Source organism: Mauremys reevesii, linkage group 7, assembly GCF_016161935.1.
Source record: "Mauremys reevesii isolate NIE-2019 linkage group 7, ASM1616193v1, whole genome shotgun sequence".
NCBI classification, from domain to species: domain Eukaryota; kingdom Metazoa; phylum Chordata; order Testudines; family Geoemydidae; genus Mauremys; species Mauremys reevesii.
Genome location: NC_052629.1, coordinates 65,075,692 through 65,210,710, shown reverse-complemented (window position 1 = coordinate 65,210,710; position 135,019 = coordinate 65,075,692). Strand labels below are relative to the sequence as shown.

The 135,019-nt window shown below is 54.1% G+C and overlaps 5 protein-coding genes across 17 annotated transcripts in view; 3 read left to right on the top strand and 2 right to left on the bottom strand.

The window, feature by feature from the left end:
- Positions 1-53,751: 53,751 nt before the first annotated feature.
- Positions 53,752-56,338, bottom strand: DEPP1 (DEPP1 autophagy regulator). The gene is made up of 2 exons (XM_039547736.1): positions 56,060-56,338; positions 53,752-54,436 (listed from the first exon to the last, which is right to left on the bottom strand). The coding sequence occupies exon 2, from the start codon at positions 54,433-54,435 to the stop codon at positions 53,752-53,754; it is 684 nt and encodes a 227-aa protein (XP_039403670.1). The 5' UTR covers position 54,436; positions 56,060-56,338.
- A 19,699-nt stretch (positions 56,339-76,037) lies between these two features.
- PAOX (polyamine oxidase) lies at positions 76,038-90,105 on the top strand. Of its 3 annotated transcripts, XM_039547250.1 has the most exons (8): positions 76,038-76,249; positions 77,489-77,619; positions 77,758-77,978; positions 79,186-79,385; positions 85,402-85,657; positions 86,644-86,756; positions 87,512-87,669; positions 88,627-90,105. In XM_039547250.1, the coding sequence occupies exons 1-8, from the start codon at positions 76,087-76,089 to the stop codon at positions 88,774-88,776; spliced, it is 1,392 nt and encodes a 463-aa protein (XP_039403184.1). In that variant the 5' UTR covers positions 76,038-76,086; the 3' UTR covers positions 88,777-90,105. The 3 variants fall into 3 exon arrangements, with proteins under 3 accessions (XP_039403184.1, XP_039403182.1, XP_039403183.1); XM_039547248.1 differs by having other exon boundaries at positions 76,039-76,249; positions 77,489-77,978; XM_039547249.1 differs by lacking the exon at positions 76,038-76,249 and adding an exon at positions 76,317-76,625 and having other exon boundaries at positions 77,489-77,978.
- Positions 90,106-93,263: 3,158 nt separating this feature from the next.
- Positions 93,264-103,655, top strand: MTG1 (mitochondrial ribosome associated GTPase 1). 10 transcript variants are annotated; one of them, XM_039547253.1, is made up of 11 exons: positions 93,264-93,636; positions 94,166-94,230; positions 94,553-94,657; positions 96,364-96,444; positions 97,478-97,534; positions 98,248-98,338; positions 98,943-99,004; positions 99,795-99,891; positions 100,553-100,634; positions 102,105-102,217; positions 102,840-103,655. In XM_039547253.1, the coding sequence occupies exons 1-11, from the start codon at positions 93,540-93,542 to the stop codon at positions 102,935-102,937; spliced, it is 948 nt and encodes a 315-aa protein (XP_039403187.1). In that variant the 5' UTR covers positions 93,264-93,539; the 3' UTR covers positions 102,938-103,655. The 10 variants fall into 10 exon arrangements, with proteins under 10 accessions (XP_039403187.1, XP_039403190.1, XP_039403195.1 ...); XM_039547261.1 differs by having other exon boundaries at positions 93,311-93,444; XM_039547260.1 differs by having other exon boundaries at positions 93,384-93,521.
- Positions 103,656-114,668: 11,013 nt separating this feature from the next.
- Positions 114,669-120,410, bottom strand: SPRN (shadow of prion protein). The gene is made up of 2 exons (XM_039481648.1): positions 120,207-120,410; positions 114,669-115,278 (listed from the first exon to the last, which is right to left on the bottom strand). The coding sequence occupies exon 2, from the start codon at positions 115,256-115,258 to the stop codon at positions 114,839-114,841; it is 420 nt and encodes a 139-aa protein (XP_039337582.1). The 5' UTR covers positions 115,259-115,278; positions 120,207-120,410; the 3' UTR covers positions 114,669-114,838.
- A 9,123-nt stretch (positions 120,411-129,533) lies between these two features.
- ECHS1 (enoyl-CoA hydratase, short chain 1) overlaps positions 129,534-135,019 on the top strand; it is a 24,205-nt gene continuing 18,719 nt past the window's right edge. The window contains exon 1 of one of the 2 annotated variants that reach the window (XM_039482669.1): positions 129,534-129,665. In XM_039482669.1, coding sequence (XP_039338603.1) covers positions 129,572-129,665 — 94 coding nt within the window. In that variant the 5' untranslated portion in view covers positions 129,534-129,571. Of the gene's footprint in view, positions 129,666-133,411; positions 133,530-135,019 lie in introns of those variants that run through there. The other variant, XM_039482671.1, reaches the window with a different exon arrangement.

The following is a 135,019-nucleotide window of genomic DNA, read 5'->3' as shown; positions in this document are numbered from 1 at the left end:
GGCGCACCCCACAGTTTAAAAACCATCACCTTTCACCAGGAACTGGTGGACCGGAAGCTGGGGAGAGCCACCTGGCCCACTCCTGACTCTTCGTGCTGTGGGAACCGGGGCGCTGGCTGGCTACCCGGCAGCCCTCCCTGCCCTGCTCCCAGAGCCAGGCTGCCTCTGCGTTGCCAGGCACACCCCAGGCAGAGTGGGCAGCACAGCTCAGGGCAGCTCCTGACACGCTCTTGCCTCTGCTCCGAAGAAGCCTGGCGCCAGCTGCCACTGCCCCCCTGGAGCTGGCCCCTGCTGCAGAGCCTGGCTGCCCTGAGATGCTCCCCGAGGCAGGGGCGGTTCTAGCCATTTCGCCGCCCCAAGCACGGCGGCACGCCGCGGGGGGCGCTCTGCCGGTTGCCGGTCCCGTGGCTCCGGTGGACCTCCCGCAGATGTGCCTGCAGATGCTCCACCGAAGCCACGGGACCAGCGGACCCTCCGCAGGGATGCCTGCGGGAGGTTCACCGGAGCCGCCTGCCGCCCTCCCGGCGACTGGCAGAGCGCCCCCCCGCGGCATGGTGCCCCAAGCACGCGCTTGGCGTGCTGGGGCCTAGAGCCGCCCCTGCCCCGAGGTGCTCCCTGCAGTACTCAACCCCTTGGGCACCTACCTCTCAGCAGCCTAACCACACCTTTCATGCTGACCAGGGACCTGCCATTGCAGCCAGGTCACTCTCCCTGCATACAGCAGAACGACCCCGTGCACGCCTTGCTGCCTTGCCCCAGGCTGCCGTGAGTACGGTGCCCAGCCCAGGGTTACCTGGGGGAGTTGGTGGGGGTAGTTGGAGGGTGCTGCTGGGAGTACTTGGGTGGCACTGGAGGAGGTATTGGGAGGTGTGATGTTATGAGTGTAATATAATATCTCATTGAAAGATGACAGGGCCAGAAAGAGTTAATTAACTCACAGGCTGACCTAGCCCATGGACAAACTTTAGAGACTTATTAGGAAAATCTGTGAATGAATAGAGCTTTAAAATGCAATCTGCATTGTTAGAGGTAGAAGGGTAGATGTTTGCTCAGGTCTTGTGATGTAAGCAAACAAGTCTTGTCTATCGCTATAGCTTTGATTCGAAGATCAAAAAAGGAATATATAACATTTAGGAAGATACTTAAGTAAAATAGTATTATTGTCTGTGTCTCTTTGAAGATTGTGGTAACCTGTATCTGAACTGCTTAATGCATGAATTACCCTGTGCTAATTGCCAGGATGTTTGGGAGAAGGAGTTAAGCTTACTGTTTTCTCAGGCCGAAAGGCTGCTGGAAATGTGTGAGATGAACCCTGGGACACGATCCTGCTTCATCTCAAATCTGCTTTAGGTTTCAAGAAGGGGAAACCTTAAGCCATAAGGATTGAGATTCCCAGTCACTGACTGGAGTCACCCTGAATATGGACATTGGACTATAACCTATGGACTATTTCTAAAAGGACTTTTGGCAACTACAAGCTCATCTCTACTATGTATCTGAACCTCAAAAACTGAATTCAAGTCTGTATGTATATGGATCTTTTAACCAACCCTCTCTCTCTTTTCTTCTTTAATAAATTCTAGCTTAGTTAATAAGAATTGGCTTATAGTGTGTATTTGGGGTAAGATCTAAGTTATAATTGGACCTGGATATGTGGTTGATCCTTTGGGATTGGAAGAACCTTTTTCTTTTGTATGATGAGATAAGATTTTCAGTAATCATCATCATATCTGACAGGTGTGTCTGGACGGAGGCCTGAGGCTGGACACTTTAAGGGAACTGTGTTGTTTGAACTTCTAAGAGTATGTCTACACTACGAAATGAGGTTGAATTTATAGAAGTCAGTTCTTTAGAAATCATTTTTATACAGTCGATTGTGTGTGTGTCCCCACACAAAATGCTCTAAGTGCATTAAGTTGGCAGACTGCGTCAAGAGTACCGAGGCTAGCGTCGACTTCTGGAGCGTTGCACTGTGAGTAGCTATCCCACAGTTCCCGCAGTCTCCGCTGCCCATTGGGATTCTGGGTTGAGATCCCAGTGCCTGATGGGGCAAAAACAGTGTCGCCTGATGGGGTGGTTCTGGGTACATGTCGTCAAGCCCCCCTCTCCCTCCCTCTCTCCGTGAAAGCAACGGCAGACAATAATTTCATGCCTTTTTTCCTGGGTTACCTGTGCAGATACCATACCACAGCAAGCATGGAGCCCGCACAGCTGACCGTCACCGTAAGTCTCCTGGGTGCTGGCAGACGTGGGACTGCATTGCTACACAGCAGCAGTTCATTGCCTTTTGGCAGCAGACAGTGCGTTGTGATTGGTAGCCATTATCGTTGTATTCCTGGGTGCTCTTTTAACCGACCTCGGTGAGGTCAGTCAGGGGCACCTGGGCAGACATGGGAGTGACTCAGCCAGGTCATTCCCATCTTCTGCTGAGCACCCAGGAGATGATGATGGCTAGCAGTCAAATTGCACCCTCTGCTGCCACCCTAAAGATGTAAAAGATAGATGGAGTGGATCAAAACAAGAAATAGACCCAATTTGTTTTGTATTCATTTGCTTTCTCCCTCGATGAAATCAACCGCCCAGGGTTTTGAGTTCAATCCTTGAGGGGGCCATTCTGTGTTTGACAGTTGTTTGTGTTTCTCCTTGTTGCAAAGCCACCCCTTTGTGGACTGTAATTCCCTGTAAGCCATGTCATCAGTCGCCCCTCTCTCCATCAGAGCAGACAATCGTTTCGCACCTTTTTTCAGCCCAGACGCCATAGCACTGAGATCATGGAGCCCACTCAGATCACCACGGCAATTATGAGCACCAAGCCAGCAAGTACATAAACCACAGGGGGTATTTTTCAATGATGCTGCAAGCACTGGTGGATCACAAGGAACGTTTCACCAACATCAATGTGGGATGGCCGGGAAAGGTACATGACGCTCGCGGCTTCAGGAACTCTGGTCTGTTTCAAAAGCTGCAGGGAGGGACTTTCTTCCCAGACCAGAAAATAACCGTTGGGGATGTTGAAATGCCTATAGTTATCCTTGGGGACCCAGCCTACCCCTTAATGCCACGGCTCATGAAGCCGTACACAGGCAGCCTGGACAGTAGTCAAGAGCTATTCACCTATAGGCTGAGCAAGTGCAGAATGGTGGTAGAATGTGCATTTGGACATTTAAAAGCTCGCTGGTGCAGTTTACTGACTCGGATAGACCTCAGCAAAACCAATATTCCCATTGTTATTACTGCTTGCTGTATGCTCCACAATATCTGTGAGAGTAAGGAGGAGACACTTATGGTGGGGTGGGAGGTTGAGGCAAATCACCTGGCTGCTGATTATGCACAGCCAGACACCAGGGTGGTTAGAAGAGCACAGCAGGACCTGCTGTGCATCAGAGAAGCTTTGAAAACCAGTTTCGTGACTGGCCAGGCTACGGTGTGAAAGTTCTGTTTGTTTCTCCTTGATGAACCCCGCCCCCCTTGATTCACTCTACTTCCCTGTAAGCTAAACACCCTCCCCTCCTCCCTTTGATCACTGCTTCCAGAGGCAATAAAGTCATTGTTGCTTCACATTCATGCATTCTTTATTAATTCATCACACAAATAGTGGGATAACTGCCAAGGTAGCCCGGGAGGGGTGGGGGCGGAGGGAAGCGCCGAGTGGGGTGGGAGAGGAGGGAAGGACAAGGCCACACCCCACTTTAAAACTTGAACTTAAAAACTTTTTAAAACTTATTGAAGGGCAGCCTTCTGTTGCTTGGGCAATCCTCTGGGGTGGAGTGGCTGGGTGGCTGGAGGCTATGGAACTTGGGCAGGAGGGCAGTTGGTTACACAGGGGCTGTAGCGGCAGTCTGTGCTCCTGCTGCGTTTCCTGTATCTCAATCATACGCTGGAGCATATCAGTTTGATGCTCCAGCAGTCGGAGCATTGAGTCTTGCCTTCTGTCAGCAAGCTGATGCCACCTATCATCTTCAGCCCACCACTTACTCTCTTCAGCCCACCACCTCTCCTCACGTTCATATTGCGCTTTCCTGCACTCTGACATTGTCTGCCTCCACACATTCTGCTGTGCTCTGTCAGTGTGGGAGGACAGCAGTAGCTCTGAGAACATCTCATCCTGAGTGCGTTTTTTTTTTTTTTTTTGCCTTCTAATCTTCACTAGCCTCTGCGAAGGAGAAACATTTGCAGCTGGTGGGGGGAAAAGGGAGATTGGTAGTGAAAAAGACACATTTTAGAGAACAATAGGATCACTCTTTCCCATTAAACCTTGCTATTCACATTACATAGCACATGTGCTTTCGTTACAAGGTAGAATTTTGCCTCTTATATTGAGGGCCTGCCAGTGTGGTGTGAGAGAACACTTACGCAGGGCCAGGCAACAGAATTTGGCTTGCAGGCAGCCATGGTAAGCCACTGTCTTTTGGCTTCTTTAACCTTCATAACATGTGGGAATGGTTTCAAACAGCAGGGCCCTCATTTCCCATACCAAGCAGCCGTTGGGTTGGCCATTTAAAATGGGTTTGCAATTTAAAAGGAGGGGCTGCGGTTTGCGGGTTAGCGTGCAGCACAAACCCAAATAACCCCCCCCCACACACACGGTATTCTCTGGGATGATCACTTCACTCCTCCTCCCCCCACCGCATGGCTAACAGTGGGGAACATTTCTGTTCAGCCACAGCCAAACATCCAAGCAGGAACGGGCACCTCTGAATGTCCCCTTAATAAAAGCACCCTATTTCAACCAGGTGACCAGGAATGATATCACTCTCCTGAGAGATAAAGAACGGATGTCTGAATGCCAGCAAACACCGGGATTTCCGCTCCATCCCCATACACGTTAACAGACTTTTGCAGTAGCTGTACTGGTCGTAAATGCCAGGGCAGATTAATCATTAAATACACTTGCTTTTAAACAATGTGTAATATTTACAAAGGTACACTCACCAGAGGTCCCTTCTCCGCCTACAGGGTCCAGGAGCACGCCTTGGGTGGGTTCGGAGGGTACTGACTCCAGGTCCAGGGTGAAAAAATATATCTTGGCTGTTGGGGAAACTGGTTTCTCCGCTTCCTTGCTGTGAGTTATCTTCAATCTCTTCGTCATCATCTTCCTCGTCCCCAAAACCCACTTCCTTGTTGCGTGATTCTCCCTTGACGGAGTCAAAGCACAGGGTTGGGGTAGTGGTGGCTGCGCCCCCTAGCATGGCATGCAGCTCAGCATAGAAGCGGCATGTCTGTGGCTCTGCCCGGACCTTCCGTTTGCCTCTCTGGTTTTGTGGTAGGCTTGCCTTAGCCCCTTAATTTTCACATGGCACTGCTGTGCGTCCCTGTTATGGCTTCTGTCCTTCAGGCCCTTTGAGACTTTTTCTAATGTTTTGGCATTTCGTTTACTGCAACGGAGTTCAGCTAGCACGGATTCGTCTCCCCATATGGCGAGCAGATCCCATACCTCCTGTTCAGTCCATGCTGGGGCTCTTTTGCAATCCTGGGACTCCATCATGGTCACCTCTGCTGATGAGATCTGCACTCACCTGCAGATTGCCACGCTGGCTAAACAGGAAATGAGATTCAAAAGTTTGTGGGCCTTTTCCTGTCTACCTGGCCAGTGCATCTGAGTTGAGAGTGCTGTCCAGAGCGGTCACAATGGAGCACTCTGGGATAGCTCCTGGAGGCCAGTACCGTCAAATTGCGTCCACACTACCCCAAATTTGACCCGGCAAGGCTGATTTCAGCACTTATCCCCTCGTCGGAGGTGGAGTAAAGAAATCGATTTAAAGAGCCCTTTAAGTAAAAAAAAAGGGATTCATCGTGTGGACAGGTCCAGGCTTAAATCGAGGTAACGCTTCTAAATTTGACCTAAAATTGTAGTGTAGACCAGGCCTAAGTAACCAGTGAGGCACTGTAGAAGCTGTGCTGTGCTGGCTTGGTAAATCTAAGTATTAGAATAACCACCAGCTTCGGGGGTTTGTCTGTCCCGTTTTGTTTGCAGTTCAGTCTAATCGAGTGACCTCAGTTGGCTCCCATGGGCAGCACCGTCACAGTGGCGTAGTCAGCAGGATCCACAGAACCAGGTCAATTAAGCTTTGGGTCAGAACCTCACGCTATCCACATTTGAATTTTGGTATTGAGAGTTTGGTTGGTTAAAGAGCAGTTGCAATGGATGAGCAAAGAGCATATGAGGGTCTTGACAAAAAAGCCCTGGAAGATTTGTGTTCAGAAAAGGGGGTAAGCTTTAGAAAGAAAGCTACAAATCAAGAACTGAAAGATCTGTTAATGGCCAGTAATCAGGAGGCAGAAGCACAGCCCTTACCTAATACCACAGAAACTGCAGAAGCAATTAGAATGAAAAAGGCAGCAAATAAACTGCAACTGGAGCACGAACAGAAACTAGCAAATCTTCAATTGCTGGAAAAGCAAAAAGTAGCTGAATTAGAAAAAGAAGCTGCTGAGAGAGAAGAAAAAGCTCGTAAGGGGTGTCTGAAACTGCTGGCTGCTAAACAGAAGACTCGCAAGATGGAACAGGAGATGGCCAAAGTTCAGCTCCAAGTAATGGAAGAGCAAAGAAAGTCATCACCATCTGGTACTCCACTTCCCCACCGCCATGAGAAAACCTGGGAAAGGATGTGTCCCATCTACAATGATACTGAGGATATAGAGGAGTTTTTGTCTACCTTTGAACACCTCTGCAATCTGTAGCAGATCTCTGATGATCAGCGAATGCCTGTCCTGCTGACCAGACTGACTGGAAAAGCCAGGGAGGTATTTAATGAATTGGGGGAACAAGAAGCTTTGGATTATGGGCGGTTTAAAGATTCTGTGTTAAGGCGGTTCAAGGTTACTCCTGATTCTTAAAGAATTAAGTTTAGAAAGTTTGAGATGTCTAATGATTGTACTTTTGTAGAATGTGCTCATAAGGTGATGGGTTTTGTTAAAAAATGGGCTATGAAAGCCAAGGCGCATGGGAGTTTTGAAAAACTGATGGATTTAATAACTTTGGAACAGTTCCTAGGCATTGTGCCTGACCATGTGAGAGCAGCTGTGTATGATAGGAACCCTGAGTCAGTACTACGGGCTGCAGAGATTGCGGATGCCCATACCCAAAACAGGGCTCGGGAAGGGTATAAACCCCTGGGGGAAACTAATCACCATTCTCCCCAGTTCAAGAGGAGTGAAGGATTTAATGGTAAACCTGGCCCTGATTCCTATAAAGTTGCTCATGGGGGCCCAGAGGATAGAAACTCTCACCCCAAGAATAAACAGGTTAAATGCTATCACTGTGGTATGCTTGGCCACATGAGACCAGATTGCCCGACCCTGAAGGGCAGCCCAAAACCAGCAACCCCAAAAGCTACAGTAAATGCCAACTCCATTACCCTGAGCACCCAGGCTGAACCAAGCCACAGCAGCACCACTGTAAGTCCAGGTGCAAGCAAATCAGTGGCTAATGCCAACCCCATCGTCTCCAATAGTATGGGAGGAGGTGATGAGCTCACCAGTTACATCAGAGCTAAGGCATGGCAAGGAAGTGAGGGGTTTATTAAGAAGGCAAAGATCAATGGTGCTAAATGCATAGGATGGCAAGATACTGGCTCTAATGTGACTATAGTTAAGGGACATCTGGTAAAGCCAAAGAACATGTTGCCGGGGGAGTATGTAACAATAGTGGCACTATCTAAATACTCTGTGAACCTGCCGAGGGCTAAAATCCACCTTAAGTGGAATGGCTTTGAAAGGAACGTAAAGGCTGCTGTCCGGAATTTAATTCCGACTGATGTTTTGGTAGAAAATAACATACTGCAGGTGCCTGGCTGAGTTAATGTGGTGACCAGGTCACACAGAGAGTGCAGCTCTGTGGCAAATACCCTGACTGATGGCAGTGAGGGGGACTGCAAACAGACAGAGAGTGTCTCTCAAGATAAATCAGAGAATTTGTCTAAAATACCCAAAATGGTTCTAAATTCGAACAAAACCCAGCAGGGATTCATCATCAGCAAAGTGATATGTCACTAGAAAGAGCCAGAAATAATGCTCAGAGTCAGGTCCTAGCCAGTAAAGAGAGAGGCAGGTTTTTCATGCAGGATGAACTGTTGTATAGGAAGCCTCCTAGGGGAAGGAAGACTTCCCAAACAGCAGTTTGCAAACAGCTTGTGGTACCTCTGAGTTACGGCAATGTTTTGTTAAAGTTGGCTCATGATGGTCCATTTGCAGAACATCTGGGTATAGGCAAAACGTGTAACAGGCTAAAGCAAAATTTCTACTGGCCTCACCTCTTTAGGTCAGTGAGAGAGTATTGCAGGAGCTGCGAACTGTACCAAAAGCGTAAGGGGGCCTAGCAAGGTGCCCCTCCAGCCTCTGCCCATTATTGGGGAGGCTTTTGCCAAAGTGGCTGTGAATATTGTGGGGCCACTCCCAAAACCTTCCAAAAATGGGAAGAAATACATCCTGGTGTTGGTAAATTTTGCTACCAGATATCCTGAGGCTGTAGCCTTGGCTAATATTAAGGCAAAGACAGTGGCAATGGCCTTGTTCTCTATTTTTAGCAGAGTGGATTTTCCCAAGGAAATATTGTCTGACTGTGGGTCTAACTTTGTCTGTGGTTTTCAAGCAGTTGTGGAAATTATGTGGGGTGAAGCATGGGTGCCAACTTATATGGGCTCTTGGAGCTAAAGCCCCAGGAATATTCATAATCAGGGGCTCTGCTCCACCAATATTTGGAGCTAGATTTTTCCCCCTCCCCGGAGCTTCCCTGCCTGAATGTAAAGAGAGCGCACAGCGCGTCTCTCTCTCCTTTGCTGCTGCTGCCGTAGCCTAAGGGCTGCAGCATTAGCATAAGAGGAATGCTAACTACTGCTGAAGCACTCAGGAGGGGGAGGGGAGTGGAGGGGGCCTCCCCTCTCCTGCCCCTACCTGGAGGAGACACAAACGGGCCAGGAGACAGACATCATTCACCTATCACCTTAGCAGCTGCTGGGGCTTCCGTGAGTGTTTGACCCTATGATTCCCCCCCTGCCCCAGCCCCAGTCCCAGCCCCTACTCCTACCCCCAGTGAGGCACAGCAGGCTGCACAGGGGAGGCAGGAAGCCCCAAGTGAAGGCAAAGCCCCTCCCCAGCACTCCACCAACCCACCCGCCACAGGAGGGATGGGAGAGGGAGGCTTCCTAGACCTGAGCAGCTGGGGCTTGGGTGAATTTTATGACACCCTGCTCCCCCGTCCCATAGCCAGCCACCACCCTGCCTACCCCACTTCTGCCCCATGCTGGGCAAGGGGCAGCCCCATCCACAGTGAAGTTATGGTGAGGGGCAGCAACATGGAAGGCCACCTGTGCCCCCCCCAGTACCCATCATAGGGGAGGGGAGTGAGCTTTCTGGACCTGAGAGGGGCCCTAGGAGCATGTGCAGAGTGTGTGCCATGGGGGGCAGGAGGGGTCCCTCCCCTGGAGCTTGCTGCTGCCAGTGGTGGTGATGGGGAGTCCTCTCTGGCCCTAGCCCTGGGGCAGCCTGTCTGCACCCCAAGTTCCTCATCCTCAGCCCTGCCTCACCCCAAAGCCTGCACCCCCAGCACCGAGCACGCTTCTGCACTGTGAACCCCTCATCCCCAGCCCCACCCCAGAACCCTCACCTGAGGGGAAAAACATGCAACTTAAATTTGGTGGTCAGTTTGGAGTATCATTGTATTTAGCACAATATTTGATTATTTTACACCCTTCAAAGTATGTAACTGGTCATATACAGGTGTTTTCTCTGAATACTGTCTGTGTGCCTCAGTTTCCCCAATGCATTTCTTAAGGCTCTAGATGGTGGGATAAGGGGGTGTGATTGTTGTAAAGCCCTAGAGGGCCAGTGTGATGCTGTCTGCACAGAGAATGGCCGACACCCTGTCTCCAGGCAACTGATGGCCTGGGCCACTCTCCTGCAAGGTGCCAACTGAAGGTGTTGGGGAACAAAGAGATCAGGTGGCCTCCTAATGCTTGGAAAAGAGACAAAGGCCAGAGGAGGGAGTGTCAGTGCCTGTGAGGACTTCCGGGAAGCGCATGGTGTGGAAGGGGATGCTGGGATGCTTTGGAACAACTCCATACAAAGCCAGTCAGGACTCTGGGGGAGCCTCCTCTCTGAGCATACTGTCTCCAGGGCAAGAAGCTTACACCTTCCTGGGTCTGACCTCAGAGCATTCAGCCCTTCCACACTGTGCACTTTCCGCAGCGAGTCTGCCCAGGCAGGTCCTGGGGCAACCAGAGGTCCCTGCACCCCAACTCCGCAGTCAGATGTGACTCTCAGCCAGACAGTAAAACAGAAGATTTATTAGATGACAGGGATACAGTCTAAAACAGAGCTTGTAGGTACAGAAAACAGGACCCCTCAGTCAGGTCCATCTTGGGGGGTGGGGAGCCCAGACCCAAGTTCTGGGCCTCTCCCGATTTCCCCAGCCAGCTCCAAAGTGACACTCCCTCATCTGGCCTTTGTGTCTCTTCCGGACAAGGAGGCCACTTGATCTCTTTGTCCCCAACACCGTCAGTTGGCACTTTGCAGGGGAAACTGAGGCACCCACACAGTATTCAGAGAAAACATTAAGAACATTCCCACTTTGTCACAACAGGTGAAACAAAATTTAATACCGTATATTAGGTATTAATAGGCAAGTGCTGCTTCTGACTTTCCACTTTTAATTGACACTTGTAATCTTGTGGTGCTGACGCATTGTAGCTTCATTTTATATCAGCTTACAGGGTGAGAGCGGGGGCGGGGGGACCACCATTTTGGGCCCCACCAAAAATTATACGAACCTGCCGCCTATGGGGTGAAGCACCTAAAAGCTGCTCCCTACCACCCCCAAACTAACGGTCTAGTGAAAAGGTTCAATAAAACCCTAAAGTCTATGTTAAAAAAGTATGTGAATAGATGCCAGAATAACTGAAATGTTATGCTGCCGTATCTATTATATGCACACAGGAGTGTGCCCCAAGAGTCTACTGGGTTTGCTCCCTTTGAACTGCTCTATGGGAGGCAGGTTCCGGGGGCCCCTAAATTCGGTTTGTAACTCGTGGGAAGGTAATGTGAAGAAGACAGCACAGTCAGTGGCTGAATATGTGGCTCAGTTCAAGGAAAGTTTGCAAAAGATAATAAAGTTGGTTAAGCAAAATCTAAAAAAAAGCCAGAATACTCAAAAAGTCTGGTATAACAAAGATGCTAAGGAAAAAGCATTTAAAATAGGGAACGTGGTGTTGGTGCTAAATCCTGTCCGGAAAAAGAAAATAAAAGATGTTTGAACTAGAGCCATAAAGGTAGTGGAAAGAATGAATGAGGTTACCTATGATGTAAGGAAACCCCAGGGTCGGGGAGGTGTGTAGTCAGTGCATGTGAACAAAATGAAGGCTTACCATGTGAGGGAGGTAAATGTCAACATAATCTGTCCTGCTAAGAAAGAGGCAGTGTCTGTCCCTTTAATTGACATGGTTGCTGAAAGCCAGGAGGAACTGCCTCTTGAGAGCCCCCTCTTAAGATGGGGGAGGGTTTAAACTCCCTCAAAGAAAGGAACTGCTAATGTTGTTAAAACACTACAAGCAAACATTCTCCAACAGGCCAGGGCTCACTGCTCTTAGCAAAGCTTACAGGGCCAAAGGAAAGATGTGAAAACAAATCCAGGAAAAGGTGAAAAGCATGTTGACAATAGGAGTAATTACCCAATCCATGAGCCCCTGGGCCTCTCCCATTGTGATGGTGCCAAAAAAGATAAAACCATAAAATTTGGTGTGGATTACAGAAAGCTAAAAGCTATCACTCAGCCCAACCCTTACCCAACACCCAGAATAGAGAATCTGTTAGATACACTGGGGGGGCGGGCAAGTTTATAAGCACCCTGGACCTGACATGGGGGTACTGGCAAATACCCCTGAATGCTGATGCCCAAGTAAAATCTGCTTTCATAGTCAAATCGGGCCTGTATGAGGTCACAGTGTTGCCCTTTGGGATGCAAAATTCAGAGGCTACTTTCATAAGACTTATAAATGAGGTCCTACGAGGACTAAAATCTTTTGCAAGGGCCTATATAAACAACCTAGCCACATTCAGCAATTCATAGCAAGATCACCTTAACCACATAGGGGTTGTGTTGCACCAGCTCAGGGAGGCCAATCTCACTGTCAACATTTCTAAGCGCAGAATGGGAGCTGCTAAGGTAACCTCCCTGGGGCACAGGGTGGGCAATGGGCAGCTCCGCCCAGAGCCTTTAAAGGTGGAGGCCATTAAAAACTGGCCTTCTCCTAGAACTAAGAAGCAGGTCCAATTGTTCATTGGTCTGGCCAACTATTACAGGAGGTTTGTAAAGGAATTCAGTAACATTGTTGCTCCCATCACAAACCTAACCAAAAAGAAGAAGCCAAACCGGGTGCAATGAACGAAGGCCTGCAAAAAGGAATTTCAAAGCATAAAGAGCGCTTTGGCCAAAAAGCCTGTTTTGGCCTGCCCAGATTTTAAAAAGCCTTTTTTTGCTATGTACAAATGCTTCCAATATTAAACTGGGTGCAGTGCTAATGCACAAGGGGTGGGTAAAAGACATCCTGTGGCGTACCTAAGCAAAAAGCTGTCCCCTACTGAGCAAAATTACGCTCCTGTGACGGGGTGGATCACAGAAACCCCCTTGGGAGTGTTGGTGTCACTAGGCATGACTCTAGGTAACTCAGGAGGGTGGAAAACCACAGTGTCAATGAAGCCTTTTTGTAGTAGGCCTGAATGAACTAAAGTCACTCCATGCCTGACCAAAGTGCTTCCATGTTTATGTTTGAACTTTAATTGACCTAACAGGCCGGCAACAAAGAATGGTTATCAGTTACAACACCTGCACCAGAAGGTAATAACAAGGCCTGCTATAATGAGCCTGCTTGCTCAAAGAGGGAGTAAAACAAGATAACTGTTCACAGAAGAGTTACTAACGAAAGCTTGTTGGGAATGAGCCTGCAGTGGTTATGGGGACACGTGCTCCTAACCGTGGATCGGGGGTGTGTGGTGCCTGCTCACTGCACACACGGACATGTCACTGCAGTTTGTATAGGAAGCAGGGGGCCACTCCCAGGTTACAGGCAGCCGGCCCGGCAGGCCAGCCAGCTCAGAGCCCCCAGGAATGGGCAGAGGCCAGGGGCTCCCAGAAGAAGAGTAGCAGCTGGTGGGCACCCGGGGGGAGCCATGGGGCTTGGACAGGCTGGCTAGCACCTGCACTCAGCAGTAGGCACGTACTGCCCCTACAGCCACTGCAGGGCCAGCCTCGCTTGCTACCTGGTCCCAGGTTGAGGGCAGATTAGCAAGAATCTTTCTGGGGCAAAGGCATTTGCTGGCCAGGTCCCCCCTTCAGTGCCTGGTCTGCCTCAGCACCAGCAGGGCCATGGGGGGCACGTGCCGCCTGGTGACAGGGGGGAAGGACACAGCCACTGTGTGCTGCTCAGAGCCCTGCAATAGCCAGCAGGAACCTCTGCTTCCGCCTCAGCTCTTGGGACAAGGGCGGCTTGGCTTTCTGCCCTTGCAGGAGTCAGACACAAGATGATGCAGGAATTACACAGCAGCATCCGCTACACTAAGGGTGGCAAGAGACACACTCACATGAAGCTTCTGGGGACAATACTTCCTGGAGCTAGACAGTTCGGATCTCAGCCTTGGTACAGGGACATTTCAACTCAGGCAACACATATCTAATGAGTCACTCAAGAGCAAGGAGTTACTGGCTGAGAGATGCCAGTTCCCTCAGAGATCAGCACTGGCTCGCTCAGTGAAGCGCACACAGCTGATCAGTACAGTGACACAGGTACAATTATAATACGTGGACTGGAGCCCTCCTGCTCCATAGCTGCACTGGCCCCGCGCCTGTCCCAGGCCCCGCTGGCCCCTCACAGCGCACAGAACTCACACAAACAACGGCAGCTCCGGAACAGACTGGCCAGTTTCCATCCGAGCCTGTTCCAGAGAGGAGCCGTCCCCGGAGCGAGGACTAGTGATGATTCGGAATGTACTGGGGGGGGGGGGGGGGAAGGGCAGTTCCACGGGGCTCCACCCAGCAGCAGGAGGGCCGAGGACGGTTAGAAGATGGGGATGTAGTTGTCGATCTTGGCGCGGTGCCGCTGGGCGATGCACTCGGCAATCCACACGATGTTGCGACACTCCTGCTCCTTCAGCTTGACCTGTTTAGTGTAATTGCTATTGCAAAGTGTATTTGGTACATGGGAATAGATGGGAGGGGCAAGAAGGGGGGTAAAGGGGGATGAGGAATGTCGGGGGAATGGAAATGCTTAGCTGAAATCATGTATAAAGAGAGAGAGCTGTTTGTATCTGTGTGCAGGATTTGAGATTGCTATGTCTCCCTTGCACCTTATTTGGGCTCAAATAAACGTTTTGTCTGCTTCTCCACCTTGGTGTGTTTATTGGAGCGAAGCACACCGGGCAATGAACCCCTGTTGCTGTCCTCGGGCCTCTGTGCCGGCAACAGGAGCTACCAACCAATGTGCCAAGACTACCTCTGCTCCTGTTTTCCCTGCCAGCTCAGGACTTCAGCACCCTGTCTTGCTGAGCCAGACACTCTTGTCTACTTCAACAAAGACCCAGAGTCTGAATTACCTGCCCCAAAGCTGCAGGTTTACCTGAAAACAGCTCACAGAAGTGTGCTTGTCTTTAGCACCCAGATGCCCAACTCCCAATGGGGTCTAAACCCAAATAAATCCGTTTTACCCTGTATAAAGCTTATGCAGGGTAAACTCATAAATTGTTCGCCCTCTATAACACTGATAGAAAGATATGCACAGCTGTTTGCTCTCCCAGGTATTAATACATACTCTGAGTTAATTAATAAGTAAAAAGTGATTTTATTAAATACAGAAAGTAGGATCTAAGTGGTTCCAAGTAGTAACAGACAGAACAAAGTAAGTTACCAAGCACAATAAAATAAAATGTGCAAATCTATGTCTAATCAAACTAAATACAGATAGGATCCTCACCAGTTCCAGAATGCTCCCTTTTACAGGCTAATCTCCTTTTAGCCTGGGTCCAGCAATCACTCACCCCGTCCCTGTAGTTACTGTCCTTTGTTCCAATTTCCTTTAAGTATCCTGGGAGGGTGGAGGCTCCTTCTTTAGCCAGCTGAAGACAAAATGGAGGGATCTCTCACGGGTTTAAATAGACTCTCTCTTGTGGGTGGAGACCCCCTTCCTCACTCCTATGCAAAGTCCAGCTCCAAGATGGAGTTCTGGAGTCACCTGGGCAAGTCACATTTTTAACCTTGATTTATTCTCGAGTACTTACTATGAATTTGTTTTGATCACATAATCATCAGAACATCCCTTCTCTTTTCATGTATTGTACCGGTTGTACTCATTTTCTGCTTCCTTCACACTAACCAAACACTGTGAAATCAGCATGAGAGTGGCCTTAACCCATTCAGTTCTGTACTGTGAATATTAGACAATTTCGTAAATATCCATATTTCTAAATAAATAGGACAAAAACAGGATTTTACCATTCAAATGAATTGAAAGCACTTTAAAGTGGAAGTGTGAGTAAAGAACTCCTCATTTTAAGTACATGGACTTTTAGCTGAATTATTTTTATGTAAATAGGGAAATGATAAAGTGTTCTGAGATATGAAGTTCGCAATAAGAACATTCAACAAACCAATAATAAGCTTTCCCTGTATACAGATATTTTCAAAGTCCAGTCTGTCTAAAAATAAACCATGCCACAAAGCCAAAAAAAAAAAAAAAAAAAAAAAAAAGTCACATGTCCATGCATGACTCAGTCTTTACAGGCAGAAGCCAATTTACACATGGTATCTTGTATGTCTCCAGGAAGACTTCTTATGTGGATTGGAGCCTTCCAAGCTCTTTTGTCTGTTAAGTGCTTCTGGACTGAGCACTTAATTTGCACATTCCTTTCCCAAGAAGTGACCAAATGTTTTAACTAAGGCTACTTAGAAATCAAGCAATTATACAGCCAATGTTCATAACTTTGAACACAGGGCCGGCTCCAGGCACCAGCATTCCAAGCTGGTGCTTGGGGCGGCAATCTGCAAGAGGCGTTAGTCCCTGTCGTTTTGCCCCCAAGCAGCTCGCCGAATTGCCGCCGCAGACAGCGGGGGCAGTCCGTGTGCCCTTAGGGCGGCACGTGCGTTTCCGCGGTGGCGGCAATTTGGCAGTAGCTTCTATATTTATCTGTCCGTGGCAGCTTCAGCTAAACATAGTGCTGACGGGAAGGAGTTGGTCCATCGTAAGGACTGGGAGGGTGTGCACCAGTGGGTCAATGCTAACCCTAATCAATTGTTAGTAGGATATGTTAAAGGTCATCAAAGTGCAGACTCGTCAGTGGAAGCCCTTTTTAACAGTAAAGTGGATGGGTTAGCAAGAACCCCAGTGGTGGCTGCTGTCACCACACGAGGGGCCCTGCGTCAGCAGCTGAAGCAAGATGGACACCGAGAGGATCACCCGGTAGTAGTACCAGCACGGTGGGATCGACAGGAAATTATATGTTGGTCCCATGCGTTGGCCCACGAAGGCGTGGAAGGGACTCTGCAACGAGCTAGAGACATAGCCCGCTGGCCAGGACAGTGACAGGACGTGACCAATTGGGTACAAAATTGCCTTACATGTGCTGCTTTTAACCCACGCCGACCAGGGGAATCTGAGGATCAGCTGCCTTTAGGTCATCAGTGAGAGCCGGGAGGTCCGTAGGCTCACCTTCAGGTAGATTTTATTGAAGGGCTACCACCCGGGGAAGGAGGATGTACCTCGCATTTGGTGATAGTGGACGCGTTTTCGAGATGGGTAGAAGCGTTCCCCATGAAAACCCATAGCACCGAAAAAACAGCTAAGGTTCTGTTCAAGGAGATCATTTGTAGATATGGATCTCCCAAGGTAATTGATTCGGACAGGGGACCCCAGTTTGTGTTGGCGGTCTGGAAAGCATTGTTGGATGCTTTGGGAATACAGCGGAAGCTGCATATTCCTAGGCACCCTCATAGCTCTGGGCAGGTGGAGCGTATGAATCGTACCATCAAAACAGCCTTGTCTAAAGTCTTGTCAGAGAAGGGGGAAGCCTGGACTAAACATTTGCCTTTAGTGTTAGCTGTAATCAGGAGCAGATCCCGGTACAGTAGCTCAGTGACGCCTTTCCAATTAATGTATGGACGACCAATGCGCCTCATGCGAGCACAATCGGTCCCCTCCCCCTCCGACCCCACTGGTCCGGAACTGATCCAATGGTATAAACTTCCAAGGGAGGAACTTCCTCAAGCTGTTCAACTCATGCAGCAAACAATAGTACAGGCTCAGGAAAAAATGGACAAGGGGCAACAGAAACCACCCGCCTGGCAGGTGGGTGATCAGGTAATGTACATGAAATGGAACACTAAGCCCCTCCAAGCAAGGTGGGAGGGGCCGTTTACTATTTGTAATAAGGGAAGTGATACAGTGTTCCAAATTGACTGAGGCCCCCAGGGGAAGTGGGACCATCGGGGACAGCTCAAGCATATAGGGGGGGGGACCCCGACTTCATGTTCCTCCCTACGATAGCCTACAGTTTACAATGTTTAAGTCCTTGTCGCAGCTTCTGTTTTTTTAGAACACCAGAAAGAGCTGGTACCAGCTGAAGAACAGCTGAAACATGCCATGGTGCATCGTCGCGACAAAACTTCTATGTTGTCTCATGTTCTGTGTTTTATGTTTCATGTTTTATGTTTGTCTTGTAGCGCTTGTCTCATTGCTAGCATTATGGTGTGTGGTGTTTGGGAAGAGGGAAGATACCGTATTAGGCAAGGAATAGCAACAAACCATTCTCACAGCCCTCTTTAACTCCAACTAGAACCCTCCCTCTCCTGACCCCTCTGTCTCCTGCCAAATTGTCAGTCACATACCTACCCCCATGGTGGCCACCTCCATCCAAAAGCCTGTGATAACTACCCCCTTTACCAATTGTTTACCTTCCCACCAAATGTTCTGATTTTCATCTCAATGTTGTACATGAGAAGGGCTGTTTGACACTCATTGTTACATCCTCCGGTCAATATTTTGATATGTATTTCTGTTACTGTGGACATGCTATGTGTAATGAAAATCCGGAATTGTTCCGGCAGTTGAAGCACTGGCATGGATGAGCGGAGGCATGCCATCCCCCTTTGGATGGTCACCACAATTTGGGGTGACCAAGGGGTGGGAAATGTTATGTAAAGCCTCCTATCATTAAGTTCTGCAACCTTTTTGCAGACTTTGTAACTTCAGTTATTGTTAGCATAGCCTTTTAAGTTTTGTAACCTTTGCAAGCTCTGTGGCCTTTTCAGGTTGCCACTTGTATGAACTTCCAAGCTTTGTAATATCCCATCCCTCAGAGAGCGTGTGAACGAGGGAGTGTATGTGGGACTGGGCGGAGAGGAGCCAGGAGACAGGAGACAGATGTGTCTGATATAATCTGCCTGGAGAAGGCAGTCATGAAGTGCTGAAAAGAAAAGAAGAATCTGCATGAAAGGAACTGGTCTGGGAATGCTTCTCAGTAATGGACGCAGAAAGGAAACTCAGTGTATGTGACAGGAGCCTCCCAGTTCCAAAAATAAGAGGAGGAAGGCATGCACACAAGCCCCTGCTTCTTGACCCTCTCTGCAGCCTGGATTCGTGACTGCAGGCGGACACGCCAGATCTACCACGCTTTGGCTTCTCGGCCTCCATGCTGTCTCCGGTAACTCTCTGCCCGTGTAAGTGTGTGGGTGCATGAGGGTATGAATCTGTGCGTGTATGAATAAGCTCCATCTCTTTTCTATCTGACCTAACAGCGGCACTGTAATAAAACTAATACAAGTGTGACCCTGGGTTGGTTTTTAGGGGAACCTAGGTAACACCAACCTGGCCCAAGGGCCAAGCCACAAAGAGGACACTGCAGCTCCAGAGGGGCCACAGGGCATCACAGAACAATTGAAGAGACAGTGAGAGCAGGGTGCAGCACCTGCAAAGAGCAAATACCCGGAGTGACCAGCAGGAGGCACTGCTAGCAGTGAGTGGACCCAGTGACTGGGCTGTTATACGGGGGGCTAGACTGGATGATCACAGTGGTCCCTTCTGGCCTTGGAGTCTGTGAATCTATGAAATGAGAACACATCTAACAGTACGTGCCCTCTGCTCCCACCCCAGGGACACTCTCCCCCCTGGCACAGCCACGCAGCTCTGCCCTACCAGGGAGCCAGTATCCAGTCTGAATGTGGGTGGGATGGGATGCCTAGCCTGTTGGCGTGGCTGGGAGCGTGAGGCAGGGTTGCTGACAGGTTGGGGTGAGGGGTGTTTCTGGGGAGGAGCAGGGACCATGGGCTGTCAGACGCCCTCATTCTCCATGCCCCCCCCCATACTGGGATGTGTTGTGGCATGGCCTAGTGCTGGTGATTCATTCCCAGGGGCTTTGCTCCACCAAGGCTCCCTGGCAGACCCGGGGCCCCTCCAACAAAGAGTCCAACTCCTGGCTCACTGCCTGGCTGATGCCAGCTCCACTCTCCCTGTGGGGCTTTCCTGGGGGACAGGATCCACTGCTGTGCTTCCAATCTTTCTGTATGACACGGCACGAACGCTGCTGGCCTAGTCCCCCTTCTCCTCCACGGCATGAGGCCCCGGGGCCAGGGAAAGCCAGCTCCCAGGGCAATGACCATGAGGTATAGACAGTTTCATTTTTGCAACCCCTGACTGTTGTCTTCCCCTTGGGAAATTTCCTCCAATCCCCATGAGTGAACCGAGAGTGCCTGACCATGCAGTTACAGCTCATGGCACTGCGAGGCTGAGAAATCATCTGACCACACAGCGGTGACTCCTCTCTCCAGGAACAGGAGGCAGCTGGGCGCTTCCATGCAGGCCCTGGTGTTAGGGGTGCCAAATAAAGGAACCTGAGTGTTTTGGATCCCAGAGAACTGAAGGAAGTGTTCTCCCAGAACTGGACAAGGAGTTCTGGATAAGCCGAATGGAAAAGGTCTCAGAGGAAATCCCAACAGCCAGGTAGAGCACACGCTACTCTAGCTCACTGTTAAAATGGTCTCCCAAAGCCTCCCTGAGCCATATAGCTCCATGCTGAGCTCTTCTAATAGCCCTGTATCTGGCTGTTCAGATTAAGCAGACAGTCACTCCACCCCAGCAGAAACTCCTCCTACCCCCCCCACCCCCCACTTTGCTTCACAGACACTATGCAAGACACAGCAGGCAGCTCTAACCACTGGGATATTTCTCTCACTGAGGTCCAATCTGTTCAGTAAACAATGCCAGTGCCCCTTCAATCTACCAAAAGCACATTCTGTACGTGTTGAGCCAGTAATTGAATTGTTCCTTGGTGCTGTCAGGCTGGCTGGTGTACGTCTTCATTTAGTCCTAAATGGAGCACAGGATCAGGTGCAAGAGGTGAATATAGCTGGACCACTTGGTAATAGTGACCATAATATAATTAAATTTAACATCCCTGTGGCAGGGAAAACTCCATGGTGGCCCAACACTGTAGCATTTAATTTCAGAAAGGGGAACTACACAAAAATGAGGTTAGTGAAACAGAAATTAAAAGGTACAGCGCCAAAAGTAAAATCCCTGCAAGCTGCGTGGAAACTTTTTAAAGACACCATAATAGAGGCTCAACATAAATGTATACCCCAATTTAAAAAACATAGTAAGAGAACCAAAAAAGAGCCACTGTGGTTAAACAACAAAGTAAAAGAAGCAGTGAGAGGCAAAAAGGCATCCTTTAAAAAGTGGAAGATAAATCCTAATGAGGAAAATAGAAAAGAGCATAAACTCTGGCAAATGAAGTGTAAAAATATAATTAGAAAGACCAGCTAGCCAAAGACTCCAAAAGTAATAGCAAAAAATTTTTTTAAATACATCAGAAGCAGAAAGCCTGCTAAACAACCAGTAGGGCCAGTGGAGGATTGAGATGCTAAAGGAGCACTCAAAGACGATAAGGCCATTGCGGAGAAACTAAATAAATTCTTTTTATCGGTCTTCACTGCTGAGGATGAGAGAGATTTTAATAGGATGAAATTTAATAGTGAAAAGTGCAAGGTCATGCATTTAGGGAGTAATAACATTAATTTTAGTTATAAATTGGGGATACATCAGTTGGAAGTAACAGAGGAGGAGAAGGACCTTGGAGTATTGGTTGATCACAGGATGACTATGAGCTGCCAATGTGATATGGCTGCTAAAAAAGCTAAAGTGGTTTTAGGATGCATCAGGCGAGGTATTTCCAGCAAAGATAAGGAGGTGTTAGTACCGTTATACAAGGCACTGGTGAGACCTCATCTGGAATACTGTGTGCAGTTCTGGTCTCCCATGTTTAAGAAGGATGAAATCAAACTGAAACAGGTACAGGGAAGGGCTACTAGGATGATCCAAGGAATGGAAAACCTGTCTTATGAAAAGAGACTCAAAGAGCTTGGCTTGTTTAGCCTAACCAAAAGAAGGTTATGGGGGGATATGATTGCTCTTTATAAATATATCAGAGGGATAAATATTAGGGAGGGAGAGGAATTATTTAAGCTTAGTAACAATGTGGACACAAGAACAAATGGATATAAACTGGACACTAGGAAGTTTAGACATATCTGGCTTTAAGACTAAGCTTGATAAGTTTATGGAGGGAATGGTATGATGGGATAGCCTAATTTTGGCAATTAATTTGGCAACTGATCTTTGATTATCAGCAGGTAAGTATGCCCAGTGGTCTGTGATGGGATGTTAGATGGGGTGGGATCTGAGTTACTACAGAGAATTGTTTCCTGGGTGCTGGCGGGTGAGTCTTGCCCACATGCTTAGGGTTTAACTGATCGCCATATTTGGAGTCAGGAAGGAATTTTCCTCCAGGGCAGATTGGCAGAGGCCCTGGAGGTTTTTTCACTTTCCTCTGCAGCATGGGGAACGGGTCACTTGCTGGAGGATTCTCTGCAGCTTGAGGTCTTCAAACCATGATTTGAGGACTTCAGTAACTCAGACATAGGTTAGGGGTTTGTTACAGGAGTGGGTGAGTAAGATTCTGTGGCCTGCATTGTGCAAGAGGGCAGACTAGATGATCATAATGGTCCCTTCTGACCTTAAAGTCTAAGAGTCTATAAGATTCCCAAAACTTGAGCCATTCTTTTTTGGGTGACAGATCTGAGGAACTGTCCCAAATTGAGGTGTCATTAGAGGAGGTTGTGACGTTGCAGTCTATATGGTTTTATAAAAATATGCTAATGAGTGAATATAATGGAACTGGAATATGCTTCATGCAAAAGGTCTCTTGTAAGGTATCATTACAAAGCTTATAATCTACTGAGTATGATCATCCTATTTGTATAAAGGTATCACTCTTGTATCTGAAACTAGAAATATGAAATATAACTCTGAGGGCCTATTGAAATTATGCAAAGTGTGGGCCCTTAATGGTGGTTTGAAATCTTAATGACTCCCATTAACCAGGACCATTGTCTGCAAATGGCTGTGTTTTACCTGTAAGCCTTCCTGTATACCTGTCTGCTGGCAAGTGGGCAATGAAGTCTTGCAGTGACATGTGATCATGTCACCTGAACTGGAATCCATCTTTAACCTGGTGTCTTTCCATTGAGAAGGAGGGGTGGGAACCCAGAGAGGGACAAAGGATTCCCACCTTATGCAAAAGATATATAAAGGGGTGTGTAGTGAGTCGGTGTGGCTCCCCTCCTGCCCGGCAGAGGGAGCTGCCCTGCCAACACCTCAGTGGGCGGAACTTCCGCCCCCAGGCCCCGCCCCCCGGAAGTCAAGGGGCGGGGCAGGAAGTAGAAAAGGCGCATGCCCAAGCTCAGTCAACACCCAGCTGTCGCCGGGAGCAGACGTGCCTGCGGGAGCTCCCGGCTGGGAGCCCTCCTCGGCCCAAGGTAACTGCCCTGCCTGGCCGGAGCTTCCCCTCGCCCACTACCCAGAGGAGCCCGCGGAGCCTACCCGCCTACTCCGAGCCCGGAGGAGCCCCCAGGATTGCCGAGCGCCCGCTACGAGGAGGAGGAGCCCCCTAGGCCCTGCTGTTACCCAGAGGAGCCGCCCGAGCAGTCCTGGCCCAACTTCCCAGAGGAGCTACCAGACCTGCCGCCAAGCCCTCCACCGGAGCCGATGCAGACCGACTGGCCTGAACCGGGTGGGACGGACGAGGTAGGCCTTGAGGGGGAGATGGAGTGTAGCCCGGGGGTAGCCGACTCTTGTCCGGCTGAGGGCACTGATGTGCCCATGTCAGTGTGTTGCGGCCAGGATCCCCACTGACTGCAGTGGGTCCACGCCGCTGCTAGGGCCCCGGGCTGGGACACAGTGGAGTGGGTGGGCCTGTGTCCCCCCTGCCACCCCACTCATGGGTGGCAGTCTCCCCCCTCAACCCAGCGCTCTGGCATAGCAGCTTGCACTTGGCTGTTGCTGCTCAGCCCTGCCAGAGGGCCTGAGCTCTGCCTCTTGCTGTCGCCCCGCCCTGCTCCAAAGGGCCAGGGCTTATTGAACTGCTGTCGCCCCGCCCTGCTCCAAAGGGCCAGGGCTTATTGAACTGCTGTCGCCCCGCCCTGCTCCAAAGGGCCAGGGCTTATTGAACTGCTGTCGCCCCGCCCTGCCCCAAAGGGCCAGGGCTTATTGAACTGCTGTCGCCCCGCCCTGCCCCAGAGGGCCAGGGCTTATTGAACTGCTGTCGCCCCGCCCTGCCCCAGAGGGCCAGGGCTTATTGAACTGTCGCCCGCCCTGCCCCAGAGGGCCAGGGCTTGTTGAACTGCTGTCGCCGCCGCCTGCCCCAGAGGGCCAGGGCTTGTTGAACTGCTGTCGCCCGCCCCTGCCCCAGAGGCCAGGGCTTGTTGAACTGCTGTCGCCCCGCCCTGCCCCAGAGGGCCAGGGCTTGTTGAACTGCTGTCGCCCCGCCCTGCCCCAGAGGGCCAGGGCTTGTTGAACTGCTGTCGCCCCGCCCTGCCCCAGAGGGCCAGGGCTTGTTGAACTGCTGTCGCCCCGCCCTGCCCCAGAGGGCCAGGGCTTGTTGAACCGCTGTCGCCCCGCCCTGCCCCAGAGGGCCAGGGCTTGTTGAACCGCTGTCGCCCCGCCCTGCCCCAGAGGGCCAGGGCTTGTTGAACCGCTGTTGCTCTGCCCTGCTCCAGAGGGCCCGGCGATCTAACGTTGTTCCCCGTGACTCCTAATAGCTAGCAGGCGAACAGAAGTGAGTCGGTGCGGCTCCCCTCCTGCCCGCTGGAGGGTCGAGCCCCGACCGACCGATTACAGGGTGGAACAGAATAAAGGGAGAGACGCCATCATGAAGAATCCCCTTGCTACCACCTAAGCTGGAATAAGAGCTGTACCGGGGGAAAGAATTGTGCCCAGGCCTGGAAGGTGTCCAGTCTGAGGAAAAAACTTACTGAAGCATCTCCAAGGGTGAGATTATCCGTATTTAGTTTGATTAGACATAGATTTGCAAATTTTAGTTTATTTTGCTTGGTGACTTACTTTGTTCTGTCTGTTTGTTACTACTTAAATCCTACTTTCTGTATTTAATAAAATCTCTTTTTACTCATTAATTAACCCAGAGTATATATTAATACCTGGGAGAGCAAACAGCTGTGCATATCTCTCTATCGGTGTTATAGAGGGCGAACAATTCATGAGTTTACCCCGTATAAGCTATATACAGGATACAACGGATTTACTTGAGTTTAGACCCCATTTGGAGTTGGGCATCTGAATGTTAAAGACAGGAACACTTCTGTTAGCTGCTTTCAGGTAAACCTGCAGCTTTGGGGCAGGTAATTCAGACCCTGGGTCTTTGTTGGAGCAGATGGGAGTGTCTGGCTCAGCAAGACAGGGTGCTGGGGCCCCAAGCAGGCAAAGAAGGCAGGGGTAGAAGCAGTCTTGGCACATTGGGTGGCAGCTCCCAAGGGGGGTTCTGTGATCCAACCCATCACAGAAGTTTTGGAACAAATTGATAAACTAAACAGTAATAAGTCTCCAGGACCAGATGGTATTCACCCAAGAGTTCTGAAGGAACTCAAATGTGAAATTGCAGAACTACTAACTGTCATCTGTAACCTATCATTTAAATCAGCTTCTGTACTAAATGACTGGAGGATAGCTAATGTGACACCAATTTTTAAAAAGGGCTCTAGAGGTGACCCTGGCAACTACAGGCCAGTAAGCCTAACTTCAGTACCGGGCAAATTGGTTGAAACTATCATAAAGAACAAAATTGTCAGACACATAGATGAACATAATTTGTTGGGAAATAGTCAACTTGGTTTTTGTAAAGGGAAATCATGCCTCACCAATCTACTAGAATTCTTTGAGGGGGTGTGACGATGCGGTTCTGACGGGACCCAACTGAGAGTGCCAATTCAGGACCAATTGCTCAAACAGGGCAGTCACAGCCCAAGGCTGGGGTTTTTCCACCTCTAAGGCAAACCAAACCAGCCAGACAAAAAGGACTTCGGTTTCACCCCACTGGCTAACCGCTAGTCACACAAGCAATTTCCTTAGACACTTCAGTCTCCCAGTATCACCACCAGTGCACTCGTCCTGGGGATGAATGGTTATGAAAACCAACACCCCAATAAAAGAAAAAGGTTCTCTCGATCCCAAAGGACCAAGCCCCAGACCCAGGTCAATATACACATCAGATCTTACCCACAAATCACGCTGTTGCCAATCCTTTAGAATCTAAAATCTAAAGGTTTATTCATAAAGGGAAAAAGGTAGAGATGAGAGCTAGAATTGGTTAAATGGAATCAATTACATACAGTAATGGCAAAGTTCTTAGTTCAGGCTTGCAGCAGCGATGGCACAAACTGCAGGTTCAAATCAAGTCTCTGGAACATCCCCCGCTGGGATGGGTCATTCAGTCCTTTGTGCAGAGCTTCAGGTTGTAGCAAAGTCCCTCCAGAGGTAAGAAGCAGGATTGAAGACAAGATGGAGATGATGCATCAGCCTTATATAGGCTTTTCCAGGTGTAAGAACCTCTTTGTCCTTACTGTGGAAAATTACAGCAAAATGGAGTCTGGAGTCACATGGGCCAGTCCCTGCATACTTTGCTGAGTCATAAGGCATGATTGCCTTCTCTCCATGGGTCAATTGTGTAGCTGATGGTCCTTAATGGCCCATCAAGCAGGCTAAGCAGAGCTAACACCAACTTGTCTGGGATATCACCCAGAAGCACATCACCAACTTGAAATACAGACAGTATAGAGCCAATATACATAACTTCAACTAAAAATGATACATGCACACAGACAGCATAATCATAACCAGCAACCCATAACCTGGTCTTAGACACCTTATATGACCCCCTTTACCTAAGATTTGGTGCCACTACAGGACCTTGGTTGCAACCCATGTTCTATATGGTCCCAATTTATATCAATAACGTCACAGGGGGTCAACAAGCATCCGGACAAAGGGGATCCAGTGTATTTAGATTTTCAGAAAGCCTTTGACAAGGTCCCTCACCAAAGGCTCTTAAGAAAAATTAGCAGTCATGGGACAAGAGGGAAGGTTCTCTCATGGATTGGTAACTGGTTAAAAGATAGAAAACAAAGTGTGAGAATAAATGGTCAGTTTTCAGAATGGAGAGAGGTAAATAGTGGTGTCCCCCAGGCATCTGTACTGGGCCCAGTCCTATTTAACATATTCATAAACAATCTGGGAAAAGGGGTAAACGGTGAGGTGGCAAAATTTGCAGAGGATACAAAACTACTCAAGATAGTTAAGTCCCAGGCAGACTGCAAAGAGCTACATAAGGATCTCACAAAACTAGGTGATGGGGCAACAAAATGGCAGATGAAATTTAATGTCAAGTATCAGAGGGGTAGCCGTGTTAGTCTGGATCTGTAAAAGTGGCAAAGAGTTCTGTGGCACCTTATAGACTAACAAACGTATTAGAGCATGAGCTTTCGTGGGTGAATACCCACTTCGTCGCATCTGACGAAGTGGGTATTCACCCACAAAAGCTCATGCTCCAATATGTTTGTTAGTCTATAAGGTGCCACAGAACTCTTTGCCCCATTAAATTCAATGTTGATAAATGTAAAGTAATGCACATTGGAAAATATAATCCTAAGTATACATATACAATGATGGGGTCCAAATTAGCTGTTACCACTCAAAAAAGAGATCTTGGAGTCATTGTGCATAGTTCTCTGAAAACATCCACTCAATGTGCAGCGGCAGTCAAAAAAGTGAACAGACTGTTGGGAATCATCAAGAAAGGGATAGATCATAAGACAGAAAATATCATGTTGTCTCTATATAAATCCATGGTACCAGCGCTGCCCAGAGGGGGGGACAAAGGGGGCAATTTGCCCCGGGCTCCGCAGGGGCCCCCAAGAGAACAGCGGGGGCTCCCGCCTCCGCCCCTCTCCTGGAGCCTCAGCGCACCAAGCGCCGAGTCTCCGCCGGGGCCCCTGAGCCCCGCCCCGCTCCAAGCCGCGTCGTCAGGGGGCGGGGCTGGGAGCTCTGGGCTGAGCTCGGCTCCCTCCGCTCGGCGTGGAGCTCCCAGCCCCGCCTCCTCCCCACGCGGCTCTGAGCGGGACGGAGCTCAGGCCCCGCCGGCCACACGCTGCGGCTGTTCCGGCGAGGCGCTGAGACTCCGGGTGAGGAGGGAGCCGGGGGTAAGAGGTTGGGGGCGGGGCAGAAGCAGGACCCGCCGCTGAAGTGCAGCCCGGTCTTCGGCGGTAATTCGGCGGCGGGGGGCCCCTTCCGTTCCGGGCCCCGCCGGCGCCGTGCCCTGACAGACCCGCGGTGGGGGCTCCCCGCCGCCAAATTACCGCCGAAGACCGGGCTGCACTTCAGCGGCGGGTCCCGCTTCGGCGGTAATTCGGCGGTGGGGGGGCCCCGCCGCGGGTCTTCAGGGCACTTCGGCAGCGGGTCCCGGAACAGAAGGGCCCCCCGCCGGCGAAGACCCCGGGCCCCCGGAATCCTCTGGGCGGCCCTGCATGGTACGCCCACACCTTGAATACTGCGTGCAGATCGCCCCATCTCAAAAAGATATATTGGAATTGGAAAAGGTTCAGAAAAGGGCAACAAAAATTATATGGGGTATAGAACGGCTTCTGTATGAGGAGAGATTAATAAGACTGGGACTTTTCAGCTTGGAAAAGAGGCAACTAAGGGGGGGATATAATAGAGGTTTATAAAATCATGAGTGGTATAGAGAAAATCAGGAAGTGTTATTTACTCCTTCTCATAATACAAGAACAAGGGGCCACCAAATGAAATTAATAGGTAGCAGGTTTAAAACAAACACAAGAAAGTATTTTTTCACACAACGCGCTGTCAACCTCTGGAACTCCTTGCCAGAGGGTGTTGTGAATGGGGTTCAAAAGGGAGCTATATAGATTCATGGAAGATAGGTCCATCAATGGCTATTAGCCAGGATGTGCAGGAATGGTGTCCCTAGCCTCTGTTTTCCAGAAACTGGGATTGGGTGACAGGGCATGGATCACTTGATGATAACCTGTCTGTTCATTCCCTTTGGGGCACCTGCCATTGGCCATGTCAAAGGACAGGATACTGGGCTTGATGGACCTTTGGTCTGACCCAGTATGGCCGTTCTTATGTTCATGGGCCTATAGAGCAAGGAGCAGGCTGGGTTCCCCAGGATTACTACTGGCATTTCAGTATCGCCAGTGGTAATGTGCTGGTAAGGAAAGAACATCCCTGCTTGCAGCTTTCTGAACAGGCCTGTGTTCTTAAAGATGTGAGTGGCATGCACCTTCCCTGACCAGCCCACACTGATTGCAGTGAAGCATCCCCAGTGATCCACCAGTGCTTGTATTATGTGATGGGGCAAGGCCAGATGACTACAGTAAAGTAGTAAGGAACAGGTATGTTAGCCCCAGGCTAAACAAATCCCTGGTACCATGGTAACCAAATGGCAGTTGCTCCAGGTTAATCAAGACACCTGGGGCCAATTAAGATCCTTCTAGAAGGCAGTGGAGCTAGCTACATTGATTGGGACACCTGAAGCCAATCAAGGGCTGGCTGGAACTAGTTAAAAACCTCCCACTTAGTGTGAGGAGCTGGGAGCAAGAGGTGCAAGGAGCTGAGAGTGAGCGGGTGTGCTGCTGGAGGACTGAGGAGTATAAGCATTATCAGACTCCAGGATGAAGGTCCTGAGGTGAGGATAAAGAAGGTGTTTGGAGGAGGCCATGGGGAAGTAGCCCAGGGAGTTGTAGCTGTCATGCAGCTGTTACAGGAGGCACTATAGACAGCTGCAATCCACAGGGCCCTGGGCTGGAACCTGGAATAGAGGGCGGGCCCGAGTTCCCCCCAAACCTCCCAACTCCTGATCAGACACAGGAAGAGTTGACCCCGACTGGGGGTTCCCTCTGAGGGGAAGATCACTGAGGTGAGCAAATCCACCAATAAGTGCAGGACCCACCAAGGTAGAGGAGGAACTTTGTCACAATAATGACAGAAAAGTAGCCCTTTCTGTTGAGGTATTCTGGGGCAGGGTGGGCTAGTGCCAAAATGCATGCCAGCTATTGCCCCATTGCAGTAATGGGGTCTACAAAACTCATACTGAGCAGAGGCAGTAGAGGGAGGGGAGGCTAACCACACCCCTATGCAGCTGCCACTACTGGCAGTCATGGAGGCAGGCACCCACAGCTGCAACCAATAAGGGAAACAAGGCCTACTATAAAAGGAGAGGGCTCAGAGAAGGAAAGGGGGTGGAAAGGCCCGGGGCAGTGAAAGAGCAACACCTCTGTCCCAGGCTGCCTCCAGAAACAGGGACCAAAGCAGACTCCAGGGCCTAATTAGAGGCCAGGGGGCTAAGAACCTCCCTGATTAGGGGCTAACCAAAGAAAGCCAGACAGGGAGCAGTAGAGACCTCATGTGAGACTATAACAGGGACCGCTGACAGCAGCCCGTTGCTGCAAATCCATCCACTATGTCCTGCACATTACTGAGAGTCAATGGCCCCTGCAGTGGATTTCCCGACTCCAAATTGATTCCCACTCACTGGACGCAATCTGGCATTGCAAGTTTCCACAGTGTGATTGCCACTCGCTTCTCCACTGTCAGCTCAGCTCTCATTCTGGTGTCCCTGTGCTGGAGGGCTGGGGTGAGCTCAGCGCCCAGATCCTGGAACGTGGCCTTGCACATCCAAAAGTTCTGCAGCCACTGCTCATCATCCCAAACCTGCATTACGACGTGATCCCACCAGTTAGTGCTTGTTTCTCGGGCCCAGAAGCGGCACTCCCCCATCTGCGGCTGCTCTGTGAACGCCACCAACAACCTTGAATTGGCTCTCAGTATGTCCCATAGCAATCTGTCCTCCAAAGAATCATGTTCCACACTCATTCAGTTCTTCTTGAGGCTCGGCAAATATAGCAGGATCACACGCCCTGTGCTTGCAACGTTCACAACAATAGCACAGAGCTATGCAGGTGCCGTGCTTCTGTCGGAGATGGAGGACAGTGAGGAAGGCTGCATGAGTATGTGCGATTTTGAAAAAAAAGGTGAAAAAAAGATGCCATTGTGGGAAGGAGACAGCTGCAAACTGGGAAGTTGACCCCATGCTCCCAGTCACCCCTGCATGACTCATTTCAGCCCCATCATTCATTGCCAAAACTTCCCAAAAGACAATGTGCCGGACAATGTGTGGGAGCATGGCCCCAGGTCTTCAAGCTCCTCCTGACCTGAGCCACAAGCATCTATTGCCATCCTCTCTGTGCCATACCTCTGTGGGATACCTATCCATGGTGCACCACACTCTGCGTTGATACAAGTGCTCCTGGAGAGTACGCGTACCACCGACACAAGGTGCCACATGTGCATACACACGTAATGTACTAACTGCAGCCGCTGTATGCCAATGTAACTTGAGATGACGAATGTTTGTAGTGTAGACGTGACCTAAGGACCAGCAGCAAACGTCTAACCACTGGACAGCCAAAAAGTCTAAGAACTGGCAGCTGCAGCTCTGTTTTCATTGCAGAGTTCCCTGGAGTGATCTGCACTCACGTGACTCCACATAGCTAGAGGGAGGCAGGGGCGCTGCAGTATAAACCTTGAGTGCCTGCATCTGCCCTGGCAGTGCACTACATGGCACTAAGACTGCTAGGACACATCCCATGGTGCTTAGCGCAGGAGCCAGCAGAGCCCTTCTTTGAATTCTTTTGCAGTGTATAATGGGAGACCTTGTCTGTCCTTCCTGGGTGCATGGGGGAACTGTGGGAAGGCCTAAGGACCAGTAGCACTCAGCCCTGGCATATGCTAGGGCAGACAAGGGGCAACTCTGACTTATGCCACTGACATAAGGCCCCAGAGTGACCTGACACCAGTGGGGCTCTGATTTGGCACCCCACTTGGGCATAGACACCCCCAAAGCACCCCTCCCTCCTTCGTGCCACAAAGAGGGGGTGGCAGGCACAAGAGTTCTCCTGCACAAGGCAGTTCTCTGTTGGCAGCTGCAGTGGGCCGGGGAGCATGGCCCCAGGTCTTCAAGCTCCTCCTGACCTGAGCCACAAGCATCTATTGCCATCCTCTCTGTGCCACCTGCCATGCAGATTTGCCGGCGGTGGGCATAGCTCAGTGGTGCTATGCCTGCCTGGCCCAGTGCCTGCCACAGGGGTGAGCTCTTCCTGAGCAGAGTGGTATTTCTGGGCCAGAAGCCACTTTGCCCCTCAGCACTTGTATGGCCTTCAAGGTGGTGTATGTATAGCCAGGCCTGGCTGTTCTGCACACCGGGGTATTCATCCCACCTGCGTGTGAATTAGAACCCGGAGAGGTGGGCTGGCGGGACTGGCCCCATGGTAGGCTCAGGAAAATCCCAAGGCTGGGTTGATTGGTGCCTCCCACGTGGGGACTCAGCCCCACAGAGGCATGGAGTGCTGAGTTCTGCTTCTTTTCTGGGAAAGGGAACTTGGATGAGATGTGTCATCTCGCCCAGTGATTCATCTGCTCAGACCCTGCCTTTCTGTGCTTCTAGGATGCAGTGGCTTCCCCTGTTACAGATGGACAACCGTCACCAGCAGAGGCACAGAGAGGTGAGTGGCTGGGGAAAGGAGACGCTGGGAGGCAGCGTGGTTGGGAAGTTCCCAGTGAGTCACTGTGCTTAACAATTGTGCAATGTGCATGGTCTTATGTACATGAACAGCAGCTATTTAAGAACATAAGAACATAAGAAAGGCCATACCGGGTCAGACCAAAGGTCCATCTAGCCCAGTATCTGTCTACCGACAGTGGCCAATGCCAGGTGCCCCTGAGGGAGTGAACCTAACAGGCAATGATCAAGTGATCTCTCTCCTGCCATCCATCTCCATCCTCTGACAAACAGAGGCTAGGGACACCATTCTTACCCATCCTGGCTAATAGTCATTTATGGACTTAGCCACCATGAATTTATCCAGTCCCCTTTTAAACATTGTTATAGTCCTAGCCTTCACAACCTCCTCAGGTAAGGAGTTCCACAAGTTGACTGTGCGCTGCGTGAAGAAGAACTTCCTTTTATTTGTTTTAAACCTGCTGCCTATTAATTTCATTTGGTGACCCCTAGTTCTTGGATTATGGGAATAAGTAAATAACTTTTCCTTATCCACTTTCTCAACATCGCTCATGATTTTATATACCTCTATCATGTCCCCCCTTAGTCTTCTCTTTTCCAAACTGAAGAGTCCTAGCCTCTTTAATCTTTCCTCATATGGGACCCTCTCTAAAGCCCTAATCATTTTAGTTGCTCTTTTCTGAATCTTTTCTAGTGCTAGAATATCTTTTTTTGAGGTGAGGAGACCACATCTGTACACAGTATTCGAGATGTGGGCGTACCATGGATTTATATAAGGGCAATAATATATTCTCAGTCTTATTCTCTATCCCCTTTTTAATGATTCCTAACATCCTGTTTGCTTTTTTGACCGCCTCTGCACACTGCGTGGACATCTTCAGAGAACTAGCCACGATAACTCCAAGATCTTTTTCCTGACTTGTTGTAGCTAAATTAGCCCCCATCATGTTGTATGTATAGTTGGGGTTATTTTTTCCAATGTGCATTACTTTACATTTATCCACATTAAATTTCATTTGCCATTTTGTTGCCCAATCACTTAGTTTTGTGAGATCTTTTTGAAGTTCTTCACAATCTGCTTTGGTCTTAACTATCTTGAGTAGTTTAGTATCATCTGCAAACTTTGCCACCTCACTGTTTACCCCTTCCTCCAGATCATTTATGAATAAGTTGACTAGGATTGGTCCTAGGACTGACCCTTGGGGGACACCACTAGTTACCCCTCTCCATTCTGAGAATTTACCATTAATTCCTACCCTTTGTTCCCTGTCCTTTAACCAGTTCTCAATCCATGAAAGGACCTTTCCTTTTATCCCATGACAGCTTAATTTACGTAAGAGCCTTTGGTGAGGGCTTTGTCAAAGGCTTTCTGGAAATCTAAGTACACTATGTCCACCGGATCCCTCTTGTCCATATGTTTGTTGACCCCTTCAAAGAACTCTAATAGATTAGTAAGACACGATTTCCCTTTACAGAAACCATGTTGACTATTGCTCAAGAGTTTATGTTTTTCTATGTGTCTGACAATTTTATTCTTTACTATTGTTTCAACTAATTTGCCCAGTACCGACGTTAGACTTACCGGTCTGTAATTGCCGGGATCACCCCTAGAGCCCTTTTTAAATATTGGCGTTACATTAGCTAACTTCCAGTCATTGGGTACCGAAGCCGATTTAAAGGACAGGTTACAAACCTTAGTTAATAGTTCCGCAACTTCACATTTGAGTTCTTTCAGAACTCTTGGGTGAATGCCATCTGGTCCCGGTGACTTGTTAATGTTGAATTTATCAATTAATTCCAAAACCTCCTCTAGTGATACTTCAATCTGTGACAGTTCCTCAGATTTGTCACCTACAAAAGCCAGCTCAGGTTTGGGAATCTCCCTAACATCCTCAGCCGTGAAGACTGAAGAAAAGAATCCATTTAGTTTCTCCGCAATGACTTTATCATCTTTAAGCGCTCCTTTTGTATTTTCATCGTCAAGGGGCCCCACTGGTTGTTTAGCAGGCTTCCTGCTTCTGATGTACTTAAAAAACATTTTGTTATTACCTTTGGAGTTTTTGGCTAGCCGTTCTTCAAACTCCTCTTTGGGTATGGCTACACTTACAAGTTGCAGCGCTGGGAGTTACAGCGCTGGTCATGCAGCTGTGTAGGGGCCAGCGCTGGAGTGTGGCCACACTGACAGCTACCAGCGCTGCAGTGTGGCCACACTTGCAGCACTTTCCAGCGCTGTATTGAGAGGTGCATTGTGGGCAGCTATCCCACAGAACACCTCGTCCCGTTTTGGCGCCGTTTTGGCGCTGAGTATTGTGGGAAGGGGAAGGAAGTGTGTGGGTCATTCCGCTTCCTGTTCCAACGCCCCGTGGTGCATCGCTTCACATCCCAGCATTCTGTCTTTCCGGCAACGTTTGGCGCCATTGTGAGTGCCTTTCTGTTTTACTTTGTGTGTGAATCGCGATTTCTGTGGGAAATGGAGCCCGAGCTGCTGAGGACTGTGCTGATGAGTGTCGCCAGCACAACACGTTTGGCAGTCGAGCTATTCCTTCAGCTCCAAAGTGACAGCGAGGAGTCTGACGATGATATCGATATCAATTCTCCTGCCGCGTGACACCAAAGTGCTTGTGGCATTCACAGAAATGCTCAGCACCGTTGAACGCCGCTTTGGGCTCGGGAAACAAGCACTGAGTGGTGGGATCACATCGTCATGGAAGTCTGGGATGACGAGCAGTGGCTGCAGAACTTTCGTATGAGAAAAGCCACTTTCATGGGACTGTGTGCTGAGCTCGCCCCCACTCTGCGGCGCAAGGACACAAGATTGAGAGCTGCCCTGACGGTGGAAAAGCGGGCGGCTATTGCAATCTGGAAGCTGGCAAATCCAGACAGCTACCGGTCGGTCGGGAACCAGTTTGGAGTGGGAAAGTCGACCGTTGGAATCGTTTTGATGCAAGTTTGCAAGGCAATTAATCGCATCCTGCTAAGAAAGACCGTGACTCTGGGGAGCGTGCAGGACATGGTGGATGGCTTTGCACAAATGGGTTTCCCTAACTGTGGAGGGGCAATAGATGGGACGCATATTCCTATTCTGCCCCCCCCCCACCTGGCATCAGAGTACGTTAATCGAAGGGTATTTCTCTATGGTTCTCCAGGCGCTTGTGGATCACCGCGGGCGTTTCATTGACATTTACACAGGCTGGCCTGGAAAGGTGCATGATGCACGCATCTTTCGGAACAGTGGCCTGTTCAGGAAGATGCAGGCAGGGACTTTTTTCCCAGACAGGAAGATCACAGTAGGGGACGTCGAAATGCCCATTGTGATCCTTGAGACCCCGCTACCCGTTACTGCCTTGGCTCATGAAACCCTATACAGGGAAGCTTGACAGGAGCAAGGACCGGTTCAACTACAGGCTGAGCCGGTGCCGAATGACTGTGGAGTGTGCTTTTGGCCGTTTAAAGGCACGCTGGCGTTGCTTGTATGGGAAGCTAGACTTGGGGGAAAGCAGCATCCCGGTTATATCCGCTTGCTGTACCCTCCATAATATTTGTGAAGGGAAGGGTGAAACATTCAGTGAGGCATGGACCACCGAGGTTCAAGTCCTGGAGGCTGAATATGCACAGCCAGAGAGCAGGGCTAATAGAGAGGCCCAGCACAAGGCTTCAAGGATTAGGGATGCCTTGAGGGAAGAATTTGAGGCTGAAAGCCAACAGTAATGTTTGCTGACTTGCATGGGAGTGAATTGCACTGTTTACACTGTTATTCTATTATCCCTAAAATGATTTGCAGTGCCTCTTTCTTTACTGGGCTAAGGTATCTTTCACTATCTGCTATAATAAAGACTGTTTTCAAAGCCAAGAATTGTTTTATTGTAAAGAAAAAAAATTCCTTGACAGACAGACAGACACACAACATTTCATGAACACAAGAGGGAAGGGGTGTGGGTTGGTGAACTGTACAGTCACAAGTTTGCATATGTCCTGTCTGGAGTGCTGTTTAACGATTCCTGCACTTCAGGGTGCATATACTGCATGGTTATGGGGGTTGAGTGCAGAGGGTAAGGGTGGTAGGTATCAGGGCTGGTTGGTGAACGTACAGGTGTTGGAGGCAGCTGGTGGTGGTAAGAAACTGAATGCTGGGGAAAGGCGGTTTGAGCTGACATTGGGGCACAAGGAAAAAAGCTTTGGGACGGGGGGGGCTTTGGGGCAGCACGGGACTGCTCTGCCTGCATGGCTACGACTGCCTTGAGAGAGTCCGCTTGGCTCGACAGGATCTCTAGCAGCTGGTTTGTGCTTTTCTTCTTTGCCACAGCGTTTCTACGCCAATGTCTCTGGTGGATCATGCTTTCCTTCTCTCGCCACTCCTTCAGTTCCTTTCTCTCTGCAGCAGAGTGATGAAGAACAGTCTTCAGCATGTCCTCTTTGCTCTTTCGGGGATTTCTTCTCAAATTTTGTAGCCTCTGTGCTGTGGAACATCTGCCCACTCCAGGAGTCAAGGTCACTGTAGAAATGAAACATTTAACAGGGGCAGCATTGTATCCACTATCTCCAGACATGAATTGTTACACTGAGGGAGTTCGCACTTTAACATTCTTTTCCCACACGCATAACACGACAGAAGCCACGAAATGGTGAGTGAGGGGTGCTTATAGAAGGAGAAGTGGGGCTTGATTGATAGAGGGGGGCTGGTTGCTTCGGGTAATCTGGAGTGATAGAGGGGTTGAGTGAAGATGCAGCTGCAGGGTGATCTTCACTATCTACCTATCTCTTCACTAAAGAGTCTCCCAACATTTTTCACAGGAGTTAATCCTGCAAGATATCTCCCTGCTGCGAGTCACTAGGGGACAGCGGGAGGCTCTTTTACAGCAATGTGGATTCCGCCTGGGACCCTACGCGGCTTCCCTGTGTTCAGAAATGATTCCCCCCCCACTCGCGGAACAGTGGCGCGGACGCGTCAGCGTGACTGGGACAAGAAACACAGTGGCTCTCCCTATAAACCTGCGCAGGCATATTGCCCACGCTCTGGCTGAAACTTTTGCTGAGATAACTGAAGCAGATTACCGCGACGTGATAGACCACATCAACGGGCTATTCCACATCTAGAGGCTGGCATGCATGCAGCCATAACCCCCCTTCCTCTCCAGAAACATTTCCACCCAGAAAATAAAAGCCGCTTACCGGTAAACCGCTCCTCTGCTTGTCCTTCTGCAACTGCTGGCTGCTGCGATTGGGTACTTTCCTCCTGGCTTGAGAAGAGCTCCTGGCTGCATGCCTCCAGGGAATCTGCGGTTTCTTCCCCCATCCCAGGAGCTTCACTCGCGGTTTCCTCTCCCCCCCCCGCCACCTCCTCCGCCTCCTCCTCCTGTCCCCCAGCCTGCTCAGAAGTGTCCATCGTTATCCTGGGATTGGCAGTGGGGTCACCCCCAAGTATCTCGTCCATCTCCCTGTAAAAACGGCAGGTCGTGGGGGCAGCTCCGGATCGGCGATTACCCTCGCGGGCTTTGTAATAGGCACTCCGCAGCTCCTTAACTTTCACCCTGCATTGCAGTGCGTCCCGATCATGGCCCCTATCCAGCATGGACCTTGATATCTGCTCAAAGATATCGTAATTCCTACGGCCGGAGCGCAGCTGTGCCTGCACTGATTCCTCCCCCCAAACACTGATGAGGTCCAACAGCTCGCCATTGCTCCATGCTGGGGCTCGTTTGCCACGTGGAGGCATGGTCACCTGGAAAGATTAACTGATTGCACTCCACACCTGGCTGCAGCAAACAGGAAGGAGATTTTTAAAATTCCCGGGGCATTTAAAGGGCTGGTCACCTGAGGCAAGAGCAGTAGAGTGCAAACTGATGAGCAGAGTGGCTGAACAGGAATTCTGGGATAGCTCCTTATTCCCTGGAGGACAGGTAAAGCGCTGGTGAGTGTCCACACCTGCTGAGCAGCGCTGGATCACCAGCGCTGCACTCCTTATACCCCTGCCGGGATGGGTTTTCAGCCAGCGCTGCAACCAGGGAGTTGCAGCGCTGGTTGTGCCCTGCAAGTGTGGACGGGGTGTAATTGCAGCGCTGGAAAGCCTCCACCAGCGCTGCAACTTGTAAGTGTAGCCAAGCCCTTTGGCTTTTCTTATTACACTCTTGCACTTAAGTTGGCAGTGTTTGTGCTCCTTTCTATTTGCCTCACTAGGATTTGACTTCCACCTTTTAAAGAAGTCTTTTTATCTCTCACTGCTTCTTTTACATGGTTGTTAAGCCACAGTGGCTCTTTTTTAGTTCTTTTACTGTTTTTCTTAATTTGGGGTATACATTGAAGTTGGGCCTCTATTATGGTGTCTTTAAAAAGGGCCCACGCAACTTGCAGGGATTTCACTTTAGTCACTGTACCTTGTAACTTTTGTCTAACTAACCCCCTCATTTTTGTATAGTTCCCCCTTTTGAAATTAAATGCCACAGTGTTGGGCAGTTGAGATGTTCTTCCCACCACAGGGATGTTGAATGCTATTGTATTATGGTCACTATTTCCAAGCGGTCCTGCTATAGTTACCTCTTGGACCAGCTCCTGCGCTCCACTCAGGATTAAATCTAGAGTCGCCTCTCCCCTTGTGGGTTCCCGTACCAGCTGCTCCATGAAGCAGTCATTTAAAGTATCGAGAAATTTTATCTCTGCATTTCGTCCTGAAGTGAAATGTTCCCAGTCAATATGGGGATAATTGAAATCCCCCACTATTATTGGGTTCTTAATTTTGATAGCCTCTCTAATTTCCCTTAGCATTTCATCATCACTATTACTGTCCTGGTCAGGTGGTCGATAATAGATCCCTACTGTTATATTTTTACTAGAGCATGAAATTTCTATCCATAGAGACTCTATGGAACCTGTGGATTTGCTTAAGATTTTTTAAGATTTTTACTTCATTTGAATGTACACTTTCTTTAACATTTAGTGCCACTCCTCCCCCTGCACGGCCTGTTCTGTCCTTCCGATATATTTTGTATTTGTCATTCAAGCTCGCGTGCTGGGACAACGAGGGGCCCACGCGCTCTGATGGGGTACAGGCACACCCTGCTGGGGCAGCCCCTCACCCAAGGACCTTGTATGTAACCCTGCCCTGCGACCAGCCACAAGACTTTGCCATTGCGTCTGAGCACCTCACAGCCATTCATGTGTGTATCCTGGGAGAACGGGCAGACAGGGATCTGAGGGACGAAGTGACTGGCACAAGGGCACCCAGTGAGTCTGTAGCAGAGTAGGGAATTGAGCCTGCATCCCTGACCATGACGCTGCCCAGGTGTAGCCTTGTCTGTGCCTGCTAGGGGGCAGCTCCCCAACTCCACTGGCCTCTGGCAGCACAAGCCCTGCTCACCAGGCCTCCGCAGGCCTCGCTCTCAGTACAGGTGAGCAACGGGCACATACCAATCCTGAGCCCTCGGAAGGTCCCTGGAGCGCCCAGCCCCTACCCCACTGGATGCTCACAGAACTCTCTGGTTCTCTGCTTTCAAAGAAACAAACACACCCAGTGGTGAGCTGGAGCAGGTTCCCAAGAACCGGTTGCTAAAATTAGACCTCCATGGAGAACCGGTTGTTAAAGGGCCAGGGGATGGGCAAAGAACTCCGGTCCGCGGGCCGGACCATCCTGTTGCTCCCAGGATTCCCAGCTGGGGAGACTGAGGCTCCCCCGGTCCTTCCCCCGCTTCCCCCTAGCTGCAGCGTGGGCAGCTCAGCTGAGTTCTGGAGTTGCTTTGAGCTGCCAGCAAGGTAAGGGGGGAGGGGGCTGCAAGCTCTAGGGCTGCTGGGGGGGCAAGTGGGGCAATTTGCCCCAGGCCCTGCAGCGGCCTCTGGCCCCACAAGTATGTCTCCGCCTGCCCCGGCCCCTCCTCCGCTCCCCCCCCCCACCTTAAATCAGAACTTTTTATAGGGAACTGGTTGTTAAAATTTTGGCAGCTCATCACTGAACACACCCACTTGCACAATTCAGCTCCCAGTCCCCGTTTGGCCTAGTGCCCAGCACTTAGATCATGTTATAGTGAAGACAAGGTCACATGTATCATCCAAGGGCAGAGATTCAAGTGACCTTGAGTAGAAGTAACTGGCAACAAATGGTCACATCACATGCGTCCCAGAGACTAGGCTTAATTACAAGGCATTCCCCCACCGCCTACACAACAGCTTACCCTCACCCCCACCCTCAGCCTTTCCCCAGCCCTTTCAACTGCTTTGGCTGAGAGCCCTTTACGTCCAATATCAGCTTGTCCTCCCTGACTGGAGGAATCCCTGGGGGTTCATCTGCACCCCACATCTGGTTTCCAAAGTTCGTTGTCTTACCCCTAAGCAGGGTAACTCTGGCTGGGTTTGTGTTTTCCTCCAGCCCCTGCAATCTATTCATTACCATTTTGCTCAGACGATATGCAATTTGCATGCAACCAGCCAGAGGAAGATGGGCGTCTCCTTCCCCCCTGCCTGCCCAGCGCATAGGGATCACCTCTAGGTCACCTATCTTAACCCACAGACTTAGAGACTATATTGTCAGTCCAGATACATAACTCCTCACACGTTCCCCAGGCACACATCTCGCAATGGCCAGTGTGGCACTGGCTTTCAGTAGAGACCTTACGTGACATGCTTTGGTGAACCCAGGGGATCCCTGAACCCCTGCATAAACCTGTGTCCTCTGCCAGTTGGCATCAAGAGGTCCTTGAATTGCACTGAGTCCCAGGCTAATGTCCTAGGCACTGCGCCAGCCTTTGTCTGAGCTGGCCCTCCCTGAGCCAGTCTAGTTCCCCTTGCCAGGAGCGGGTCCCAGGTCCCAGCAGGGTCCCAGCATTCTCGAGAGAGGCTGCAGTTTCTGGAGGGCTCAGCAACTCCCAACAGCTGGCTCTGAGCTCTCTGGAAAAGGTGGCCCTAGAGCACCAGGACTGATCATGGGGTAGGAGTGTCAGTGCCCTTTTAACTGTGCCGAGCTACCATCAGTGCCCAGTCTGGAGACTTGGAGAGCTGAAGTCTGTTCCCTGCTGCACTGTGAGGCCTGGGACAACTCACCTAACAGCACAGTTAGGAAGCAGACTGTTAGGAAGCGGGGCACAAGCCCCAGATTGGCTGTGAGTTCTATAGTTCGATTACACCAACCAATTATCAAGTGTAAACTTCTTCTTTACCTTATCAAATCCTTCCTGGCATGCTTTCATCCAAATGACTATGTTTGGCTGGGTCTTTTTACGTAAATCTGCGATTGCCGATACAATGTAACTGAAACACTCCCACCCCCCAACCTTCTATAATAGATTACCAGACCTATGAAAGATTGGACCAGTTTTTTGGTTTGGGATACAGGCCAATTTACAATGGCTTCAACTTTCAAAGGATATGGGGTTATTTGACCTCCCCCTACACAGTACCCCAAATAAGAAACTCTGGCTGCTCCAATTTTACACTGAGAGGCTTTTATGGGCAGGGCTGCCTGCCTCTTTGAGATTTTACAGCACAATTCCCAAGTGTTGTTTGTGATCAGCCCAAATGTTGCTAAACACAGCAATGTCATCCACATATGCTCTTGCAAAATTCTGTAAACCATTTAACACTTGGTGACCAACCTCTGGAAGGTGGCCCCAGAATTAATTAGCCCAATAAGTAACATTGTGACCTCATAGACTCCGAGATCAGTGATTGAAAATAGATTTTTTTTTCTATATATCAGTATTCAAAGGAATCAGCCAATAACCTGGAGTTAAATTAAAAGCACTGAGATATTTACCTTTGCTTAAAATGTCTGGCATATCATCAGTTCTAGGCATGGGATACACATCTGGTACTGTGCCAGTATTGAGTTTTCTATAATCAACACAAAACCTTGCAGTGTTGTCTTTCTTAGGGACCAAGACCACAGGTGATGCCCAAGAGCTGTCAGACTCTTTAATCGCTCCTAGGTCTAACATGTTTTGTATTTCTGTATGAATGTGTTTCTGCACCTTGTCAATGGCCCTGTAGGGTCTGCTTGGAGGTGGCTGTGGTCCTTCTGTGATGATCTTATGAGTTAGCAAGAATGTCTTCCCTGGCTTGTTAGAAAACACTTCTTTGTATTTCTGCAACACTGACAACACCTCTGCCCTTTCAACTGGCATTAACTCACTGCAGATATCAATGCTTTCCAGAGACAAGTCATTTTGGCAATCAGCCATTAATAATGAGGTGGGATACCTCAGTTTCACTCCCTACACAGCAGGTCACGTTTACCATGGCTTCCCTGCTGTGATAGATTTTAAGTCCGTTCACATGTACTAGCTGTGGAACAGCAACACCGCAAAGCTTTTTTGACATATGTATCTTCATTCACCACTTCTGTTACCTCAATGGGCCCTTTCCAAGAATTTTGCAGTTTGTACTTTTTCACAGGGCTTAACAGCAACACCAAATCCCATGACAAGTATCCTTGTCATAACACGTCTTTTGTTTGGATTGACTGTCTTTGAGGTTACCCACTGTGTCTTTTAACTCCTTTCTGAACCAGTTACTGGCTCTTCCTTTACCTCTGTGTCCCCTTCCCAGGAGTCTCTGATGAGATCTAGGGGTCCCCTCGCTTTCATTCCATACAGGGGACCAAATGGGGAAAGCCCAGTTGATTCTTGGGGTACCTCAGTATAAGCAAACAGCAAAAACAGTAATAATTTTTCCCAATTTTGAACCACTTTTATTTGCATACATCCCCAGCATGGATTTTAGGATCCCATTGAATCTTTCCACCAAACCATTGGTTTCTGGGTGATATGGGGCAGTTTTGACCGCTGCCAGGGGTGGTTCTAGGAATCTGGCCATCCCAAGCAAGGCGGCATGCCACAGGGGGCGCGCTGCCGGTTGCCAGTCCCGCGGCTCCGGGGGACCTCTTGCAGACGTGCCTGCGGAGGGTCTGCTGGTCCCGCGGCTCCGGTGGAGCTTCCACAGGCATGCTTGCGGGAGGTCCACCGGAGCCGCGGGACCAACGGACCTCCCGCAGGCATGACTGCGGAGGGTCCGTTGGTCCTGTGGCTCTGGTGGACCTCCCGCAGGCATCACTGCGGAAGGTCCGCTGGAGCCGCCTGCCGCCCTGCCGGCAAAATACCGCCCCAAGCGTGCGCTTGGCACGCTGGGGTCTGGAGCCGGTCCTGACCGCTGCACCCCCACATAACTTCCATAACTTACTGAATAGCTGAGACATGAAATTTGACCCACAGTCAGATAAAATCTCTTTAGGGAAACCCGCTCTGCTAAAGACAGGGAAAAGGGCTCTTGCCACAGATTTTGTCTCTATGTTGGGTGAGTAGGATGTGGTGTAGGGCCCACAGTATCTACTGCTACCCTCAGAAATGCTTCCTGTATCACAGGCAAGGGACATAGAGGAACTTTCTGGGGTCCTGAAGGTCTTTTCCTTTTTTGACATAATTCAAAGGACTTGCAATAATTCCTCGCATCATTCTGTATTCCTGGCAAGTAGAAATTTTTCTTCAACTTATCATAGGTTATCTGTGCCTCCACGTGACCAGCAAAAGTACACTCATGTGTCGATAACATTAATTCCCCTCAGTGCTGAGTTGGCACAACCAACTGCTTATAAGGCTGCCTTGGAGTGGCCACTTAACTAGGTGATTGTCCATTCAATTTTGTTGACACCTGGCTGAGGCATCAGCTTTTCTTTTGTCTCCAGGGAACTGGTTTGTGGCTGCTTCCCAGGCTTGGAAAATGTTTTAGTAATCCCATACAGTAGACTCTTATAACTTTACATGCAATTTTGTCACATATATTTTATTAGGACAATAATGGTCAGGAAATTATGAGTTTTCAAATGAAATCTCACAAGGCATACTTTGTACAAAATTTAGCCTTGTAAAAACGGTGAACACAGGGATACAGATCATCACAGGTGGTAATAGCCAAACAACAAAGTAGTTTGTCCTTTTTAATGTCCCACAATAGTTCATCTGGTGTTGATGGCTTTTTCTTGTTGGGCAGGACATAACATTTTTTACTGAAGATCAGCGCTTCAAACTAATGTCTCTCTCCATCATCTTCTTCGTCCTTTGTATGGCTTCAGAACAGCAACATCCATGTCCAAGTTTAGGTTGGCGATCTCACTGATTGCCATCCACTCCACATCACCTGATGCAGAGATACCACCAGGATATGATCATTTGGGGCCATTGGTTGATGAGATGTTCCATAGTTTGAAGTCTGTTTCTGCAGTCACACATAAGATTGTTTCTCAGTCCCCATCTATGGAGGAGGTAGGCATATCTGCTGTGTAATGTGCGGATGTATGGACCATATTTTCCATGGGGCTGAAAAGCTACTGGGTTCTTCGGTTCGGTCCCTGATGAGGTATTTGCTCAGGATGTTGGCGTCCTTCCACCTTGCTCGCCATTGATCTTCAGGGGGAAACCCTGAGTCATTAAGCTCTTGTGCTGTTGTTTAGATCTTCATATACTAGAAGATCTTTGTTCCCTCAAATAAGTTGGCGCTCTTAACTCATGTCATGGCTAATTTGGGGTGGGTGGATGTGCATTAGTACAGGAAGCCATGGTTGTGGTGTTGATTTGGCTGTGCCCATAATTATCCCATAATCAGAGGGATATCAGCCGCTTGAACCCGGGTTAGTGCAAACAGAGGCATTAACCCTGTCCCAGGCACTGGCGGAGAAGAAATGGGGGTCTAGTCTGGTGTCCCTGCTAGGAATCGTGGGTGTTGTTTGGAACAACAGCAGGGAAAATGTTTGCAGGCAGACGGGTAGTTTGAATGTCTACAAAGCAAAATCTTGTCCCCCGTGGCCATAATAATACCATGCAGGTATTGTACTCCTCCTAGCGTGGCCGGTGAACGTGGGGCATGACCAAAATTTTATTTCAGGGGGGGAAAAGATGGGGTGAAAGTCCCGAGATTGTCACCTCTTCCCATTGTGACATTGTCACAACAAAACAGTCCCATTTCTCCTCTTCAAAACAACGTTTGGTTTCAGGCCTGTTTATTATTATTATTATTTGGTGCTGGGATTGGAGCTCTGTTACCGCATAAAACAGGTGAAAAAAGCCAGGGTCAAAAGGAAACATTTCAATCAACCCAAAGCAGAAAAGGTTTCGTTTGTTTGTTTGTTTTGGCGGGGGGGGGACATGAATTTTCCTTTGCGCCAAACATAGCAATGTTCCACTCTGTTGCGGCTCCACACAAACCCAGCTGCTGAAAACTTAAACCCACCACAAAACAGAATTTCCATCCCCTGGGAGGCTCCAGTCTTTGTCTTCACACAGCCCTGGGTAGGTTGACTACCTGGCTGGTATCTGACTGGTCTGGTTGGTTTGTTTATGGATTTGTAGGTTGCCAGAAAAATAAATCAATCTGCAGGGGTTTTGCATCAGCTCCCCAGCTCATACCTGCCAATTTCTAGATGACATTTATACACACCTTTATTTTGTTGTGGATATTGTGCAGGTGTTGGCAGTATCTGAGGCTCCCATGGTGCACTGGGGCAGATAGTCCATGTGCCAATGGGCTGTAGTGCTCGCTAGGTCTAGCAGCTTGGGCCCCGCAGGAGCAGTTGTGGGCTGGTTTTGGACTGGAAGGCATGCCTGTTGGGCACCATGCCTTACACCCCGTCTCTGCTTGGCTGGGTTCAGTGGGGTTCCTCATTATGTGTAGCTTGAGCCAGACTGCCCCACCCACAGGAATCCCCCTCTGAATCCTGGGGCTCAGGCCCACCTCTACATCTTGAAGCCTAGGTTAACCCTAGTGGCTGTTTGAGTGTTTTGCTCAGCTCCTGACCAGCCCTGTGTAACCCCTTCAGACACCCTGCGGGGAGGGCGAGGACGCACTGTGCTTGGCCCTGTTTTTCAGTGTTTAGTGCAGATGGTCTGGCAGTGGGGGCTATGAATGGAGACACAGCTTATGCTAATTCAGCAGAATTGCAGTTGTGAAAGGCTCCTGGCACCACTGACAAATGGGGCAGGGACATGGCTGTTCCCTCACCAGCGGCCACGGAGGGAAACAAACACCACATTGGTCACCATCCAGGGGCATGCAGGTCGACAGGCACTTGGCAAGCCAATTGCTAGTGTACCCCTGCCACATGGCTGGCATATGCCCCTAGTGCCCTGCCTGACCCGTGGGGCGTGGGATACAGCAATGTGAGCCAAGCCATCTCCTCTCTCTGAGCACCAGCTGGCTGGCACACAGCCTGTGGATGTACATTTCCCCAGCCAGGAGTTCACGACTGCTAAGTGAGCTGCTGTTTGCTTCCTCCCCAGCTGCATCCTTGTTGACACAGGGCCTCACATAGCAGCAGGGCCATCCCAGCCTGATCGACCTAAAATAGCTCATGCCACATGCAGAGGAATCTGACCAGCCGCAGCATCGGCCTCCCTTTGTTTGCCCAAGGGTGACTGGCATCGCAGCTCGGTGCCCTTGATGCAGGTAGCCAACCATCAAACGGCCCATAGTTGCCAACAACCCCTCTGAGAGGACTTGGAAACAGCCAGCAGCCTTCCCAAACCTCCCCTACCCAGATCTAACCGGTCCCTGCAAATGGAACCTGCTCCAGATTTGACAGAGCCCAGCTGCCCCCGACTGAATAATTGTTTCTTCATCACTCATGGGGTGTATCAGAGGGATATTAGCTGCTCAAACCTGGGTTAGTGCAAACCGAGGTGTTAACCCTGTCCCAGGCACCGGCGGAGCAGAAATGGGGGGCTAGTCTGATGTCTCTGCTAGGAATTGTGGGTGTTGTTTGGAACAACAGCAGGGAAAATGTTTGCAGGCATGTATTGTACTGCTCCAGAGCACCCCAGCGTGGCCGGTGAATGTGGGGCATGACCAAAATTTTGTTGTTTTTTTGTGGGGGAGTGGGGTGACAGTTCTGAGATTGGGGAACTCAGAGACATTAGCCCAATTGCTAGTGGATACCGGAGCATCAGTAAACATTCTAAGTTCTCCCATTCAAAGTTCCCTGTTCCTGGCCAATGGGAGCTGCAGGGGTGGTGCCTGCAGACAGGGGCGGCTCTAGACACCAGCGCGCCAAGCAGGCGCTTGGGGCGGCAGTTTCCCAGGGGGGCGGCATTTGGCTGCGGTGGAGCTCCCGCCGGCATGCCGGCGGCAGGTCCACCGGAGCCCGGGACGAGCGGACCTGCCGCAGGCATGACTGCGGCGGGTCCCGTCTTCCCGCGGCTCCGGTTGAGCTCCCGCAGGCATGACTGCAGCAGGTCCGCTCGTCCCGGGCTCCGGTGGACCTGCCGCAGGCATGCCGGCAGGAGCTCAACCGGAGCCGCGGGAAGAGGGGACCCGCCGCGGGACCGGGGAAGGGCGGTGCAGCGCTCCGCGCTGCTTGGGGCAGCCCGATTTCTAGAGCCGCCTCTGCCTGCAGACAAGGGCAGCACACTGAGAGCTCTGCCCTCCCCTCCCCCCTCCCCCAGGGGCTGCAGAGACGTCTTGCTTGCCGCTTCCCGGAGCGGCATGGGGCCAGGAGAGGCAGGGAGCCTGCCTTAGCCCCGTGGCCCCACAGGGGTGGCAATCCCGCAGGCAACATTCAAAGCCCTGATGGGCCGTATCCAGCCCGCGGGCTGTAGTTTGTCCACCCCTGCCTTAATCCCTGGGACAAGGGTGAGAGTTTTAAGGAAACTCCCCTAGCCTCATTTGCATCGAAGATGGGACAAGGAGGCATCTCCATTAGCATACAGACCAGGGCCACCCGGGGGGGGCAAAGAGGGCAATTTGCCCTGGGCCCCAGGCTCCGCAGGGGCCCCCAAGAGAACAGCTGAGGCTCCCGCCTCCGCCCCTCTCCTGGAGCCCTAGAGCATCAAGTGGCGTGTCTCCGGCGGGGCCCCTGAGCCCTGCCCCGCTCAGAGCGGCGTGGTGAGGGGGCGGGACTGCGAGCTCCAGGCTGAGCTCAGCTCCCTCCACTCGGCGTGGAGCTCACAGCCCCGCCCCCTCACCATGCGGCTCGGAGCGGGACGGAGCTCAGGCCCCGCCGGAGACACACTGCAGCTGTTCAGCGACGCGCTGAGGCTCCGGGTGAGGAGGGAGCCGGGGGTACGAGGCTGGGGTTGGCTAAGGGGCAGGGAGTCCTGGGGACAGTCAGGGCACAGGGAGGGGGCAGAGGTTGGAGGAGTGGTCAGAGGGCAGGGAATGGGGGGGTTGGATTGTGGGCATTCTGGGGGGGGGTCTGTCAGGACTCGGGGGGCGGTGGCTAGGGGTTGGGGCAGACAGGGAGCAGGGGTGAGGTCCCAGGGTGGTGGTTGGGGGGGTGGGGTCTCTGGGGGACGGTGAGGGGACAAGGAGCAGGATGGGTCAGGGATTCTGAGGGGGGCAGTCGGGGGCAGGACGTGGGTGGAGGTCAGATAGGGGGCAGGGCCAGGCTGTTTGTGAGGCAGAGCCTTCCCTACCCTAAAGCTCATTCAGCAGTTTGAGGCTTGCAGAAGAGCCAAGCTGTTAGCTTTTCCATTAGGGCTACCATCCCTTTCACTTCTCAAATGCCAAATTATAGTCTACACGTAATTTCAATGCCATAGGGAGATTCATCTCAGGGGAGGGTAGCTTCATTTAAAATTAGCCACTGGGGGGAAGGATCACATGAGAAGAGCAATATCCTTCCCAACCCTACCAAGGGAGACCCCCCCCCTCCCCTGCATTCCCTGAGGCTTCAGAGGGGTTAATTCAGTGGTTCTCAAACTTTTGTCCTGGTGACCCTTTCACATAGCAAACCTCTGATGCGACCCCCACCCCTTTATAAATTGAAAACTCCTTTTTATATATTTAACACTATTATAAATGCTGGAGGCAAAGCGGGGTTTGAGGTGGAAGCTGACAGCTCACGACCCCCAGTAATAACCTCGTGACCCCCTGAGGGGTCCTGACCTCCAGTTTGAGAACCCCTGGGTTAATTTAATTTTAACACCCTGTGTCCATTCACATGCATGTGCTATTTTGAGCATTTCAGTTTTCACAACATAGGCTCATCCCAGATTCTGGAACAAGCTCAAATGCTCAGTTCGTGGAGTATGTACATAAGCTATACTAAAGACAACCCCACAGTAACCGTCTCCACTTTGAGGGACCTCATGGAGCTGGTCTCTAGGAAACAGATAAATGCATGGAGGTTAAGTCCATTAATGGCTATTAGCCAGGATGGGTAAGGAATGGTGTCCCTAGCCTCTGTTTCTCAGAGAGTGGAGATGGATGGCAGGAGCGAGATCACTTGATCATTACCTGATAGGTTCACTCCCTCTGGGGCACTTGGCATTGGCCATTGTCAGTAGACAGGATACTGGGCAGGATGGCCTTTGGTTTGACCCAGTATGGCTGTTCTTATGTTCTAACCTAAATGAACCCAAAGTTATGGAGACAGATATGAGTCAAGGAAGCCAGCAGAGTATCAGAAACCTGGAAAAATCTCTGCCTGGATGGGCTCAGGTGTTTGGTTACAAGCTGAGGTGGTTCAAAAGTTTTGGATTTTTTTTTAAGCAGAATTTTTTTATTGTTTCTTTAAACAATCAAATACAGCAAGCAGCAAATATTTGGCCACACTCTTCTGAAACCTCAAACCATATTCAGGTTTTGGCAGACTAATTTCAGCTTTTCAATTAAAAAATACACAACAAATTTTGAAGGAAAGCAGACATTGTCCATAATTTTTTTCTGCTTTTTAAAAACCCCTAGTTTTCGATCCAGAAAAAGTTTTGATGGAAAATATTTGTCCAACCCTTTTAATGAGCTTTAGTGCCTTTTAGCACTAGCTGATGCTGAGAACCAGTGATACCTTGTAAAGAAGTTTTCTCAAAACTGGGTTTGTGCCGAAATGCGGAAGGTTTATTTTTCCCAGGGGCGCCTGTGGAGGGGAGCAAGTGGGGCAAATTGCTGTGGGCCCCACAAGGGCCCCCAGGAGAATATAGTATTGCAATTTTTTTTATAGAAGGGGCCCCCAAAATTTCTTTGCCCCAGGCCCCCTGAATTCTCTGGGCGGCCCCGATACAGACTGGAGAACAGAGATTCCAAGACAAGAACCGCACAGAACTCTGGGACCAGAAAAGCAGGGAAGCATTGCATGATGGGGGATCTCTGCTCCAGATGTTAATGAACCCGCGCCTGCACACACCCAGCTCAGCAGTTATCAGACCAATTCTAGTAATAAATCCTTTATTGGTATCCAAAATAGTGAAGCTCCCTAATTGCATTGTGAGCTCCCTCCAAGGAACACCACCCATAGCCAAGAATGATCAGTTATTGTCTACAAAACAACTTTGGTATACTCCCTTGAGCCATCAGTTTACATATAAACAAATCTAGTGTTCTCCCTTGAACCATTGTTCTTTCCCTACAAAACCCCTACTCATGCTCAGGTAAGTGTTCTGATGCCCGGATCCAAAATCTGCATCATTTTCATTGGAACTTCATCTTCTCCTGACTGATTGTGCTCTGCCTGTCTCCAGCACTCTGGACCCTCAGCTACCATCGCCACCTGGGACCCCCGATTGGTTCAAGTTTCACAGGATTGGTGAGAACCCAGCTCTCTCTTCTCTCTCTCTCTCTCTCTCTGTAGGTATAGCCTTCTGACCCTGACTTGTGTGATTAGTTATCTGACTTTTATAATCACATTTTAGTTAGATTTAATATTGTCACTGTTTTGTTTGTTTGGCTCCCCTATGGTTATTACCTGGCAATAAATAACTTTCATGATTAAGCTGGTTGCTCCTCTCTCTCTCTCTCTCCCTCTCTCTCTCTCTCTCTCCTCCCCCCGTGGATGTTTTTTGGCTTCCCCATTCGCTCTGCAGCAACACTCCTCGTACCTAAGCTAAAGATCCCTGCAGCGCCTAAAAATCCTATGGGGTTTGCTCATCAAGTGGGTTACTACTAGAACAGTTGTAACGTGAAAGTGGGGATAAGGATGTGCTGAACCTGAGACATATGAGGGTGGCAGCTTGAAAGTGCTGCTCAATCCAGCCTGCTCAGGTGTACTCCAGTGGTGAGCTGGAGCCGGTTCCCAAGAACCAGTTGCTAAAATTAGACCTCCTTGCAGAACTGGTTGTTAAAGGGCCAGGGGGTGGGCAAAGAACTCCGGTCCGTGGGCCGGATCATGCTGTTGCTCCCAGGATTCCCAGCTGGGGAGGCTGAGGCTCCTCTGGCCCTTCCCCCACTTCCCCCCAGCTGCAGCGTGGCCAGCCGCCATCAGCTGGGCAGCTCAGCTCTGCTCCGGAGTCATCCTGCTGCCGGCAAGGTAAGGGGGAAGGGGGCTGCAAGCTCTAGTGCTGCTGAGGGGGCAAGTGGGGCAATTTGCCCCAGGCCCTGCAGGGGCCCCACGAGTATGTCTCCCCCTGCCCTGGCCCCTCCCCCGCTCTCCCCCTTAAATCAGAACTTTTTATAGGGAACCGGTTGTTAAGATTTTGGCAGCTCATCACTGGTGTACTCTATTCGGGTGCGGTGCCCAGGGCATATGAGGGTGACAGCTTGGAGGTGCTGATTAACCCAGTCTGCTGAATCCAAAGGCCTATGAGGGTGACAGCTTGGAAATGCTGCAAGAACCCAGCCCTGGGGAACCTAGGTCCTGCAGGATAGCTCCATTGGGAGGGGACTTGCAGAAGGAAGGAGTAGAGCTCCATATGAACACACAAGTGACACAAGCAGCACATTGATAGAATTACAGAACCCGCCCCCCGCCCCAGAAGAGTAACCCTAATAAATGAGCATACCCCAAAGTAACGGGCACATCTGGTAACAGTTGATCCCAAAAGCAGGCGTCCCGCACCCTGCCCACTTTGTGTTTGTTCCTCTGCAGCATCTCATCTGGCTCTCATCACTGCAGGGCCCGTGGCCCAGTGCTCCCAGTCCAGAGGTGCCTGTAAACCCTGGGTACCTTGCGGTCACAGGCCTGTGCAGGGGAGTCTCTCTTGCCCCTCCCCAGCGGAGCAGTGTCTGGGGCTGGATTACTGTCCCCAGCACTCTGGGTTTGTACCCGGAGGCTGGTTACAGCAGTGGGCCTGGCTCTGGAAGGGGGCGGTTTGGGACAGGCCTTAGTCCCCATGGCGCTGTGCTGAGCAGGAGCCAAAGCGGTTCTGGCACCTGCCCAGACAAGCTTTACCTTAGTGGGCAAAGTTTCCTCTCTGGCTGGGCCACTCGCTGCCCAGGGCCGCCTCTAGGGGAGTGGGAGTGTGCCAGCGCTGCTAATGTGCAACACGCTGCCCGACGTGACATGTGCGTGTGCCCCATGTGATGATGCAAGCTGCAGACAGAGCTGGCCGGAAGGGAGTCGCTCACTCCCCAGCCCAGCTCGCCTGCTTCTGTTCTTAAGTCAGGCTCTGGCCATGGGAGCTCTGGCAGGACTGTCGTCTCCCCTCCATGGGGCCAGCCATAGCCAGTAACGTGACCTCATATACATGTGTGCATGCAGGACTCCAGTGCACCAGAGCAGGGTGGCTGGCTGTCGGGTTGCCCCATCACCCTCCTCCCTGTCCACCGCTGGGAAGCAGGACCCCATGAGAACTAACCTCATCAGCAGGGGAGATTGCAATCTACATGTCACCTGCCAGCATGGGGCAGAGAAGGTGCGAGCGGGACCAGGGTGGCAGTGCAGTTTCAGAGCAGAGAGGGCGCCAGGGCAGTGGTGTCGTGTCAGGGCAGCGAGGGTGCTTGGGAGAGCTGGTGCAGTGTCAGGGCAGAAGGAGGCTGGGGGAACCCTGGGTGGCAATGCAAAATCAGGGTGGGGATGGGGGAGCTGTGGGAGACAGTTCAGTGTTAGGGCAGAAGAAGGCTGGGGGGACCCAGGGTGGCAGTGCAGTGTCAGGGCGGGGTGGGGAAAAGCGGTGCAGTGGGAGGCCAGGGGGACCCAGGGTGGCAGTGCAGTGTCAGGGCGGGGTGGGGGAAAGCGGTGCAGTGGCCGGGCAGGGAGGGGGGAACGCGGTGCAGTGGAGGCCAGGGGGACCCAGGGCAGCAGTGCAGTGTCAGGGCAGGGTGGGGGAAAGCGGTGCAGTGGGAGGCCAGGGGGACCCAGGGCGGCAGTGCAGTGTCAGGGCGGGGTGGGGGAAAGGGGGGCAGTGGGAGCCACCGAGGACCCAGGGCAGCAGTGACGTGTCGGGGCGGGGTGGGGGGAAAGCGGTGCAGTGGAGGCCAGGGGGCCCCAGGGCGGCAGTGCAGTGTCAGGGCGGGGTGGGGGAAAGCGGTGCAGTGGAGGCCAGGGGGCCCCAGGGCAGCAGTGCAGTGTCAGGGCAGGGTGGGGGGAAAGCGGTGCAGTGGAGGCCAGGGGGACCCAGGGCAGCAGTGCAGTGTCAGGGTGGAGAGGGGGATGAGGGGCCACGGGGGCAGTGCAGTGTCTGGGCAGAGTGGGATCAGGGGGTCAGGACAGCGGTGCAGTGTCAGGACAGAGATGCACAGTGGTAGTTGCTGAGCACTGCGCTCCACTTAATCCCTTTGTTGAGCTGGGAAGCGCGGGAGCCCCCAGCACAAAGCTGGACTGAGCCAGGATCATGCCCGCCCAGGCTCCGGCTGGCCTGTGTGCCCGTCACTCAGGACAACATCCTCCTACACGCCTGGAAAGCACAGTCTGCACCCTGTGCCCTGCCCTCTGAGTGCCTGTCTGCTGTGAGGAGACCCCTGGCAGAGCCTGGCTGCTGGGCAGGCCTGGGCCCCTGGCCAGAGAGGTGTGGGGCTGGTAAGAGGTGTGGGGTGCTGTTTGCTGAGCGGTGTGCGTCTATACAGTCCAGGCAGGCCCTGGGGCTGGGCGCCCGGGCAGTGACCCCCAGAGAACAGCTGCACAGAGCACTGTTTACAAGTGAGTTTTATTACAGTCCATCACAATTCATAGATGACAGGTAGGCGGGTGCTCTGGGCCCGGCTGGGCCTACCCCTCACCACACAGCTGGGAAAAGTTGGACGCCTGCGTGATCGCTGCCAGCGGCATCTCCGCTCCAGAGGCGGGACTGGGCCGCTCACTTTCTGGGTTGCGCTGCTAGGGTCGCTGGTGGCACTGAGGTTCCCCCGAGCCGTCTGCTGGGGGGCTGCTGGGCAGCCTGTGTCGGTGCCTGTCTGGGAGGAGCGGGGAGCAGGACTCACTCGTCTCCGCAGTCCTGGGCTCTGTTCCTTTGCTTCTGAGAGTCCAAAGAGCCAGGCTAGAGGGTCCGTGCAGCCGGGGAGCCCCAGGGGGCTGTGCTGCTGGTTGAACTGGGCTGTGATGTCCTGCAGTGATGCTGCATTGCCCTGCACCTTCTCAGGGTTGGGGAGTGCGACCCCGCTCTGGGCCACTTTTGCCCGTGCCCTCTGGGGCTTGTGAGGCTTGTTCTGGCTGCTCTGGCAAGGACATGGGAGCCCGCAGGACAGCGAGGATGGCTGGGCCAGCTGGCTAATGGACTGAACGTACTCATCCAGCCCGGCCAGGGGCTCCTTGGCCTGGGCATGGCTCCCTCCCAAAAACAGCATCTCCCCCATCTCGCTGATCGTAGGCAGGTGGGTCACGGAGATCAGCCGCCTGGCTCTCATGCTGCAAAGACAGAGAGAGAGAATGAGGTTCTGGGCTGGTCACTGTCAGAATACCCCATCCCCACCCCTGCTGTCACATCTGTTAATCTTTCCTCACTTCCCCCAGTGTAAATGCAGAGTCATTCCACTTACTCCGGATTTACACTGCTGCCCTGAGAGCAGGGTCAGACCCAGTGACTGTGCATACCATAAACTGAAGTGACTCTTACATTCAGGAGATCCACAGATCCCAAGGCCAGAAGGGACCCGTGCAAAGATCTAGTCTGACCTCCTGTGGAACACAGGCTGGAGACCTGCCCCCCGGTAATTCCTAGAGCAGAGTTTGTATGTAGAGAAACAACCAATCCTGATTTTAAAATTTTCAGAGATGGAGAATCCACCTCAACCATTGGTCAATTGTTCCGATGCCAAAGGTAGCTGGCTTACCCAGCCGTGCCAGTGCACAGACAGCCCTGCAGCTGGCCTTGCGTGGGGCTGGATCCCAATGTGCCAGCTGCTGGGTTGGCACGCACCATCATGAAATGCTCCGGTAATCCCAGATCCGGGCAACACGCTGTCCCGTCTATTGACTAGGACACAGAAACTCAATGAAGCTGCTGCAGCCATGGATAGTGGATCTGGGAATTTCAGCTCAGGCAGCAGAGGTTCTTGCTTTCAGACTCAAGATGCCACTTTCAATGACCCACTCAGGAGGCTGCCACTCCCGCGGAGGCAGAAGAAACTAACTAAATGAAAAACACCTGAGGCAATAAATGCTCAGCCACAGTTGGAGCCAGATGCTAGTTTGAGCAGCCAGGTTTGTACAAACACACAGCACAGCCAGAAGAAGCTCAGCATCCACAAGGCTGGAGCCGGTGAATAACGAATTTGCTTTTCAGTCTGATGTGCAGTAGTGAAGTTGTTTGAATGCAAAGTGCCCATTCACCCAGACTGCCAAGGAAGGGTTAACTTGGGGCCTGCCTTCCTTGTCCAGCAAATCTGGTTCTTTTCCCCATTCTGCAAAGGTGATTCTCCTGCCACTCAACGATCCTTACACAAAGCACAGAGAGCAAAGAATCCTTAGCCCTGTCAAACTGGGGGAGTCCTTCTGTAACTAGGGTGACCAGATGTCCTGATTTTATAGGAACAGTCCCGATATTTGGGGCTTTTTCTTACATAGGTGCCTATTACCCCCCATCCCCTGTCCCGATTTTTCACGCTTGCTGTCTGGTCACCCTATCTGTAACCCAGCTGGAGCCGAAGACAGTTTTGCCTCCTGTCAGTTGCAGCTGACAAAGGCGGGGCAGGACTCAAAGCGATCTAGGCTTTGGCAAAGCTGTTGCCCTTTCAAACTGGACAGTCTGGATCCCTGACTGTACAGGCCAATTAGCACTGAAGTAGATGGGCTTGTTCCCATGCTGCAGAATGGTGTTCGTTTGCCTAGAGATTTGCATATGGAGCCAGACAGGCTAGGCGGCTATTTTCTTTTTGATTCAAACTCCACAATGCCTAGGTTTTCAATCTGGGCTGGATCGACACAGCTTGGCCTTTATTCCTCAGCCAGCTGAGCTGTTAGGATACAAAGCAATACAGTACTAAACGCTAATCCCTCGTTTTACTACCGTGAGAAACCGCATCACGTTACCTTGTGTGTGCGAAGTTGCTGTCTTCATAAGAAAAGAGGTCATAGTCTTTTAGCTGTGGAATGAAATCCTTGATACTTCCTCTGTTTGCTGTGAGGGGCAGAGAGCTTTCCTTACAATCCTGTGCGTTTGCTCGCCTCCCAGTGTATTGCCTGGAGCAGTGTATTAAATCAAGGCCAGGATGTTGCTCAACAGCCCTGCTCCTGCGCCTGAATTTATACCTTCCTGCCAGTGGCTATAACTCACTGCCAGCAGCTACCTAAAATAGAAACCACAGTGAACAAGGCGAACTCAGGAAAGCAGGAGGGCACGGTGTCCTCGGAGGAAAAACACAGGCTAGCAGAAGGAGGGGCCTGGGTAACTTCTGTGACCTTTCAGCAACTGTTTATCTTTCAGATTCATATCCCAGCAGCTTCAGTTATTGTTGATTGAAGGGGTATTCACATTGTGCTATTCCATGGGGAGAACTTAGGCAGTTTACTACTCTTGGGCACAGCTTTGGGCTGAGGCTTTGAGGTTTTTTAAGTGCACTATGGAAAAACCCCAGCTCCCATTGGAAATCTATTTTTGCAGGGACCCAAGAGGCGACCGAAATAATCACAGCAGAATTGAAAAGGCTCTGCCCCAGAGCATGTTGAGGGTTGAAATCTGTCCAGTTATTGCAAAGCATCTTCCCTGGAAAAGCCCGTTTTGAGCAAAGCTGTTTTCGCAATTGCTAATGTGCAAAGTTTCCCAATGGCCTGTGTGTTCGCGGCCAAGTTTCCATTGTCATGAAATTCTGCGGAAAAAATCCCCAAATCTCCCAAGGCTTAGGGGGATGGGCCAATGAGCAAAATGAAACCCTGAGAGCTAGGAGCACAGGGAATGACCTGCCGTTGTACAGCGCTGTCACAGAGACCAGGGTTCAGGCTCCATACACCAGTCAGCTCTGGAGCAGTGGGGTAAAAAGAACTCTGAGGAAGGGAAATGGCACCAAGTTTTGGGGCCTTTCTACAGTTTCAGAGTTACGAACGCAAACAGGAAAATCACTTTTTTAATGTAAAGGTGATGTAAAATCCCCAGCTGGTGTCAATCAGTCGTAGGTTCAGTGGAGTCCCTGGGCTGGATCCCCAGCTGGTGTGAATGGGCATCGCTCCATTGGAGTCAATGGGGCGGATCCCCAGCTAGTATGAATGGGCAACGCTCCATTGGAGTCAGTGGGCCAGATCCCCAGCTGGAATAAATGAGCATCGCTCCATTAGAGTCCATGGGTTGGATCCCCAGCTGGTGTGAATGGGCATCGCTCCATTGGAGTCCATGGGTTGAATTCCCAGCTGGTGTGAATGGGCAATGCTCCGTTGGAGTCAATAGCACTCCAGCACTTTACACCAGCTGGCAGTGGTTGAGGGCAAGGGGGTGGTACCATGGGGGGGACCCTCTCTCCAGGACCCGATCCCCTCTGATGGGAATGTCACAGGGCTGCATAGCCAGCCGAGCGCTCACAGCCCCACTGTCCACGTGCTTCATCGACAATAAACCTGGCTGGGTGATTTCATCCCTTAACGGATCTTGTGGTCATTGGGAAGTTCACAAGGTCTGCTGTGCCAACTGTCTGTGCAGGGCTGGGGCGACCCACAGAGGGAACATGCACATGCGGCCAAACATCTATCAACCTCTAACCACAATAGCCAAACAGGGGCAAGTTCCCAGCTGAGGCAGCCCTTTTCCAGAACAGGGCCACAGGGGGCAGTGTGTGCCCAGTGCAGAGCCTGGCTCTGAGATCCATTCCGAGCTCTGTCACTGCCCTGCTGAGCAGCCTTGGACCAGTCACTAGCACTGCCATGCCTACGCTTTTCCCTCTGTAGGAAGAAGTTAACGGAGCCTGAGGGACCAGAGCTGGAGTTGCCAAAATCCTTGCCCAAGGAGAGTGCTAGAGCCCAACCTGCTCCACGCCTCCCTCCTCAGGCATGTGCCCAGCCCAGGCCTGCAAGGCAGTGGAGCAGCACAGGACATCCTGGGGCTAGATGCATGTCTCCTTGGAGTGGCATCTCCAGCAGGGATAGGGGCCTGACAGCTGCTCTCAGCTCAGTGTAGTGCTGGGGCTGGCTGGGGCCGGATACCATGGGGCCCTCCCACTGGGATCTGGGTGTGGCTGTGGGTGTGCTGCACTAGGAGCGGGGTGCAGAATGGTCAGAGGTGGCAAAGGAGGCTGAATCTGGCAGTGCAATCTGCATAGCGTTGAGCAGGTGGCCGGAGGAGTTCCAGATCCGTCGGGCCCTGGTGGAAGCGGCTGGGGCTCCTGTGACCTGCTTGCACCAGGGCTGTGTGCGCTCTGGGCCCTAGGGCATAGCCAGGTTGGGATGCAGACAGGGAACTGGGAGGCCCCTGGCTTCTCCCTACAGATCACTCCCTGCATGCCCCCTGTCAGCCCGGCTATACGTGACTTTGGCTGCGTGGAGCTGTTCTCCGCATGGGACGTGCCCCCGGTCATGCTGCTCCGTCCCAGCCAAGTGCATGTGGAGCCGCAGGTGGAGCGGCGGGGGGAGCCCTTCCTCTGAGGAGCCACTGCCATGCTGCAGAGCACGTAGGGAGGCGTGAGCGGCTGGCCACCCCTCCCGCTTCCCCTCTGCCGAGGCTATTCTTATCTCCTCTGGCAGTAGCCTAGGGAGAGGGCAAGCTGCTCACTGAGGGGCAGTGGCCTGTCCTCCTGCAGATGCAGGGTGAGAACGAGAGAATCTGCCTCCCCGGCCCTCAGCCCTGGGAGGTGGAGGTGGCTGCTGGCGCACATGGGTGAATGCCATGGCCAGGGGAGTGGGGCGTACTCAGGCATGGCCGAGCAGGCGCTGTGCTCCCAAAATGCAGGCTGCCACTGCCTGGGCACGGATCCTGCCATGCCCATAGGGCACAGAGCATGGGGCCTGAGTCTGCTCCCATGCATGCAGGGCCTAGTTCTGCTCTGACCCTACTGAACCCACTTCTACTCTAGGTCCCGTCAGCACCCACTCCACTGGAAACCCAGGGAGCTACCCCGGCTCCTGGCCACATAACTGTGACCCAGCTCAGCCCTTGTGAGCCTGCGTCTCCAGGGCCCTGCGCCATGCACAGCCCTGGGCACCAGCAAAGCATGAAATGCTTCTGCCTCATGCCCGCCCACCCTGCTGTAAATAGTGTGCAAGGCGCAGGACAACAGATATCCCTTAACTCCCCCTGGAAGCATACAGCTCCTGGCAAGTGCTGAGCAGGGTTGGGCCTTGCATGGGAGATTCCTACAGAAAAGGCCCCAATGCATCAGGGAGACTCCCCAGGGGCCAGTGCCCAGCATACTGCTTGTGGGTGCTGTGCTGAGGGAGCGGCTGCCCTTCCCCAAGATAGGAACTGGTGATGAGCACTTGTGGTCATCAAAGCTCTCCCGGCAGTCAGCAGGGGCATTACCTCCCATGCCCCAACCCCATTCCTACACAGCCCCTGACTGAAATTCCCACTGCAGTTTCAACTGGGTATGTTATTCTTCACTTCTTGCCCTAAACTGTGTTCCACCCCAGAGGTGGCTGCATCCCTCTCCCTGCCTTGTACATCTCCCTGCCCTGGATGCTGACTGAAGCTGCCTGGGCCACACAGGGAGTTCTTCAGGAATGGCTGTTCTGAATAGCTCCATGTGTGGATAAGCCCTTGGGTCCTGTGGGAGCAGGACACTCCCCTGGAGGGGGAGATAGCACATCGAAGGGTCAGGGCTGCAAAGAAAAGGCCTGCAGAGAAGGCAGGCTGAGTTCTCGCTGGGTCAGTTGGGCAGCGGTGTGGGAACATTGTGGGGTGAACCCTTCCTTAGGGACGCCCAGACCCTTTGGCTCCCCCAGCTTAGGCTGGGGCTTCTAACCTGCCCCCTCCCACCACTGTTCTGTTGTTTGTTCCAGGTGTGGATCCGCAGCATGAGGAGCTGGAAGGACCTCAGACTATGAGGCCATGGACCAAGCCTGACGGCAGTAAGCAGAGCCCAAGGCTGGGGGCCCTGCCAGGCAGCTTCAGTCAGCATCCAGGGCCCGCTGGATGAGGGGGCTAGGCTAGCGCTGACCCAGAGACCCTGGCTGCATGGGCTGGCCCATGTGTCTGCTTCCGTGTAACTCCTCTGGATGATCTGAAGGGAGAACAGGGCTCTCCGCAGCCCCACTCAGCCTGGGCAGTCCTGCAGTGCTGGGCAGGATGTGCTTGGCCGGTCATTCCTGCTCTCCCTGAGCACAGGACGGGTGTGGCTGGCTGCCCTAGGGAGGCAGCTAAGGCTGGGGCCCATTGTCACTTGGCTGCATGCCAAGGCACAGTCAGGGCTGTGGGACTGGCAGCTGATGCAGAGGAGGTGACGTGCTGCCCAGCACCACAGGTTGCCTATGAGCTGGTGCTGGCTGCCAAGGTAACAGAGGGCAGGGTCCAGAGCTGTGAAGAAGGAACTGCCCATCCCAGGTGGTAGCCCATAAACGCAGGGCCCAATGAAACATGGTTACGTCTCCCCTCTTCTGTGAGCAGCTCTGTAGTGCCTGGTGGGACAGTCGCCCGAGTGAGGCCCCCTGCACGGAGACATATGAGCTGGGATGTGGGCCAGCTGGGACTGTTGATGGGAGCGTGTGTGGGGCTGGTGAGACGTCCCCGCATGTGGAGGCTCTGAGGCTGTCTCTTGGCTGGGCCCCCTGCAGCGTGGTCTCGCTGACACACAGCCCAGCCTGGCTAGCGGTGGCTCACGCTGACACTGGCAGGAAGTGTGGGCACTGCCCTCTGCCAGCCAATGAGTCCCCACAATGTGCTCTCCTCCCTGCTCAGCACGTGCCGGGGGCCAGGACCCCACACATTGGAGACATCTTGTCAACACCTCCGGAGTAGGAGCCCTCGCTGTGCTGAGCCTAGGGCTGGGCTGTTACTGTAGGCCTGTCACTCTAAAGCCTCACCAAGCAATCTGGCTCCCAGGCCAGGACCTTGGTGTCCAGCCTGGAGCTGAATAAACAGCCCCAGTGCTCTCCTTGAACAAGCAGTGCTGCGGCGAAGAGGAGAACCCACTCCTGCTGTGGCTGATGGCAACGTGAGAGCCCTGATCCAGCCCTGGTGCCAGGCGCACAGAGCTGGGGAGGCACAGAGGGTGAAACCACACAGATTTGCTATCAATGGCCACTTCTCCAACCGCAGGGTCACTGCAGCGGCTCAGGGCTTGGGGTGGCCAGGGTACCTGGAAACAGGGAGTAGCTCAGTGGAAGCTACTTGGCTGGCTGCCATGGCAGCGGTTTGGCAGCAAGAGTGGGATGCACTGGCTCCGTCTGTGTGACAGGGAGGGCCGGCTAGGGCCGGGGTATGGGGCCAGCTGCTTCTGTCCCACATGGGTGGTGGTGCCTTGCTTAGCTCACAGGCAGAGGCCTTAGGTGGTTCTGGAACTGACAGAGTTAGGGGTCTAACTGACAGAGCTGAGTGTGTGTATGTGTGCACACGGTACTCCTGTGTGTGTGTGTGTGTGTGTGTGTGTGTGGTATTCCTCTGTATGTATGTGTGTGTTTGTGTACGCACACATGCTTGTGGTACTCTGTGCGTGTGCATGTGTGTGTAGTACTCCTCAGTGTGTGTCTGCATGTCTACATGTGCGGTACTCCTGTGTGTGTACACGCACGTGCGGGGTACTCCTGTGTGTGTGTGTGTGTGTGTGTGTGTGTGTGCGCACACTTGTGGTATTCCTCTGTGTGTGTATGCATGGGTGTACGTGCGGTACTCGTCTGTGTGTGTGAGCTTGCAGGTATGTGTGCACTGGTGTGATTGGGTGCATTTGGGGGGGGTCCCCTGAACAGCTTCAGGGAGCTGGGGTTCAGGAATTTTACCCTCACTGCCAATACACTGTTATGCTTATAAGAAGCGCACTGAATCTTTCTGAAGGGGATAAGGCAATATGCCGCATTTATTGAGAGTACAATTTAAGCATTAAAATCAGCATATGCTTCCATTCACACAGACCAAAAGGTTCTGCAGTTGGATCTTATAGTTACCGGTCCTTAGTGTTGCTCGGTCAGTTCCAGTGGCCAGCTGAAACTGCACACGAGTCGGGGGGGAGCTGGGCCTCTGTCAAACGCGTTTGAATCTCCAATGTTGATGCAGAACAAACCCCAAATCCCATAGCAATACACCCTTCTTTTATAGTAGTAAGTTCCCATACAAGCCTATGGACCTTGCTGTATCACACTGCAGCTGTTAATCACGGGGTATTCAAGTTTCAGAGGGGTAGCCATGTTAGTCTGTATCAGCAAAAACAACGAGAAGTCCTTGTGGCACTTCAGAGACTAACAAATTTATTTGGGCATAAGCTTTCGTGGGCTAAAACCCACTTCATCAGATGCATGGAATGGAAAATACAGTAGAGAGGTGTAAATACACAGCATATGAAAAGATGGAAGTTGCCTTACCAAGTGGGGGGGTCAATGCTAACGAGCCAATTCAATTAAGGTGGAAGTGGGCTATTCTCAACAGTTGACAAGGGGTGGAAATCACTTTTGTAGTACTAATGAGGCCAATGTAATCAAGGTGGGCCCATTTCAAACAGTTGATAAGAAGGTGTGAGTACCAGCAGGTGGAAATTAGTTTTCGTAGTGACCCATCCACTCCCAGTCTTTATTCAGGCCTAATTTGATGGTGTCAAGTTTGCAAATTAATTCCAGTTCTGCAAGAGTCTGTTACTGAAGTATTTTTGTTGAAGAATTGCCACTTTTAAGTCTGTTATTGAGTGTCCAGTGTTCTCCTACTGATTTTTGAATGTTACAACTCTTGATGTCTGATTTGTGTCCATGTGTTTTTTTGCATAGATACTGTCTGGTTTGGTCAATGTACATGGCAGAGGGGCATTGCTGGCACATGGTGACATATATCACATTGGTAGATATGCAGGTGAAAGAGCCCCTGATGGTGTGGCTGATGTGGTTAGGTCCTATGATGGTGTCCCTTGAATAGATATGTGGACAGAGTTGGCTGCAGGGTTTGGTTCCTGGGTTAGTGTTTTTGTTGTGTGTGTGTAGTTGCTGGTGAGTATTTGCTTCAGGTTGGGGGACTGTCTGTAAGTGAGGACTGGCCTGTCTCCCAAGATCTGTGAGAGTGAGGGATCGTCTTTCAGGATAGGTTGGAGATCCTTGATGAACCATTGGAGAGGTTTTAGTTGGAGGCTGTAGGTGGCGGCTAGTGGTGTACTGTTACTTTCTTTGTTGGGCCTGTTCTGTAGTGGGTGACTTCTGGGTATCCTTCTGGCTCTGTCGGTCTGTTTCTTCACTTCACCAGGTGGGCATTGTAGTTTTAAGAACACTTGATAGAGATCCTGTAGGTGTTTGTCTCTGTCTGAGGGATTGGAGCAAATGCAGTTGTATTTTAGAGCTTGGCTGTTGACAGTGGATCGTGTGATGTGGTCTGGATGAAAGCTGGAGGCATGTAGGTAAGTATAGCGGTCAATAGTTTCCGGTATAGGGTGGTGTTTATGAGACCATCGCTTATTTGCACTGTAGTGTCTAGGAAGTGGATCTCTTGTGTGGACTGGTCCAGGCTGAGGTTGATGGTGGGGTGGAAATTGTTGAAATCCTGGTGGAATTCCTCCAGAGCCTCCTTCCCATGGGTCCAGATGATGAAGATGTCATCAATGTAGCTCAGGTAGAGTAGGGGCGTTAGGAGATGAGAGCTGAGGAAGCATTGTTCTAAGTCAGCCATAAAAATGTTGGCATACTGTGGGGCCATGCGGGTACCCATAGCAGTGCCGCTGACTTGAAGGTACACGTCCCCAAATATGAAATAGTTATGAGTGAGGACAAAGTTACAAAGTTCAGCCACCAGGTTTGCCATGACATTATCGGGGATACTGTTTCTGACAGCTTGTAGTCCATCTTTGTCTGGAATGTTGGTGTAGAGAGCTTCTAATTCCATAGTGGCTTGGATGGTGTTTTCTGGAAGATCACCAGGGAGTCAGTGGTGTCTTGAAGATAGTTGGGAATGCTAGTAGCATAGGGCCTGAGGAGAGAGTCTACATAGCCAGACAATCCTGCTGTCAGGGTGCCAATGCCTGTGATGATGGAGCATCCGGGATTCCCAGGTTTATGGATCTTGGGCAGCAGATAGAATATCCCTGGTCGGGGCTTTTAGGGGTGTGTCTGTGTAGATTTGTTCCTGTGCTTCTTCAGGGAGTTTTCTGAGCAGATGGTGCAGTTTCTTTTGGTAACCCTCAGTGGGATCTGAGGGTAATGGCCTGTAGAATGTTGTGTCAGAGACTTGCCGGGCAGCCTCTTGTTCATACCCCAACCTATTCATGATGACGACAGCACCTCCTTTGTCAGCCTTTTTTATTATGATGTCAGAGTTGTTCCTGAGGCTGTGGATGGCATTGTGTTCTGCCAGGTTATGGGGCAAGTGAAGGTAACTCCCATCTTTTCATATGCTGTGTATTTATACCTCCCTACTCTATTTTCCACTCCATGCATCTGATTAAGTGGGTTTTAGCCCACGAAAGCTTATGACCAAATAAATGTGTTAGTCTCTAAGATGCCACAAGAACTCCTCAAGGTATTCAAGGTTGTTCTTAATCAGCATTATTTTGAGTTGTTACCAGGAAGATTGGTAGCTGTTTTTTATTTCATCCCTCTGCAGGGGGATGAGATAGCTCAGTGGTTTGAGCATTGGCCTGCTAAACCCAGGGTTGTAAACTCAATCCTTGAGGGGTCCATTTGGGGATTGGTCCTGCTCTGAGCAGGGGGTTAGATTAGATGATCTTAAGGTCCCTTCCAACCCTAATAATCTATGATTCTGGCTCAACTCCTTATTTTGTCCCTGGGATGTATGCATTTGCTTTAGGGTCACAGATTTGCTATCCAGATGATTCTGATAAGAAAGTTGATGCTCTTGATTCCTCCACCCCCCAGCTGTCTCTTCTCAGTTACTCACACATAAAATAGTAAATGTTGTGTATTTGGTTGTCATGTTTTTTGTTCCTATGGCAACTGAGTTAGATTATTAGGGGATAGCCCAGCCAGTTTCAGCCGGTTGGGTGAGCTCTGTGTCTGTAAATAAAATGGTAGTTTTGTTAGCTGTCTGCTGTCTGGCCTCAAGTGATTTCTTCCTAAACCGGCTGCCCCCAAGGATATAACAAGTGGCGACGATGGATGGGATCCTGGTGCTGCTCCAGTAACAGAAGGAAGTAGAAGTCAAGGTAAAGAACAAACAAACAAACAAAAAACCTGCTTGTTTGCACTGACTGTGAAAGTGAAACTAAAAATCATGGCTACTCTGACCAGGCCACTGGAACCTTTTGATGAGAATATAGAGCAGTGGCATGTGTATACTGAGCGTTTTGAGCTTTTTGTTATGGCAAATGACATTACAGAAGCGAAGAAGGTGCCAATATTCTTAAGTGTTGTAGGGGCTAAAACCTACTCCCTGCTACGCAGCTTACTACACCCTGTTAAGCCTGAGACTAAATCTTACAGTGACATTGTGGAAATCCTGGGGTCCCATTTTTCCACCCATGTGGAGTGCTAGGACAGACCATAGGGTGTTCAGGTTCCTGGCATGGCGAACCCGAATTACCTGGATAGCAACATGTTAGGGTGTTTGTGTATACATATGATTGCATAGGCTTATACCATTCTGGCATAGTAAGCCCAAAATGTATGATTGATGCAGTCCCAAGTGTGTCACTGTAGATTTAACGTGTCCACCCCTGTCTGTACCAACTCAGTGATTTGGTGTTCTTGCCCTTGTGCAGTTATGCGGTGGAAAGCTTCTACTGCACTGGCTTTAGTTTTTAATGCTTCCCGTTTCACTGAATTTAATATTTCTCTTCCAGCTCCTATGCCTCCAAGTATAGTACTGGCTAGATCTTTTTTTTCCCCATGAAGGGGAGAACATTTTCTGTATCAAGGAGCCATATCAAGCATTGAATAAGGGGGTGCTGTATAGTGCACATTCGGGCCGTGTGATGGTTAAATTATTCTTTGTCCAATTAACTGTGATGTGTAGCGTTGTTATTATGGGTGCCACGTACAGGGGCGGCTCCAGGCTCCAGCATGTCATTAGCAGCCAGACAGATAACAAATGGCCTTGACTCCTCGAGAAAGTGTAAAGCTGGAGCTGCGGCTGCTTTTTGCTTTAAAGTACTTAGGGTGGAATCCTGTTACGGCCTGTAGTGAGTCGGTGTGGCTCCCCTCCTGCCCAGCAGAGGGAGCTCCCTCCCAGACACCCAAGTGGGCGGAGCCACCACCACCAGTCCCCGCCCCCCGGAAGTCAAGGGGTGGGACAGGAAGTAGAAAAGCAGGCCGCCAAAGCTCAGTCAGAGCCCAGCCACCGCCGGGAGCAGACGTGCCGGCGGGAGCTCCTGACTGGGAACCCTCCAGGGCCCGAGGCAGCTGCCCTGATTGGCCAGAGCTTCCTCGCGCCCAGTACGACGAGGAACCCCTGGAGCTTCCCCGTGACCGGTACCCGGAGGAGCCGCTGGAACTTCCCCGCGCCCACTACGAAGAGGAGCCGCCGGGGCTTCCCCGTCCCTGCTGTTACCCGGAGGAGCCGCCTGAGCACGTCTGGCCGGACTTCCCGGAAGAGCTACCGGACCTGCCACCAAGCCCTGGTCCCGAGGAGCCTATGCAGGTTGACTGGCCTGGATCCGGTGCAACCGACGAGGTAGGCCCTGAGGGGGAAATGGAAAGTAGCCCGGGGGTAGCCAACCCCTGTCAGGCTACAGATGCAGAGGTCCCGATGTCAGTGTGTTGCGGTCAGGACCCCACTGACCAGTGGCAGTGATAGCCGCTGTTAGGGCCCCGGGCTGGGACACAGTGGAGTGGGTGGGCCTGTGTCCCCCCTGCCACCCCACTCACGGGTGGCAGTTTTCCCCCTCACCCCGGTGTAAGGACCTGGGCCTATACGCCTACTGTTTACTGCTCAGCCCCTGCAACCAAGGGCCTGAGCCCATTGTACTGTTTACTGCTCAGCCCCTGCAACCAAGGGCCTGAGCCCATTGTACTGTTTACTGCTCAGCCCCTGCAACCAAGGGCCTGAGCCCATTGTACTGTTTACTGCTCGGCCCTGCACCAGAGGGCCTGAGCCTTCTAACCCTGTTTACTGTCGTTCAACCGGTTCAATAGGAGACGAGGAGCAAGTCAGTGTGGCTCCCTTCCTGCTGAGAGGAGGGTCGAGCCCCGGCTCAGCTGATTACACGGCCCCCATTCCCATTGAGTCTTTTTCTTTAACAGTTTTCATAAAGGAAGTGTAATCTCAGCATACTTGTAAATATGTGGCCACAGGAAACTGAATCCACCCAACAGGAGAGTACATCTCTTGGGGCTGGCATTTCTAGCAGTGCCTATTCGCTGATCTACTTGCCTGCCCTCTCTCCTGATTATTAGGCCCAAGTACACTTAGCTGGGCTTGGAGGCTGGAAGTTGATTAAGATTTGCCAATTATTACAGATTTTTTTTCAGAAACCAATGTTTTTACATGCCATTTTTTTCCTTGTTAATCTTATTTTGTGCTTAAAATGTATGTTCATTTTTTCCTAATGCAATTTTTTTAAACACGATACACAACAATGCTAGCAACAAGACAAACACAAAACATAATTTTTGTCACGACAGTAGATCCATGGTAATCTGAGTTGCTCCTCAGCTGGTACCATTTTTTTCTGAAGTTCTGAAAGACAAGAAAAACATTTTTCTACCCCCTTTTTGGGGGGGGCAGGGCAACAGATCATTGCTTAAAATACTTATTGTTTTACAAATTTTCTTGCTGATTGCAGGCAAAACAGAGGAATTATCCCCATACTGTCCTGTGGTTTAGTTCTATGGGTAGGCCATATTTTAATGGCTTCTACCTTTTAAGGGTGAATTATTCCACTGTGCAGTTATGAGGTGATGTACCTCAGTTTTCCTTTTTATACAGCAGCATAGGTGCCGACTCTGTGGGTGCGCCAGGGCTGGAGCACCCACGGGGGAAAAAATAGTGGGTGCTCTGCACCCACCGGCAGCCAAGCTCCTCTCACCCCCCGCCCCGCCTCCTCCTCCTCCCTCCCCGTCCCTGCTCCTCTGCCTACCTCCCAGTGCTTCCCGCCCAGCTGCTGACAAACGCTCTGGGAGAGAGGAGGAGGAATGGGAACGTGGCGCGCTCAGGGGAGGAGGCAGGGAAGAGGCGGGGCGGAGCGGGGCAGTGACTTTGGGGAAGGGGTTAGAATGGGGGCGGGGCAGGGGTGGGAAGAGGCAGAGCAGGGGAGGGCCTCATGGAAGGGATGGAGTGTGGGTGGGGGCGGGGGGCTAGAGCACCCACAGGAAAGAGGGGAAGTCGGCGCCTATGTACATCAGACCAGTTTGTAATAGTTTTTCTGCTATGCTAAGCGTTTACATTTATTTACAGGTAATAGTTGAGAAGTATTATTACTATAATGCCTTTTTTTTTTTTTGTGCTCACAGAGTTTTCATGTACTTTTATTAAAGTGACAGTGACAGTCTGATTACTTAGAGCCACCTTAAGGCTCAGCATTTCTAATCTTGATTCTTTGTGCACCTTACCCCTGTTGTTGCTCCACAGGGCACTGTCTGTTTCCTTTTTATTTTTACTGCAGCTCTTGGCTGCCCCTTATTACATCCATGACTTTGGTCTTTATTTAAAAACATATTAAACAGAGTGCGCAGCGGCACAGCCCACTGGCTGCAAGGACGTGCCAGCATCCACATGGAACATGCGCGTAGGAAGCCACGTAGGCCCTTTGCACTGCCGGGTGGCAGCAGTAGCCCCCAGGCTGTTTTAAATCTCCCAGGGGCAGCAGGCGGGGCCGGAGGACAAGCAGGGGGAGTGTGCGGGGACGGGGGAGCAGGCGGGGAACTTTGCTGGAGCCAGGCCTCTGGGCCCCGAATAGTCCTGGTGCCCAGGCACGACAGACCCATAGAACTCTCCGCCCATGTCAGTATACCATACATTCTTCACTCACACATCAAACAGTAAATATGGCAGTGATTACAGCCATAAAACATGTATTCATCTAAGAACAATCATTAACACAATCAGCAAAGGATACACTCAGAACAATTTCTTCTTACTAATTCAAAGCTAGCAAAGTGGAGTATAAAGGAAAATAAGCAAAATGGAGCACAATTTACTCGAGACAATTTCTCCCCATTTGGTTTTGGCCGAGAACAGGAGCCCACTAACAAGCCAATGCTGGCGTCAGACGCATCCACACTTCCCCTGTCCCTGGGGAGGCCCCATTAGCTGACAGAGGGCAAGTCATGGCATAATTATTAGCTCCTGTTTGCCCAGGGCTCTAGTGATGTGAGGGTGGCAGGGCACTGGGCGAGACTGGGGAACTATGCTCAGGGTGACAGTATGTTGGGCTGGTTCCTGGGGCGGGTGATGTGGTCGGAAGGGGAGGGTCTGCATGCTCCTGGGCAGGGGTCTGGGTGAACCACCCTAGCAATGCCAGGGCCCTGGGAAGAACAGACACTTGCCCTCTCCCTCTGAAGGATGGGCCTTTCTTGGAAGAGCAGCTCAGTCCTGGGCCCTGGCTGCTTTGTGCTGCTGGGCTGCCCTGACAAGGTATGTGTGCACCTGTACGTGCACCAACACACACACCTATACACACATGCACACACTCACATCCACATGCACGCACACTCCGATCTGCACACTCGCATACATTCACACCTGCCTGCACACACAGCACACTCACACCTGCCTGCACACACTCACAGCTATATGTACACATCAGCACACTCATGCCTGCATGCACACACAGCTGCACACACACACTAGCACAGTCATACCTGCATGTGTACGGGGAGACTTTGGCAATCCAGTAAAGTATCTGAAACCACTATTACTTATTGCTAACAGTAGCCATGTCAGCAGGGCGTACTGAACCACTATTGCTTGTTGCTAAAAGAAGCCAAGTCAGCAGGCTATAAATTGGTCATGCAGCGGCCTCAGCATAACCAAGGTAGGAGAGGAGGAGCGGGTTTTGGCTGCCACAGACAGGGCAGCTTCAGTGCACATCCTTCCTGCTAAGAATGTTGAAATATGTATTTTAGAAAAACAGGAAGTCTGTCTATATGTGCCTCTGGGAATGTTTGTCAGGACCCCAAGCATAGGCGCTGACTTCTGCTCCTGCCGGTGGGTGCTCGACCCTCTCTGCCCCCGGCCCCACCCCCACTCCACCCCTTTCATGAGGCCCCACTCCCTCCCACCCCTGCCCCACCCCAACTCCACCCCCTCCCTGCCCCAAATCCCTGCCCCAGCCCCAGGGCCACCCAGAGGATTCAGGGGGGCTGGGGCAAAGCGGGGAAGCTGCTTGTACTCACCCGGCAGCAGTCCGGGTCTTTGGTGACATTTCATTGACCGGGGGGCGGGGGCCCTTCAGTTGCTCCGGGTCTTCGGCAGCACTGAAGGGCCCCCCCACTGCTGAAATGCCACCGAAGACCCAGAGCGGCTGAAGGGCCCCCCGCCACTGAAATGCCACCGAAGACCCGGACTGCCGCCGGGCCAGTGCTCGCAGGGCTTTTCGGGGCGGGGGGCCCTTCAGTCGCTCCGGGTCTTTGGAAGCACTGAAGGGCCCCCACGGAGTTGGTGCCTACGGCCCCAAGTCATGGATACTCTGAAGAAAAAAAACCATATCTGGTTAAATTGATGATCAGAAGGAAACCTCTTGCTTGACCTTTAAAAACTGCTTGCTTGGCAAGTTTTCTTTAATGGATATGTCATTGTATTACTAATGTATAAATAAGGCGGAAAAGTTTGAGGTGGGGGGACGTCTCAGAAGAGGCTCTTCAGGGACTCTCCCTCTGGACGCATCTTGGGGTCCCCACTGGCAGACGGAAGTTTGGCCAGCGGAAGCCTGTCACAGTGCCACTCAAATAGGGTGACCAGACAGCAAGTGTGAAAAATGAGGACAGGGGGTTGGGGGGTAATAGGACCCTATATAAGAAAAAGCCCCAAATATTAGGACTGTCCCTATAAAATTGGGACATCTGGTCACCCTACACTCGAAGGCCACACTCAGCTTTGGTAATTATCGAGGGTTGGGGCTGTTTTACTAACCTGTTGCAAACATGTGTAAGTGCTTGAGACTAAGTAAAGTTTAGCTTTAAGTGAAAGCACTCTTGTGTTGTCCTGTTTGTGCCAGCCATCTATCCGTCGGACGGCCGTGTCTCCCCTGATTTATTTCGTGACACCTCCTCACACAGAGTAAAAGTTACCAAAAGCTTTGAGTTAAAAGAACCCCAGGTAACACATGCACACACTCACAGCTGCGCACACACATCAGCACACTTGCACATGCACACTCACCCACAGCTAGCGGTCATGTACTCCGTCTCGCTGACCCAGCCCATCTGAGTGTGCAGTGCTCTTTCTGGGAAAGGCGGCTCTGAGGTTTCATTCCTAGCTGGGAAATCCAGGCAGCGAGTGGCTCTGTGCGGTGGTATGTACCTCAGCCATTTCCTCAAACAGCTCCATGGGAGAGCAAGGCTAGTTCCAGTTCTCAGCCCAGCCAGCAGGAAATGCTGGGTTTGCAATGTAGTTACTGGCTGGCTGGAGCCCGATCCAACAGAGAGGAGAGGAATCACCCTTGGACCAGGAGATTCATCACCAGGACTGCAAACCCCACAAGCTCTTGAGCTGGGGTTAGAGCGAGGGAGGGCAGAGAACAGGTTGTGCCAGGATCCTGCTTCCTGTCCAGGCCTGACCCCGCCTCAGGCTGGTGGGGTTTTTCTGCATTCAGCTCAGAGCCCTGCCTCGGCCACAGGCTTCCATCCAGGCGTCTTGCCCCATTGCTCGCTCAGGGGCCCCTGGCCAGAGGGCAGGGCCACCCAGAGGATTCCGGGGGCCCGGGGTCTTCGGCGGCAGGGGGCCCTTCCGTTCCGGGACCCGCTGCCGAAGTGCCCCGAAGACCCGCGGCGGGGACCCCCCCCCGCTGCCGAATTACCGCCGAAGCGGGACCCGCCGCCGAAGTGCAGCCCGGTCTTCGGCGGTAATTTGGCGGCGGGGGGCCCGCCACGGATCTTCGGGGCACTTCGGCGGCGGGTCCCGGAACGGAAGGACCCCCGCCGGCAAAGACCGGGAGCGAAGAAGCTCCTGCGCCCGGCCCCGCAAGAGTTTTCCGGGCCCCCCGGAGCGAGTGAGGGACTCTGCTCCAGGGGCCCCGAAAAACTCTCGTGGAGGCCCCTGTGGGGTCGGGGCCTGGGGCAAATTGCCCCTCTTGCCCCCCCCCCCCCCGGGCAGCCCTGCCAGAGGGTCCCAGAGGCCAGGAACTGCCGGGGGAGGGCAGGGTTACATTTCCCTCCAGAATGAGTTTTCAAACAGTGGCGCTGGAACACTTTTACTAGTGGGGGAGCTGAAAGCCAGCCCTCTCACCGCTGTCTGCACCCCACCCCACCCCCGGAGCGGGGCCGTGTCTACGGGAGGGGGCACCTGGACAAGAGTAAGGGGGCCGAGGCTGGGGGTGGGTGCAGGGCCCTCAGCCAGGATCCCAGGCCTGGGGCCGGCAGCCGGGAGCCCAGGCGCAGGGCCAGGAGTGCAGCCCTGGGTATGGGCAGGGCAGGCTCCAGGCACCAGGCCAGCAAGCAGCTGCTTGGGGTGGCCAACGGTGAGGAGCGGCAGGTCCAGGTCTTCGGCGGCAATTCAGCAGTGGGTCCCTCACTCCCTCTCGGAGCGAAGGACCAGCCGCTGAATTGCTGCCAAAGACTGAAGCAGCGGTGGTAGAGCTGCAGGTCGCGATCGCAGCTTCTTTTTTTTTTTTTTGCTGCTTGGGGCGGCCCCTGGAGCCAGCCCTGGGTATGGGGTGGCAGCCAGGACCCCGCATGTGGAGCTGGGAGCAGAGCCCTGGGCTTGGCACTGGCAGCTGGGACACCGCACTGGGGGCCAGAAGCAGAGCCCCAGGTGTGGGGCTGGGAGCCCGCATGTGGGGCCAGGAGCAGAGCCCCACGTAACACCCGGGGGTGCTGGAGCACCCCCCGCACCCGTAGTTCCCGCGCCTATGTTTTCAAAGAAACAAAAGATTTGGGGGGGGGGTCCTTCAAAATGTTGTTGTTTTTCAACAATTGCAATGAACATTTTTGACTCAAACAGAAAATGCAAGTTTGGTTTTTCAGTTTTTGGGGTCTTTTGTCCCTGTTTTTTTTTGGGGGGGTGGGGTGGGGGGAAGGGGATATTCGCCATTGAGGAGAAGAATGACTCAAAACCTAGCAAAGAATTGATGATTTGGGCCTTGGTTCATTTCATCAAAAATTCCAGGAAAAAAGCCCAATAAAACCCGACGCTTTTCATATTGTTCCTGCATTTAGGAAGGAAGAATCCCATGAACTGCTACAGGCTGGGGACCAACTGGCTAAGCAGCAGTTCTGCAGAAAAGGACCTGGGGATTACAGTGGACAATACGCTGAATATGAGTCAGAAGCGTGCCCTTGCTGCCAAGAAGGCCAACGGCATATCAGGCTGCATTAGTAGGAGCATTGCCAGCAGATTGAGGGAAGTGATTATTCCCCTCTATTCGGCACTGGTGAGGCCAGACCTGGAGTATTGCGTCCAGTTTTGGTTCCCCCACTACAGAAGGGATGTGGATAAATTGGAGAGAGTCCAGCGGAGGGCAACAAAAATGGTTAAGGGGCTGTGGCACATGACTTACGAGGGGAGGCTGAGGGAGATGGGGTTATTTAGCGTGCAGAAGAGAAGAGTGAAGGGGAATTTGATAGCAGCCTTCGACTACCAGAAGGGGGGTCCTAAAGAGGATGGAGCTTGGCTGTTCTCAGTGGTGGCAGATGACAGAACAAGGAGCAATGGTCTCAAGTTGCAGTGGGGGAGGTCTAAGTTGGATATTAGGAAACAGTATTTCACTAGGAGGGTGGTGAAGCACTGGAATGGGTTATCTAGGGAGGTGGTGGAATCTCCATCCTTAGAGGTTTTTAAGGCCCAGCTTGACAAAGCCCTGGCTGGGATGATTTAGTTGGGGTTGGTCCTGCTTTGAGCAGGGGGTTGGACTAGATGACCTCCTGAGGTCTCTTCCAACCCTAATCTTCTATGATTCTATGAATGGTGGCTTGGCTGCCCTGTATCCCAATGCCTAGAGCAATGGTTAAAGCCTGCAGCATCGTTTCAGGCCCGGAGCTGAGGATGCTTCCCCTGAGCGGAGGAATCTGGAAGAGCTGCCCTGGCGAGCTCCCACACAGCATTGGCCAAGCCTAGTCTGATACGGCCCAGCCGGGACCTTCGCCCTAGCACTTAGCACGCCGGCTGTTGGCAGGGGGTCTGTCTGGTGGTGTGTACGCTGCTGCTCGGTGCTCTCCAATCAGCTGCTCAACAGGGAGAGGTTGGGATCTCTGCTCCCTGCTGAACCACTGATTGGTGGCCAGCTGGCAGTAGTCTCCATGCAGCTGTGACACTTCAGCCTGGGTGGCTGGGGATACCTGGGCTCCCTCGGGCCTTGGCCTGAAGGAACGTGCTGGGGGATAACAGAAGAGGGGCATGAATGAGGAGAGGCGGGTTAGGGGCATCGTCCTGCCAACCACAGCTTACAAAAGACAAGCCAAGGTGGTGGGGCATCAGCAGGTGAGAGGGTGCCCGTGCACATGGCTGGTGCCCACCGATGCAGGCAGCTGTCCCAGCCCAGCCTTTCAGGACTGCTTTTTGCCTTCTTCGTTTGAAGCCTTGCTGTTCTCAGGGAGCGGGGCAGTCAGTCATCCCACTGAGGACAGGCCAAGAGGAGGCACAGACTGCAAGCAGACCTCGTGTGGTGTTTGTGCCCCACACCCAGCCTGTCTAAACCCTGATGGGCAGGCTGGCTGCATGTTGGCAACTAGTCTGTGCCAGCCGGGAGGACAATTCGCTCGTGTTCTTTAGGGGTGAGATTGTCCAGGGGAGGAGCTGTTCCTGCTGACATAAGGTGTTGTGTGACTAGCGAGGCAAGGGTGTATCTAGCTGCATGGCTATTGTGCCTTTGTTCTTTGTGCATTGCAGAGCCCGGGCCCATTCTGGGCAGACTGTGACACACACTCTGTGCTCTCCCTTAGATGGACTTGACATTGGTTCTTTCTTGCTCGTTCTCTTGGTCTGAGCTAAAGTCTGGTCCCAGTAAAGGGCTGTGGCTGCTGCTGTGTGTGGAATCACTCCCTGGGGAGCAGGCTGTGGGCTCCAGGTCTGACACGGCCAGGGCACCATGCGTGCCCCAGCTGAGTTCTCTCTAGCCAGTGCTGGGTGAGGGTAATGGCTCTGCCCCCGCCTTGGGCTTCCCACCCTCATCCGGGCGGATTGGGGAGGGCAGGAGGCTGTGAAGGGGCAGATCGGGGCGCACTGGAGGAGGCAGGAAGCGGCGAAGGGGTGGAGCGGGGCGAGCAGGAGGGGGCAGGAGGTGGTGAAGGGGTGGATCGGGGCAGGCTGGAGGAGGCAGGAGGCGGCGAAGGGGCGGATCTGGGTAGCTGGAGGGGGTGGATTGGGGTGGGCTGTAGGCGGCGATGGGGTGGTTCGGGGCAGGCTGGAGCTGGCAGATCAGGGTGGGCAGGAGGGGGTGAAGGGGTGGATCGGGGTGGGCAGGAGGCAGTGAAGGGGCGGATCAGGGTAGGCTGGAGGGGGTGGAGCAGGGTGGGCGGGAGGCGGCGAAGGGGTGGATCAGGGTGGAGAAGGGGTGGATCTGGGGGGGCTGGAGGGGCAGGGGCAGAGAAGGGGAGGATGGGGGCGGGCAGGAGGCGGTGAAGGGGCAGATCCGGACGGGAGGAGGCAAAGAGGCGGATTGGGGCGGGCAGGAGGGGTCAGGGGGCGGTGAAGGGGCGGATCGGGGAGGGGTAGAGGAGTCGGGGAAGGGGCAGATCCGGGCGGAGCGGGGCGGGCGGGGCCGGTGAAGGGGCGGATCGGGGCCGGCTGGAGGCAGCGAAGGGGCGGATCCGGGCGGCCAGGAGGCGGTGAAGGGGCGGGTCCGGGCGGGAGGAGGCAGGGGCGGTGAAGGGGCGGGGCAGGGGCGGTGAAGGGGCGGGTCCGGGCGGGCCGGAGGAGGTGGCTCCGGGAGGCGGCGGGGCGGGCGCTGCTGAGCTCAGCGCGCTGCGGGATGGAGGCCGCCGCCGAGGCCCGACCCCGGGTGCTGGTGGTGGGCGCGGGGCTCGCCGGGCTCGGCGCTGCGCAGCGCCTCTCCAGCTCCCGCGCCTTCCCCCACCTGCGCCTGCTGGAGTCCACGGGCCGGGCCGGGGGCCGCGTCTGCTCCCAGCGATTCGGTACCGGCCGGGCCCCGCGGGGAACTAGGCCCCGACCCCGCCGGGCTGGGGCAGTGTCCGGGCTGTGCCGGGGTGCGGCGTCCCTGGGGCAGGGATTGGGGAGCTGGGGCAGGCTGCGTGTGTCTGTGCCAGGCTCTGGGGCAGTGCCCCTGTGGCGTGCAGCTGCCTCTTGCCCTGCGTCCCAGCTCCTGTCATTGGGTGGGAACAACCACTCTGGGCGCTTCTTAACCCTCCCGCGTGAGGGCCCAAGTTGGTGTCCACCTGTTAGAGACCAGAATGAGACCTATTGTGGGGCTGGCGAGCTGTGCCAGGCTGGGTGGGTCTGTGCCAGGCTTGGGGGTGGCATCCCTGAGGCTAGGGAGCTGTGCCAGGCAGGGTAGGTATTTGCCAGGCTTGGGGGTGGCATCTCTGGAGCTGGGGAGCTGTACCAGGCTGGGTGTGTCCGTGCCAGGCTCTGGGATGGGGGGTTGGGAAGCTGTGCCAGGCTGGGGGCAGCAGGGTGTGTGTGTGTGTGTGTGCCAGGTTGGGGGGCAACAGGCTGGGTGGGTCTGTGTCAGGCGGGGGGCGGGGCAGCATCCCTGGGGCAGGGATTGGGGAGTTGTGCTGGACTGGGGGAGAGGGGTGTGTGTGTGTGTGCGCGCGCGCGCGCGCCAGGCTCTGGGACAGTGTCCCTGTGGCGTACAGCTGCCTCTTGCTCTGCATCCCAGCATCTGTCATTGGGTGGGTGAGGGGATTCACCCTGGGGCTCTTTGAAACCCATCTCTGCCTTTGAGTGGTCTGTGGGTGAATGATCCCCCCTGATCATGACTAGTGAGAACAACCACTCTGAGGGCTTCTTAACCCTCCTACGTGAGGACCCAAGCTGGTGTCTACCTGTTGGAGACCAGGATGAGACCTATTGTGGGGTTGGGGAGCTGTGCCAGGCTGGGGGGCAGCAGGCTGGGTGTGTCTGTGCCAGGCTGGGGGGAGCAGTGTCCCTGGGGCTGGGGGAGCTGTGCCAGGCTGGATGTGTATGTGCCAGGCTCTTGGGCAGGGGGTTAGGGAGTTGTGCCAGGCTGGGGGCAGCAGGGTGTGTGTGTGTGTGCGCGCGGCAGGTTGGGGGGCAACAGGCTGTGTGGATCTGTGCCAGGCTCTGAGGTGGCCTCTCTGAGGTAGGAGGGTGGGGAGCTGTGCCAGGCTGGGGGCAGCAGGCTGGGCGAGTCTGTGCCAGTGCTGTGTAATGTTTCCCCTGCCTCCTAGGGAGTGAAGTGGTGGAGATGGGCGCACACTGGATCCATGGACCCTCCAAGGAGAACCCTGTCTTCCAGCTGGCATCTGACTATGGGCTGCTGGACGAGGAAGCCATGTCCGAGGAGAACCAGCAGATCGAGGTGGGGGGCCACCCCCTCCTGCCCGCGGTGTTCTACTCCAGCGCGGGGCGAGTCCTGAGCCCAGAGCTGGTGGAGGGGGTGAGGAACCTGTTCTCCACCCTGCTGGACCAGACACGTGAGTTCCTGCACATGCCGCAGGTCTCTGTGCCCAGTGTGGGCGAGTATCTGCGGAAGGAGATTGCCCAGCAGGTGAAGGAGTGGACGGACGACGACGAAACCAAGTGGCTGAAGCTGGCCATCCTCAACACGTACTTCAAACTGGAGTGCTGCGTGAGTGGGACCCACAGCATGGATGACGTGGCGCTGGGGCCCTTTGGGGAGTACGCCATGCTCCCCGGCCTGGACTGCACCTTCCCTGGGTGAGTGGGGCAAGCTGGGGCCGGCTGTGCTTTCTCAGTTCTTGCAGGCTTTGAGAGCAACCTGGTGCAGCGTCTGTCCATCCTAAGTAGAGTCCCGCAGAGTGGGAGAGCCCAGCTCCCGCTTCCAGGCTCTACAAACAGCCCAGCCTCTGCTTTTAAAAATGGCCCTGCAGAGCAAAGGACTGACTCTTAGCCCTCCGCCCGCAGCGCAGGGAGCCTGCAGTCCCAGCTGGGCCCCCAAGCCTGGAGCTGGCGAGGGGAAGGTGGGCTGAGCTTTCTCCCGTGGACGGCAGTGGGAAAGGCTCTTGCAGGTGTTGCACTGGGCCCAGTATTACAGGGGCTGCGTCCCTGTTTAGGAGGAGCTGAGAGCTCTTTCCCGAGCCAGAGGGTGACTTAAAACGGGGAATGCAGGCAGGGGAGTGTTTCCATAGGGCTGTGTCCACAGACAGCTGGGAGCACGGCCCTGGCTGCTCAAGAAGCAGCAACCTTGTCGCAGTGTTGTTTGTGTTGCTGTCCCAGAGGGCAGCGTGTGCTGTGTCTTGCCGAGCCGAGGGACACGGGCTCAGTGCCGCTCGGCAGGCAGGAGTGGCCTCTGGTGTGTCCCTGCACTGCCAAATGCTTGGCTTGTCCCCTATGTCTGTGCAAAGCGGTAATGCCACTACTGGCTCACTGGGTGGCAGGGTGCGGAGCCCAATGTGTCAGCCTTGGGGGCAGGGGCCCTTGTGGTGGTGCCATTTTGGGGAACACTGGCCGTAAAAGGAGGCCCCTCACGCCCCTAGAAAGTTGTGGAAATGCTCATGCATTGTCTCCCGTTGGTGTGCGTGTGCCCGTCTGTGTGTCTGTCTCCCCCACTCCTCTGCTTCCCTCTCCGGGTATTTCTCTGGTCTGCCCTGCACAGAGGGAGCCCAGCAGTCATTCAGTTGCCCACGTGCTGGGGCACCCCAGTAGTCCAGGGCAGCTCCAGCAGCAAGGAAGGCTGTGAGGGGGTGTCAGGCTCCCCTAGGGAGCAGAGAGGGGGTGATTTAAAGCCCACTCTGCTGCCCCTCTCTCCTAAACCTGGTCTGGGGCACTGGGGCTGCTCTGGGCCTTTCCCTGTGGGGAGGCAGCTGAACTTGCGTGTGGGTCTGTCTCAGCTTGGGGAGGAGGCCAGTGGCCCCCAGCGAGCCCTGGGCTGATGTGCTGGCACTGGGCGCTTCCTCTCCCGCAGCGGCTATGGAGGCCTGCCGGACTGCATGCTGACCTCGCTGCCCAAGGAGAGCGTGCTGTTCCACAAGCCAGTGACGGCGGTTCGCTGGGGCGGCTCCTACCGGGAGGAGAGCCAAGAGGGGCGGACGTTCCCGGTCCAGGTGGAGTGTGAGGACGGCGAGAGGTTCCTGGCGGATCACGTCATCATCACGGTGCCTCTAGGTGAACCGCCTCGCGCCCCCCTTGCTCCCGAGCGCCTCGCTTCCATCTGTCCCCACTGCGGCTCCTCTCTGGTGAACCAGATGCTGCCCCGTGGGTTGGCTTGGCCGGGCCCTGCCCTGCCTGGGCTCACTGGCTTGTCTTCTGCCCACGGGAAGGGCAGTTCTGCCCTGATGCCCCAGCTGTGGCATTGTCCCTCCTTCCAAACCGAGCCCTGGTGAAACCTCATCGCGGGGTGTTTCGCCAGGGAGGAAGGAGCTCTGATGATAACCCAGCCTCCCCTCTCCCACCAAGGGGCTCTGTGCAAGAGAAACCAAATTGAACTGCATTGTAAAACAAGAACACAAGCTGGCTTCGATCAGTCCGACAGACCCCGTTCCCCTCACTCAGCTGTCCCCTGGGCTGCGCTTTGCTAGATCTACTGGCCCCAGAGAGTCTCAGGGCAGAGAAGACCCAAACCTCCAGTGTCAAAACCCAGGAGGAGAAAGCCCCTTGGGTGGTATCTCTGTACTTCCCGAAGAAGCTGAGGGGCCCACGCCCAGCTGAACAGAGAGCACAGGCTGGGCAGTACCAGAGGGCATTCTGGCACCCACGCCCAGAGGGAGTGGCAGGATAAATGGGGGCAGCCCTTGTGCACACTGAGGGAAAGGCTTTGTAGCCGGTCAGACCTGGAAGGCTTGCCATGGGGAGGGCTGGCCGGGAAGGGCACCCAGATCCCTGCCCTGATGCTGGGCGAACCCGATCAGTAATCCCCCAACTGGTTCCCGCAGGGGGCGGATGTGGGAACTCCCCCCACCCCAGAGACCCAGTGTGCAGGGCCCCTGTGGGCAGAGACGTGGCTGCATGTCTCACCAAGGGCCCTGAAGTCAGCCTCGCTTTTGGAGGCCCCTTGATGAATTGTCCATCTTGGCCCACGGGTTCCTATCATCCAGGCCTGCCCCTTGCCGGATGATCGCAGACACCAGCAGTGGGTGGCAGTGGCCGCAGCAATGTGACAATGAGGTGCCCGTGGACCCAGTGCTTGGGCACACGTTGTGCCTGCTGCTTCAGCACCAGGGTGGATTTGATTTAAATCAAATCACTAGTCAGGAAGATTCGATTTAATCATGGATTTCTACATAAAAGTGCATTCTTCTTGGTTGTTACCAACCTGAAGATCCCGCATGTTCAGACATGTTCCTTTCATCATCTTCATCGCAGCTCCTTCCTGAGAAGGAACACTTCTCGTGATGTTGCTTCATTTGGGAAACCAGGCCTTGCATTTCTTTGTTGCACTGTTTGCCTTTTTCACACGTCTGTTTTACTCACAGGTAGAGGAACTTCATTAAAATATTCCCAAACTGGGTCTCTTTTATGGCCTGCTGCCATTATAGGTTTTCCCTTCTAGTGAGAGAATGGTATGGTAGATCTCAAATCAATGAAGGCTACACTCAGAAAGACCTCAAGACTTCTGGAATATGCTGCTCAAACAGTTTCACTTTTGTTTCTGCTGCCTGTCTCTCCCTTCTCACATTTATGTCCAGACTTCTTCTCCTTGTCCAGATCTATTCCGCCCCCAACAATCTTCTATTCACTGAACTTTTTGAAACTTTGCACTTTTAGAGAGAGGTAAAGGATTGACTCTGTGTACACAAATGTATATATATAAAACATTTTTGCTCTTAACAAGCATGTTATCTCTGGAGGCACAAATCCACAGTTTGAGAACTGCAAAACTAAGCATCTCTGATGGTATCTTCTAGACTGAGCACTGAGTCCCATTGGGTAGATTAACCTAATTAATCGATACAGAAGCCCCTGGAACCCCATAAGATTGGGTCCCTAATCCATGAACTATTGGAACTCATTTACAAAACTTTTCTTAAACATTGAGACAATATATTCATGTATACTATAGAATTAGAATTTATAATCCCTATTCCATAATGAGATCTTTGATCAATAATGTATCTTAATTAAAACTAACTTTAGATAGTTTTTTTTTTCCTCAAAAAGCATTTTATCAAAGAAATCTGATTTAAATTTAAAAAATCAGATTTTTTTTTGTTTTGTTTTATGTTTTTAAATCATTGATTTTTATCCACCCTGTTCAGCACCCACCAAACATGACTCTGGGCTGTGCCAGCCATGCCCGCCCTCGCCAGCTCTGTCCTGCTGTAGCAGGGGCGCTGACAGCTCCACAGGGGCAGCTGGGCAGCGCAGGATGGAGTTCTCCCAGCCAACAGCCGACGACCGGAACTGACTCCCAGGAGCAATTGGGTGGGTGTGGAATTTGTCCAGGTCCCTCTGCCCTGACCTGGTCTCCCTGCAGCAACTGCACGCTCAGGCTGTGGATGAGGCCGAGACCTTGGTGCCGGGTGGCATCCATGCCATGCTCAGTTATACAGAGGCCTGGGTGGTTAATGACAAAGGACCGCGGGCTATTGCAGCCATGCATCCAGAGCAAACAATGCTTGTGTCTTTTATAAAGAGCCAAGACTTGGAGGGTGCTGGGATGGCAGGTAAGGCTGCTAGGAGGCGCGTATGGGTCAGTCTGCTCTCTGTAGCAGAGATCAAAGCGAAGGGCTAGCTCCCCTTCTGCAGTGTATCTCAGTGTGCCAGTTCCCAGGTGAGGTGGAGCCCATCCAACGGGCTGGGAGGCAGCTCTGCGAAGGGCACCGTGAGGGGCAGGATCGCTGGCTGTGGCTGCTGCAGCAGTGCCAGGGACAGCAGCAGTTTAACTTTCTCTGACCAAGCCCAGGAATCGACCCTGCTGCCACGCTGGGTATAATCTCAGCGGGGACAGATGCTTGTCAGCCAGGATGTGCCAGCTTGCCACATACAAGGGGAACAGAAACCCCAGCAAGCTTGGGAAGGTCAGGGGGCGGAGCGCATGCCACTCAGCAAGGGAGCAGGGCTGCCCAAAGGGGGGGGGGGCAAGTGGGGCAATTTGCCCCGGGCCCTGCAGGGGCTCCCACAAGAATATAGAATTCTATAGTATTGCAACTTTTTTTTTATGGAAGGGGCCCCCGAAATTGCTTTGCCCCAGGCCCCTGAATCCTCTGGGCGGCCCTGCAAGGGAGAGAGACAATGAGCTGTCAGCCCTGCTGAGCAGCCCTTGGCAAGGATGCGGAGCAGCTGCATGAGAGCTGAGGGGACCCGCCGAGGAAGAGCGAGGGTGGTGGCTCTGTTTGCTGCTCTGGGAGGAGGCTGGGACATTTGGGTCCTGCCCGCCCTGGCAGGGCCCCAGACAGTGCCTCCTAGCTGGTTAAGGGGAAGGCCATGGTACTTGGAGCTGTTTGTCTCCTGTTTCAGCCCAGCACTGGAGAAGGAAGCTCTCCACACCCCAGCTGAGTGTGTGAAAGGCTGAGAATGCCCCATCCACATCTCAGCTAGCCAAGGAGTGCTCCCCCAAACAGGACACCCCTGCTATCTCTGCAGCAAAGAACCGCTCCCTTTAAAGCTATTTCAGCCTCTGCCTATCCTACAGGAGCAAAACATGACCCAAGCCCATTGTCTCTCCGGTGGTAGGGCCCTGGATGGATGGCTTCCTGCCCCGCCCCCAGCCAAGGAGGGGCAGGGCTAACTGCAGTCAGTCTGGGGGTTAAATCTAGCCTGTCTGGCAAGGTCCCGCTCTCTCCCCTGAGCCAGATCCCTTCTTCAGCATTCAGGAGGCAGCAAACACTTTTCGTCGTTGTTTGGTTCTTGAAAAGAATTAATCCAGGGGACTTGCAATGTCCAATCAGAGGTAGAGTTCTTATGAATGTGCAGAAATGCCAAGTGATTTAGATGTTCTTGGCCCATTGTCATTTGTAAATAATTTTTCAGTCTGCACAGGAAACTGAATGATCGCTCAGCGGTGCAGGTTGTTTGCATAGCACAATTTCAGGAGAATTGTAACTTTGGACAAAAACATCACTCAAGCCTTCATTTTGTTTCAGAAATTGCTTCACTCGGCTCACCAAATTAAGCTGGCAATTTCTCGATCTGCAAATATCACTCAGCATTTCTAAATGAAGAGAGAGCCCCTCCATGTTAATGTCACCATGGAAACCGTCACTTATTGGGACACTGTCCTGTTTTGAGCCATTTACTGCATCAGTTATATGCTTCTCCAATTTTACTGGGAATGTAAAGCTTTCTGTTAAAAACCTCTGTTCAATGACAGCTTTGCAGGCATCAATGATCCTGACATATGTTTGGGGTCACTGAAAGTGTGAGGAAGGCTTCCTTGGTTGAGCCATCGTGGTGGCTTGTGTTTTCTCAAGAATGTAGGATCAGGTAAATAAAGATTTCTTGCCTTACCGATAGTTGTTTCCCAGAAGTGATTCTATTATGAGTCGATGGGCATCCCACTCAACACCTCTTGCAACACGTTCTTCATAACGCTTGCCAATGACACGTTTGGGTTTTGAATTTTTGCATTAACTTTTTCTACAGAACCTATGGATTTCAGAAGAACTGATAGTGTAAGGTACATTGAAAAAGATTAAAGTCACTTCAAGAATCCACTGCATTTTGAGCCAAATTCATCTGAAGAGTGACTAAATTCATCCAGGCAGTTCATCATGGCCTCTTAGTTGTTGAGCAGTGATTTAATGCTGCTGATTCTTAGTGCCCATCTTGTTGGGCACAGTGGTCGTAAAGAAGGCTCCCCTTCACTCTGAAACTCTCTGAATGCTGTCATACGCTTTGACTCCCTGAGGGCATTGATGAGATCTTTCACCATTGAAAACATATCACAACATTCTGGAATATTATGCAGGGCATCCTGCGTGGCAAGGTTAAGGGAATGTGCAGCACAGTGCATAAATTCCACTCTCGGCTCTCGATCCTTCACTCTGGCTTGGACCCCACTAAATTTACTGGACACATGACTGGCTCATCCATTACAATGGCGTAAAACTTAGAAGCCTTTATCTTTTGCACAATTTGTCTTAGCACCATCATTGCCATTGTTTCGATTATTTTGTTAAAAACCTCATGTGACAGCCACGTGTATTTTGGGCGACTAGGCCACTGTCTCAGTTCCTCTGAATCTGTACTGCATAGCAACAAGGGCTGCATGAAATTTGAATCACTCTCATTATGTCTACGTAATGCTATGCCTTGTTGAGCTAGGTACCGAACACTGTTAAAAATGTTGTATAATGCATTCCTAGCTGATTGTGGTTCTTCTCTGTAACTGGCTGACATCAGTGCAGAAATATTTCCCTGCGATTGCAGAGCAGCATACTTCATTACCACTTCCTTGTGACAGGAGGATTTTTTGTGTGATGTAAAACCACAGAATGCGTATGTCCAGTCTTGGAATCCAGATTAAATGTTGATTCGGCCTTCATAGAAAATATAAAGATCTTCTTTTCAGAACAGTTTTTGCAGACTGATCAAAAAGCGCCACAAGATTACAAGGGCCAATTTAGAAGTGGAAAGTCAGAAGCAACACTTGCCTGCTTCAATACATTATATTTTGTTGTACGCTTATACAACCAATTATATACTTTACTTTAAAGAGTATAAAATAATCATGTATCGTGCTAAACACGATCATACCCCAAACTGACCACTAAATTGAAGTTGCGTGTTTTTCCCCTCAGGCACTCAAACAGTATACGGATGCCTTTCAAATGAAGGCGGATTAGGGCTATATTTGTAAGAAATGCAGCGGTGCAGAATGGGTGAATTCACGACACTGACTTTCAACCTTCTGCTTAGACGATGATGAAATGACACGGGTCTCCATCACAGTCCCACGTCATTGTCATCATTGTGTATGCAGACTGTTGGAAGACTGCGCGTCGCAAAAGCACCTTGATAATTTAGCCTGTTTTCACGACACAGGGTTGCGCTACCTTAAGAAATAAGGTTAAACTTGCCCTTTAAGTTGATGCTCAGTGGACAATTGTGAACAGACCTATTATTCACATCAAAATATATGTAAAATATAAGCCCAAACATTGGTGGAGCTTGGCCCACATTCCTGAATAGTGGTGGAGCATGGGCACCACAGGCCCATATAACTCGCTGCCTATGTTCGTAGGGTTCCTTAAAGAACATCATGAGACCTTTATCGACCCTCCGCTGCCTCCCCGGAAAGCAGACGCCATTAGACAGCTGGGCTTTGGGACGAACAACAAGATCTTCCTGGAGTTTGAGCAGCCGTTCTGGCCACCAGACTGCCAGCTGATCGAGGTTGTCTGGGAGGACGAGTCTCCTCTGGTTGAGGCTGGGACCGACCTGCAGGCCAACTGGTTCAGAAAACTTATCGTCTTCTTGGTCCTCCAGCCGCCGGAACGGTAAATGGGGGCCTGAGTTGAGGCGTGGTAACTGGCTTCTGCGGGTACTCTGGGTTAGAACAGACAGTACAGTTCAGCTCACGAGTGTGCCACGCACCAGTCCCATGCTTCCCTGTCATTCAGGGGACTGGTTCATGGCAGTGTTGTGGCCTTTTCTCACTGGAGCCATCCAGCAAACCCTACCCACTCAGCCCCTTGAGAACTGTCGGTACCCAGCTAAGTGGGCAGGATGCCAGGGAATACAGGGCAATGAATGTTACTGACCGGGCCTTGCAGAATTGATTTGTCCACTCCAGTTTATGTAAAACCCTTGGTTCTTGTCCTTGTAGCAGCACAGAGAATTTTCTGAGTGTGGGCCAAGTATAACTGGTTCAGTGTTGCCCTCCTGACTCTGCCGACAGGCAGCTCCAGTGCTGCTCAGAGCTCTGCCAAGCAGCCGCAGAGTGCAACTGTGACCCTAAGAGCCTCTAACACCTACTGGCATAGGTTACGCTGTCTCCCATCAGACCTTTCAACTCACTCCACCCACCCCTCCATTGTCATGGTATTTATCTAAAGGGTTCTGTCACCCCTGAAAGTGTGAAACTGGATCTCTTGCCACCCTGAGTCTGTCCTGCTCCCAGCAGAGGCCTGGCCCACAGCTATTTCCTACCTGTACCAGTGACTCACTGCACCTGGGAGTTTTGGGTCACAGCACCTGCCAGCTGTGCCTCAGTTTCCCTGCTGGCTGAAGTGCTGGCCTGCAGCTTTCCTAACATTGCCAGATTCCCACCATTCCCAGCAGCCATCTTTGCTTTCAGCAGAGTTGTGGCCCTCAGTTGTTTACCTAGAGCGAATGGCCCAGGATAGAAGACTCTGGAGATCTGTGGTTGGTGGCCCATACCCCGATTGGGGTGACGGGCATGAGAGTGAGTGAGTGACCAGGGTCCCCCCGTGCCTAGCAGATCCTTTCTCTGGAATGAAGCTGCTCACCTGTCTTTTCTTAGGTATGGGCACGTCCTCTGTGGCTTTATTGCTGGGAAGGAATCTGAGTACATGGAGACCCTCAGTGACGCTGCAGTTCTTACGGCCTTAACTGATGTCACCCGTAGACTGACAGGTAACCCCCCCTACTGGCCCACATGTGAACTCTTCAGTTCATTGGCCTGAGCTTTCAAAGGGACTGGTGATGTTGGGGCCTCGCTGCCTGGGACCTCAGCTTGACATCCCTTAAAGGGACCTGCTTTCCAGCAAGTGCTGAGCACCCTCCCTCTGGAAATCAGGCCTCGCCCTGGTGCCTCCAGCTGAGGCCCCCAAAAGCACTATCCCCTTTTGAAAATGGAGGCCATGAACCAGAAGCCAAGGGCTCCACGCCGTCAGAGTCCCACTGTAGGAAGCGAGCCACCCAACACGCAGGGGAGAGCTCGCCTGGGGCGACGGCAGCTGTTGAGATTCCAGCTTTGCTGCGTTAGTTGAAGTGCAAGGCCCCACATTTGGTTCGCAGAGCTGACTGCAAAGGCAGGCACCTGTAGGATGTGGAACAGTGAGCTGGGCTCTTCGGCCATGTCCTGGTTTGTAAATGATGCGTAAGCAGGTGGCATTATCCCCCTCCTCGTCTGCTAGCACAGCCCCTACATGCTGGGTGGGATCCCAAATTACCCCTTTCTGCCTGGCCCCTTATTGTTCACTTTGAAGCCCTGTTATAATCCTGAACTGGAGCTAATGTGAGTCACCTGGTCTGGTTGCTAGGGTGAGTCGCAGACCAGCTCTGCATGTCTGTGCAGAGTTCTAGCACCTGACGCCCTATGAATGCTGCTTGTGCTCTGAGATGCAGGCCCCCTTGCCGGGTGTTCAGCTGCTGTGTTTGTGGTTCAGGGAACCCTCACCTCGCCCCGCCGAAGAAGGTGATGCGATCTCAGTGGCACAGCGCTCCCTACACCAGGGGCTCCTACAGTTACGTGGCCGTTGGCAGTTCAGGAGATGACATTGACGCACTGGCTCAACCCCTTCCCGAGGATGCAGCTGACCCCCGGGTAATGGCTTTGCTTTCACACCTGGGTACGGTAGCAAAGGAGTGCAGTGTTCCGTCTGCACGGCCTGTGGGGTGAACAGCTGCAGTTGCCGTGGGGGGCTGGAGATGGGAATTAGCTGCCTTTGTTTGATTGTGACAGTCCTGTCTGATGTCTGTCTTCTCCCCACCATCTCTTGCTCCTCCCTCTGGTCTGACTGTCAGGGCCCAGCTGGTGCATTGTCCCCCTCTGCTGGGGGATGGAGCGTTTGTCCCTGGTTGGCTGGCATAGCACAGGGCATTGGAACAGGCTTCGCCACCATGGGGAAATCCCCCCCCCCTTGCACTAGTGCAGCCGGAGCTCTGGCAGAGCTAACGAGGGGATGGATGCCACACCAGACGCTGGCATCTGTCAACTCTGAGCAGGGCTAGATGTGCTTATGGCAAAAATGCCCAATCCCTGGCTGCAGCACAGCACCAGAATGACAGCTACAGCATTGGTGTATGTGCCAAGGGAAATGGGGAGGGCAGCTTGGCATTGAAATACCCAGGGAATCCACTGCTTAATAAAGCCCCATTCATCAAGAGCTAAACTAGAAGGATGTGGGATCTGGGCCTCCCGCAGCCATAATGAAGCTACAGGGCATGGGTATATCGCAGCAAAGCCCTTATGAATGGCTCAACAAAATGCCCTAGGCACCATGACCCTGGACAGGTCACTGGGACGTTTGCTGTCCTCAGCATGGGAAGTTCTATGGGAGGTGTGGTATACGTAGTGCAGTGCATGCACAAAGCTGTGGCTGCAGTGGGGATCACCCTGGTAGTCCCCCACCCCGGTTCTGTGTGCATCACACGTCCTGTGGGAAGCTGGACGATTATCCCTGAACAGGGCATGCAGCCGCCTTTCCGCATGAGTCCAAGAACAGTGTGATTAACCCTGCAAGTGCTGTGCTCACGCCTGCTTCTGCTCTTCCCACTGCAGCCGCTGCAGGTTCTCTTTGCTGGAGAAGCCACGCACCGGACTTTCTATTCCACTACGCATGGGGCCCTTCTGTCGGGCTGGCGGGAGGCCGACCGTCTGCTCAGCCTGTATGACACGTCTGAATCCCACCAGCACAAGCCTCGGCTCTGATGCCACTTGCTCGCTTCTCCTTGCTGCTGGGCTTCTGGTTTCCAGCTCATTACTCAACCTCCGATTCCTTCTGTCCCTTGCCGTTGCCAAGGGAAAGGGGTTAGTTTGTCTCTAGCCGGTGTGCCCACTCTTTGTGGCTTGTCTCTCTGATGTCCCTGCGATCAGACTAAAGGCAGGGTGGCTGTAGGCTTGAACCCAGCACTGGGAGCTGCAGCACCCACACGGACGAGGGGGACTGGGGAATTGAAACGCCACCTAACTATGCAATGGAGTGCTGTCAGTACTAACAAGTAAATCTCTATCATTAGGGCTTTGCGGTTGCAGCTTGTCTTCTCTGCCTGCTCCTGAGAGGAACATAGTAGCCAGGATGCTCCTGAGACAGGTGGTGTAAATGTGTGACCCAATCCCTGAACACTCCTGAGACAGCCACTGTAAACTTGTGACCCACATGCCAGATCCCAAGCCCTGAACACTCCTGAGAGAGGCGGTGTAAATGTGTGACCCGCAAGCCCCACTGAAAACAATGGGCCAGAATCCCATTCTCTCCAGTGGGATATTCCCATCGCTAGGGTGGGAAGTCGGCCCATGGAAGGGCTGTGTGAAAACTGCTATCTGAATTTCCCCCGTTGTCCTCTCCAAGGCAAAAAAGTGTGGATCCTTGCCTGGCTGAGGGGGAGTTTCAGTGTCCCAAAGGCCTGGCAGCCCCATATTCAGTATGGCTCTGCGCCCAAGGTGTGGGGAGAGTAGAGCTGAATGCTATGCTCCTCAGCCTGCCCCACAGACACCAGCAGCAAGTCCAGGTAATACAGCCCAAGGGAAACCTAGGGGCAGCCACGTCTCTTGAGCCATAGTGCGAGTTCTCCATTGTCTAGGAGTTCGTCCACCCCGTCCCTTGACTGCAGACAGGAGGGAGAGGAGCTCTTGTTGCTGGTGCTCAAAGGCCTGAAAAGTGCTGCTGCTGCTCCTGCTCAAAGCAGAGTAGCTCCTGGGGCCTGAGCATCCCCCTCCCCTTGCCAGCAGGAGACACCAGCACCAATCTTACACATGTCCTGGAGTGTGAAAGCACAGTCTGGCCTCAGCTTGTCTGCTCCCTGGAAAAGATTAGTACCAGGTTGAACTTCCTCTGAACTCAGCTGGCCTGTTATCCACTCAACCTGCCCTGATTTAAGCCACATACAAGCCAGAGGCCATGGAGATGAGCTGCGGGAGCCAAGACAACAGCAGATGAGGCTGTGGGGTACTCAGGCAGTGCTGCAAGGGTGGGAATGGCAGGACTAGTGATGATGCCAAGGTTATGGAGTGAAGGGTGGAGTTAGCAGGGGCAGACATGCAGCGGTGGGTGGAGGCTCTTCTCACCCTGGAGATCTGGTGTCCAGTGGCTTCAGTTTACTTATCAGAAGAGACATGGAAAGGGCAGTTTCTACCTATAGCCATTAGGACCCCCACAGCAATGTGACTGTATAAGACGGGACTAGGAACACCACCCCCCAGCACTCTGCTGAGCTGGAGGAGTCACCCCAGCCCTGGGAGGAGACAGGTGGATTTGGCACCAAAGCCCAAGTTGTTGACAAGAATCGCAATGTAGGGTGCATGGGGGGGGGGGGGGGGCAGAACTGAACTACAGGAGCGGGTAGGGGCTCATTTTCTAGAGGGCCAGGCTGCTGGCAGGAAGATCCTCCAGCACTGAGAGATAGCAGGGAAAGGAGGAGATTGTAGGCGTGAGGAGAGGGGAAGCAAATCCATTGGAACAATATAGGACAAAAGGAGGGAGCCAATTCCTTGCCCTTCCAGGAGGGAGGCCTGATCTGGACACTTGGCAAAGGGAAGGAGGGAGGGTCTGAAATTAGCGTGGGGTGATAGTAAGGAAAGAAGCAGCCAGCTTTGATGTGGGATATTCTCCTGTCTAAAATGACACCAGGAACAATTCCATTCCACTGCCATCACCTTGCTCTTGAGCCAGAAACCCCAATGCCCTTCTGCCCCCCTCCCAGGGCACCGCCAGCTGGTCACACTGAACTGCCAGCTGCTGGGCAACCTCCCAAGGAGGACAGACTCATCAGAGGATCTGCTACAAGAAGCTGCCCAGGCAGTAAATCACTGCAGAGGAGTGCCCCATCTACCATGCTGTTAGGACCAAGGTTCAGCCTGCTGCGAAGAGAGCCTCTGTGGCCAGCAGCCAAGCTGCTGTGCAGGTAGACTGCACCTCTTGGTGCTGGAACACAGTGGACCTGGAGAGGCTGTCGCCTGTAACTTAGAAATGAGCTCAAGCAATGCGAGACAGGCTAAGGCCATCCACAATGAGGGTGGTCCCACCACTCCTCCCTCCTTTATCTCTGAGAGGGGATGAGGTATCAACAGCACCACTTAGCCTCCTCCCAGTGGCCTTGGAACTACACAGAGTTGCATGTTTCGGGCAAGTACTCTGAACCCCAGCCCTAATTCTTAGAAAACTGTAATGCATTGCTATTCTGTCAGTTGAATACAGTGCCACCTTCCCCTCCCTCTGCCCAGCAGGAAGATAGAGACTTCTTACACCAGAGGTTCTCAAACTGGGGGTGCAGAATGTATTCTGGGGGCCATGAGAAGGCCCCTACATTTTAGGGGGAAAAAATTCACTTTACACATTTAGAACTGGGCAGTCACAGAGCAGTGACTGCGGGGCAGCACTCAGAGTTGGGGGGGGGGGGTAACTACAGCCACAAAGAAGGGAGGTGTGATCAAGTAAGTTTGAGAACCATTTACACTGCTATTTTCAGACCTATTGCACAAGTTCAGATCTGACATGCACTTAAACCCTCGTAGACCAAGTCTGGTTAGATCTGAACACATGGAGCCCAGTGCTGCTCCCAGCTAAGCCACTGCAAACCCAAAGAAACCCTACTGCAATGAAGTGGTGAGCCAAGTTCCGACACTGTGGCAATTCCCCATCATGTGAGAGTATGTATTTGTGCTGGCTGGAGGAATCTTACCGCATTCCTCTGTGCATAGGCATGCTTTTCTGCATTCCCTGTGTACATGGCATTGGCAACATTGAAGGAGGTCTGCATGCTGGTTATTTCATTCTTTTCACACTTCTAGCAACAGGACAAATGTTGCCTAAAGGCAATTATTTTACTCGGCACTTTAGGAAGTGAGCAGCAAAAATGATGGTAGAGGCAGCCCCAACTAAGGCTATACAATGGTTCTGCTTTCACACTGTTTGCAGTCACTCACAGCTCTGCAAACCTCACAGTTTGGGCTCCTGCTATTCACACTTGCTTTCTGGCAAGTATTTTAAAAAAGATTTTAGTTGCCTTTGAGTATTAGAGCGGTGGGAGAGGGAACGTACTCACCATTTTTTAAAAAAAACTGGCCTTATGTGTTGAACAACTCTGTAGCTCAATTGGTGGGGTGGGAGTTGGAAGGTGAATTTTGGGAAGGCAATATCTTTTGCTGGGGAGAAGCAAAAAGTGGATTTGATTCTGAAAATGGCAAGCTGTGCAGTCAGCAGACTGTGTGTACATGCTCTGTTAGTGTATAAAGCACAAGAAGGCAGGACACGTGTGCATGGGGGAGAGCGGGGATATGGCCCCTGGGGAAGGAAAGTTTCTGTGGGTGAGGGGAGTAAAGCCCCGCGGTTATGACAGGTGTTGCTGTCCATGTGATTTGAGGATATCAGCACGAAGGCTGGTCAAACTGGGAGCCTAGTAGCCAGAGAGAAGAGCAGGACTGGAGCAGCTTTGAACCTAGCTCTTTATTCAAAGCATCAGATGCAGCAGTATGCAGGATGTCATCTTCAAGGAGGGCAGTAACACAGGTGCTCCTGGAGCTACTGGGGATGACAACATGAAGTCCATCTCCATCACTGGGTGCCTGGCGCAGCGGGGTCTGGGACTTGCCTTCCAGATGCTCTGGAGCTGGACAGCTCTAGTACCAGTTGGTGCAAGCGATCTGGTATCGCACATCATCCAGCGGTAGCATGGGCGTTTCCTCAGCTGGCATGGGGGGCACTGTTTCAGATGGAGTGGGGGGAGCTACCCTGGCAGGGGAGCCTTTTCCTGGCACAGGTGCTGATGCCAGGGCAGGGGGCGCCACGGGGGGAGCTGCCCTGGGAGGGGGGCCTGTGCCTGGCCCAGGGGGCGCTGCCCTGGCGGGGGGAGCTGCGGGGGGCGCTGCCCCAGCAGGGGGGGACGTGCCCGACAGGCCAGGGGATGAGTCCGTGCTCCTTGTGCCACAGCCCGGCTGCCCCTCACACCGCGGCTCTGCCATGGCTGCCTGGGGGGAGAGAGAGACTGTGTGAGTCATGGGCGCAGCGGTCAGTACCCCCCGGCCCAGCCCCCTCACGCCGCCCCAGGTACCAACCAGCCCGCCGAGCCCCCCAACCCCCGTCTCGCCTTAGGCCGCCTCGGGCGCCACACGCGCAGCTACCGCCGCCCCGCCCCCAACAAAGCCCCGCCCCAACTTTCTACGTCACAAAGCCCCGCCCCTAATGGAGTCACACCGCAGCGCGGGCCGGCAGGGCCCGGAGTTCGGGCAGGGGCCCGTCAAGATGCGCCTACGACGGCCTTGTTGCCAGGCGATGAGGGACCCTCCCCGCTGTAGAATGGTGGTTCGGACGCTGCTCTGGCTGTGACCTTTTGGCTCCTCCCGTTATTCCCGGCCCGGCCGAGTGGTCTGGGGGCGGGGCCCGTGAGCGGCCGGAACCGGAAGCTGGCCGGGCGGGGGGTGTTGCGGGGGCGCGCTCCGGGTCGCTCCCCTGGCTGCTGGTGGGTTCCGGCGGTGGGATGCGGCTGGCGGCGGGCGCGCTGCGGGCCTGGCGGCAGCGCTTCGATTTCGGCGGCCGGGACGTGGCCGCCTGGTTCCCCGGACACATGGCCAAAGGTGGGGCCTGGGCCCCGGCGCTTTGCGCGAGGGTGGCTCCGGCCGGCTCAGAGATTTGCCAGGGGAATAATCTAACCGGCCGGGTTATGTGCCGCGGGCCGGAGATTCGCGTGTTCGCCGGGGGCCGGGCAGTGTCTGTGCCCGCTACGGAGCCGGCCGCGTCCCCCTCCGCAGCGTACGCGCGAGCCCGTCCCACCCCCGGCACGCGCACGCGCCCCGGCGCGGGAGAGACCCGCCGGGAGCGGCCTGTGTGTGGCGCTCTCCGGACGCCGGGTGATGCTCCCCGGGGCTGGGTGCGCCGCGTCGGGGGGGACCAGGTTTGCTGCCCTGTCAGTCCCGACTCCCGCAATATTTGGGGCCCGCTGGGCGTCCCGGCTCCTGCAGGCGCCTTATGGCCAGGCAGCCTCGGGTCCGGCCTGCCGGGTATCTCTGCCCAGGGCCTGGTGCGAGCTGCGGGCGGGGCTGAGCCAGTCCCTTCCCGTGGTGGCCAGGCTTGGTGGGCACAGCTGACCTGGCTCCACTTTGGCAGGCCTGCGGCAGATGAAGGAGTCGCTGCGGAAGGTGGACTGCCTCATCGAGGTGCACGATGCCCGAATATCCTTCGGTGGCCGGAGCAGGTGGCACCACGGCCCGAGCAGCACAGCGGAGCCCTGCCCCCTTGCACAGCACCATGTGTAACCCCTGGGCTGCTGCGTCCTTCCAAAGCCAGTACGTGGAGCCCACAGGGCTGTGCATGGCCCTCTGGTCCCTACTGCTTCCCTCCCTGGCTGGGGCCTTACTGTGGTGCGGTGTGCTGATGCGGGAACCTGCCTTGTGGGAGGTGAGAGTTTATCTCCGATGGAGCAGAGTTCTGCGGGCTGGACCCTTCCCCGTCACTGCGGGTATCTCAGTTCTTTGGCTTCCTTAACGGTAGAACATTCCATTCTCAGGCCGGAACCCGGCCTTCCAGGAGTCCCTGGGAATCAGACCTCACCTGCTTGTACTGAACAAAATGGACCTGGCTGATCTGACTCACAAAGCAGTAAGAACCCAGTTTAAAGTCTTTCTCTTCCCACTCTTCACAACCATTTTCCTGTTTACATGGAGAAGCTGCATCAGCAACTTAATCTAGAGTAAACATTGGGGCTAAGGCCAGGTCTACATTATAAGCGTACAGTGGTATAACTATGTGGCTATGGGACACGAAAAATCCACACCCCTGAGCAACACAGTCATACCAACCTAATCCCCTGTGTATGCAGCGCTGTGGCGACAGGAAGGCTTTTCCCGTTCTTATAGCCGGTGCGCCTCACAGCGGTAGATTAGTTAACACTGATGGGAGAAGCTCTCCTGTTTGTGTAGTAGCGTCTTCGCTGAAGCGCTGCAGTGTTTTAAATATAGACCTGCCCTGATGGTACTAACCACATGGTACCTCCAAGCAGGGCAGCAGGTTTTCTGGAGTGACCATAGGCAATGCCCATCAGTTACAAGGAGCCTTGTGCAGTCGTATTTCCTGTTATTACAGGAGAATTGGGGTTTCCACTCAGAGCGTGGTCAGGTCTGGCCCCTGGTGGGGGAGGCCCTGGCATCAGCCCCTGGGTCCACAGATCGTCTAGTGGATCCGTTGTATTAATGCAGATGGAATCTGTGGGCCAAATGTGTTAAGAGAACCTAGTCACTGTCCCAACATTAAACCGTGTTAAACAAGGTTCAGAGTTTGGTATACAGAGGCCTTAGCCTGCTTAGTGATATGGCAAACACACCGTGAAACAGTCTTTTGTTAAAGATCCAGAAGAAAAGAAAAACAGTTGAAGTGTTTGAAATGGGGAGGTATTTAAGTGAGGCCTTCAGTTCATCAACATCCCTTGTTCCCTCTTCCATTAGTCCTCCATCTCCAGCGCTAGGCTGCGGATACAGGATGCGGCCAGCAGTCCATCGAGATGGCACTAAGGAGATCCAACACCCCTGACTGTCAAATAGGCAATGTCTTTACAGGGTCCAAGCCAGCTGCAGCTCTTTTTGAGACCGTCCAGCTAGGGGCCCCCAGCAAAAGGCTCCCCCTGGACAGCTTCACTCAGCTGGCAGTAATCCCCACTGGTGATACCTGGCTGTTTGGTGACCTGTGCAGGGCACCCTTGCTGGTGGCTTGATCTGCCACTAGCTCTGTGTTTGAATCATCCCTTCACACACTGTCTTCTTGTTGGCAGTCTAGCAGTCAGGCTCAGTCCAGAGAGCTGTCGTCTGGGCCAGGATGGAGGCACCACAGGGCTGGGGTCCTTGTGTGGCGGAGGCAGCAGAGCTGCTGCTGTTGTCATATATTACTTGGCTGAATGAGCCTGGATTCAGCCTGCCGTCTCCATTGTAGGTAGCATTGCCATGTAACACTCCCTGATCCTCACCACACCCCTGTGAGCTCTGGTGGGTTGGCTGAGTGTTGTCATCCTCGTTCTACATATAGGGAAAGGGAGGCATGGGGGGCGGAGGGGCGGCTAGACTCTGGGCCTCCCACAGGAGCCTGTCTGCCTTTCTGAGCTGGTCAGCAGTCAGGCTTTCCAGACAGGTAGTGGGGAGTGGAACAGATATTTGTGTTTTAGCATTGTGCCTTCTCTGTGAAGGGTAACTCAGCTGATGGCTACAGCACACTTCACCCCAGTTCGCTGCAGCCTGAGCAACCTTGCCATGGTTTGGACAAGGGGGCACCAGGGGCTGCTGCATTCTCTGACATGGAAATCTCTCATTTCTTGCTAGAAAATTCTGGAGCGCTTGGAGCAGGAAGGGCTCAAAAACGTCCTCTTCACAAACTGCGTAAAAGATGAAAATGTCAAGAAGGTAACAGCCCCTGTCTCTTCTAACAGCAATTCCTTACGGCGTGTGTCTGCTCCGCAATGTGACTGCTTGGAACTGAGGGCAAGCCGTGCTGCACTCAGCTGTTCAGCGCCCTGGGCGCCTCGGTGAGATCAGGTCCCATTAGTGACTGCAGTACGTTTTTACTACAGGATTCCACTTTAGCTAATGCCGCCTCGGGATTGTTGACTTCAGATCTAAGAGCCCATCTTGAACCTCTAAGCCCCGGGGAGTTTGTGGCGCTGGCAGTTAGAAAGAACATCCCTTTACTCGTACATTGAGTGCACTTTCTCCTGGGCTTGCTGAGAGACCACATGGGAGCACTGCCTGCTGGCATCCATACGATGTGCCTTTCTGAGCAGTGCCCTAGTGGCAGGCATGGCCGTTGTGGTATACCCAGAAGTAGGATCTGAGCACTCGTGCCAGGGACATCGGGGTCAAGCTTTGATTATTTTAAACATTGTTAAAGTAACCCTAATGCTCTTGCAGCCACAAATGTGGCCAAGCGCGTCTCTCAGACCTGCAGGGGAGTCCTCAGCTCCCAGATTCTGCCCTGCAGTGGGAGATCTGTGCATGCAGAATGAGCTCGGTATCAGTTGACATCCACCCTGTGGAGGGCAGAGGAGAGTCTTGCCTTTCATGTGGACCAAAACCACCAGTGTGAACATTCCCATCTCCCCTGCTTTGCCTGCATTAAAGCTGTGCGTTAGTTGTACTCTGAACACAGCTGGAAGTGAAAGCTGGCTAGGAAGGACTCACGCCACCGTGGCTCTGTTAGCACCTTCATTTGGAAGCAGTTGCCAAACTGTGTTAAAGTACAGGCTAGCAGCAGAGAAGTCCCTGGCTTTCCCACTAGCTGGCGTGTTGCAGCCGGAGGCGTGCCTGTCCTGCCAGTGAGGTCTGCTTGGCTGCTTGTAGCAGCACTGTGCTTGCCAAGGAGTCTAACTGCAGGGTACTACCCACTTGGGACAAAGCCACCAGTGCTTTGCTTAGCATCTGTCTTTGTATTGCCCTGCAGGTCATCCCTCTCATCACGGATCTGGTCAGCAGCAGCCAGCGCTACCAGAGAGCTGAGGTCAGCTAATGGGCCAGAGTGAGAATGGGGCAAGTGTGCGAGTGAGACTCCCACACTGCTGCCCGGTTCCCCACATGGGCAAAGGGCTTGTCCAGCTGGATGCACTGATCTGTGTGTAGATGGTGCCCAAAGAGGTCCCGGTTCTCAGAGTGCTGAGAGCCCTCCATTCCCACTGGAGCCAGTGGGAGATACAGCGCTCTGGTGGCTGCAGGGCCCCCAGCATGCTCTCAGCTCCTGGGGCTGGATCTCGCTCCTGGTTACACTAGCATCAGTGCAGAGCAGCTGACTCCAGTGAAGTGAATCTGGTTTTCCACGGTTTGAGTGGGAGAAGAGTCTGGCTTCTCTGTTCAGATGGAAACATTCCACTGGTGGCCTGGACTTCCAGCTGGTCTCTCCCTGACAGTGCTGAAGCTAGAAGTTTAATGAACTGTGCCGGGCTCCATTCCCCGGCAAGTCTGGCTTATGACTTCCTTGTTTCCATGCAGATCCAAATTAATCTACCTTGACACATCCGCACTCCTGTTAGCTCTGCCCTGCCTGGTGTGTGTGTGGGGGGGGGGGGGGGGGCCGCTGAGTGGGACGGGGAGCCTGGCACGGTGCCGGCTGGCAGATCTGGGGGCGGGCTGGGTGGGATGGGGAGCCTGGTGCGGTGCTACCTGGCATTGCTGCTAAGGGAGGGAGCGGCTCATCCATCTCCCTTCCTGTTGTTCCAGAACGTGGAGTACTGCATCATGGTGATCGGAGTGCCCAACGTGGGGAAATCCTCCCTTATCAACTCCATGCGAAGGCTGCACCTCAAAAAGGGTACTGACTGGTGTGCCTTCCCATTGTGCCCCATGGCTCAGGAGGAGAGCATCCCCTGCCTGTGGGTCACAAATCCCTGGAGGGCTGGGGCCTTTGAGGTGGCCTTGGGACAGGTTCATCAGACCTCCTAGTGGTTCAACTCTCTCCTGCAGGGAACTGGCTCCCCTAGCTGCTGAATTGGCGCTGCAGGCTGCATCTTTTCCCTGGCTGTTCAGTGACCCAAGCTGAGCAGGGCTGGGCTCAGCCAGTGTTTAGCTAGGAGGACCCGGAGGCAGCAGGGGAGTTGGGCCCTTGTTCCCCTCTCTGCAGCTGCTCTGCTGTTGCTGTGATGTTCGGTGAGGGATGCAGAGGGGCTGGCAGAGCTCGCTTAGGAGCAGTGAGAGAGAAACTGGGGGGTTCTCTGGGGAACAGGCGCTGGCTGAACGGGGCATCAGTCCCATGAGGCACACCGATCAGAAGGATGGCTGGGAGATCTCTTGGATATGCACAGGGCCCACTCCTGCGCCGTGAGGCCAGTGGCAAAGCTCTGTCAGTGCCCTGGGAGCAGGCCAGGCCAGAGTGAGCCTTCCTTCTCCAGCTGACTGGGCCTCTCTTTTTCCTGAAGGGAAAGCGTCCCGTGTGGGTGGCGAGCCGGGGATCACCAAGGCCGTGCTTACCAGAATCCAGGTACTGTCCTCGGGAGCTGTGCCCCTGAGCACGGCCGGCCGGAGTGCTGTGCTGGCCATGGACAGAGCGTGTGTGTGCTTTCATTGTGTAGCTAATGTGTGCACAGCGCGAGGGGCTGCGTGAGGCCAGTAGCCGTTCAGCTGAAATGGTGAGAAGGTGGCTGAGTTAAGAGACCCCTGGGACAACACAGCATTGGTAGCTTCTAAAATAACACTAGGGTGCTGCCTGGTTGTGTGCTCTAGGCAAGGCCTCCCCGTGGCTCTATAGGGATAGAATATGGGGCTGGGAGCTGGGCCCCCAGGCCTGGCTTGAGGGGACTGCTTCGCCAGGTCCCCAGGACTGCAGTGAGGTGCATGCCAGGATCTGTAAGTCTCTGCAAACTGTACTGCTGGTAAAGGTCACCTGTAAAGGAAGTGACCCTGGATGGCACCAGCCCAGTGTGGTTCTTTGTGGGTGACTCATGTAGGAGGGGGCTGGGCTCTGCCCCAATTTGTGCTTTGCTTTGGCCCTTGGGCTGCTGGCAGGTTGCTCGAGGGACCCTCTGGGGCGGAGCTGGGGTGCCCAGTTGTACTGGGCCGTTTCCAGTGCCAGTGTTCGTGCTCCACATTGTCTCTGCCCTGGGCTGGTGGATCACAGAGTTGTCACGCCATTCCCAAGTCGGCTGGTGGGGGGAATCGGCTTCGAAGTGCCAGCGTCCCCCCGGTTTGTGCCGGCGCTGCTCAGGGTGCTGCTTTGGGCTCTGCTCTCTGACCTGCACAGCCTCGTAACAAGCCTACCTCTGCCTGTCTAGGTCTCCGAGAGGCCCCTTATGTATCTGCTGGACACGCCTGGAGTGCTGGCTCCAAGAATAGAGAGCGTGGAGGCGGGCATGAAGCTGGCCCTGTGTGGTGAGAAGGGCTTTGGAGCTGCAGCTGCTTCTGGCCAGGGGCTGTCCTCACTTGGCTCTGCTGGGGCTGAGATGGGAAGCCCCGGAGCTCATGATCGTGGGCACAGTGTGTGTGTGGGGGGGGCACGCTCCACCCAGGCAGCAGGGCTTTGTGGAGGCAGCATGGGCCGTGCCTTGAGACATGTTGTTATTGGGCGCTTGGGGCAGAGCCACTGCCTGTCCCCCTACTCTGAGGAGCCCAGCTCGGGCCAGGTTGCTGCTCCCAGCTGTCTGGGGAGGGAGCATCACTCAGCGCATGTGCTGCAGCCCAGCTGTCTGCCCTGCCCCTCTCCCTGGCCTGGCCACACTGGCTGTGAGCTGCACCTGGTGACCATCCAGGAGATCAGCTGCTGGGGCTTTCGCCCCGGGGTTGGGGTGGCACTGCAGGCTCTAGAGCTCAGTAGGAACAGCCCATCTCCCCACCCCGGGAAGCTCCTTACTAGGCCAGTGGCCACCTCCATACTGTGCCCGGCACTGGGCTGGAGCCTGGCTGTGCCCAGGGTGGCCCCCGGGGAGCAGCGCCTCGGAGGTGCCCTGTGCACACATTCTTAGGCTGGCCAAGCCGGCCCCAGAGCCCTCTGCCCTATGTGGCTGGCACTCAGGCTATGCTCTGTGTCTCATAGGGGCCATCCGGGACCACCTGGTGGGCGAGGGCATCATGGCCGACTACCTGCTGTACACCCTGAACAAGCAGCAACAGTTTAGGTGAGCACTTCCTGAGGACCTGGCTGCTGTGAGGTCAGGGGGTGGGGCTGGCTGGGCTCATGCATTGTGACCCCAGGGGCTTCCCTGGTCTTGGGGGCTGGTTCCTGCCCATGTCTCCCCAGTGCCACCCCTCAGCTCTTGCTTGGAATCTGCTCTTGTGCACACTGTTGGCAGGGAAGCTCCTGCAGTGGGGACGCTCCTTGCCAGAGCGGAGGGTCTGTCCGCTCCTGATGTGAGCCTAGCTGGCGTTGCCCCTGCACTGAGCTGCCACAAGGGGCTGTAGGAGGTGGAATGGTGCCCAGCGCATGTCGTATGCAGAGTATCACGCTGCATGACTTTGAGGGCCAATCTGAGGGCAGACTGTGAAAAGCAGGGTGACACCTGGGTGGAGCATGCTGGTTGCATGCTCTATAATTAGATTGCAGTAACAAGTGGGCCCCTGAATAACTAGATCAGTCTCACCATGGAGTCACAGACAGTCCCCTTGGGCTCTCCGGTCTGTCTTGCAACCCAGGCAAGCTGGACTTAGTGAGGGCTGGTTGCTCTGCACCAAAGATCACAAAAGATTTGGGTTGCTGCTTGTCCCATTTGTACCTCAGATCTCACATCAAAGACAACACTTGAAGCCAAGCCTATGGTAAACTAACTAATGATGTATTAACTAGGAAAAGAAATGAGAGCGCTCTTATGGTTAAAGCAGGGAACTGTATAGACACACATGATGTGTCTCTATGGTCTTTAACAGTGATGGAGCTGTAGCAATCTGTCAGCACGGAATGTCTTTTAGGGCTAATCCAGGTTGACCCTGGGGGGTCTCTGCTTCTGTTTTGTGGCTCCAGCCCTGGGAGAGTCAAACAAGATGTTAGCTATTTTTATTTCCTTCGTAGCCTCTTCATGGGTGTGAAGGGACAGTTAACACAGTCTTTGTATTGTGATGTTTGTGTGAAAGTTTATGCCCAAATAAATGTTAGTCTGTATCAGCACAAAGAACTAGTGACTAACACGGCTACCCCTCTGAAACCTGTCTCTTTGCTAGTGAAGGCTCCCACCTGGAAAGGGCAGGTATCAGCCCTGCTGCCCCATGCCAGAGCAGCGAGGTGTTCACTGCCTGAGGCCCCCGTAGCCAGCAGTCCTCATAGAGTGGCAGCTGGGGACACCACACAGGTAGGGATGTGCAGAAATCCCTGCCGTCCCCAGGAGGTGGCAGTAGAGCTGCTTGGGTGACTGATGGGGCCAAAAGGAGCCAGGAAGGACCTGGGACCTGTCTTCTGTGTGACTGGCTGGTCAGCTGGGGGCGTGGAGGGTGCTGGCCCTACCCCAGAGCAGGCACTGCATGCTGTGCAGCCACGCCATCCCTCTGCACGCTCCAGAGCACTCTGAGCACTGAAGTGCTCTGCCCTGTGCCCTAGCCTGGCTGGTGCTTCTGCCCCTGCCCTGTGGTGCTAACCCACTTTCACTGCCCTGGCACAGCTATGTGGAGCGCTACGGGCTGGGCGAGCCCAGCGACGACATCGAGAGTGTGCTCAAGCGGGTGGCACTGAAACTGGGCAAGACGCACAAAGTGAAGGTGCTCACAGGGACAGGTGAGTGCCCCTGCGGGCCTGGGACCCCATGGGGGGGGACGAGTGAGAGCTAGCTCGGGGGGGTTCATGCCAGGCGGAGAGCCTGTGGGGAAGTGGGTAAGTGCTGTGCCCATGCCACCTGGAGATTCCAAGGCTAGAGGGGAGGACGAGGGAGCTGGGTGGGAGAGAGAAGGGGAATGCCCCACCCACTGCTTGCTGGAGGTTCTGGGGGAGCACCCCGGCCTAAAGGCGCGCAGGGTAGGGGCGCCCCAGCTACTGCCGACTGCAGACCCTCTGTTCAGCGTGATTGCCTGAAGAGGCATGGCCAGGGCGTGGGGCTGGCACCAGGAAGGGCAGTAGGGGCTGGCAGGTGCTGCCCGTTGGGGCAATGGAGGCTGGTGACTGGTGAGGGGAGGGAGGATCTCTGAGCCCTGGTGTGTTGTGGGGGAGCCTCTTGTGTCAGTTTGCATGGAACCAGGGCCGTGCAGTGCCCAGGGACCAGCCGGGGCTAGCTCCTCTCCCCCCTCTCCCAGCCTGCATTTGGGGCTGTGTCTGTGCAGCCATGGACTCTGGAGCCCATCCAGAGGTGCTGGGCTGGGCCATGAGCTCCCCCCTCACCTACAGCCTTTGCCTTCTCTTGCAGGGGACGTGAACGTGATCGCGCCCGACTACCCTGCAGCCGCCTATGAGCTCCTGCGCACCTTCCGCAAGGGGGAGCTGGGCCAGGTGCTGCTGGACTGAGCCCTGCCCAGCCCTCACGCCTGGCTCGAGCTCAGCTGCCACCCTCTTGCCCAGGCTGATCATGGCATGGAGGTGGCTCATGGGCAAAGCAGGATGTGGTGGGCCCAAGCTGTTTCCCTCCTCCTGCCCCATGCACATGCAGCTCTGGGGTCAGTATGGCTGTGGCCAGGAGAGCAGCCCTCATGTGGGTCTGTATTTGGCTTCCCAGCCAGGGCCAGGGCCCCTGTCATCACTTGAGTAGGCTCTGTCTGCCCATCATCCCAAGGGTGAAGTGCTGTGAACAGACCCGAGCCCAGGGACTCCCCCATCCTCTCTTGGGGGTTCTTGGGGCAGTTCAGGGCCCTGCCTTTCCCCTGCGTAGGTTCATGCTCCTTTGGGCTATTGCCCCGGTGGGCAGAGCCAGCCTCTGTGTCTCCTGGAAGAGCAGAGCAGCCCTGCCAGGGACCCCTTCAACAAGACGTGCTTCCGCTGTCCCACAGCATGGACCAAAGGGCTCCAGCTGTGTGCGGGCAAACCCTCGTCTGCTCTGTCACTGCCACAGCTGTCAGCCCACTGGTCTGTAGTGGCCAGCAAGCCCCAGTGCTGGGCCTGGATCGTGAGGGCAGGTGCAGTGTGTGGTGGCAGCTTTGTTTAAAATAAAAACTGGGGCACATGTAGTGAAATCCAAGCCCTGTGCTGCTAGGATTTAATGGTCATTAAATTCAGTTCCACCCTGTCACCACGTTGGTATTTATTAACACAGCACTGTGTCGCTGGTGTTCTCGGGGGCTGGCACTGGGGGCAAGCGTGTGAGCTGGATGTTTGTGCTGCAGTGTTCTGTGGGGGGAGCTAAGTGTTGTGATGTCTTTAGGTTTCAGATACAACCCAAGGGGCAGCAGCAACTCCCCTCTCTCAGAGCGAGGCACTCAGGCTCTGCACACGCAGGCAGCGTCGCTGTGTCGGTCACACTCAGGGCAGCTCCCCCTCAGAGCGAGGTGCTCAGGCTCTGCACACGCAGGCAGCATCACCATGTCAGTCACTCAGGGTAGCCCCCCCCCGAGCAATGGGCTCAGGCAGTGTCACTGTGTCTCATATTCAGGTCACACTTTCATGGTCCTCTTTGCAGGCCCCAGTGGGAGTGATGGAAGCTGAGACTGTGAACATGATTCTGAGGTAAGGGCTGGATCCCACAGGGGCAGGGTTCATGCCTCCCTGCAGACATAGGACAGCTGTTAGCTCTGGCAGAGAGCAAGTTCCCTGCTGAGCCCCTGATGGCCCTGTTGTAGTGGGCAGTGGTCTGAGTGTAGTGACATTTGCCCCTGCACTTGGGTGGATAGAGCAAGGACAGAGGGGAGTGCAGCACCGCTCATGCTGCCCCACAGGAGCTGGCTGCTTCTCCTGCTCAGCTGCCACTAGGCCCCTTAGGGAGTGAAGTAGCTGGGCCCAACTGAGCCTCCTCCATATGGGGCTGAGTCTGCTGGGGCAGGGTGCCACACAGGAGTCCTCCTCGCAGACCAGACCCTGCTTGATCACCGCGTCTGTCAACCTCCCCGAGGTGGGGATCTCTAGTAGGGGAGAGCTCCTAAATCCACCAGCCAAAGGCTACACTAGTTCCAAGGGCTGGAGGCAGTGACTGGGCAAACTGGCTGGAAGTAAGGGATACACTTTTAACAGTGAGGCTGCGTAACGCATGGAATAACTGACCAGGCACTTGGGGGATTCTCTGCCACATTGAGTCTTAACTCAAGATGGGATAGGGGCCGGTGGCAGCAATCACGGGGTGGGCTCTCTGCCTGAGCTTTGCAGGAGATCAGATTGAATGATCCCATCTGGCCTTAACCTCTCTGATCTGACCTCCCAGTGAGAATGCAGGGCTGAACTGCTGCCTGTTCCCAGAGTGCTGGGGGAGCCGTGGGGGAAGGTGCTGCAGGCCATACATGACCAATGAGCAGGAATGGGAGAACCCATGGCCGGGGTGTGTCCCTGAGGCCTGCCTGTGGACAGTGAGCAATAGGCTGGAGGCAGCCATCCAAGCTTCCCTGGGTGCTGGCTGGGGCAGCTGTGCCTGGGTGGGGGGATAGTGTGTGCTCCATGGGATATGGACTGTGCTTCCCCCTGCACTCACAGCTCCCCCTCTGCTTCAGCAAGGCAGCCTGGCTGAGCAGCCTCCCTATCCCCCCGGGCACACAGCGATTGCACCCAGAGTGTAGGCACAAGCCCAGAGCCTCCCCAAGCGTTATCCCTGCAAAGCCATGGCAGTGGTGGAGAGTGATGGGATGAGAAGCCTCCAGCACTTCAGGGAAAGGTCCCCTGCCAAGTGCAAGGGGGGCAGCCCTTGTGCCCCAGGGCTGGAAGAGAGGGTGTCTGCAAGATGCCCCTGCCCTCTCTCTGATGCCAGGAGCAGGCACCACTCTGGCATGTCCCTCCCCAGCTCTCAGTAAGTCAGACTCTCCTCTAGACTTTATTTCCACGTCACCGTGAACACGTATAAAACCATTACAAACAAGGAACATTAAAAACAGGTGAGTGCAAGAACGTGTAGCCCCCTGCTTGCTGGGTGGGCTGGCATCGGGCCTGGCAAAGGGGCTGGGGCAGGGCTCTGCATGGGGAGGAGGTGTAACTACACTGTTCACATGCACATACAGTGAGCTGGCCGCTCGCAGGGGCTGTCTAGACGCAGTGCCCGAAGCCCAGCCTGCCATGCAGGGCGTGGGGGGATCCCCACCAGTCCTTGGGCACTGAGGAGCAGCTCAGTGCCAATCTACCTCCTGCACCCTGCCTCTGGCTGCTGGAGGGTTAAGTGGGGGTGGGGGGGAATTTGGTCCAAAATGTAGAGGGCATTTAAAAAAAAAAAAAAGCCCAGAACCCCTGTTCCCCAAGTGCAGTGATTCCATGAACAGCCCCTCAGGGGCCAGAGCTTGTGCCTCTGTGCCAATGCCAGGCAGCACCCCCCATGGTGTGGGGGGAGGCCAAGCTCTTTGATGGACGGCTGAGGGTGAGCCTGATGGGTGGGAAACATGGAGCCCCCTCCCCTGGCCTGTGCAGAGCAGGGGGATCTGCCCCCCTCCAGGCTGGAGCCTCCCAGATGTTGGGGCGAGCACTCTCCCCCCACCCCCTGTGGAAAAGCTGCAAGGACTGAGACTGTATTAACTCTCCTGGCTGTGCTGGGAAAGGCCCCCAGGCTGCTAGGTGGAGCTGGAGCCAGAGCAGGGCCTGTAACTCGAGCTGGCCTCCAACCAATGTGGATCTACCTGTTTCCTGCCCTCTTTACCCCCCAGTGGAACTGAGGGCAGTTTCCCCATCATCTCCTCGGTCACCTGAGCCCAGTTTCTTCTCCCTCAGCCAGTGGCCAGAGCTCCCTGGCAAACACGCTGGCTGGTACCAGAGGAGTTTCCAGCTGCAGCAGCTTCCCAAACCTACTAGTGGCACAGCAGGGAGCATAGCCGCTGGCCGAGGCCCATAAGCCTCACCCCGACCTGCCACCATGGGACACGTGACTGTATTGGCGGTACCTGCAGCATGTTGCATGGGGCTCTGCCATTTACAGCTCAGAACAGGCTGGGAACCATCGTTGCTGCAGCAGCCAGCAGGGTTGAGCTCTGGCCTGTTGGGAGACCTAGCACTCACCTCTGCCGGCCCAGTGCCACTGGCTTTCCTATGGGGACTGGCCACTCGATGGGGAAGGGATGTACACTTGACCATTTGCTAGACGGCCTGGGAATACGGGACACAGGACTCCTGGATCCTGTCCCTGCCCTTGGAGGGGAGTCATCTCATGGTGAGGGATAGGGTAGCCAAAGCATCTATATTTGGCACTTCTTCTTCGAGTGATTGCTCCTATGCATTCCAGTTAGGTGTGCGCGCCGCGCGTGCACGGCATCTCGGAACTTTTTTACCCTAGCAACTCCGGCGGGCCGGCTGGCGCCCCCTGGAGTGGCGCCGCTATGGCGCCTGTTATATACCCCAGCCGGCCCGTCCGCTCTTCAGTTCCTTCTTACCGCCTGTGACGGCCAGTTGGAACTGTGGAGTGCTCTCTGTCCTCCACTACCCTAGCTCTCGCTAAAAGTTTTTTGTATATAGTTATCATAGTACGTATAGTTAGTTAGTTAGTTAGTTAGGTTTTAGTGATAAGGTTAGGGGGGTTTCCCCTCCCTTTCCTTCCCCGGTGCGGGCTCATGCCCAAGGCACCGGGCTTTAAGCCCTGCGCAATCTGCCAGAGGCCTATGCCGATCGGGGACCCGCACGACGCCTGTCTTTGTTGTCTCGGCGAAGGTCATCGCACAGACAAGTGCCCGATCTGTTCCGCCTTCGCGGGACAATAGACTAAAGCAGCTCCTTATGGGCGTCGCTACAGCCCCGGCACCGCCGCTGCACCGAGCCTCGCCGGTGCAGAGCGCACGGCTGCTCGAGCCGCTGCACGCGGCACCGCAGCCTCAGTCAGGAACTGAGAAGACCCGGCACCACTCCCTTTCGCCTGCTAGGAAGCGCAGGCTGGCAAAGGCGATCGCTAAGTCCCGCGCGGAGGACTCAGCCATGACTACTGCGCCACCTGCGACTCCCGCGGTGGCCGTGCGCCAGGCAGGCACTGGGCCGTTGACTGCACCGCCACGCTCCCGGCACCGTCCATGGTTGAGCGAGACATTCTCTGCGGTGCGTGAGCTGATACAGCTCGTAGAGGCACCGAGCCTCCGGCCCCCGGCACCGCCGGTGCGGGCTGTCGCGTCCGTCGGAAAGCCGGTGATGATGATCCGGCCGCCCTCCGCGGACATCTGTCAAAAGTGACACTCCCGGTCCCGGTCACGCCTTCGCCATTCTCGATCTCGGCACCGTTCGCCGTCCCGGTACCGGTCGCCATCCCGCCGCCGGTCGGAGTCCCGGTACCGTTCGTCATCTCGGTACTGGTCGCACTCCGGCACCGATCCAGGTGGCACCACCGAGGTCTCAGTCCCGGCGCCGTTCGACACCGCGACTCCGCAGCCACTCCGGCACCGCGCCGCTCGGTCGAGCTCCGGCACCGCGGTGGCGGCGGTCTCGTCACCGTCCGGTACGGTACTCACACCATCCCTCGGTACCGTCTGCGGAGAGACTGCCGCCTTCGGCTGTACAATCCGTCAGCGCCTCAGCACCTCCTTGGCCATCCCACCCAGCATCGGTGGCCTCCGGCGTGGACAGCACCGCGCACCTGCCACCGACCCCACACAGCGATCCTCAAGGGTCTCAACGGTGGGGCTTCTGGGTTCCCTGGGCCCAGCATGAAACGCAGGGCGTACCGTTTCCCCTGAGAGACTTGGCCTCCGAGCGCAGGGTCTCCGAGGCGACGGTTAGCCGGCCGGCTCCTTCTCCTCAACGCGAGCCCTCCGTTCCACCGGACCACCAGTCCTCCATGCAGCACGACCCAGCCGAGGCGCAGTCAACAGCCCCTGCGGCAGAGGCCGTAGTGCAGGGCTTGTCCTCATCGTCCTTCCCGGACGAGGCGGTGGCCGGTGCTTCAGCCAAGGAACCGCCGCCCATTGACCTGAAGGCCCACCAGGACCTGCTTCGCCGGGTGGCGACGGCCATGGATCTCCCAGTAGCGGAGGTCCAGGAGGACGAGGACCCCATTACCAATGTGGTGGGCGCGGACGCTCCCGTGCGTGTGGCGTTGCCCTTTGTCAGGACAATCCAGAAAAACGCCACCACGCTCTGGCAAACACCCGCATCCATTCCTTCCACGGCCCGCGGGGTTGAGCGTAAATACTCGGTTCCCCCGACGGGCTATGAGTACATTTATACCCACCCGACCCCGGACTCGCTGGTCGTGCAATCGGTTAACGACCGCGAGAGGCATGGTCAACCTGCCCCTGCGCCTAAGTCCAAGGACGCCCGGCACATGGACCTGCTAGGCCGCAAGGTCTACTCAGCAGGCGGCTTGCAGATGCGCATTGCTAACCAGATGGTCCTCCTCGCCAGGTACGTCTATGACATCTTGATGTCCCTGGCGAAGTTCACAGAGCTCCAGCCATCAGCCTCCCGCCAGGAGTTCGCGGCGCTGTTGGAAGAGGGCAGGAGATCATCTAGGTCCTCCATCACGGCCTCCCTCGATGCTGCGGACTCCGGAGCTCGGACCTTAGCCTCTGGCGTGTCGATACGGCGCATCGCCTGGCTGCAGTCCTCCACCCTGCCGCCGGAGGTGCAATATACTCTGCAGGACCTGCCCTTTGACATGCAGGGTCTCTTTTCCGAGAAGACGGATTCTCGGATCCAGACCCTGAAGGACCATCCGCAGATGCACACGCGCGACGCAGCGCAGGTCCTTCCGGCAGCAACCCTCCCGGCCCTTCTATCAGCAACGCTATCGTCGCCGTCGTCCTTCCGGCAACCAGGGCCAGGCCTCTTCCAAGGCCCCTCAGGGGGCCAAGCAGGCCTTTTGATGGGATGCTCGAGGACGGCCCATCACTCTCCCTACCGGATCCTTCCCCATTATTTTACAACCGCCTCTCCCATTTCTTTTCGGCGTGGTCCCAATTAACGACAGACAACTGGGTGCTTCAAACAGTCCAGTCGGGATACCGCCTGCAATTTGTTTCGCCCCCACCTTCCCACCCACCCTCCCTGTCCCTCTTCAGGGACCCCTCTCACGAGCAAGTCCTCTTACAAGAGGTTCAGACTCTGTTGAGCGTGGGTGCCATAGAAGCAGTGCCTCAAGACAGGCGGGGCAGGGGATTCTACTCCCGTTATTTTCTCATCCCCAAAGCGAAAGGGGGGCTACGTCCTATCCTGGACCTTCGCGAGCTGAACAAGTACCTGCTGAAGCCCAAGTTTCGCATGGTCACCTTGGGGACCATCATTCCCTCTCTGGATCCGGGAGATTGGTTTGCCGCCCTCGACATGAAGGACATCTACTTCCATGTCACGATCTATCCTCCCCATCATCGTTATCTCCGGTTTGTGGTCAACAACACCCACTACCAGTTCGCCGTGTTGCCGTTCGGACTCTCCACCGCACCGAGGGTATTTACCAAATGCACGGCAGTGGTTGCTGCAGTCCTCCGACGTCGTCAGATACACGTCTACCCGTATCTCGACGACTGGCTGGTTCGAGGACAGTCTCGACAGCTCGTAATGGGCCAGATGACAGAAATCCTGTCCCTCTTTCAGCGGCTCGGTCTTCTCATCAACGCCGAGAAGTCCACTTTGATTTGGTGGAGTTCATCGGAGCGGTCCTCGACTCCACGGTGGCCAGGGCCTGTCTCGACACCAGACGATGGTCTCCATCATCCGGGACCTCGTCACCTTCCCGACCACGACGGTGCGCTCCTGCCTCCGCCTCCTGGGCCACATGGCTTCATGCACGTATGTCACCGCGTACGTGTGGCTCCACCTCCGCCCGTTCCAGTCTTGGCTTGCGGACCCCATCGACATGGTGGTCACGGTCACCAGGCCAACCCTCGAGTCCCTCAGCTGGTGGCTCGACCTGGAGGTCGTGTGTGCCGGAGTCCCATTCCACCCTCCTCGCCCATCCGCCACTCTGACCACGGATGCCTCAGCGCTCAGTTGGGGAGCTCACCTGGGCGATCTTCACACCCAAGGCCTGTGGTCGCCCCAGGAGCTCGCCCTGCACATCAGCGATCCGTCTGGCCTGTCGCACCTTCTGCACCCACCTGCAACGCCGCTGTGTGTCAGTGTTCACGGACAACACTACGGCAATGTTCTATGTGAACAAGCAGGGCAGAGCACGCTCCTCCCTTCTCTGCAAGGAAGCTTTGCTCCTGTGGGACTTCTGCGTGACCCACTCCATTCACCTGCAAGCGTCCTTTCTTCCGGGAGTGCAGAACACGCTGGCCGACCATCTCAGCAGGTCGTTCCTCTCCCACGAGTGGTCCCTCCGTCCAGATGTCGTCCACACAATCTTCCGGAGGTGGGGGTTTCCCCAAATAGACCTATTCGCCTCCAGGGGGAACAGGAAGTGCCACCTGTTTTGCTCATACCAGGGTCGCTCGCCAGGCTCCCTGTCGGACGCCTTCCTTTACCCCTGGACGGATCGCCTCCTCTACGCCTTCCCTCCGTTCCCGCTCGTGCACCGAGTGCTCCTGAAGCTTCGGAGGGACAGAGCCCATGTCATACTCGTAGCGCCGGCCTGGCCGAGGCAGCACTGGTACACCCTGCTGCTCGAGCTCTCCATTCGGGAACCCATCCCCCTTCCGTTGTGGCCGGACCTCATCACCCAGGACTTCGGCAGACTCCGCCATCCGAACCTGCAGTCCCTCCATCTTACAGCTTGGTACCTGAGTGGTTGACCCACGCGGAGAGGGACTGTTCCGCGGCAGTTCAGCAAGTCCTGCTTGAGAGCAGAAAGCCTTCCACTCGCTCCACTTACCTCGTGAAATGGAAGAGATTCGCACTCTGGTGTGATCAACGAGGACTCAACCCATTCGTAGTCCCGGTCCCTACCATCCTCGATTACCTTTGGTACCTTAAGGAGCAAGGTCTTGCGGTCTCCTCCTTGAGAGTTCACCTGGCAGCAGTGTCTGCCTTTCGTCCATCAGTGGAAGGTCGGTCCATCTTCTCTAACCAGATGGTTTCCCGCTTCCTCAAAGGCCTGGACCGCTTGTACCCGACCTGGGATTTGAACCTCGTGCTGGCCAAGCTGATGGGTCCTCCGTTCGAGCCCTTAGCCACGTGCTCCCTGCTCTACCTCTCCTGGAAGACGGCCTTCCTCGTCGCCATTACATCAGCGAGACGACTTTCTGAGCTCCGCGCTCTGATGGTTAGTCCGCCATACACCGTCTTCCATGGGGACAAGGTGCAGCTTCGCCCACATCCGGCCTTCCTCCCGAAGGTAGTGTCAGCCTTCCACCTCAACCAGGAGATCTTCCTCCCGGTGTTCTTCCCGGCCGCGCCTCGGGAGCAACAGCTGCATATCCTCGACGTCCGCAGGGCGCTCGCTTTCTACATCGAGCGGACTAAGCCCTTCCGGCGTTCACCCCAGTTGTTCGTAGCGGTTGCGGACCGCATGAAAGGCGAGCCGATATCCTCCCAGCGGATTTCCTCCTGGGTCACTGCGTGTATCCGGACCTGCTACGAGCTTGCTCGCGTGCCGCCATGCCGCCTCACTGCACACTCGACGAGGGCGCACGCCTCATCGGTCACCTTCCTGGCCCATGTTCCAATCCAGGACATCTGTCGAGCGGCCACCTGGTCTTTGGTCCACACCTTCACCTCCCACTACGCGTTGGTGCAACAGTCTCGAGACGACTCAGTCTTCGGCTCCGCGGTATTACACTCCGCCACGTCTCACTCCAACCCCACCGCCTAGGTAAGGCTTGGGATTCACCTAACTGGAATGCATAGGAGCAATCACTCGAAGAAGAAAAGACAGTTACTCACCGTAGTAACTGTTGTTCTTCGAGATGTGTTGCTCCTATCCATTCCAGACCCGCCCTCCTTCCCCACTGTCGGAGTAGCCGGCACGAAGGAACCGAGGAGCGGACCGGCCGGCTGGGGGATATAACAGGCGCCATAGCGGCGCCACAGTTGCTAGGGTAAAAGTTCGAGATGCTAACTGGAATGGATAGGAGCAACACATCTCGAAGAACAACAGTTACTACGGTGAGTAACCGTCTTATTCACTCTGCCAGTGTGGCTGAGTTTGGGTCGGTCATGCCAGAGGCTAGGGTGTTAGTCCCAGTTTGCTTGAAGTGACCCTGTGCAATCAGTTACCATAGTGAGTGGAGGTAGGGTTAATACTTGACTTCCTCCTGGGGTTGGAGTGCAAGGTGGGGGCGGGGTGGGGGATAGGATCTGGGGAGTGCATGGCAATATGACTGCACGCAGGAGAAAGGACCACTGAGCTCATGGGCTCCTGCCTCTCAGCTCAGTGCACCTTCCCCAAGGCTACAGGGTGGGGGGCCCTGGCAGCCTGGTAGCGCACCGTGAGGCCTGCTGAGTGTGTGGCTGCAAAGGAAGCAGGTGTCTGCCCTGTGTCCCAGAGGGCCCGGTGAAGGCCAGCATCCCTGTGCATTGCCCACGTTTGGCTTTAAATCTTTGCATTTTCTTCAGCTGGGGCTGGGTCCAGCACTAACCCAGCCTGAACTGGGGGCATTCCCCTGAACCCCCTGCCCTGCTCCAGAGGATACAGGGTCTTCGCTTCCCCAGAGCCCCAAGGGCAACCCCTTCTGCAGGGGATGAGGTGGTGCACCAGCTTTGTCCCCACCCCTCTCAGCTCTCCTGCACCATGGCCTCCCCCCACGAATCAGGACGCTACACCACAGCCCCTCTGGCTAACCGGGACAAGACAAATCAACCATTGTGACCCAACCCTCTAATCCCCTTTTGTAAATTAACAAAGGCTGAGTGCAAAGACCGCCCCCCTCCCCCTGACTGATCACTCTGCCACCCGCCTTCTGGACTTCCTACACTGTGTTGCTCTCAAGCTAGAGGGGCCCACAAAATCAGGGCATTCAGAGTGGGAACTTGTTCTGGGGCCAATTTCTGATCGATCAGCAGCTGGAACGCCAACGGACCGATTTTCCTGGAATGCCTCTGACGTGCCAATGCTGTGCTGTGATTAGGTGCGGAGGATTTGGGGCTGAGGCACCATGGTCTTCATGCAAAACCGAGACTAACCTTCTGCTGTATGTGCAAACCTGAGCCCACCCTTCCCCATGGGGGCACTGCGCCGTAATGGGCACCCGCTGCACAGCCCTAGCCAAAGCAGCCGGAGTATTTGCTGGGACGTGGCTCAGCTGGGCCAGGAACACAGTACAGCTCTGCATGGCTGCGCAGCTCAGTCAGGGCGTAAATCAGGGCAACCTGCAGCTGAGCAGCTCCCAAGGCAGGGCCATGGCTGGTAGTGCTATTCAGGCCTTCTCCCCAAGCAGCCTGGCTCGACGGGCCTCATTTGGGCAGTGAGTTCACAGAAGCCAGTCCATCCTGGTGGGCGTTGCTGAGATCAGTGGGGCTCAGAGGGGGCTCAGACCCCCTCTGCCAGTGTCTGGCAGTCTGGGAGGGGGCGGCGGGGGGGTGTCCTGGGAGTGCTGAGGAGGTGGCAGCTAGGCAAGGAGGGCCCTTGGACGTGAAGGAGCCAGAGGACTCGTCTCTGGTTTGGGAGCGGCTGGCTCTAATCGTTGCCTCCATCTGTGGAATCAATCGGCACCATCCTCACCAGCCTGAGTCAGTGCCAGAGGCTGGGGTTCAAGCCAGGAGGAGGTTGACTCCTGCTTCACACCCAGCTCCGGCCCTCAACGTGCTCGGACAGGCTGGCCTAGAGTCCCAAATCCCCACACCCCCTCATCCCCCTCCCCCAGGAGATCCTGCCCCGCATTGGCACTGACATCGGGGTGGAGCTGCTTCCCTCACCACGCAGCTTCACCCCAGCCGGCCGTCACGACAGCCCCCGCGGGACACACAGGGCCGCTCCGGCCTCCCTTCCATGTTACCCCAGCTCGGCAGGAGAGCGGGGCCCCAAGGCAGGGGGCTGGCACACATGGTCATACCCAGACTGCGGGCCCTGGCCCCACCCCACCCTGTGGGCCCAGGTTCTGCCCCTCGTGGCACAGGCTGGCAGAGCCGGTGGTTTGGGAGTTGTTCATGTCAATCAGCATGAGTGGGGACGTCACAAGCTGCAGTGATGGTAGTGCCCGGCAACCTCACGCCACCCACAGCAGCTGCTCCAGGTCCCCCTGCTGGGGGCCTCAGGGGCTGGACCACCTGCCCTCACCACAGCCATGGGCAAAGCCCCAGGGGGATCAGGCCCAGGGGCACTGCCCCAGCTGCCTCGCTGGCAGCTGCTCCGGCTCCAGTCCGCTGGGCAGTGCAGGAGAGCCGCTCGGCCTGCAGGGGGCTGGTGCAGACACAGCTGGATAGGGCTGGTGCTGCCCAGGCCTAGCAGGTGCCGCTCTGCAGGCTCCGACGCAGGGACGGTGGGCCAGGCGCCGCCGGCCCCTACAGGGGAAGGAGCTGGAAGAAGCCAGTCACCAGGCAGAAGGAGATAGCAAGGTGCGCCGTGTCCTGGGCCTGGGCAGCCGAGGTCCACGAGCGGTAGCTGTACGCGCTGCTGCCCGTCCTGTTGCCTTCCTGGAACTCAGAGCTGTCGTCTGGACCAAGCTCCCCAGAGATCCTCATCCTCCTGTGGGCTGCTCCCGCTGCCACGCCTGCCGCCGCACCCGCCGCCGCCGCTGCCGCCACCCGCAGCCCCGCTCCCGAGGAGCCGTAGCGAGGGGCAGACTTGGCCCGGCTGCGGGCCATGCCCCGGCCACGGGCCGCCCCCCTCGCCCCTCCCCGGCCACCCTTGCAGGTGACGCTGTCGCAGAAGAAGGCGGCCAGCAAGAGGAGCGTCCAGCAGGTGGCGGTGCGTCTCTTCATCCCGGCGCTACCCCCCGCACCTGGAACAAGAGGGACCAAGAGGCATGTCAGCGCCAGGCTCCGGAAAGGGGTGTCGGCACAAGCGCAGGGCCGGCGCTTCCATTAGGCGACCGTAGGCGGTCGCCTAGGGCACCAGGATTCGGGGGCGGCATTTTGTGCGCTCCCCACGGGGCGCACGGGAGCTTCCGGTTCCACTCCCATCGCGCCACCGAAGAAGGACCTTCTGCCGACGTGCCGCGGAAAACAGCATCAGGCAATTAAGCAGCTCAATGACTGCCGCTGTCGCCTGTGGCATTTCGTCAGAGGGTCCTTCTTCAGCGGCGTGATGGGAGCAGAACCGGAAGCTCCTGTGCGCCCCGTGGGGAGCGCACAAATTGCCGCCCCCCCAAATTCAACCTAGGATGCCAGAAACTCTGGTGCCGCTCCTGCACGAGCTGTGCTGTGCCCTAGGGCTGGGAGGGCCAGGCGTGGTGCCGGCGTTCAGGCTGGGCTGCAGGGGACCCACACCCCTGCCTCAGCCCCTGACCGGAGCTGGGTGCCAGGGCCACCGAGAGCGGATTCAGGCCCCGGTGAAAAAATTTTTTCGGGCCCCCCAGCAAGGGCGGACTGGCTAAACAGGGGCAATGAAGCCAGGGAAACTAGGCCCCAGGCCCCCTTCCGGACCGCTGGGCCCCAGTAATTTGTACCGGCTTCCACCCACCCCCCTCGTCGGCCCTGCTGGGTGCTAATGGCAGAGCTCCGCCTCTGCTGGCATGGCCAGGCCAAATCTGAGCGGAGCTACGCCTCTGTGCGCCAGGTCTCAATGCCACTCAAAAGTGGAGTGGCCGGGTGGGTAACCCAGGGCCCTGCCTTAGCAACAGTTTGGCTGTGCCTGGCCTGCTGCCCTGAGCGTTACCCTCCCAGCAGGGATCGGCTACTGGGCTCTGCCTGGGGCTGGCTGACGTGGGAGGTCCACGGGGACTGGATCCCGGGCAAGCACAGGAACGGCTGCCTCTGAAGGCCAGCCCGGTCAGCCCCGAACTGAACTCTGATTCTGAAATCCCACCCCCTCCCCCGCTGTGCCTCCTGGCCATGATCTACTGCCTTCACCACCAAGGGGGTGCAGGGGTGTGTGGGCAGGCTCAGGAGGTTGTGGGGGGGGGGGGTACAGGGGCTGGAGTGAGGTTGGGGGGCTCTGGGGAATGTGGGTGTGCAGGGGCTGGAAGGCAGTTGAGGAGCTTAGGGAATGTGTGGTGCAGGGGGCTGGAGCAGGGCTGGGGGGCTCTGGGGAATGTGGAGGGGTTGGAGAGTCAGGGAATGTGTGGGTGTGGGGGGGATGGAGTGTAGTTGGGGAGCTCAGGGAATGTGGGGGTTCAGGGGGCTGGAATGGGGGGGCTCTGGGGAATGTGGGTTTTGGGGGGGTTGGGGTTGGGAGGCTCTGGGAACATGGAGGGGTTAGAGGGCCAGGGAATGGGGGGAAATGGGGGGCTGGAATGGAGTTGGGGGGCTCAGGGAACATGCGGGCCTGAGGGCTCCAGGGGTTTGGAGGGCAAGAGATAAGAGTAGTCATCACCCACTGTTTCACTCTGCCCGGCCAGTCCATCTCCCTGTGCCATAGAGCCCATTTCCCACGTTCCCCTCCAGACACAGCGCCCACAGGGGTTGGGCTGGGGGTGCAGCAGCAGGGCCTTGCCTTTGGCTTTGCGGGAGCTTAGGTTTGCCATGTGCGGCTGGGCTACGCGCTCTGCTGGCATTGCCGGACATGGCAAGGCCCTGACTGGGATCCAGTGCGGAAGGGGCCAGGTCCTGGCCGGGAAGCCAGCAGTGGGCACATGGTGCCCGATCCACAGGCTGGCAGCAGGGAACCCTGACGGCAGCGATTTGTCAGACTCTCCATGGCCGAAGGAGCCGATCCAGAGAGGTGGGCGCCACCTTCTGCCCCGAGGGCCTATGGCCCAGTTCTGCCAGGCACAGGGCTCCTTCCGTAGAAAGTAATGGGTACACTCCTGGTAGCAAGTGTATGGGGCCCCACTCTGTCCTGGCCACCCATGCTCCCACCTGGACCTTCACATGGGCACTCAGAGCTGCTGGCCCTGCCAGCAGGTTGGCCCCAGGACTCCGGGCACAAATCAGTGGTTGTACAAGGCCAGGAACGAAAGGAAGATGCCATCAGCTCTGGGCACCCCAAACCCCTGGGAGCCACACTGCTGAGGAATATGAGGCAGCAGGGCTTGGGCGCCATGGCGGCCCCTGGGTACAGCTGGGCTGGGAGCTGCAGGACAGGGAATGGATGCCCAGGCCTGTAGCCCCGCACACATGAGCCAAGCTGCACCTGGGCCCTTCACAGAGCCCCCCAGCAGAGGCAGGGAGCGGGGTGCCAAGGGGAAGCCCCTTGAGGATGAGGGGTAAGTGCTGCCTGACGGGAAGGGGGTGTCGGGTGCAGAAGGGAAGGCTTGTGCCTGCCTCCTGGAGGGGGTGAGGGATGGAATAGCAGCATCTAGGGTGACCAGACAGCAAATGTGAAAAATCGGGACAGGGGATGGGGGGTAATAGGAGCCTATATAAGAAAAAGACCCAAAAATTGGGACTGTCCCTATAAAATTGGGACATCTGGTCACCCTAGCATCATCCCCCACCGCCAGGCTGGGAGTTAGCAATGCCCGCAGCTGCTGCTCCCCCCTCCCCTGTATCCGTGCCATACAGCAGAGCTGTGCCCACGCTGATCCCAGCCGCGCCCTCTGCTGAGAGCCAGGCTGCACACGGCACAGGCATTAGCACACTCGTTTCTAAGCGACGAGAAGTAGATTCAGCTCCAGCAGAGCAGCAAACCCCTTCCCCATAGCCAAGGCCTCGGCTTCCCTTGACACTGGCCCCCCTGGGCCGGGCAGGTGAGAGGCCAGGATGCCCACCCAGGCTTCCCAAGGGCTGCAAAACTCCCAGCCCATCAGCCAGAGACTCCAGTGCCTCTGTGCAGCTGCTCCGAGGGGGAAATCTGCTCTCCAGCCCTGAGCACCTCGACTCCTGTCTTGTCCCTGCTGGTTCCAGGAGGCCGGCCTGCACTGCTCGCGTGGGGCCAGGACTCTGCCAGACAGTCCCGTTCTCGCTGCACGCGCCAGGCTAGCCTTGGCACTACGGTGCCACCTTCCCTGCTGGTCCCCCCAGGCCAGGAAGCTGTGGGTGTCTCTGTACGCTCTGTGGCCGGGGCAGAGTCGTCTGCTGAGGCGGGACTGTACCCGCAGTGCCCAGGACTGTTGCTGCGTGACCGTCCACCTGCAGCATGCCCCATGCTGGACCCAGCAGCACCTGGCTGGGGCGGGTTGTTCCTCTTGGTTTGGTTTTGCCCTGATGAGTAGTCAGTCCCAGTAAATGGTTACAGCAGCATCCTAGCCCGAACCATGCAGGGCTGGCGTGCTCCCACCGGGCATGCACGAGCCCCCTACACCAGGGGGATCCCATCAGCAGCGAGTGCAGTAATGGCTCAGGTTGACCCCCTCTCCCCAGGACAGGCCAGTGTCTTGCTGGTGACCCCACAGTTCACCCAGCTGCCTCCAAACATGACAAGCTGCCACTGTTTATAGCCCCCACCACAGGCAGGGAGCCGGGAATAGGAGTTGGGAGGGGGCAGGGGGTCGAATGAGGAGCTGGGAGCAAGGGCAGGTTCGTGGGGAGCGGGCTGGGGGACAGTAAGAGGAGCTGGGGGCTGGGAGCAGGGAGGGGACAGGGGCCGGGTTGTGAGGGGGAGGAGATGGATGCAGGGAGGGGCTGGGAGACGGGCAGGAACTTGTGGGGTGGGGCGGATGGGCCAGGACACCCCGCCGCCCGCAGTGGGTCGGATCACCCTGGAGCCACCCAAGCAGAGTCAGGCTGTGCTCGCTGCCCGTTCCCCCGACACAGGCAGCACTGGGCATGGCCCCACCGCACCCGCAGCCACCAGCATCCCGGCAGGGCCAGCCCCACTCCCCAACCACATGCCCAAGAGGGACAAGGACCCTGCCATCCTCTGCACACACACACCCCGCCATCCTCTGCAACCCCCCCACACACTCCACATACACCCCCTCCATCTTCTGCACACACACACCCCGCCATCCTCTGCACACACACACACATCCCTCCATCTTCTGCACACACAGGGCCGCCCAGAGGGGGGGGGCAAGAGGGGCAATTTGCCCCAGGCCCCGGGGTCCCTCACTCGCTCCGGGGGGCCCGGAAAACTCTTGCGGGGCTGGGCGCAGGAGCTTCTTCGCTCCCGGTCTTCGCCGGCGGGGGGTCCTTCTGTTCCGGGACCCACCGCCGAAGTGCCCCGAAGATCCGCGGCGGCCCCCCCCGCCCCCGCCGAATTACTGCCGAACGGGCTGCACTTCGGCGGCGGGTCCGGCTTCGGCGGTAATTCGGCGGCGGGGGGGGGGGTCCCCGCCGCGGGTCTTCGGGGCACTTCGGCGGCGGGTCCCGGAACGGAAGGGCCCCCCGCCGCCGAAGACCCCGGGCCCCCGGAATCCTCTGGGCGGCCCTGTGCACACACACCGCCATCCTCTGCAAACCCCCCCACACACTCCCCATACACCTCTCCATCTTCTGCACACACACACACACACACCGCCATCCTCTGCGTGCACACACACACAATCACTGTCCTCTGCACATACACACACACACACCACCCTGCCATCCTCTCACACACGCCATCTGCACACACACACACTGACATCCTCTCTCTCTCTCTCTCTCTCACACACACACACACACCGTCTGCACACACATACACAGAACTCCCCGCCATCCTCTGCACACACACAAAATCAGCCATCCTCTGCATACACACACCACATACCCTGCCATCCTCTTCACACACACACACACACCATCCTCTGCGCACAAACATACAAACACACACACATACACCTGTCATCCTCTGCGCGCGAGCGCACACACACAAAGACAGACACAGCTATTCTCCCACGCTGCCTACCGGGCAGGGAGGGGCCAGCCCCGCGGACAAGGCTCCAGCTCCACCTCGGCTCCGCGCTGCCGATGGATGCTGCGGGCACGAGGGACCCCCAGTCCCGGGCTCGGCTCCTGGGTCCCCGGTGCAGAGGCGGCGGCGCTGGCAGCCCCGGCCTCTCCTGCTCCGCCCAGGACTCCTCCCCGCCCAGCACTGCGAGCGGAGCTGGGGGGAGGGAGAGCTGGGTGGTTGGCTAGGGGCGGGGGCTGTGGTGTTCAACGGTGCTCTGTGTGTGTGTGTGGTGTGGCCCGGCTTCTCTGCGTGGGGGTTGTGGTGTGGCACGTGTGCTGTGTGGGGAGAGAAGGGGGGGTTGCGGTGTGGCACAGGTGCTCTGTGTATAGGGATGCTGTGTGGAATGAGTGCTCTATGTGGGAGGGGTTGCAGTGTGACATAGGTGCTCTGTATGGAGGGGTTTGTGATGTGGTGTGGGGCTTGTGGTGTGGCACTGGTGCTCTGTGTTTGGAGGGTCGGGGTGTGGCACAGGTGCTCTGTGTTGGGGAGATGCAGTGTGGCATGTTGGGAGTTGCAGTGTGGCATGAGTGGTGTGTTGGGAGTTGCAGTGTGGCACAAGTGCTCTATGGGGGGGGGGGTTGTGATGTAATAAAGGTAATAATTGGAGATATACCCATCTCCTAGAAATGGAAGGGACCTTGAAAGGTCATTGAGTCCAGCCCTGTGCCTTCACTAGCAGAACCAATATTTGCCTGCCCCAGATCCCTAAGTGGCCCCCTCAAAGGCTGAACTCACAACTCTGGGTTTAGCAGGCCAATGCTCAAACCACTGAGCTAGCCCTCCCCCCCGGTGCTCTGTGCAGAGGGGATTGTGGTGTGGCACAAGTGCTCTGTGTATGGAGCTGCAGTGCAACACGGGTGCGCTGTGTGTCGTGGGGTTGCAGTGTGGCACAGGCGGTCTGTGTGGGGCGGTTGCTCTTTGGGGGAGGTTGTGGTGTGGCACAGGTGTTCTATGTGGAGTGGGTGCAGTGTGACCTGCGTGCTCTGTGTTGGGGGAGATACAGTGTGGCATGGGTGCTGTGTGTGTGTGTTGGTGCGGTGGGCTCTTATTTTTAGTGACACCTCCATCATTCCCACAGGATCCTTTTGCCAAGTCCCCACCCATCCCTCCCTCCCCCTCTCAGTGCTGCAGACGATGATGAAGATTGACATCTATATCTGGGGCACGGCTGGATTATACTGCACTATGTGATGGCGGGACTCACTGTATTTTCAGGAGAATGTATGTGAAGCAGTTGGGATTAGAGGAGGCAGTGAGCTGGGGAGCCCTCTAGGGGGAGGAGTGGATGGGGAGAGGTGTGGGGGTGAGTGGGGATAGGGCCAAGGAGGGGACATGCGGGCAGGTTGGCAGAGGGTTGGGGGGGAGACAGGGCATGCTTCCTTATCTTCCTCCTGCTACTGCTGGGAGTCCTCCCCCCACCACTATGGTGATGGAGGGCTGGAGGGGGACTCAAGAATGGTGCAAAGGGGGTTGCAGCTGGGGCCTGGCATGTCCTGTTTGCCCAGGCTGAGCTCTTGTGCCTGCTCTGAGACTGGGGCTTGCAGCAGCACAGCTATCTTAAAGGGACAGCCAACACACCATACTGGGCACAGAGAAACCCAGAGCATGATCACTTGGGCCTATGGGGAGGAATTTGCTCTTTATTCTTGTGTGCCTGGGTGCTTGTGTGTGCGGGTGCACGCATGTGTGTGACCAAATGTGTGTGGGTGCTTGCAAGCAGGAGTGGATGGGTACACCTATGTGTGTGTGCAGATGGGAGTGGGTACACGTATGTGTGTGGGAGGGTACATGTATGTAGGTGGGGAGGTGCATGCATGCACACATATGCATGCCTGTGTTTGGGGACGTGTGTGCTGGGCTGTACATGTGTCTGCACAGAGGGGGTGGAGATGTTATTTATAGAATCACAGAAGAGATGGAACATTCCTCCACCCAGCCGCAGGGGTTAGCACAGATTGTTCCAGTGACTGGATGCATTCTCCAGTGCTTTGTCCACCCCCGAGCAATGGGCTTCCACTACTCCTGTTGTCTCTCATCAGCTCACTCCTAGGAATCATCTCTGGCTGTTTGTGGAGGGCTTGGTTATGTGGCTGTCTTGCCTTTGTTTTCTAGGTACTGCACGGTTACACCTGTAAAGACTCTACTGCCTGTAACGCTGCTGGCAGTGGCTCATGAGCATGAGTACCAACCTCATGGCAGACTGTTAGGAAGCAGGGTACACTCCCAAACTGGCTGGGAGTTCTATACTTCGATTTCACCAACGAGCTATCAAACGTAAATTCCTCAGGCACTATAACACCCTAACCATGGAGTCACAGACAGTCTCCCGCTGTTCCGATTTGTCTTGCCAATCAGGTGAGTCTGCCTTTGATAGATGGTCCCTTACACCAAGAATCAGAGCAATATTCAGGTTCCTTCCAGAACCAAAGGACCAGCCACTTACCCCAGGTCAATTGCACCTTAGATCTCATACCAAAGGCAACAGATTGTAGCCAATCCCATGATCACTCCTGTGCTAGGTTCCAGCCAATCCACAAGCCAGGAACTGGCCATGTGATTCCCGGAGCAGGTATATAAGCCCTACAGGAGAAACAGCATCTTAGTCTGCTCAGTGTGACTTCAGGGCTTGGAACTCTCTCCTGCCTGATGGTGGCAAAACTCCCCAGGCCTTAGCCTGCCCCTGCCTTGCTCCCACTCCCCCAGCCTTGCTTTGGCCACTCTGGACTCCTAATTCTGGCTCTGACCACCAGGCCTGGCCATCTCCATCCTAATTTCCAACACACATCTCTGTACAAGGCAGGCTGCTGACCTAACATTTGCAGGCTCGTGGGTATCTGATCTTTGCTCATGAGCATTTGATTAGCTGAAGGATTGATTCAGGAGCGCATGGTATTTCACACATGTAACTCTAGCACACTCATGGCCAAAATGGAGTCTGCTCTGCCAGCAGTTCCGGCCAAGAAAAGGTGCCCATGGGAATGCAGCAGGGAAACTCCCTTCCACCCCACTTGGGGCACCAGTTCCAAGCTCCCTGGAGTAAACACACACCCTGGAATAGTACAATGAATATAGGAAAGGGAAATATTGACAGAGGAATGAATGGATAAAAATGGGGAGAAAGATAGGGGGAGCAGTAAAACAGGGTTACATCCAACACGAGGACCCTCCGGTCCAGTGGTACCACAATATGGAGCGGCAGTCACTGAGCAGTGCATCTACACTCAGAGTCCAGGAATCCTGGGCAGAGTTCCAGTTTGGCAGAGTCTTGGGTTCTCCTGGTTGTCTTTGGTGCCAGTAAACTTTCCCCAGCAAACCCCTCTAGTGCCCTCTTCTGCTGCTCTCTGCAAACCCACACACAGCAACAACCTTTATGTTTAACTAGCTACAGCCTCCCTCCTTATTGCAACACAAAGTCACAAGCCCCAGTACTCACGGCCCCATGCAGCTCTGGGCAACAGTGATATTGGGTCCAGCTTTGGAGCTGTGCTGCTGTAGTGCTTCAGTGTAGACTCCACCTATGCCAATGGGAGGGGTTCTCCAATGTCTGTAATTAATCCACCTTACCAAGAACCCACAGCTAGGTTGACAGAAGAATTCTTCCATGGACCTAACGCTGTCTGCACCTGGGGTTAGGTAGACTTAATTACACCCCTCAGGGGGTGTAGCTGGGTCAACCTATCTTTGTAGTATCAGAGGGGGTAGCCATGTTAGAACTCCACCAGAGAGGTCCTTTGGGGCCATCTGCCTGTCCCAAGTCAGGGTAAAGGAGGAGGGTTGGGCGTGGGGCTAGCAACTCCACCCTGTAAAAATCAGCTTGCTACAGAAACGCCAACAATAGAGTTAACAGAGACTTTTAGCCTGGAAAAAGAAGGGTCTTCAACTCGAAGATGCATGACGCTGGGTGGTGAAAGCCGCGAGGAAGCCACTAAGCCGATCACCCTTCTTGCAGCCAGGAGGATTACCATCGGCACATGGAACGTGAGGACCATGTACGAGTCAGGAAAGACGGCGCAGGTTGCAGCAGAGATGAGGAGCAACAACCTGACCCTACTAGGCATTAGCGAGACAAGATGGACGCAAGCTGGACAGAGACGACTGTTGACAGGAGAGCTGTTGCTGTATTCAGGACATGAAGAGAGCGACGCACACCACACACAGGAGTAGGCTTCATGTTGTCCAAGCAGGCACAGAGAGCACTGATTGGTTGGGAGGCACATGGTCCCAGGATCATCACAGCATCCTTCAGAACTAAAATGAAGAGGATTAAGATGAATGTTGTTCAGTGCTACGCTCCAACCAATGACAGTGAAGAGGAGGACAAAGACTACTTTTACAACAGACTCCAGAAAATATTAGAGACTCTCCCAGACAAAGACATTACCATCCTTATGGGAGACTTTAATGCCAAAATTGGACCTGATAACACAGGATACGAACAAGTCATGGGGACCCATGCTCTGGGAGAGATGAGTGAGAATGGAGAGAGATTTGTGGATCTGTGTGCACTTAACAATCTGGTCATAGGAGGCAGCATCTTTCCTCTGGCGGATCCACAAGAGTACCTGGGTATCGCCAGCAGGCATGACAGAAAACCAGATTGACCATGTCTGCATTAGCAAGAAGTTCAGAAGATCCTTGCAGGACGTTAGAGTTAGAAGAGGAGCAGGCGTGGCGTCCGACCATCACTTAGTGGTGGCCAGATTGAAGCTGAAGCTGAAGAAGAACTGGATAGACGCGTCAGACAGAAGAGCGAAGTACAACGTCAACCTTCTGAAGGACCATAAGACCAAGGAAGATTTTGGATTGGCGCTGAAGAATAAGTTTTCAGTACTACAGGATCGGTCTGAGGAAGAGGAAGACAGTGTACTCAACAGATGGCAGAAAGTGAGAGACACACTTAGGTCAGCATGCCAGGAAGTGCTTGGAATTAAGAAACACCAGCAGAAAGAGTGGATCACAGCAGAGTCCTTGACAAAGATAGAAGACAGAAAGAAGAAGAAGGCAGCAGTCAACAACAGCAGGACTAGAGCAGCAAAGGCCAAAGCTCAAAAGAGTATGCTGAAGCCCACAGAGCAGTGAAGAGGAATATTAGGAAGGACAAGAGAGATTATGTGGATGGACTGGCAGCAGAAGCAGAGCAGGCAGCATACAGCGGTAACATGAAACAGCTGTACGATACTACCAAGCGACTGTCTGGAAAGTTCAGCAAGCCAGAACGTCCGTTAAAGACAAGCAGGAAAGTCTATAACAGGAATAGAACTACAGATGAACAGATGGGCGGAGCACTTTGAGGAACTCCTGAACAGACCAGCACCACCAAATCCACCAGACATCGACCCAGCCAAGGAGGACCTCCCAATCAATTGCGATAAACCAACCAGAGACGAGATCAGAAAAGCCATCACCATGATGAAGAACAGGAAGGCGGCTGGACCTGACGATATCCCAGCAGAGGCCCTGAAAGCAGACCTGGATGCCTCAGTGGAAATGCTGTACCCTCTTTGAGAAAATATGGGAAGAAGAAGTGATTCCGGCTGACTGGAAAGAGGGATATCTCATCAAAATCCCCAAGAAAGGAGACCTCAGCAACTGTGCCAACTATAGAGGAATCACACTCCTGTCGGTGCCAGGGAAGGTCTTCAACCGAGTCCTCTTAGAGAGAATGAAGGATGCCGTCGATCCACAGCTACGAGATGAACAGGCAGGTTTCCGGCAGAACAGATCATGCACGGACCAGATAGCAACGCTCCGCATCATAGTCGAGCAGTCTATGGAGTGGAACTCCTCGTTGTACATCAACTTTGTTGACTATGAGAAAGCATTCGATGGCGTGGATCGAGAGACCCTCTGGAAGCTCCTTCGGCACTATGGCATCCCAGCAAAGGTGGTCAACCTGATCAAGAATTCATACGACGGCATACACTGTAGAGTGATCCACGGAGGGCAGCTCACAAACAGCTTCCAGGTGCGAACCGGAGTCAAACAAGGATGCTTGTTGTCACCACTTCTCTTTCTTCTCTTCATCGATTGGATTATGAAGACATCCACTTACAAGCGTAGGAATGGAATCCAATGGTCATTGTGGACCCAGCTTGATGACCTGGACTTTGCCGACGACCTTGCACTCCTTTCGCACAGTAAACAGCAGATGCAAGAGAAGACCAACGTAGTGGCAGCCACGTCATCACAGGTTGGCCTCAACATCCACAAGGACAAGACCAAGATCCTTAGGATCAATTCCATCAGCAACGACCCAGTCACACTGAATGGAAGCCCCCTGGAAGAAGTGCAGTCCTTCACCTACCTAGGTAGCATCATCGACCAGCAGGGTGGCACAGACGCAGACATCAAAGTAAGGATTGGTAAGGCAAGAGCAGCCTTCTTACAGCTCAAGAACATCTGGAGCTCCAGAGAGCTGTCTTTGGCAATAAAGATTCGACTGTTCAACTCCAACGTGAAATCAGTCTTACTGTATGGAGCTGAAACCTGGAGGACAACCAAAACAACCACCAGGAAGATCCAGACCTTCATTAATAGCTGCCTCAGAAGGATTCTCCAGATCCGCTGGCCAGACACCATCAGTAACATCCACCTCTTGGAGAGGACCCATCAACTCCCAGCAGAGGAAGAAATTAGAAGGAGAAGGTGGGGCTGGATAGGACATACACTACGCAAGCAGCCAACCAACATCACCAGACAGGCACTGCAGTGGAACCCCCAAGGCAAGCGGAAAAGAGGCCGCCCAAGAAATACCTGGCGACGCGACCTTCAGGTTGATAGCAAAAAAATGGGCTATACCTGGAACCAGCTAGAGCGAATGGCCCAGGATAGAAGACTATGGAGATCTGTTGTTGGCGGCCCATACCCCGGTTGGGGTGACGGGCATGAATGAATGAATGAGCCATGTTAGTCTGTATCCACAAAAACAATGAGGGGTCTGATGGTACCTTAAAGCAGATTTATGTGGACATAAGCTTTCGTGGGTAAAAAGTCCACTTCTGCAGATGCATCTGAAGAAGGGGGGTATTTTACCCATGAAAGCTTATGCCCAAATAAATCTGTTAGTCTTTAAGGTGCCACCGGACTCCTCATTATCTTTTTAGTGTAGATCTAAGAAATGGCAAAACACCAGGAATAAGATATGGGATGTTCATCAAATTCTTCAGGTGCTTGTTCCACAGACAAGATCTGCATGTGGATTAGCTTCCCATGTTTCTGGATGGCTCCAGGGAACCCCAGAGGTTGACAAACAAAGAGTAGCATCTTGCTTTCAGCTGTAGAGTGGACAATTGACCAATTGTGGGGAACTCTAAGTCAAATAAACTGGTTAAGAAATGGGAGGTAATGTTTAAGGAATAGCTTGCTGTGACACCCAGAAACCTTCCAGAGGTCACACTTCCTAATACCTCAGCAAATCCAAACCAAATAGCTTTAACTCCAAATCTATATCAGTACATTGGTCCACTGTAGGGATCAGCTAGACCCCCCTCTCTATATGTGATTAACTTGTCTTGTTCCTTCAGCAGAATGTCTCTTGTTCTGCTGCAAGCACTGAAAGATGGGCAATTAATGGTACTATATAATCAAAGAATGTACAGGCTATGTCCATTTAACTTAGAGGCAATATTAAGGAGGTCTCCTTTTCACGTCTGTTGTATTATAGAAGTGATACGAATTCCTATGGCACCAGAAGGAGAAATAATATTGAAAGAGATAAGCACTTAATCAGTGTGTAACCCTGGAATATTAAAATAAATGGGTAAGTAGAGAGAAATTCCATTTAATAGTAGGGGTTAATAGATTATCCTTAAAATGAAAAAAACAAAAAACCTTGCTAAGAAAAGGTGAGAGAAATGCTATCCAACAGTGCCATCTACTGGTTACTGATGGAAGCAGCAGAGAAACTGAGCTGAAATCTAAGAGTTCTGATGGCAAGAGTCCAATAGAAAAAAGAGGTCACCACTCAACCCTGTAAAGGGGGTATAAAAACTGAAGTCACGGGGTGGGAGCTCCCAGGTGACCCAACCCACAAATAAGCTGCAGAATCTAAAAGTGGTACCCGACACTTGGCTCAGTAGGGAGGGACCACCAGTGCAACAATTGAGTTAAGACAAAGTGCATCTGATCCTTCCCTCCCTGGAAACATGAGAACCTTTTAAAATACTACATTCCTGGCGAGCTAATAAACAAGTAAGTGTTGTGGTGGGTGCATCAAGACTTCTCTGGCCCCTGCTGGAGTCGTTGCAGAGAGCTGACACACCAACCCGAAAGAAGAGCATTGCCTGGGATAGAGGGGGAGGGAGCCTAGACCTCCCAGCACTGCCTAACATCACATGGTCCTCCAGCAGTTAGAAGGGCCGGGAGGGGACAGTACCCAATCAGGACCCATCGGGTGAGATAGGAAGGCCTGCCTCCTCCTCTCAAAGGGAGTGCTGGGTGGCGCTGCCTGGTACTTCCCCAGAGGGGTCAAGGCCTCACAGTCTGGCTGCCCCCACCCAGAGGGTTCCGGGGAGCAGGGGAACAGCTGTTTATTGGCTGAGCTGAATTTCAATGTTCTGTCCCAGGATGCAGCTAGGACGCCCTGCTCCCGGCACGGGCTGAGAAATGCTGACCAAGGGCACAACAGATCTGGGAAGGGCCCAGCGTCGCATCAGTAACTAGTGTTCCGGCTCAGCCAGGGCTTTGCTAGTACAGGTGTGAGGGATCGCACCCAGCCAGGCTAGGGGGAAGGCTGCAGCATCTACCGGCACCTCAGCAACACCACAAAATTGGCCACATTGACCATGGCTCTCCGATCTTCCCCTCCCGTGAACCCACCCCCTGCCCCGCAATATTCCCCATAACCAATCCACGGACCCCCGATCCACCCCACTCCCCTGAACCTGCCCAATTCTCCGCTGAATCTCCCCACGGACCCCTGATCCTCCCCACTCTCCCCAACCCACCCAATTCTCTCCCAAACCCACCCATGATGGCCCCCTGATTCTCCCCCTCTCCTGAGCCTACCTACACCCTCGATTCTCCCCTGAACCCACCCACAGCCCCCTGACTCTCCCCCTCCCTTGAACCCACCCACGAGCAGGGGGCGGGGCTATGCCGATCGGGTGCTGGGGGCGGGGCTATGCCGATCGGATGCTGGGGGCGGGGCAGGGGGCGGGGCTCTCCCCATCGGGTGCGGGGGGGGGGCCGGGGGCGTGGCCATGCCGATCGGGGGCTGGGGGCGGGGCTATGCCGATCGGGTGCTGGGGCGGGGCAGGGGGCGTGGCCATGCCGATTGGGTGCTGGGGGCGGGGTTCCGGGTCTCGTGGCTCGGTTCCGCCATGGCTGTCGCGCTCCGTGCGCTGCTCCGTCTAGCCCGGGCCCCAGCTCCAGCCCGCCTGCTGCTGCGAGCCCCGGCTCGGCTCAGCTCGGCGGGTGAGCGGCGGCTGCTGGCCCGGGGCCGGGGGTACAGTGGGGGGCGGTTGTGCAGGTGCTGGGGCTGGTTGTGGGACCGGGGTGTCCCGGGGAATAGTGGGGGCTGGGGGTCAGTGGGGTGATTTAGTTCCCTGCAGGGTGCTCGGCACACGAGCTCCACGCTCTGGAGCCTGCTGCCTCTCCCCGGCTGGCTCATCGGGCGATGGCTCTGCTCTCTGGCTTGCATTGCCAGTTGTGTGCCGGGTGGTGTGGGGAGCCCCGGTGTGCTTTGTCTGTGTGTGCTCCCCCACCTCCCCGGGAGAGGGGCCTGCCCCACAGAACTGGCTCCCTGCACTGCCCCATCCCGCTCTGTCGGCCTGAGCCTGGGGATTCCTGCAGGTCAGGGGGGGGGGCAGTGCCATGCTTTGAGATTGCTGTCGAAAGTTCATGCAGGGGCCTCAGGCCCAGCCAGTGTGGCTGGCTCCGGAGTTGTTGTCCAAAAGCAGAGGGCAAAGTTCTTTTGAGTTGAGCTCTGCTCTGGCCAATCTTATCTATTCCACCAGCAGCTCCTGTCTCACTCCCTTGCTTGCTGCCCACCCCTGGAGGTGCCACCCAGGAGCTCAGGGCTCCATTGCACTGTGGGCAGAAGTGATGCCAGAGCTGTGCCTGCTGCCCTGTCTCCCCTCTGAGCTGGTGTCAGTCCTGTTGACTTCTGAGGCACTCTTTGCACCTGCCGTGCTTTGTGGGCATGGGGCCTTGTGCACTCAAGACAGCACCTCACAGCTGTCAGTGCCTCAGTCTGGTTCCAGGGGCTTGCCTGAGGACTGGCTTGGGGCCACCTGGTCATACCCTCTTCCCTTGCCCTGGTCAGACAGCTCCAGCGGCTGATGTGGATGTGTCAAAGGGCATGCCAGCAGGGCTCAGGGTGACGGGAGCCCGTATGCGAGGCCTCCACGTTCACTTCTTTCTCAGTTAATTCAGGGCTTGTGGAAGGGATCGGATGTGCTGTCCTGGAGAAGGAAAACCTGTATCTAAGGTCAGGTTTAGAATGGGCAGCAGGGCAAGCCTTCCCCGTGCTGCCCCACAGTGTGCCTCAGGCCTGCTGAGAGGCAAGGTCAGTCTCCAGGCATGCTGGTAAGGGGACATTGTGATGCTGCTGGTGCTAGGAGCTGGGCTGCCACTCGTGTGGGAAACTGAATGGCTGTTGGGAGCTACACCCAGGTGGGTTCCTACTGGCCATTATTTTGTGCCGGATTCTTTTTTGACACCAGCCTCATAAAATTTAGTGCCGGATTCTTTTTTGACACCAGCCTCATAAAATTTACCAGTGGCCTAGGCCCAAATCTCCTCACCCACGATTGCTATGGTGAGGATGATGGAAAAATAAGGGTCTGTTTTAATTGCCGACCAAAAGACTGACCTCTCACAGGCTGGGTTCTGCCACGCTGCTCTGGCGTAGTCGCGGGAATGTTAATTTCAGTTTTGCAGCACTAACTCTAGCTCAGTGAGTTCAGAGCCTTTTGCAGATTCCTTCTGCTTGGTACTGTTGGTTCTCTGGGCATTTGTTGAATACTCTGGAGAATAGTTTGTGTTGCTCTGTGAAGCGCAGACAACGTACCCGTCATAGTACAAGGCACACGTGACAACAGCCCCAAATAAAATACAACGTAAACAAGGCAGACACAGACTAGGCTGAACATAACTTAGGCCGTGTCTGCACTATACAGCTTTTAGCGACATGGCCCTGTCGTGCCACTAAAAGGCACTCAGTGTAGCCGCTGTTTGTTGGCAGGAGAGAGCTCCCCTGCTGACAAAAAACTTCCACCCCCAAGGAGTGGCATTAGCATTGTCTGCAGGAGAGCACTGCTGTCACTAAGCGCTGTTCACACCCGCACTTGTCCTCAACAAAACTTTTGTCTTTCCAGGGTGTGTGTTTTTTTTAACACCTCTGACCTGACAAAAGTTTGTCTTTCACTTGCCAGTGGAGACAAAGCCTTTGTGTCATGTGAAATTATTCACTCTTCAGGAGGAGAAGTGAGGCTTCAGGAGAGATTTACACACAGTGCAGGTGGTGGCTTGGCAGACTGAAATAAGGGGAGGGGATGAGAAATGGAACTAAAATAGCGATGGGAGGAAAAGACAGTGCATCCAAGTTGGCATTACTGACTGGGGGAGAGGGATGATGCAATAGGAGTTGATCTGCAGGGCCTTGCATAAAAATATTGCTCACATCTTCTCAATGAACTTTTTTCTTTTTAATGTTGAGAAAAGAAATTACAGCCAAATTCATTTGATTGCAGGTCTGCTGAGGAGTGTTAGTGAGTGGGTTAGAGCAAAGAGACTTGCTATATTTAGTTTGTGTATATGTATCTGGCTATTCTAAATATTGTAGCTGCTGGATAATCTGTTCACAAAGCCTCTGTAATATGCCTGGGTTGCTTTTCCTCATACGTGTGTGGAAAGTCCTATGGATTGGTTGTTACAAGAAGGAGGGAGAAAAATTGTTGTTCTTAAGCTCTGAGGACAGGACAAGAAGCAATGGAGGTTTAGGCTGGATATTAGGAAAAACTTCCTAATTGTCAGGGTGGTTAAGCACTGGAATAAATTGCCTAGGGAGGTTGTGGAATCTCCATCATTGAGGATTTTTAAGAGCAGGCTAGACAAACACTGTCAGGGATGGTCTAGAGCAGGGGTGTCCAAAGTTTTTTTTGGAGAGGGCAAAATAGAAAAAATAGCAGGCCGCCACACCACACACAGTGCCGGAGAGGGGGGGAGCGGACCCCTGCAGCATGACAGCGGGGTCCCGTCGTCCTTCCTGCTGCGGTCTCGGTTGCATGCCGCCGGGCATGCATGGCCCGGGGGCGGGAGGACGCGGGCCGGGCGAAGCGGCCGCGCAGCAACCAGCCGCAGGGCGGAACCCGCCGCCGCCATGCGCGGGCGCGCCCCTCCCGCACGGCGGCCCTCCGCCCATTGCAGGCTCCGCGAGCCGGCTCCCGCAGGTTCCGGTGATCGCTCCGTGATCTGCGCCGGGCGCTCGGGCGGCGGCGCCGCTGCGGGGCCGCTGCCGACCCGGGCGCCGGCTGCGCGCCGCCAGTTGGCGCGGGCGCTTGGCCCTGGTCTAGAGATAATACTTAGCCCTGCCATGAGTGCAGGGGACTGGACTAAAAGACCTCTTAAGGTCCCTTCCAGTTCTGTGATTCTATGGATGGGTGTCTGAAGTGTGGGTGCATGTATGATTGGCTCCCATACCTTTTGGACAGGAAATGATTAACGTGATTTTTTAGGGCAACATTCTTTCAAATCCCACCAATGAAGCAGGATTCAGGCATTGTGCTCTCTCAGTGGAAGGTTCGTGCTGAGCAGCATATTGGAGTTGATGTTCCTGGCGTATTTGAGGGGAGCTGTAGTCTGAGCTGGGTTGGAAGCTGGATCTGGTTATGCTTTCCTTTAAACTTGATTTCTCCATGTATTCTTCTCCCTTTTTTTGGTTACTCAAGGTAGATGCTAGCCATCATAATGCTTTTGGGCAATAAAACTTATTTAGCCTAACTAAACCTTCTGCGGGACCTGGTGAGTAAACTGGATGTATGTTCCTTTAAGCATCTGCCTGCAAATGTCCTCACTTAAGGTCCTACTGGCTTCTGTGGAGGTGACTGTGACCTCACCAGTGGGGCGTTATGATGTCAGTTGTGGAGTAAGTGACCGGAACAATTGCAGCCTCTGCGCAGAAAAGCACATGGCAAACAGGAGGGGAAATGATTGCCCATCTGTAAAGTGGCGTGATGATCCTGACTTTCCTTTGAAAAATGCTTTGAGAGCTATGAAAGCTGTGTATGAATTACACTTGGCACCAGTTAGGTGCAACACAGCAATATTGAGAGACGTGTATGTAGAATGCTTTGATTCCGTTTACACAAGATGAGATCTGCTGCTCTTTTATGAGACTTTCATACTAATGATGCACATATAGATCAGTTTACTCGATCAGTCCACTTCCATGCAGTTAATTCAGGAATTTGACTTGAAAGGGCACCAACTTCAAGGTCAACTTGAAAATCAACCTTAGGGCTTGGCTACACTTACAAGTTGCAGCGCTGGGAGTTACAGCGCTGCTCATGCAGCTGTGTAAGGGCCAGCGCTGGAGTGTGGCCACACTGACAGCTACCAGCGCTGCAGTGTGGCCACACTTGCAGCACTTTCCAGCGCTGTATTGAGAGGTGCATTGTGGGCAGCTATCCCACAGAACACCTCGTACCGTTTTGGCGCCGTTTTGGCGCTGAGTATTGTGGGAAGGGGAAGGAAGTGTGCGGGTCATTCCGCTTCCTGTTTGCCAGCGCCCCGTGGTGCATCGCTTCACATCCCAGCATTCATTCCGGCAGCGTTTGGCGCCATTGTGAGTGTCTTTCTGTTACTCTCTGTGAATCGCGATTTCTGTGGCAAATGGAGCCCGATCTGCTGAGGACTCTGCTGATGAGTGTCACCAGCACAACACGTTTGGCAGTCGAGCTATTCCTTCAGCTCCAAAGTGACAGTGAGGAGTCCGACGATGATATCAATATGGATTTGTCTGCGCGTGTGACACTAGAGTGCTTGCGGCATTCACGGAAATGCTCAGCACCGTTGAACGCCGCTTTGGGCTCGAAACAAGCACTGAGTGGTGGGATCACATCGTCATGGAAGTCTGGGATGACGAGCAGTGGCTGCAGAACTTTCGTATGAGAAAAGCCACTTTCATGGGACTGTGTGCTGAGCTCGCCCCACTCTGCGGCGCAAGGACACAAGATTGAGAGCTGCCCTGACGGTGGAAAAGCGGGTGGCTATTGCAATCTGGAAGATGGCAAATCCAGACAGCTACCGGTCGGTCGGGAACCAGTTTGGTGTGGGAAAGTCGACCGTGGGAATCGTTTTGATGCAAGTTTGCAAGGCAATTAATCGCATCCTGCTACGAAAGACCGTGACTCTGGGAGCGTGCAGGACATTGTGGATGGCTTTGCACAAATGGGTTTCCCTAACTGTGGAGGCGATAGATGGGACGCATATTCCTATTCTGGCCCCCACCTGGCATCCGTTAATCGTAAGGGTATTTCTCTATGGTTCTCCAGGCGCTTGTGGATCACCGCGGGCGTTTCATTGACATTTACACAGGCTGGCCTGGAAAGGTGCATGATGCACGCATCTTTGAACAGTGGCCTGTTCAGGAAGATGCAGGCAGGGACTTTTTCCCAGACAGGAAGATCACAGTAGGGGATGTCGAAATGCCCACTGTGATCCTTGGAGACCCGCATACCCGTTACTGCCTTGGCTCATGAAACCCTATACAGGGAAGCTTGACAGGAGCAAGGACCGGTTCAACTACAGGCTGAGCCGGTGCAGAA

Coding starts and splice junctions, on each gene's coding strand:
- DEPP1 (XM_039547736.1), bottom strand. CDS start 54,435: ATGAGAGCCAGGCGGCTGATCTCCGTGACCCACCTGCCTACGATCAGC.
- PAOX (XM_039547248.1), top strand. CDS start 76,087: ATGGAGGCCGCCGCCGAGGCCCGACCCCGGGTGCTGGTGGTGGGCGCG. Junction 76,250..77,488: donor CGTCTGCTCCCAGCGATTCG/GTACCGGCCGGG, acceptor CCTGCCTCCTAG/GGAGTGAAGTGGTGGAGATG. Junction 77,979..79,185: donor CTGGACTGCACCTTCCCTGG/GTGAGTGGGGCA, acceptor CCTCTCCCGCAG/CGGCTATGGAGGCCTGCCGG.
- MTG1 (XM_039547252.1), top strand. CDS start 93,913: ATGCTCCCCGGGGCTGGGTGCGCCGCGTCGGGGGGGACCAG. Junction 99,005..99,794: donor CCGTGCTTACCAGAATCCAG/GTACTGTCCTCG, acceptor CTGCCTGTCTAG/GTCTCCGAGAGGCCCCTTAT. Junction 100,635..102,104: donor AACAAGCAGCAACAGTTTAG/GTGAGCACTTCC, acceptor GCCCTGGCACAG/CTATGTGGAGCGCTACGGGC.
- SPRN (XM_039481648.1), bottom strand. CDS start 115,258: ATGAAGAGACGCACCGCCACCTGCTGGACGCTCCTCTTGCTGGCCGCC.